This window comes from Physella acuta, unplaced genomic scaffold, assembly GCF_028476545.2.
Source record: "Physella acuta isolate Inbredline_101_S28 unplaced genomic scaffold, ASM2847654v3 ptg000038l, whole genome shotgun sequence".
Taxonomy (NCBI): domain Eukaryota; kingdom Metazoa; phylum Mollusca; class Gastropoda; family Physidae; genus Physella; species Physella acuta.
Window position 1 is genome coordinate 1 of NW_026731558.1, and position 138,005 is coordinate 138,005.

Consider the following 138,005-nt stretch of genomic DNA (forward strand, 5'->3'; position numbering starts at 1 on the left):
CTACCTCCCACTCCCACCTTCTCTACCTCCCACCTTCTCTACCTCCCACCTTCTCTACCTCCCCCCTTCTCTACCTCCCACCTTCACTACCTCCCACATTCTCTACCTCCCACTCCCACCTTCTCTACCTCCCACCCACCTTCTCTACCTCCCACTCCCACCTTCTCTACCTCCCACCCACCTTCTCTACCTCCCACTCCCACCTTCTCTACCTCCCACCTTCACTACCTCCCACCTTCTCTACCTCACACCTTCTCTACCTCCCCCCTTCTCTACCTCCCACCTTCACTACCTCCCACCTTCTCTACCTCCCACTCCCACCTTCTCTACCTCCCACCTTCTCTACCTCCCCCCCTTCTCTACCTCCCACCTTCACTACCTCCCACCTTCTCTACCTCCCACTCCCACCTTCTCTACCTCCCACCTTCTCTACCTCCCCCCCTTCTCTACCTCCCACCTTCTCTACCTCCCACCTTCTCTACCTCCCACCTTCTCTACCTCCCACTCCCACCTTCTCTACCTCCCACTCCCACCTTCTCTACCTCCCACCTTCTCTCACCTCCCACCTTCTCTACCTCCCACCTTCTCTACCTCCCCCCCTTCTCTACCTCCCACCTTCACTACCTCCCACCTTCTCTACCTCCCACTCCCCACCTTCTCTACCTCCCACCTTCTCTACCTCCCACCTTCTCTACCTCCCACCTTCTCTACCTCCCACCTTCTCTACCTCCCCCCTTCTCTAACCTCCCACCTTCTCTACCTCCCACTCCCACCTTCTCTACCTCCCACCTTCTCTACCTCTCACCTTCTCTACCTCCCACTCCCACCTTCTCTACCTCCCACCTTATTTTCCTCCCCCCTTCTCTACCTCCCACCTTCACTACCTCCCACCTTCTCTACCTCCCACTCCCACCTTCTCTACCTCCCACCTTCTCTACCTCCCACCTTCTCTACCTCCCACCTTCTCTACCTCCCACCTTCTCTACTTCCCACCTTCTCTACCTCCCACCTTCTCTACCTCCCACCTTCTCTACCTCCCACCTTCTCTACCTCCCACCCTATCTACCTCCACTACCTTTATACAGCTAGTTGACATTTAATAACCCACGGCTAGATGAAATTGTGTGACGTACAACTAGTTGACATTTGGTGACCTACAGCTAGTTGACATTTGGTGTCCTACAACTAGTTGACATTTGGTGACCTACAACTAGTTGACATTTGGTGACCTACAACTAGTTGACATTTGGTGACCCACAGCTAGTTGACATTTGGTGACTACAGCTAGTTGACATTGACGGTTACACCTAGCAAGTTGACTTTATGTGCGCAACACCTGGTTGACATTTACTTCACTATAAGCACTTGTCATTCAGCGGCCAACAGCAAGTTGACATTTGACATTCTACGACCACATGGCATTAAGTACAGCCACGGCGGTCCTGGTGTATCACAGAGCGCCATGGCGGGCGCCTGGGGTGAAAGATTTATTGGGCGCCACTAATACCTGAATAATGGAAATGTTAGGTGAGCTTTGCACCAGTAATAAATTATAAATGTGCTGTTTGATAATTTCACAATAAATAGATCGACAAATAAGCAATTGGGAAGAAGGAACAGTAAAAAGAAAAGATAGATTTTAAAAATATATAGGCCTACAAAACAATTTAATATTTTAAAAAATAAGTATGTTTTTAATTTCATTGTGCAAACGAATAAGATTAGGTTAACTGGGTAAAGTCTCGAAGCACTAAAAGTATTAATAAACATTTTAGGGTTTTATTTTAAAAAAACGTGTGATTATATAGTAATAGTGTGGTTTTTGTTAGACTTAAGTTAGAACTAGTGTTTCTTTCAGACAACTCTTCCATGAGAAGCACGTCTACTCCCCCTCCCCGGAAAAAAATCTGAAAGAAACACTGTTTAGGACATATATGGACTAGCGCTTCAGTGTTTGATATCGTAGCTCTGTCTGTAACAGCTACCTAAGTGTACAGAGAATAACTTCAGTGAGAACATTGTTTCTTGGCATAGACTGTTCTTTCTTTTTAAACAACTCACGGGCGACGAGTTTTATTCTGTGCATGAAGTATCAACAACACGGTGGTTGTCGTGTGACTCACGTGACTGCTCAGCTCATTTGTTTTGACAACGATGTCAGCACGTGATCTTCTGACTCAGGTCAAGGGCAACACGTGACACTATGACTCCGGTCATGTGGGGGGGGGGGGGGGGGTTACTTTTTTGTTTTAACACATAATAGAAAACAATTGCCTCAAAAATGTTGTATAGCGCTATTTTGACATGTTTTTTTTACCACGTCACAAAGGTTTGAATTCTTCTGGTGAAGCAAGGCTGTGTACTTCAATACTCCATACCAGAGTTTCTTCCAGGCATATATAATTTATATAGAAAATATATACTTTTAACAGTGTCCGCCCCCCCCCCCCCCCGAAAATTTCAAGTGCCCCCCCCCCCCCCCCTCGGAGAAAAAAGTCTGGAAGAAACACTGCTCTATACCCTGATCGTGGTAGTGATCTTTTCACAGAGGAAGTGCACAAACCAAATGGAAAAAAAAAGATAAATACGTGACAGTTCGCTCCTTATGTCTGATCTCCATCACTTCTCAAAAGACATCTGTTAAGACACCCCTTCAAGAATTCGTGTTGCCCAGACATATTTTAAGACTTCCCCTCTCCCCCAATGAAACATGGGTTCTAGTTCCTGTTGCCCAGGTCGGTATAGTTTTAGAAACAGCAGGAGGGGGGAGTTTGGCATCCTTGTATGACGACATCAACCCATTCTTTTGTCATGTGCGGGTACACAATGCCAGGCGGGTCGTGCCAGCAAATAATTCATCAAGGACACTCAAGCTGTCGGTAGTCCATAGCAACCTCACAGGCAGCCCATCACAGCGTCATTGGAAGCCCATCAAAGCGTCATAGGCAGCCCATCGCAGCGTCATAGGCAGCCCATCACAGCGTCATAGGCAGCCCATCACAGCGTCATAGGCAGCCCATCACAGCGTCATAGGCAGCCCATCACAGCGTCATAGGCAGCCCATCACAGCGTCATAGGCAGCCCATCACAGCGTCATAGGCAGCCCATCACAGCGTCATAGGCAGCCCACCACAGCGTCATAGGCAGCCCATCACAGCGTCATAGGCAGCCCATCACAGCGTCATAGGCAGCCCATCACAGCGTCATAGGCAGCCCATCAAAGCGTCATATGCAGCCCACCACAGCGTCACATGCAGCCCATAACACGTCACAGGCAGCCCATCACAGCGTCATAGGCAGCCCATCACAGCGTCATAGGCAGCCCATCGCAGCGTCATAGGCAGCCCATCACAGCGTCATTGGCAGCCCATCACAGCGTCATTGGCAGCCCATAACACGTCACATGCAGCCCACCAGAGAGTCACAGGCAGCCCATCACAGCGTCATAGGCAGCCCATCACAGCGTCACATGCAGCCCTTAACACGTCACATGCAGCCTTCGTTGTTCCAGAGCGGCCGTCTCACTCCGGTGCCAGCCCGTCAGGGTTACGTGCGCATGCGTGAACATGTGATATCAACTGATGAATAAATGATTGTCAGCGACATGGGAACTGTATTTCACACTCTACGGCGTTAAGTAGAGGGTCGGGGGGGGGGGGGGGGGCACTCTACGGCTGGGGGCTCTACAATTTTAAAATGGGTGGGAGGGTGGACTTTACAGCTGGTGGGGTGAGGTTCTACAGCCATAAGATGGGTGGAATGGGGTTGGTGGGGACACAGCTTTAATATGGGTGGTGGGAGGGATGACCGGTAGGTGGAACAGCTTTACATTAGGTGTGGGTGAATTAGTAGGCGGCCTATTATCTGGGTTATGTCAGGAAAATGTGAAGAACACTTCGCCGCACGGGTGAGTGGACATGTCGTGAGTTAACGACCCACGCCAGGTTACCCCGCGGGGTTGGTGAGTCACCCACATGGTCTACACCCTTGGCGGGATGACAACGATTGTGTCTTCTCTCAAAGTTTTACTGAGACAGGTACAACTAAACTGAAGGTTTAAACGAGATATATCGCCGATGCTGCATGGTGTATTTTTTAGGCCAACGTAATGTGGCATGCACAGATAGTGTTGAAGCGACAAGGACCTGTTCCATTGTGTATGACCAGGACGGTTGATTAAAGTTTGATTCGATCTGGAACTCTGGAACCTTTAACTTATTGTGGGGAGTTTAAAGTTAATGGTGGCAAAAGTCAAATGAACATTATTCTAGCCTCTGTCGACACAAGTCTTTTGAAAAAAGTTGGTTCGAAGTTGTATCACTTGCTTCCACCAGAACCTTGTGTTGACTGACTACAGTAGTCTCCCCTACAAGACTTGACATACCACAGTAAATCTTGTGTTGACCGACTACAGTAGTCTCCCCTACAAGACTTGACATACCACAGTAAACCTTGTGTTGACCGACTACAGTAGTCTCCCCTACAAGACTTGACAAACCACAGTAAATCTTGTGTTGACCGACTACAGTAGTCTCCCCTACAAGACTTGACATACCACAGTAAACCTTGTGTTGACCGACTACAGTAGTCTCCCCTACAAGACTTGACAAACCACAGTAAATCTTGTGTTGACCGACTACAGTAGTCTCCCCTACAAGACTTGACATACCACAGTAAATCTTGTGTTGGCCGACTACAGTAGTCTCCCCTACAAGACTTGACAAACCACAGTAAATCTTGACACCCCATTCATCATTGATCGGTCTGATCAAATAACTGTTTGACCATTTTAAATTCTACAACCCTCCAGCAGCTTAATTTACTTTGTTATACTTCAAGATTCTTCCACCCACCTGTATGTGACAACACCCACACGTACGACATCGATGAAAACAAATGTCAACACCCACACGTATGACATCGATGAAAACAAATGTCAACACCCACACGTATGACATCGATGAAAACAAATGTCAACACCCACACGTATGACATCGATGAAAACAAATGTCAACACCCACACGTATGACATCGATGAAAACAAATGTCAACACCCACACGTATGACATCGATGAAAACAAATGTCAACACCCACACGTATGACATCGATGAAAACAAATGTCAACACCCACACGTATGACATCGATGAAAACAAATGTCAACACCCACACGTATGACATCGATGAAAACAAATGTCAACACCCACACGTATGACATCGATGAAAACAAATGTCAACACCCACACGTATGACATCGATGAAAACAAATGTCAACACCAACACGAGGGACTGATGGCTTTTCTTCATGATGTTTATTCAAATGATTGTTCAGAAACAGTAGAGCAAAATAAATACACGGACATTGTGTGTCGATAGATGTTTTATACAATTTGTACAGCAGGAACATACAAACAACTGGCGCAAGACAAGCACAGTACGAGCAGAGAAGCCATCCCACCAATCACAGCGTTAACTGACCTCTGGTCACCACGTGTCTGCTGGCTAGCTTGCTGAGGGGGACGAGACCGGGGGGAGGGGACATCTGTACAACTCAAGCTCAGGAATAAAGTAGTTAAAACACTAGAGTAAAAGACTATCACATGCCTTATGTACACACTAACAGCCGTCTGGTGGGACAGCCGACAGTCCAACACACCTGTAAGATCTACTTTCTTGCTCAATACAACTAGCCAGGAACATGGACTTTTAAAACAATTTTAAACTCTTTTTTTAAATGCAACTTCAGACGTTAAAAAGTGACCTAAAACTTGAAATGTATGGGTGACTTTAAGACTTTTGATATATGGTGAGTTAAAAAAAATGTAATTATTATTTTAAAAATCTGATCAGACATCCAAAATATGCCCATACACTGTCATTGCTGTCTGGATGAACTATACATCATGGCATCAATGTGATGTCATGATGTACTGTAGACCACAACATCAATGAGGTCAGGATGAACTAGACATCACTAACCCAATAAGAATTGAGAACAACACTACAAAATGCCCTCTAGTTGACCATGAGATGAACAAGTGATTATATGTTACATGCTTAGAATATGTGGATAAAACTGGATAACATTTGCAATGAGAGCTGAGAAAAAAACCATCAAATGATTGAGTCAATAACATGCACTGTGTTACAAAATACTTGTTCTCTGGTCATATCATTGAATATCTGTGTTCACCTAGCCCCAGTACAAGAGTTGCCACTAGGGTCAGGAGAAACAGTGGGGAGAAAATATAATGTCACGTTGAGCACAAGGACTTGGGAGTGAGCATTTCTCTCAGTACAATACAAATCTAATAGGATAAACATTTGTGTCACAGAGGCTTTAGATAGAGGAATAGGGTCAGGTCATACATAATATCTCTGATGAACACAGATGTTGTCTCATACTGCATTCCAAACAGGCCAACTGTTAACTTAAAGTACACACAGGCTAAATGTTAACTGTATGGTCCAGACAGGCTAAATGTAAATGGTCAGGTCTAGACAGGCTAAATGTTAACTGTAAGGTCTAGACAGGCTAACTGTAAATGGTCAGGTCTAGACAGGCTAAATGTTAACTGTAAAGTCTAGACAGGCAAAATGTTAACTGTAAGGTCTAGACAGGCTAAGTTAAATGTATGGTCAAGACAGGCTAACTGTAAATGGTCAGGTCTAGACAGGCTAAATGTTAACTGTAAAGTCTAGACAGGCTAAATGTTAACTGTAAGGTCTAGACAAGTAGGCTAATGGTAAACAATCTGGTGTAAACTAGTGTCAAGTGTAACCAAACTACAAGTGACCAGTACTAGCCTACCACCAACTGATTATCCAGAGAAAACCAGTACTACCTTAAAACACCTACCCAGACCATTTCCCCATATCTGACACAACAACATAGCAAGTCCCAATGCCTGAAGCAGCAGCCACACTAATTGTGTCAGTACATAACCAAACTTTGGCACAATCTGACCATGTCAAACATCATGAGAGTAAACATTCAACAACTACTGAGGGCTTGCCATTGTAAACAAATGTTTTCATGTGAGAAATGTAAGTTCTAAATGTAATAAAAAAATTGGTTTCTTCTTGTTGCATGCCACACTACCATGCACACAACCAGCCCAGTAAATAATCATCTCTGATAGATATAAATAAAACCTTGTATACAATGCTGCTGCTCTCAAGCTAATATGAAAAACTATTTGAATAAAGAAACAATAATGTGATGGTGGATGTCACATGACAACATGTTTTAATACAGAACCATCTTTGTAGCAGGGGCGGGGGGAAGGCTCCAGTTGTAAGATATACAAGGTACCAGATATAAGAGCTCTGGCTGGCCAGGCCATCTCAGGCCCTTTAGTCATAAGATGGCCTTCTGAGGCCCTCTAGTCACAAGATGGCCATCTCTGGCTGGCCAGGCCATCTCAGGCCCTCTAGTCATAAGATGGCCTTCTGAGGCCCTCTAGTCACAAGATGGCCATCTATGGCAGGCCAGGCGATCTCTAGCCCTCTAGTCACAAGATGGCCATCTATGGCAGGCCAGGCCATCTCTAGCCCTCTAAGTCACAAGATGGCCATCTATGGCAGGCCAGGCGATCTCTAGCCCTCTAAGTCACAAGATGGCCATCTATGGCAGGCCAGGCGATCTCTAGCCCTCTAAGTCACAAGTTGGCCATCTATGGCAGGCCAGGCGATCTCTAGCCCTCTAGTCACAAGATGGCCATCTATGGCAGGCCAGGCTATCTCTAGCCCTCTAAGTCACAAGATGGCCATCTATGGCAGGCCAGGCCATCTCTAGCCCTCTAAGTCACAAGATGGCCATCTATGGCAGGCCAGGCCATCTCTAGCCCTCTAAGTCACAAGATGGCCATCTATGGCAGGCCAGGCCATCTCTAGCCCTCTAAGTCACAAGATGGCCAACTCCGGCCCTCTAGTCACAAGATGGCCATGTTACAAGCACCTGTCCATTTGATGACTAAAACTTTGTTATCACACATGCCAGGCAAGAGGCTTCAAGAGGGGATTAAAACAAACAGCAACAGGAGAAAGCTACATCAAAACTGGCCAGTCTTGGGTTCTAGCTGAGCTTGTCAGTGGGAACCAAGTCAACAAAGTCATACTGGGGTTATGACTTGCTACAAGTCAACATAGGTGAGTGGACCAACACAAGTCAACAAACAACCAGCATGAACAGAGAGACATGCCAGTGTCTGTCTGCTATGTGGTTTCATTGCTATGCACTAACATCTCATTCATAAAATCTCTTCACCCAAACAAAATGTTATTTCAATAAAATATTACCTAAAAATCTCAATAAAATCTATAAAAAACAACCGTGCACAAATTATTTCAGCTAATTTTAACATTGGTCAAAGTGAAAATATATATGGATAGATATCAATTTTTAGCAAGGTATATAAACATAGAGAAATGACTAGCAACAAGTTATATCACTTTCAAATAATAATAAACTCTATCAAGTGCATGTACATTCTATTTACATCATACTCTCTGTTCTCTATAGGACTACTCTACTTGGATTCTTTATAAGAATTAAAAGAAAAATGGTGTCATTAGAGCCCCAACAACATAAACTTGCTCAAATAAATACAAAGTAAATAATCATCTACTTGCTTTAAAAAAAAAACTCTTAATTAAATCACAATTAATTTTATGTCAACATATATGTGAAACCTTTTTTCAATTGGCTGAGAGGAACAATTTGTCACATGACTTGTGTAAATAAACATAATTCAACCAATCAGCAAAGACTGACTACAGTAATAACAAGATAGGCTTGAGGCACTCTGTACAAAGGTAATTATATACACAACATAAGCCACGGTCAGACTGAAAGCAGAAGGGACATACTCTCCAACAAGCTCTTCAAGGCTCTTAGGTGGGCAAGTCTCACACCAAGTGGTGCTCATTTACAGTGCTGTGGGGGACATGTCTCATTTACAGTGCTGTGGGGGACATGTCTCATTTACAGAGCTGTGGGGGACATGTCTCATTTACAGAGCTGTGGGGGACATGTCTCATTTACAGAGCTGTGGGGGACATGTCTCATTTACAGTGCTGTGGGGGACATGTCTCATTTACAGAGCTGTGGGGGACATGTCTCATTTACAGAGCTGTGGGGGACATGTCTCATTTACAGTGCTGTGGGGGACATGTCTCATTTACAGAGCTGTGGGGGACATGTCTCATTTACAGAGCTGTGGGGGACATGTCTCATTTACAGAGCTGTGGGGGACATGTCTCATTTACAGAGCTGTGGGGGACATGTCTCATTTACAGAGCTGTGGGGGACATGTCTCATTTACAGTGCTGTGGGGGACATGTCTCATTTACAGAGCTGTGGGGGACATGTCTCATTTACAGTGCTGTGGGGGACATGTCTCATTTACAGTGCTGTGGGGGACATGTCTCATTTACAGTGCTGTGGGGGACATGTCTCATTTACAGTGCTGTGGGGGACATGTCTCATTTACAGTGCTGTGGGGGACATGTCTCATTTACAGTGCTGTGGGGGACATGTCTCATTTACAGTGCTGTGGGGGACATGTCTCATTTACAGTGCTGTGGGGGACATGTCTCATTTACAGTGCTGTGGGGGACATGTCTCATTTACAGTGCTGTGGGGGACATGTCTCATTTACAGTGCTGTGGGGGACATGTCTCATTTACAGTGCTGTGGGGGACATGTCTCATTTACAGTGCTGTGGGGGACATGTCTCATTTACAGTGCTGTGGGGGACATGTCTCATTTACAGTGCTGTGGGGGACATGTCTCATTTACAGTGCTGTGGGGGACATGTCTCATTTACAGTGCTGTGGGGGACATGTCTCATTTACAGTGCTGTGGGGGACATGTCTCATATACAGTACTGTTGGGGGAGGGGGCGTCTTATTTACAGTGCTTAGGTGGGGGGGTGTCTAATTTACAGTGCTGTGGGAAACATGCCTGACTGTAAATTTCACTACAACTGAACCTATATCATTGCACTAGTCATGTTACAGCAGTAGAGAACTGAACCTACAACACACAGCACTGCACCAGTCATGTTACAGCAGTAGAGAACTGAACATACAACACACAGCACTGCACCAGTCATGTTACAGCAGTAGAGAACTGAACATACAACACACAGCACTGCACTAGTCATGTTACAGCAGTAGAGAACTGAACCTACCTAAGGCAGCAGGAGGTTGTTGAAGAGTAAACCAAGATGGCCATTTAAGACTACACAACTCATCTAGTGGCGCCATATCAAAGCTAACAGTAATCTATACAAGAATCACAATCAACCTGCACTATAATTCCCTATGTATGTTACAGGCATTGGAAGAATAAGTTAAACTGTTCAATTTGCCAATACTAAGATCTATATCGCATTTAAGAAATACTATTTTAACTTAAATAGAATGTATATTGCAGCTGAACTCTGAGAAGATTAGGATCAACAGATAAGTATTGTGTCAGGTGCATATTGTTTAACCACCGTAGCTCTAGAATTCCAATTAGAGAATGGATAAAATTTTATGAAATGTATCAAAATGTCTAATACTGTCTCTACTGACCAGAGAGTGGACAGATCAATCTATACAGGTTGCCAAGCATTGGTCTGGAATATCATGGAATCACACCAGACTTGATCCAGTGTGAACAATACAGCAGTTTCTTAAATCTGTCTTGTGCTCAATTCATGTGTTGTCATGTCAAGCTGACAGGTAAAGGTTAGAGTTAGCTGGTTCTTCAGGCTGGTTTTTCTGTATTGTTTAGTAAGTATTTTCATGTCCAGCCAACACGTAGAGATTAGAGTTGGAAGTTGGGTCATTGGTGGGGCGGCTCTCAAGGCAGATCACTCTGTGGAGTAAACAAGATCATTCCTTCAGCTCACAGATACAAACAGTAGCTTTCACTTGTGACCGTATAAAAGGCATTACATTCTTTGTGTGCACCCCCCAGAGAAAAATGTCTAAAACAAACACAGCAGAACACCAACAGTAACATTCACATGTGACCATATTAATGAGAAGTTTTAATACAAACATTACCAGTCGTGATGTTATAATAATTTTATTACTCTATGCTAATTAATGTATGAGAAAAAAATATTTTACTTATAACTTCAAACAATTCAATCTTTTTTTAAAAGTGTAACCATTTAATATGATGATTGAAATGTACTTGATGGTAGATCAAACAAACATGTCAATTAGAAATCAGCCTAAAACCTTTGGGTTATTTATAGATTAGAAGCTACATTTTCACTAGAATGGTGGAAACAATAAAAACAGACTGCAGTGAAGATTACACAGCAGGACTCCATGGCAACCAACAAACACAACTGGCGTCATCTTAGTCTAGGAGAGTGCTTGTCCTGTTTACTCTTGTTTTTTTAGTTGCCATGGAAACCAAAGAACCAGGCTATGTAGCTGAGTTCATTTGACTTTTTTCCCTTTTCACAACTAAGTAGAAAACTAAGTAGAACTGGCAACTCTATTATGTTAGGCAATATTGGTATTCAGACCAAAGCCAAATGTAACATTAATCCTAATTAAGAGTACAATTGGTAGTGGTATATGCTGATTAGTATATGCTGGTACAAAACTAGTGTTACAATAGAAACATACCAGTGTACAGCAGGTACAAACATACAAATGTACAGCAGGTACAAACATACAAATGTACAGCAGGTACAAACATACAAATGTACAGCAGGTACAAACAAGTGTAAGTGTACAGCTGGTACAAACTGGTGTACAGCTGGTACAAACTGGTCTACAGTTGGTACAAACATCAGTGTACAGCCTGTATAAAAATACCAGTGTACAGCTGGTACAAACATACCAGTGTACAGCTGGTACAAACTGGTCTACAGTTGGTACAAACATCAGTGTACAGCTGGTACAAGCATACCAGTGTACAGCAGGTACAAACACACCAATGTACAGTTGGTACAAACATACCAATGTACAGCTGGTACAAACATACCAATGTACAGCTGGTGCAAACATACCAATGTACAGCTGGTGCAAACATACCAATGTACAGCTGGTACAAACAAGTGTACAGCTGGTACAAACATACCAGTGTACAGCAGGTACAAACATCTGTGTACAGCTGGTACAAACATACCCGTGTACAGCTGGTACAAACATACCAGTGTACAGCAGGTACAAACATCAGTGTACAGCTGGTACAAACATACCCGTGTACAGCTGGTGCAAACATACCAGTGTACAGCAGGTACAAACAGCAGTGTACAGCTGGTACAAACATACCAGTGTACAGCTGGTGCAAACATACCAGTGTACAGCAGGTACAAACATACCAGTGTACAGCAGGTACAAACATACCAATGTACAGTTGGTACAAACATACCAATGTACAGCTGGTACAAACATACCAATTTACAGCTGGTACAAACATACCCGTGTACAGTTGGTACAAACATACCAGTGTACAGCAGGTACAAACATCAGTGTACAGCTGGTACAAGCATACCCGTGTACAGCTGGTACAAACATACCAGTGTACAGCAGGTACAAACATACCAGTGTACAGCAGGTACAAACATACCAGTGTACAGCAGGTACAAACATCAGTATACAGCTGGTACAAACATACCCATGTACAGCAGGTACAAACATCAGTGTACAGCTGGTACAAACATACCAATGTACAGCTGGTACAAACATACCAATGTACAGCTGGTACAAACATACCAATGTACAGCTGGTACAAACATACCAATGTACAGCTGGTACAAACATACCAGTGTACAGCTAGTGCAAACATACCAGTGTACAGCTGGTACAAACATACCAATGTACAGCTGGTACAAACAAGTGTACAGCAGGATCAAACTGGTGTACAGCTGGTACAAACATACCAGTGTACAGCTGGTGCAAACATACCAGTGTACAGCTGGTACAAACATACCAGTGTACAGCTGGTACAAATATACCAATGTACAGCTGGTACAAACAAGTGTACAGCAGGTTCAAACTGGTGTACAGCTGGTACAAACATACCAGTGTACAGCCAGTACAAACATACCAGTGTACAGCTGGCACAAACAAACCAGTGTACAGCTGGTACAAACATACCAGTGTACGGCTGAAACGGACAAAGGTGTTAATGGAAGCACCTATTAATAGGTTCATATTGCTTGAAGATAAAAATGGAAGGTTTAGATAATTGGAAATAATATTTCACTAGGAGGAGGGGGGGAGAGAAATTATGGCTATTTTTGACCCAGATTGCTGCCAAAGTGTATGTTGACTTAACAGTATACACATAAAAATTTTTGTCAGAAATGCCTGGGAGTGTACAAGTGGCATGTGGGGAGAATCTGGTGAGAATATAAGAGTGAGGACCTCACTGTAAGTACAATAGGGTTTTACCATCTGTGAGCTGTGGTTACTTTGGTAAATATAGTGGAGGTCATGTATAATGAGCTGTGAGGCAGCAGTTGTATGATTGATCATGCTATAACACTGTATTGATTGGCCTGCAGCTCTTCAGCCTAAGGACTGGGAAATGCAGTTACCATGGTGGCCAATAACAAGCCAGGCGTTGGCTGAGAGAAAATGTCAACAATTCCTCTGACAATGTAAACACCAGATGTGTGCCGAAGATGTCACCAGCCAACAGAATTATCTGACCACATGAAATCCATCACACTAGCGCAATTAACGGTCAACTGGTTGATAAACACTTTGATGCCTGTCAGGGCAGACCAGGTGAAAAATGATCCACACAAGATATCAAAAGTGTTGCCCTTGGCAACGTCACATTTGTTTAGTCCAATGGAAACCCCATTGCCAACAACAGAGTCAGTTGGTTGCCACCTTGTACCCACACTGACACCTACCCACACACCTTCCACACCCACACACCTTCCACACCCACACACCTTCCACACCCACACACCTTCCACACACCTCCCACACCCACACACCTCCCAGACTGCCACCTTTGCAAGCATGTATCCATTAATTGTAAACTTGAATTTTTCCCCATCCATCAACTGGCCTTCTTTTAAACAGACATGAACAAAACAAACAATAAGGCTGCTCACAAGCAAAGAGATTCCTACTAATCCAGTTACTTAGTGGAACTCATACCTGACTGCTTTATGCATGTCCCAACATAACCACTCTTCTAATGCTTTGATACCATAATTTGAAAGAAGTGTTGAGCTGCTTTATGTCCACGTTGGATAGACAGGGATATGTTAGAGCTGCCTTTTTGTTGGCTAGATGACAACTATGGAAGTGATACTGTGGTATCCAGGTGCAAAATCAATATTAATAATTGAATTCCTGTTTTTTTTTGTACATCTCAGAGAAATAACTGACCACTTAAAAAATTATTCTCTGCCTCAACAGGGGGATGTATAGCAGGGACACTCCATTAGGACTTTTGATACTAGTAGTCAGGAGGCCAGCTAAAGATTTAAGTTGTAGACAACAAACATTCTGTTGTGTGACGGTTGCTGACTAATGGACCAACATTAACACACTTATACAAGTATTTTTAGCCCATAAACATTTTAATATAAATTAACTATTCACTAGAACTAGGAGCCTGTTTTTCATGAATCAAATTGACATGAGCCTCTACTTTTATTCAGGGTTTATTGAGCCCATATTTAGTGCACCTTGACAAGAGCTACTTTATCATTGTCTGTACTGATGCTAGCTACACTGTAAGGGCTTAATTACAGAGTGTGATTCTGCTGTTTCAGTGTGGCACGGTTGTTAGTTGCACATCTCAATGAACTATGAAGTAGGAAACCTAAACTAAACCTGCTGTTACAGAAACAAAAGACGGCTTAAATTACAGTTTTTCCATCCTGTGTTGCTATGACAACAGACAAACATGAAGCAAACAATCCTGTATCAAGTGTTGTACATGGGACTAGTTATTCAATGTTATCAACATTCAGCTTGACAGATATCTCAGGGCTCATCAGATAACCATGTAGTTGCACAACTTAATCAATTGCCACATTTTTTTAAAAATGGATATCATATTAGTCTTGGCTCAAATGATATTTTTTTAAGTAACAAGGTGACAACAGCCAGCAGCAAGGGAGATAATCAAACAATTTCCTCTGTTAATTAAACATTTTTCTGGACTGCACATTTCAATAATTTCGTCATAATCTTCAAAGATGCAGTTTTATTTAACACAGATAAATTTTGAATTTTCAAGAAGATTAAATGAAAATATTTACAAGTTTTACTAGGATTAAGCAGCAAATATTTGCAATGTATATTTTGTAAGCTGATGTTCCTGCAGTGTATTAAAAAAATTTTTATTTAATAAGCTCACATGGTGGAAGGTTAACTTTCTATTTAAATTGGGCGCTTAGAGAGAAACATTTTTTTAATTCTATGTCATTTTTTAATTGATTTTTGCTACTGATTACATTAAAATATCTGTGTATGGGAAAAGTGTTTGACATTTTACATGATAGATAGCTTCTGTGAGAAATTATGTCAGTTGAGAGAGGTAATGATGTGCATATGGTTTGAGTAATGGGGTGGGTGTATAGGAGGGAGTTCTTGGTGGGTAAGGAGTTTGGGGTGGCATGGTTTAAAGTGAAAGCTGGTTTTTGTGGAGTGCTAAGGTTGTACATGTGCTTGTGCTAGAGGTTGAGGTGTGGTTAGAGGGATGGATGCAGACTGATCATTATCTAGCTGATATTTAATAACCACAGCAAATACAATTTAAAAAATTTAGTTTAAAGCACAGTTTTAATTACTTAGCTAATAACTATCTTGTCCAAGAAGTACAGTCAAAGTAGAATTCATGTGTGTTCTCATATATAAAAAGATAATGTAGCCAATTTTATGCTCAAGTGCCTTAATTTTCTTTGACTTATGACAGCTACATTTTAACATTGGGGGACTCACAGATGTCCTATCACCTAAGTGAGCTCAAGGCATGTGAATTAATTAAGCGAATCTTAAATGTTTTTTTTTTTGGAAAACTGATTTAAATCACAATTATTTATCATTTTGACAATAAGTATTCATTCACATAGTAACGACTAAATTTTTATTGCCTGCTTTTTATTGGCCTAAATTTTAAAACACAAAACATAGAACTAAACATCTATAAGATTCCATATTTAGCCTAACTCTGATGGGCAACAAACATCAGTCCCTGTTCCCACCCAGCAATGATAAGCACATCATTTCTGTGATGCCTAAATGGCTGGATAAATTACTTAGCCTACAGTATAGTATTGTTCAACATAAGTTATTGTACTATAGGGTAATATATAAAATTAGTCAAATGCATGAGAATGTTACTGCATCAGTTACTAAACTGTAGTGCAATCTGTTCGTCTATATCAAACAAATGACAAAACTGATAAGGAAAAAAGCTGAAATTTGTTTTCTAAATATTCTGGTTTTTCTTACCTGTCAGAGCCAAGTAATCTAAATATTCTGGTTTTATCTATGATTTCCTGAGTCACCTGAAACATTGAGATAAACAGGTCAACATCAAACAGTTCATACTATAGATTGTGTCTTGACAGAGAAAATAAAACCATAGGAAATAAAACACAAAACATCATAAGATGACAACAAAAGTTTTAAAAAAACTAGGTGTTAGTTTTACCAGCATAGAGTGACCTACCTCATTGGCTTTAAAACTCCGTCCTTGCATCCCATGTTTATGGAAAGCTAACACACTGTCTTGTAATGTCACTGAGTAAAATAAAGAGTTTAACAATAGAAAAATGTAATACCAAATAAATCTTTAACAAACATAACGTAAAATAAAAAATAACATTAAAATTAAAAATATTTTAATTAAGAAACATTTTTATGAATTTATATTTTTCTATAAGCCAAACAATTTATATAAACATAAAATCTTGGACTGATATCTTCTGCATAGTGACAAGAAATGATTTGAAGAAACAAAAAAGCAGCTAAACTAGCAGTGCAATAGTTTACCTAATGAGTCAACAATACAGTCAAAATGAAGCTCAGCTTGCTGTCGTCTACTTGATTTTAATTTCCCAGTTAGGCTCACCACTTTAACAAATTCTAAGAAACAAATTGGTTTTAATCAGTACATTTTGGCACAGTTACAAATTCAAGGAAAGAAATATTTTTTGTTCACAAATACAGTTTAAATATCAATGTATAAACAAGTGAAAATGTGGACACTAGATAATGGTACTTGTATTTTAAAAATTTCAGTAAAACAATATAAGAACTTACTTTCAAAACATATAAGTACAGTATCTTTTTCCAACTGTGTGACATTAACCACAGGTAGTAAATCACTTGCTGAAACAGAAATAAACATTGTATGAAAGTCAAATAAAAAGGTAGCTCACATCATAGGTCTACAACTACAATCTTAAGGTGGTTTTTGAAACAGCTCCTCACCTGTGTCTACATCAGTAAACCAGCTTGTCATACTATTTAAATTGATGACATCAAACTTTACATGGTTCCTGTCAACACTGATAAAATATATTAATAAACTTTTTAATATAACAAAAGTTGTTTTAACAAAGTATAAAAACAAACATAATGGAAATTTTATTTCTACTTTAACATGAATTATGGCCCTTAAATACACACTGTCATGAAAACTAGACAATAAAAGCTGAACATACCCTTTCCTAACTCCATAACACACCATGGGGTATTCGAGCTCAGGACTAATGAACATCTCAAAAACTTGCAGTTGTGGTGGCATCTGTTCGGTTTCAAAAGTCTAAGAAAAAGTTAGAAATGTCCCTTTTATTCTTAACATTGATATTTTTACAAAAATTATCTTATGTGTTGCCATACATATAAAACATACAGACTGAACTAGAACTCTGCATAGGCAAGAATGATATAAAAACCTACCTTGAGCAACATAAACTTGTTCAAGGGCTCATACCACTGCATGAGTATCACCCCATTACTTAACGCACCACACAGATAACGGTAGCCATTGTAAGGGTTGCGACCTACACAACATCGTAAGCAGCCTCTTGTATCTGGAACTTTAACTGTTGGTTGGAGGCGCCTGGCGAGTACATGTATATTTACCAATTAGTTCCAGCTCACTAACAGTCAATACAGGTGTTAAAATATGACCAAAAAGTGGAATTTACCTTGGAACAAGTTTTTCTGGAATTTTATTCATGGGTAGAGAGAACCGGCTTGTCTGTCTAGTGTGGAGCATCATTAAATCATGTCTGTACAGGGTTGGTGTCTTGCCTTAAACATGGTATAGTTGGATAGTGAGAGAAATCATTAAATCATGTCTGTACAGGGTTGGTGTCTTGCCTTAAACATGGTATAGTTGGATAGTGAGAGAAATCATTAAATCATGTCTGTACAAGGTTGGTGTCTTGCCTTAAACATGGTATAGTTGGATAGTGAGAGAAATCATTAAATCATGTCTGTACAAGGTTGGTGTCTTGCCTTAAACATGGTATAGTTGAATAGTGAGAGAAATCATTAAATCATGTCTGTACAGGGTTGGTGTCTTGCCTTAAACATGGTATAGTTGGATAGTGAGAGAAATCATTAAATCATGTCTGTACAGGGTTGGTGTCTTGCCTTAAACATGGTATAGTTGGTTAGTGAGAGAAATCATTAAATCATGTCTGTACAGGGTTGGTGTCTTGCCGTAAACATGGTATAGTTGGATAGTGAGAGAAATCATTAAATCATGTCTGTACAGGGTTGGTGTCTTGCCTTAAACATGGTATAGTTGGTTAGTGAGAGAAATCATTAAATCATGTCTGTACAGGGTTGGTGTCTTGCCTTAAACATGGTATAGTTGGATAGTGAGAGAAATCATTAAATCATGTCTGTTCAGGGTTGGTGTCTTGCCTTAAACATGGTATAGTTGGATAGTGAGAGAAATCATTAAATCATGTCTGTACAGGGTTGGTGTCTTGCCTTAAACATGGTATAGTTGGATAGTGAGAGAAATCATTAAATCATGTCTGTACAGGGTTGGTGTCTTGCCTTAAACATGGTATAGTTGGATAGTGAGAGAAATCATTAAATCATGTCTGTACAGGGTTGGTGTCTTGCCTTAAACATGGTATAGTTGGATAGTGAGAGAAATCATTAAATCATGTCTGTACAGGGTTGGTGTCTTGCCTTAAACATGGTATAGTTGGATAGTGAGAGAAATCATTAAATCATGTCTGTACAGGGTTGGTGTCTTGCCTTAAACATGGTATAGTTGGATAGTGAGAGAAATCATTAAATCATGTCTGTACAGGGTTGGTGTCTTGCCTTAAACATGGTATAGTTGGTTAGTGAGAGAAATCATTAAATCATGTCTGTACAGGGTTGGTGTCTTGCCTTAAACATGGTATAGTTGGATAGTGAGAGAAATCATTAAATCATGTCTGTACAGGGTTGGTGTCTTGCCTTAAACATGGTATAGTTGGTTAGTGAGAGAAATCATTAAATCATGTCTGTACAGGGTTGGTGTCTTGCCTTAAACATGGTATAGTTGGATAGTGAGAGAAATCATTAAATCGTGTCTGTACAGGGTTGGTGTCTTGCCTTAAACATGGTATAGTTGGATAGTGAGAGAAATCATTAAATCATGTCTGTACAGGGTTGGTGTCTTGCCTTAAACATGGTATTGTTGGATAGTGAGAGAAATCATTAAATCATGTCTGTACAGGGTTGGTGTCTTGCCTTAAACATGGTATAGTTGGATAGTGAGAGAAATCATTAAATCATGTCTGTACAGGGTTGGTGTCTTGCCTTAAACATGGTATAGTTGGATAGTGAGAGAAATCATTAAATCATGTCTGTACAGGGTTGGTGTCTTGCCTTAAACATGGTATAGTTGGATAGTGAGAGAAATCATTAAATCATGTCTGTACAAGGTTGGTGTCTTGCCTTAAACATGGTATAGTTGGATAGTGAGAGAAATCATTAAATCATGTCTGTACAGGGTTGGTGTCTTGCCTTAAACATGGTATTGTTGGATAGTGAGAGAAATCATTAAATCATGTCTGTACAGGGTTGGTGTCTTGCCTTAAACATGGTATAGTTGGATAGTGAGAGAAATCATTAAATCATGTCTGTACAGGGTTGGTGTCTTGCCTTAAACATGGTATTGTTGGATAGTGAGAGAAATCATTAAATCATGTCTGTACATGGTTGGTGTCTTGCCTTAAACATGGTATAGTTGGATAGTGAGAGAAATCATTAAATCATGTCTGTACAGGGTTGGTGTCTTGCCTTAAACATGGTATAGTTGGATAGTGAGAGAAATCATTAAATCATGTCTGTACAGGGTTGGTGTCTTGCCTTAAACATGGTATAGTTGGTTAGTGAGAGAAATCATTAAATCATGTCTGTACAGGGTTGGTGTCTTGCCTTAAACATGGTATAGTTGGATAGTGAGAGAAATCATTAAATCGTGTCTGTACAGGGTTGGTGTCTTGCCTTAAACATGGTATAGTTGGATAGTGAGAGAAATCATTAAATCATGTCTGGGGAGGGTTGGTGTCTTGCCTTAAACATGGTATAGTTGGATAGTGAGAGAAATCATTAAATCATGTCTGTACAGGGTTGGTGTCTTGCCTTAAACATGGTATAGTTGGATAGTGAGAGAAATCATTAAATCATGTCTGTACAGGGTTGGTGTCTTGCCTTAAACATGGTATAGTTGGATAGTGAGAGAAATCATTAAATCGTGTCTGTACAGGGTTGGTGTCTTGCCTTAAACATGGTATAGTTGGATAGTGAGAGAAATCATTAAATCATGTCTGTACAGGGTTGGTGTCTTGCCTTAAACATGGTATAGTTGGATAGTGAGAGAAATCATTAAATCATGTCTGTAAAGGGTTGGTGTCTTGCCTTAAACATGGTATAGTTGGATAGTGAGAGAAATCATTAAATCATGTCTGTACAGGGTTGGTGTCTTGCCTTAAACATGGTATAGTTGGATAGTGAGAGAAATCATTAAATCATGTCTGTACAGGGTTGGTGTCTTGCCTTAAACATGGTATAGTTGGATAGTGAGAGAAATCATTAAAACATGTCTGTACAGGGTTGGTGTCTTGCCTTAAACATGGTATAGTTGGATAGTGAGAGAAATCATTAAATCATGTCTGTTCAGGGTTGGTGTCTTGCCTTAAACATGGTATAGTTGGATAGTGATAGAAATCATTAAATCATGTCTGTACAGGGTTGGTGTCTTGCCTTAAACGTGGTATTGTTGGATAGTGAGAGAAATCATTAAATCATGTCTGTACAGGGTTGGTGTCTTGCCTTAAACATGGTATAGTTGGATAGTGAGAGAAATCATTAAATCGTGTCTGTACAGGGTTGGTGTCTTGCCTTAAACATGGTATAGTTGGATAGTGAGAGAAATCATTAAATCATGTCTGGACAGGGTTGGTGTCTTGCCTTAAACATGGTATAGTTGGATAGTGAGAGAAATCATTAAATCATGTCTGTACAGGGTTGGTGTCTTGCCTTAAACATGGTATAGTTGGTTAGTGAGAGAAATCATTAAATCATGTCTGTACAGGGTTGGTGTCTTGCCTTAAACATGGTATAGTTGGATAGTGAGAGAAATCATTAAATCATGTCTGTACAGGGTTGGTGTCTTGCCTTAAACATGGTATAGTTGGATAGTGAGAGAAATCATTAAATCATGTCTGTACAGGGTTGGTGTCTTGCCTTAAACATGGTATAGTTGGATAGTGAGAGAAATCATTAAATCATGTCTGTACAGGGTTGGTGTCTTGCCTTAAACATGGTATAGTTGGATAGTGAGAGAAATCATTAAATCATGTCTGTACAAGGTTGGTGTCTTGCCTTAAACATGGTATTGTTGGTTAGTGAGAGAAATCATTAAATCATGTCTGTACAGGGTTGGTGTCTTGCCTTAAACATGGTATAGTTGGTTAGTGAGAGAAATCATTAAATCATGTCTGTACAGGGTTGGTGTCTTGCCTTAAACATGGTATAGTTGGATAGTGAGAGAAATCATTAAATCGTGTCTGTACAGGGTTGGTGTCTTGCCTTAAACATGGTATAGTTGGATAGTGAGAGAAATCATTAAATCATGTCTGTACAGGGTTGGTGTCTTGCCTTAAACATGGTATAGTTGGTTAGTGAGAGAAATCATTAAATCATGTCTGTACAGGGTTGGTGTCTTGCCTTAAACATGGTATAGTTGGTTAGTGAGAGAAATCATTAAATCGTGTCTGTACAGGGTTGGTGTCTTGCCTTAAACATGGTATTGTTTGGTTTGAGAACAATCTGACATACTTTAACAAAATCTAACTTACTACTTAGGTTAAATCTCACCTGATAGGGACATTAAAATATCTTTTATTGCATATAACCAGGTACATCTTCGGGCATGGACCTAAACAAATGACAAAAAATCAGTGTGATTAGGCCTAGCACTATCACAGAATACAGCAACATGTAATTAACAAATACAAATATTTTCTGAGTGCTTCTATTGTTTATCCATCAAGAGCCTACACAAATAAATAAATGTGTGTATTGTCATTGGTTCCAACCCAAGAGACAGTTCACATTGCACCAGCACAAATAAAAATATATCATATATATAGTAAACTAAACTAATTTCCTTATTTCAATAAAGAGCTAATGTCTTTGAGTGGACAATACATTGAAGTAAATATTGTTTCGGATATTTGTTAAACAAAAAGATGTTTCAACCTTAAAGAGTTAAAATTAATAGGCCTACTGCTATTAATTAAAGAATAAGTCTTTTTTGTTTATTTATAAGGATATGAATATTTTTTGACTTCTTATACAAGTAAAAAAACTTACAAGTTCCATGGAAGCTTCATGAATTTCATTTAAATTCAAAGTATACAGCCCTTCATTTGCACCAATAAAAATATATTGATCTGTTGATAGTATAATCAAATGTATAACAAAGAATCCACTAAAGTATATTCAGTAAAGCAAAGTAAAATGTGGAGGTATACATTTATAGCAAGCAAATCAAATGAATGAGAAATATTAACCTCTTGTATCTGGGTGTACCCAACTTGCTGTACAATTTATATGCAATGGACAACCATTAAATACTTTGGAAAAACATGCCCCCATCTAAAATAAAAAAATTATTACAATTTAGTATATAAAGAAACTATTTTTAAGTTTAAGAAAAAAGTTACAATGTATTAACAATTCATTAAGATTGAATCTAAAATGTGATTCTGTAAGATAATTTAAAGAAAAATGTGATTCCACAATGATGAAAATGTCCACTTACATGAACCTGGGGAGTAGGTGGAAGACCGTTACTAACTGGACGTTGTTGACTAGTTTGTATCTGAAGAAGGGAAAGAACATAACTTTTTTAAAGTCTTCTATTTTCAATGCTATTTTGTCTAGATCTTTATCAGTAATATTAGCAAAGCTTTTTTTTAAATTAAGAATCATTTTATTTACATTATCCTCTTTTTTCAACCTCCGTCTAGGAGGGACAGCTGGTGTTTGACTCTCTTCACCGCCTCCTTCAGGAGAATCACCATTTTGAGAGTGTAAAACATCGCCATTAGAGTGTGGAGATGACCGTTTAGGTGGCAATGCTGGCGGGTTATCTGAATCGCCTGTCATATCTTCTCTTTGTTTACGAGCTGATGAAAAAATACACATGTATGTCAATACATGTTTTGTAAATATAACTATTGTAAGAAGTTTTAAGTGAAATTTAAATGATTATAAAAAGAAGCAAAACAAATAATAATGATAAAAGCATTATTTAAATTTTGCAAAATGGACAAATTCCATTTAATGATTAACTATAAAAAGAGAAAATGATGTGAAGCTCAACAATAAAGATGAATGTGAATCTTGTAGTAAAGGAGAATGTGAAGCTTGTGGTAAAGGTAGTAAATGTGAAGTGTATCTAATAAAAGCGTTGTAAAAACTTACAAGAGATATCTAAACCAGGTAAAGAAGAGGGATGTGAAGCTTGTGGTGTCAGAGTTAACATTCTGTCTATCAATGAATCCATGTCAGGCCCATTATCCTCAAATTCCTCATCTTCCCCAACAGAACTTGTACTCTGCCTTGCATGTCTACCAGCATTGGATTTATCTAGTGTTCTAGGAGGCTGCAGACAGTCATAGTTCAGGTCAATGTATGATAAAGAAATGTTGATTAACAGGTAGTTCAACAAAGCACTAGTTCTTTACTCACCTTGGGGGGTGGAACAGGTGGTGCACTCATCTGTAAAGTAGGTCTGTAAGAAAGAATACTTCAAGTTACCAGATAATCTTGTATTCATTCATGCAGAAAAGTAAAATTTAAATAAGAAAATTATTTAATTTAAAAAAGCCCATTTTAAATTTTTTTCTTAAATTATGTCGAACAATTTCCTAAGAACAGAATTTTTTTTCTCTTTAACATTTAGGAACTAGTGATAATATTCTATTACTAAAAGTAAAAAACATCTTGAATGTGAGTAGCTGAAAAAGCATACATTTGGACATTTACATGTAAAAAGTTCAGGTAAAAACACATTTTTCGGAATACATTTTCGGTAAATATTTCTAAAGCAAACAGATTCAAGCAGCTTATATTGCAGTCTTTTTTTAAAATAAATTCATTACATTAAAGCACATTATAAGCAGTAATTAGAATTTGATTTTTTTTTAATGTAAGAAAATTATTATTTTTCAAGAGTTTCAAAGGTTTTTAAATCATAAAACCCCAAAACATAAATCATCTATTTAAAAAAAAAGATATAGCAACATTTTATGATGAGTTTCATTTAAAAAATCTACTTTTTAAGAAATTCTAAACATCAAGAAAAGTAAATTTAAGTGTAAATTCTGCTGTAAGGAAACAAGATACAAAGGCTGCACATCTGGAAGAAAGTCCACTAGTGTCAATGTTTTACTACTACACTAGAGTCATGTCTAATTACATCTTCTGCAGAGCCAACCAAAATATACAGAAAGCAATAAGAACAATAAAGCTAACCAATACATTAAGCATTCTTAGTCAGTTTAGCCACTGGTAAATGGGATTTATTAACAGTAATTAATAAGGTTAAGAATGATTACATCATGTGTTTTCTCATTTAGATTTCTGAAAGTATTACATCACTTGTCAGTTTTTTTTACAATATCAAGCCTTTAAAATTAGATTTGTTAATTAAGTTTATCTATTAAATGGTTTCATAATTGTTTAAATAAATTGCAATGAAGTAAATAATTAATGTTGTATCACAAAACAACATGCAACAGTTAATTTGTGCTGTTCTAATTTCATTACTCCAAACAATTTGAACCAGTTTAAAGAATTAGAAATAACTTAACAGCTTTAAAAAAACAATCAAATAATAAAAAGTACTGAACAATAGACTAGAGATATTAATTCATCAGCCATGCAACTAGTGGACCAGTTCTTACTTTTCATGGATCGAAGTTATCACATCCTCTAAACATAAACTACTCCGATGACCTCTGAAAAGATTATTTTTACGTTTTTCTACTCGGTTTGTAAAACTTTATGCTGTCTTCTTTAAACTATGGTTTTGTAAGTGCTAAAAAAGGTTTAAAAACTGAAAATGCATTGCTTTGAATGTAGATATGTGTGCAAATAAAATACAAGTGAGACATGAGCTACTGATAGCAACTACAGATGTTAGATTCTGTATTTTATTCAAATATTACACCTTTTTTGTCACAAAAAATACAATTTTTACGCTAAGTTTTCACTTTTTTTATTTTGAAAACCACTGTCAAAATATTTATATATAGGCAGCAATCATGCAAAATGAATGATAGACATTTCCAGAATGAATTTTTCCAGAGGTGATAAATAGGTAATGTAAAAGACTGATGCAATCATTCTCTCAGATTGTTGTTCAGTTTTTACCTTTGAGAAAGTTCCTCCTCAACACACTCAAGCAAGCTCCTGAGTGATGAAAGATGGAAAGAAAGAAGACAACACAGAAAATGAGAAGGAAAAAACATTTACAAATAATTAAAAGTGATGTGGGCTGTAAAGATCAGATAAGATTAAGAGACCAACATTTTACAAAACCATATCCACTAAGATCTTTAAAATTTCAAATTGTTTCCACAAAGGTGTTTACTGAGGTGTGCAAGGTATTCTTTGTAGTGATGTTCTCTAGAAGGTTCAAAAAGAGTATTGATCTCACATTAAATTTGACCATTTATTATTTATTTCAAAAGATCTAAGTCAAAAAAAAAGATTTTTTTTATTAATTGGTGACTTTCTGATTTTATGCCAAGCACTATTTCAGAATGGGTTAAGAAAGTAATTGAATTAAATTTAGATACAAGATAACACACTGATGCCTAACAAAAGAATAAGCATCCTTTCTTAAAAAGAGTATTATTAAAATTTATATCAAATTCCCCAAAAAGGCTAACAGCTTTATTTCATGTAAAGTGTAAGTTATGATAAACGTAAGCCAAAAGTTAATTTTTGGAAAGAAAAAATTTTTTGACAGTGCTGCTGTAATAATAGGGTGCTCTCAAAACTGAAATTAAGACACTAAGCAGGTAAAAATGAGCAGCAAAATTACTAAAAATAGCTGTGTTGAAGCAATTGTTGTGTGTTAAAGCAAATACAAAATTAACACATAAACTACCTCAAGTTAGTACAATTGTTCAAAAAAGATTTTTAGGGGAAAAAAGCTGCTGCTTTTAATTGTACATATAATTAAGAGAAAGTTTATTATTTATAAAAATTGAATAAAAACTGAAATAATGTAATATAAATTACCAACCAAATAATGAAATCAAAAAGAAATCTCTCTAAAACCATTACACGTCATGAAAGAAACAAAAAATATATAATCTACTCACTTTTGAGACAGATCATCATCTAGCCATGGTTTTGCCGTATTATATTTTTCTTCCTAAAGAGAAAACAACTAGTGTATAATATCTAGCATAAAATAGTTTAGATATATAAATAACCTCTACTCCCAGTCCTATTTAAAAATAAAATGAGAATTGAACAATAAAATTGTCAGCTGTATCTAAGAATAATATTTAACGCTTACCTCTCCTTGGTCTGTGTTGATATTTACTGAAACAGTTAATTTTAAAATAATTTGAATTATTTGCCCACCTAACAGGTATTTAATTAGTTTTAATGTTTTAAAGTTTTAAATACAATTCAAACCATGTCCTACTATTAATTTAACTAATAATCAGTGTAATATATAAACAATTTTTTTTTATAATACTGATCTTGAAAACTATTCTATTGATTCACCTTTGAGTTCAATACTGTTTGTGGCTGCAAGTTGGCGTGATGTTTTATTAGATGGTATTCTTTTAGGAACATCTTGTAACAGCTTTTAAAAAGGAGAAGAATTTTAAAAATAACCAATTGAACGCTTTTTTACTACAGCTTTAAATAGCATGGTTACATTATTTATAGTGCATTATATTATTTCAAAACAATATTTTTTTAAACTACTGCTTTGCAGTTAATACTAAACGATAATATTTATTAAATCAAATATAATTTTTAACTTACTCCATCCTCATCCTCAGTAAGGTCAAAACTATGTGTAGGATTTCTAGATTTTTCAAGTAACTCTTTAGTTAGTCTTCTGCTAAGGTCACCTTGGAGAAATGGATGCTGTAGATAAATAAACATCAAATTCAACACAAGTGGCAGCTTTAAAGGAATATTTATTGGAAGGTTTTACTTTTATTATCATTCTTTTTTTATAGGGATAGCATATATTTTTTTTTTTTAAAAACATGTAACAACATCTATCTTACATCTATCAACTTCTCAGCTGAGGGCCTCTTCTTGGGATTTTTAGTTAAGGCAACTTTGATAAAGTTTTGAAATACAGGTGTCCTGAAAGAAGTATCTTTATTAGTTTGTTGTTTTTTTTTTTGGTCATATCAAATGTTTTCATTTAAATGTTTCTCTGTGAATTTTTTTATTTTAGTACGATCAGGTTTTATGCAAGATAACTAAGAAAAGGTTGAGAGAAAGAAGTTGAAATTGTTTCTAACATAAAATTAAGTACTGATTACATTTTGTTGAAACTTTTAATAAATATAAATTAAAATAAATGTGTATTCTACTCACCATTTATTTTTGTCTTTAAGCTGAGGTGGCTTGAAACCACTCTTAGACATCAAAAACAGTGCTCTAAAAAATTATTTTAAATTTTAAAGAATTTTAAATTTAAATTTGAATGTCAATTACATTTTCAAGGTAATATTAGTTAAAGAAATAATCTTCTTATTACAAACAAATTGACAATCTATACCTGTTTAAAGCTATTTTACTATATGTATCAAGTTATTTCATTTGATAAAATAACCATTTCAAGGATCAAAAATCTCAAAAGTAAATAACACATAGGCAGACAGTACTACCAACCAGTGTGTTTTTGTTATGTATGTGAATACCTCATGGGATGTAAATCAAACATAGGTGGTTGTAATTCTGCAAATTCAATGGCAGTAATGCCCACTGCCCAGATATCACACTGCTGGTTGTATCCACCCTTTCTTTCTACAGCTGCCACTTCTGGAGCCATCCTGTTGTATAACAAATATTCAGTCAGATAGTTGTTTATTTTAATATAGTGAGAAACACATTTTTACCTTACTGACAAACATTGCCCTAAATAATTATTATAACCAAAGTAGATGTTATGCATGTTACAGGAGTATTATTTTTTTAACTACCCATCCATCTATAAGAAAGTATTCAAACAGCCTTAGATGAAAACTCACCAATATGGAGTACCAATGAAAGACTTGCGTTTGCACATTGTAGCAGTTATTTGAGCAGAAACTCCAAAATCAGCTGTGAACCGATATAACAAATTTGTAGATAATGTTGAATGACTATTCTAAAATAATGATTTAGAAATTGGGGTTAGTTCACAATCGATGGAAAGATATTTAGTGTCTGTTATATTATTCCTCTCCACAGCATAACAATGTAGTTGTACAATGATAATGGTTTTATTTAAGTCTTTATATTTACCTAATTTGATGTCTCCTTCATCTGTTACTAGAATATTTGCACCCTGTATTAAACAAACATTTTAAAAAAGGAATTAAAATAAAGTAAAAGCAAGATAGAAATAGTTATATCTGCGAGTTTTTCCGCCAGACCAACTTTCTCAACAGTAACAGTTTTATTGTTGTAACCACGACTACTAAACGCAGCCACACACAAAAAAAAAAAAAATAACTGGTCAAAATGACTTATAACATTTGTTAACTATAAAATAAAAAACTTAACCACTTCCTTTATTACATACCTTTATGTCTCTATGCATTTTACCCCGCCTGTGCAAATAACTGAGACCCTTTAGTGTTTCTTTACAAACAAATGCTATGGTGGGCTCCGGAAGAGGCCCAGTAACTGCAAATCAAAATTTAGAAAATCAAATTATCAAAAAACTACAAGTAAATACAGTAAAACAGTAAAAGTAATTTTACCTTTGAAGTTTTTGCGCAAATAAGCAAGTAATGATAAAAATTTAAAAATAATTATCTATTGGAAAGAAGTTATTTTCATTGTGCATTTAAAATTTCAAACCAATGTCTAAATGTATGTACAAATTACTAAAATATCTTCACCATGGTATATATCTTGCATAGATCCACCACCACAATACTCCATAGCAATCCATAACTTTTCACGTCTGTAAAAAATAAAATCATTAATTATAGACACATGTAAGATTACGATTATAGTTAAAGTTGCAACAAAATCAGATTTTAACATAATATTACCTCAGATAGCTGCCAAAGTAAGCAACAATGTTACTATGCTTGCAATCTTTCATCATAATAATTTCTTGCTGAATGACAGCAAAGTCATCACCTAAAGAAAATATATGCAAAAATTATTTTCATACTTAATTAACGATTATAATAATAGTGTAATGTCTAAAAAATTCCATAGTTAATGCATGTGGTAAAAAAGGTTTTAAAAAAAGTATGACATCTAAGTACTGAGAGTTGAAAAAAAATTAACTGTAGTTTAGTGTTGTGGTAGGTCTGACAAATAATGTTTAAGCATAGTTGTAAATAATAGCTTACCAGGTTCTAACTTTATGACTTTAATGGCTGCAAGTTCACCATTGTTTAAGTCTCTTGCCTGAAATAAGATGCCATTTAATGATTGCTACAGAGTTTGTGCATTTATAAAATAAATATATGTTTTAAAATTAAATAGGCCTAATGAGGTTTACATTTTTCAAACTTTTTCCCCCATAAAAAACAGAAAATGATGCAGAGTATTAAACATTTATTTTTTAAATTAAAAAATTATTTCTGTTTCATACACAGCTTTGTAAAGTCCTTTGTACACATTGTATGCACAAATGTAACCATCCCCCCCCCCCAATATACATTAACATTCATACATCACCCCCCCCCCCCCCCCAAATTCCTCTCTATGGACATTTTAAACATATAAGCTCTTATAGATTTGCATTTAAAACAATAATAATGCAGATTTTGTGAGATCAGCGATGTTTTCATTAATCACAGTGTGTATTTGCCCCTCATCCAGACCTTATGGACAAAATTTAAACAGGTAAAGCAGTTCTAGCCATTGTTAGGGTCAGAGGTCAACCTAGAAGTGTGGCTTGGCAAAATGCTTTTCTATTCAAAACTATTTATTAGGCCCTATTAAGTATTATTATTTAATATTATTAAATATTTGTCTTATATTTTTTTAATAGCCTTTTTACAAAAGGAAATAGATCAAGGTATATTTTTACTATTTATATCTAGCAATTAGGCCTTGAGTTGCCCTAAATTTCTAAGTTTGAAAAAATATTTTAAAATAATTTGGCTAAATAAGATAGCTAAATCTAAAATTTTTCCTTTGTGACTTTTCTGTGACTTTTTTTCCAGCAAAGATTGACTTTTTTTCTGTGGATTTTTTCTGAGACTTTTTTTTCCATTCACTGTCAACACTAATGTCACTAACACTATTCTAAACCCCAAACTCAAACTTAGTATACTTGTAGCAAGTGTAAAAGGGGTGTTAAAATTTAAGTAGATCTACTGGTTCTAGTGACTAAGACCGAACTGATTAAACCTGACATAAATTATAGATGATTTTAGGTACTGATGTCTAATAAAATAGACTCTTCCAAAAATAGGTAGATCTATGTTAGGTTGTTAGTAGTACTGTGATCTTGACTAGTTTTATGGTTAGAAATTACGGTTGGTTGAGGCAACGCCTGGGGGACGATCTGTCCGGGATTCAAAGGGTCGATTCTAAATATCATTCGCCTTCTCTAATACTAGATTATAATTTTATTATTAAAGGGTCTAAAACACTAGAACTAGAATTTAGTAGAAAAAGTAGATTCATGGGTTAGATTGATTAGATTCTATAATTTTGTAAGGGGTTATTTTCATATTTTTTTGCCCACAATTAATTTACATTAACATAAAAGCAGGCCCTTCTCCTTCTAGTCTAGACTACACTTTGGGTCATTGGTAGTTGAAGTAGTCTTGTCATATTTTCATGTATGAATTGAATAGGGGGACTGGGTGTGTAGTGTACCACCATTTAAAAACTTGAGTGTAGATTCTAGATCTAGAATGTACGTACTAATAATAGACTACTAAATAGAATACACACTGACTACGCTACAGTCAACTACACTCAGTGTACTGTACTGCTGGAGAGTTATGGCATAACTGCGAGTTACACACCTTATAAACATCTCCGTAAGTACCACTTCCTACTCTTTGAATAAGCTCAAAATCATCCTGTGGATTTCTTCGTAATATATCTGCAGACATTTTGTTAATGCTGAATTAAACGTCTCCGGGGAAGGCGTTTTTACTGTAGAGACAAATTTATTTTATGTCAGACCATGGCTCCAGACTTATTTTTCTCTTCTGTTTTTTTTTTTTTTTGCTTGTACCCTTTACATTAAGAAAACAATGACTTCCGTCATGCGCAGATGGGTATCACTGAGGAATTTATTTTATATCACGTTCTGCACCCGTCCGTATGACTGGTTTAAAGTGTAAAAAATAAATAAAACGATATTTTATTAGTGAACCGTCGAATGCCCTTTAGAGACGAGAAGTTTGTACTAAAAAAGTTTAGAATTTTAGTTGTTTTTAGACATACGAAAAATCTTTTTTAAAGTAGAAAACCTGTAGGACAATAAAATAGGCCTAACCGTTTCTTGTCTTTAGAAACAACATTAGGGGGGGGGGGGGGGAGGTCGTCCATACATGACGTCACATTCGTAGGGGGGAGGGGGTCCTCTAATATTGTGACGATGTGTGATGAGGGGAAGGGGGGGGGGGGGTATTCATATAGTGTGGCGTCACACATTTTACATTTTTGAAAAGGTAATGTTAGAAATTGAATGTTAGGGTTATTTGGCATTTTAGAAAACTGTTTTAATAAGTTGTAATAGAAATGTATTAAATTACTATATGATGACTAAGCTCAGTCAATTGCAATGTTGAGGCTGAAAAGTGACGTAATTTAATTGGGTTGGGTTCTGGTTTCTTGTGACGATGTGTCACGGATAGATGAGAGAATAAAAATCTTCAAAAAGTGTGACGTCATTTATGGAATATCTCCAGTTTCTTACAGGCATCTCTTTGGGGGGGGGGGGGGTTCCGATCACGTAAGGGCCTACCAAATTGTATCGTGACTAACAGGGAGATATGCTCGTATAATAAATGAGAGTTAATTCTTAGTCTTACTTACTTACTTAATCCTCATCACTCCCTGTGGAGTATAGGGCAGCAACAAATCTCCGCCATTCCACCCTGTCCTGGGCGAGCCACTTTAGTTCATGCCAGGTTTTGCCAGTAGCCTGTACTTCTTCTTCCATCTCCCTCCTCCATGTTCCCAGTGGTCTTCCTCTATTTCTCTTTCCGGGTGGGTTCCACTTCAGCGCCATGTTGGGGAGTCTTTTTTTGCTCATGCGTAGGACATGGCCCAGCCATCTCCATCTCCTCGTTCGAACTTCTGAGACAATGTCATTTAATCCTGTCCTTCGCCATATTTCCTTGTTCGGGACTTTGTCGTCCCACTTTATCCTGGGGATGCGTTGGAGGGATCTTCTTTCAAAGCCTCTGAGTCGGCTCTCTCCTTTCTTGTTTAGTTTCCATGACTGCAGCATAGAGGAGTACAGAACGTACATTTGACTTATAGATCCTTATTTTAGTTCTCTGCTGCAGTGAGGATGATTTCCAGATCTTAGCGAGTCTGTTGAAAGCTTGTGATGCCATTGCTATTCTGGTGGCAATTTCTTTCTCCATGCTGCCATTTGCTGATATATAGCTGCGAGGTACTTAAAGTCTTCGACCTCTTCTAGCTCTACTCCATTCGCAAAGGTATTGAGAGCACTTTTGGTTTTTATTTTCATTAGCTTGGTTTTTCCGGAGTTTATCTTTAGCCCAACGCTTTTGGCAATTTGCTCTATTCTTGTGGTTTTCGCTTGGATGTCTTTTTGGGCATGTGAAAGTAAAGCCAAGTCATCAGCAAAGTCACAGTCCTCTAGGTGGTTGGTAAGTTCCCAAACAATTCCTCTTGGCTTATCCTCAGTGGCTCTTCTCATAATCCAGTCTATTACCACCAAAAAAATGACAGGTGAGATGACACAGCCCTGTCTGACTCCTGTTTTTACCTTGAACCATTCACTTTGCTGATTTTCGTGTCGCACACAGCATTGGTTATCATAGTACATGTCCTTAAGTATGTTTATGACTTTTCCTGGAAAGCCATATAGCTCTAGTATCTTCCATAATGATGGATGGTGGATGCTATCAAATGCTTCCTCGAAATCTATGTAGTTGATGTAGAGAGACGAATTCCACTCCAGGGACTGTTCCACGATAGTGCGCAAGACAAATATTTGGTCGTTACATGACCTGTTGGCCCTGAAGCCAGCTTGTTCTTCACGAAGGATCCCATCAATTCCTTTCCTCATTCTTTGCAATAGGACTCTGCAGAAGACTTTTCCTGGTACTGACAGAAGATTAATGCCTCTCCAGTTCTCACAAACATTAAGGTCGCCCTTTTTGGGTAATTTGATAATGATTCCCCGTTTCCAAGAAAATTCTTAGTCTAATGAATGTTATATATTAAAAGTGTAGAGTTTGTGAAAATATGTTAAATAGTGAAAGCTGACCTATGTAAGATGTTAAATATGTTTTAGTTAGGCCTAATTATTTGCTTAAAGTTTAAGGGATTATAATATCCACTGCGACCAGAGGCGTAGCGAGGGGGGTGCGGACCGCACCGGGTGACACCATTTAGGGGGGGGGGGTGACACCAAGGCAAAAAATAGCAAAATATATAGAGAAAAACTTGAGGGGGGGTGCAAATCGAAAGTTTGAGGGGGGGGGTGCAAATCGAAAATTTGAAAGTTTGTCCCCGGGAAGGGTCGCTACGCCTCTGGGGGTGACACCATTAAGTGCCGCACCGGGTGACACCCGACCTCGCTACGCCACTGACCTGACTACGACGTCACGTTTTTTTTTAAAATTGTTTTTGCCTCCCCCTTATCCCGCCGTCACACATCGTCGCAAAATGTCAGACCTATAGCCCAAATCGGACGTTACACCAAAGCTTACAGACGTAAATATTGCTATACAGTAAGACAAAAGGCAAAAGCACGAAAAGCTAGTTAAATAAAAGCTAGTAAAAAGAGAAGTAGCGTACTTCTTTTTTTGTTATATTTAATAACTCCAGAGTAAGATTTCTTTACGTACGAAATTGTGTGCTCGTATTTCTAAGTAGCCTAACATGAGTGACTGACGTTCTTCGGGGGTGGGGGGTAGCATCGTTTAAGTTCTCAATATATAAGATACTGATCTCACAGTATCGGAAAATATTTTGCCCAAACATTTTCAGGCATTTTGACTTCACCCACACTTATGCCCAGACCTGTACTCAGCTTAGTCTTCAACATCTCCAACAATGTAAGTTTTCATCAAAGCTAATGGATACATAAGCTTAAGAGGACACGTATAATCAAACAACTAATTAGCCAATATCAAATACTGAAGCTGAGCTACGACGAGCGAACACGTGGTATTTTTCTTCCGACAGTTTTGATTTAACTACCGAACAAAAGTACCAAAGAAAATGGATTCTAAACCTTATACTTCAATACTCACGTAAAGGATAGAATTACTAGAACAGTCGTATGGGTCCTGCCCTCAGTCAGCAATGAGACTCTCCTGAAAGTTTTTCGTATAATAAGCAAAATAAGAGCCAAAATTACTATAGACATAATCCCCACACAAACAACCGCAGATTCACAATCTATTAAGACAACCCATCATCCATCCTACACTACATCAAGCTCAAACATAAAAAAAAACAGCAATAAAATTCTAATACTACTTCCCGGAAGAAGACAGGCGTGCCAACGAAGCTCCTCGAGGAAGCATTTTACTAACCATTGCCATCTTCGGATTCAGACTCGATTTAGATTAAAGGTTGAATACCACAAGCAAAGGATGGTACAACAATCACGACAACAGCTCATAATATCAGCACGGCACAACCGGAGTTCCCAACATGAATGCCAACCCAGTATCCCCAAAAGCGGGCAACAACCCAAAACAAGATACAACAAAGGATACAATAGGCCAGAGTTACTATGCACCTCCCCCCCCCCAAACGAAATGGAATTTATATAGAAAACAATTCCTTTTACCAGTGTGTGTCGTCCCCCCGGAAAATGTTGTCCACCCCCCCCCCCGAAAATATCAACCCCCCTTCCTCCCCCCCCCCCCCCGGAGAAAAAGGTCTGGAAGAAACACTGGGCCAGGCCATTTACACCTGCTACAGCAAAACAAGAAACACAGACATGGCAAATTCAGTAGCTACCACAAATAATCCACAGAAAAACACAACAATGGACACAGACATTTCTATTTTCAGTCAAAGCAACAAACAACGAATTATCACAAGCAAAAAAATACAACCCACAGAAATTGAAAATCCCAAGCTATAAAACCACAGGCAAAGATGGATACAGACATAACACTCGTTAAAAGGAAACAAATCATCAGCCCAAATATAACAAAAGACAGGGAATCAAACAGCGCAAAAATACATATCACCTGAAAGGAAGGTAGAGTGCGGATATTGCCTACTCCCTTTCAACAAAGTCAATGAACCAACAAAACACACATTCGGAACGGTTAGGCGTGGTCGAATCGATGAAGTTCATGGTTGCTATACCGAAAAGTCTCGAGTTTGATAGCTGATAGCTGGAGACAGCTACTCCTCTATGAGAGACAACTCCAAAATCAAACGACTGCCTTGTAGTTTGTTCTTGGTTGGATAAAGGCTATGGAAGCAAATCCAAAAAAGAAAAGTAACGGCCTATATGGTGCATAACCAGTTGACACGTAATACTTAATTGTGTTGGAGGGAATTCTTTCCACTACTAGAATTAAGAACGAATAGAAGAAGAACACAATCAGAATATGGAAGAGAAGCCACCTGCACAGTGTGCGAAACCAATTTCAAAAGCAGTCAATGAGCCGGACATAATGCTGAACTACACACAGGCATCACATTTTACGAATCCGGGTGTTGCGAAGATAGCTAACAACAATACGATGATCTATTTTGACACGGAAATACACCCCAGCTTGCAGATGGATGTCTTTAACACTCTAAAAATCAACCATGAAAATAAAAGCCTCAAGTAACCTACAACATGTTACATTGCTGGATGCCGTCCCTCATGGTGCTGACCACACTATCTCTTCATATGCCGAGGTCACAGAAACAAGTGAACTCGAGTAGGCAACTTCTGACACTGCAGGACGCGCAATTAACGGACACCATGTACTCAGGTAGCCGATGGGAAAGTCGGGGGCCCAAGCGTACGCTACGGCCAGGGCGCCGGAGGACCTGGTGCAGTTTTAAATGTTAAATTTTACTTTTGTTAAAGATGCAAAAGGGCCCTGTGTTTCCAGGGCATATAAATGCCTTGCTTATACTTGCAATCAGTGTTTCTTCCAGACTTTTTTCTCCGGGGGGGGGGGGGGCACTTGAAATCTTCGGGGGGGGGGGCGGTAAACTTTCTTCGGGGGGCGGACACTGTTAAAAGTATATATTTTCTATATAAATTATATAAATTTCATTTCGTTCGGGGGGGGGGGGGGGGGGGGCTGGAAGAGATGCCTGGAAGAAACTCTGCTTGCAATGCGGTGGCTATAATGCTGTTGCTGACAGACATTTTGCTCGTGTGAAACATCGATTTCTTTCTCAAATATTGAAATATTATATTGAATTATTTTATTATTCATTAGGCCTATTGATTTATTTATTATATTGATATATTAAAATAAGCATTTAAAATGTCATCATTATGTGTAAAAATACTAATATTCACTTTTTATAAATTCCTAGCCCCCCTCCCCTTTGTAACGCATCGTCACAAAATTTCTATTCTTTAATATATACCTCCCCTAAATCTACGTTCAGTTTTCCACTGTCGATTCCTACAGCTGACTGCAGTTGACAAAATAATAATAATCTAGAATAGGGAGTGTTCATTGATTTTTAATTGTGTGACGTGTAATCGCTGCGGAATCGAAACATGGCAGCCTACAATGTTTGGTCGAAAATAAAAATAATATTTATGTTATTAGTAATAATAGTTAAATGTACTCATACTGCTATTAAACAGGAACGAATTTCAAATAAAAGGTTATGTGCCGACGCACAGTGTAGCAGTAAGTTTTTTAAATTATTTTAGATCTAGAATCTAGAAATAATTCACGTAGATCTAGATCTAGATCTAGAAATCTAGATCTATTCTAGATTTCACTAATTCTAGATTATTTCTAGATCTAGATCTAGATCTAGATTCTAGATTTCTAGATCTAACTAAGACGTCTAGCATTTTTTCTAGATCTAGATCTAGTCTAAAGTTTCAGTCTTGCCATTTTATATTTTACCAAGAACCCTAGAGTGCCTAGAGTAGATCTAGAATCTAGATTAGGCCTATAGATCTAAGTAACTGCTTGCAGCTAGATTTAGCTAGTGGTAACTAGAATAGTAGTAAATTAAGGTAATCTATCGCTTTAGCGTAATCAATTCGGCCGGCTGTAGTAATGTGCGGGAGAGGTGACGGATGAATATTTTTTTTTAAATAAGTATATTTATGTCAAATTTTACAAAATATGACAGCTAATTGATTTAAAATAACAATAAGTGACCAAAACAATTTAAAATAAAATGAAACTAACTTTAAACAAGATGTTTGAGATAAATATAAGCACATAAAAACATCGGCCATCTTTCCAAACAAAATTAGAGTAGTTTCCCTTGAAAAAAAATGTCTATCTGTATGTATATTGTGTTGACTTTTGTTGTTTATATTCTTAGCTGCCTTGTTTGATATAAGTAAGACATTGGACCGCCTTCTCTTCTTCAAATTTCAATTGACTTCAAAAACTGTTCGAAGTTCCAACATTTAAACCTTTTTTTGCACAAAATACAGGAGGGGTAAAATAATTTAAAAAGAAATATTTTTATACAATAAAAATTGATGAAGAACAGGTTGTTTTTTTTTCGTTAGAAATGGTGATTTAGGGTTGGGGGGTGTCGCAGAGCTTTGCTATATGATATTAAACCAGCCACCTGGTATTTTAGTTACCATTAGGGGAGGGGGAATCGATTTTTTCATTCGTCGATGTTTATCTCTGCCTACGATCTTTTGTTACAAAAAAAATAATTAAAAATCCGCCGCCGCTTCATCCCCCATTTGGCACATCCTCGCCAATTTCACGGCGCGCGTGACGTCATTTACGGCTGGACTAATTTTAAAGAAAGAGATGCAGTAATTTTTAAGAAAATCAAAAAAAGGTACTACATTGTTTGGACTTTTGTTTAACGAATGATGTCTAGCTCGATACATGGTGTTAAATTAAACATGGCGGCGTGCGGTTCTCCGCCCACCTTATTCGTCCATACGAATTTGTGTGATTTTAATCTGCAGAGCAGTCTGGTTAAAACCTTTTTTTCACGAGGAGTATATATGTTCGGGCCTGTTAGTCGGCAGGTTGTTTTGGCGGGGATGATGTGTGTACATCGTTTAACACGTCTAAGGATTGCAGGCTTGCGATAGTTACAATCATTCGTTGTGAACAAGGTATGCATAAACACTAACATTTGGTGTTATCACAGTCATTGAACTTAGCAATATAGAAGTCTTCCTTCAGTGACGTCACGCATGTTTCTCCGTGTAACCCTTTTTTATATTATACATGTTGATTACGTACACGCCTAAGGTGACGACACAGACCCTCTCCCTCCCGTAGCATATCCTATGCGACAGCATTTATGGACAGTCCCATATCACTCATTGTGAGTATTTAATATCGACATTTTGACAATAAATATTCAAAATGTGTCTGAAAGACTTGAGGATCGATCATACATAACATCACACACCTAAATGATGGAGTAAATGATTTTTGAGACATTGATTTACGTCTAAAACGAAAATGATGAAAATCACAACTACGCAAAAACGAGGGGTTACCGGTTTAGCGTAATTGCTTTTTCTCAATATTATGCACTACATGTAAAGCATAATTATAGATTTTTATTGAAAAAATAATAGTATTTTATTAAATCGGAGCGTGGAATGAACAGTTTCATGTAATAACACTCAAACTCATAATAATGATAACATCAATACTGAAAGTCATAAAAATACTTAGAAAAACAATGACAAAAGTCATAACAATGCTGGGTAACAATCTGCTACTTAGTTCAGATGCTGTCTTACTCTTAAATAGTTCAACAAATAATCACATTCATAAACAACGAGACAAACTCAATAAACATGACAAATATTCTTAAACTGGATATTGTTCAGCAATGATGAGCAGAAACTCAGCAAAAATGTTGTCATGGGCAAATCGGCTTCGAAATTCGATTTCCCGAAGGTAAGATGGAAACAACTCACGAGTAGTGCCGAACTGTCTCTTAAGCTTCCTCTTAGCTCGCATCCAGAAGTTTTCAATATTCTGAGTATGAATCTCGGCATCGAGTGGATGGACAAAGTTGCGGTCATGAATTACGACTCCATGCTCGTAAATACCATGGGCTAGTTGTGGAATGTTTCTATACGCTGCCCAACCATCAGACATGATACGGGTCCCAGGAAGAATGTGACGAAGTATTTCTGCTTCAAGGGTTGCTGCATCGCGATTTGGTACTTCTACCAGAAAACAACGCCCCGATCCTCGCTCGATTCCACCGAACACCCAATGTCCTTCACGCCATTGTCCGCGATTGTATTTACGGTGGAAATACTTGGTTTCGTCAATCTCGACAATCACAGAATCGCCGTTAGCATCGAAGCCCCCGATTTGGGTAGCGTGTCGATCTAGATATACACCAATGTCTTCCCTACAGAAATTGAACCAGTCCACAATGGTATTGGGGCGAAGAATGTCAGCCTCTCTCATTGTTAAAGCCTGAGGAAAATCCTGGCTGAAACAGTACATTGAGACGGCTATTTTTTCCAAGGGTAAATGACTCCTTGCAAAAAAAGATCCGTCTCGCACACTCGTTTTCTTATTGCATATATCACAAGACCATCGCTTTGTGTCAATGCCCTGGTTATACACTTGCAGCTTGCACTGCACGTTGCAGACTGGGCAAATCATCTGGTTCTTGACCAGCTTCCGCTGTGCAAGCCAAATGAGTGCAGCCTCTGGGGTTCGGAGGTGCTCTGACAGCGTAATCAGCCGCCAAGACTCAGCACGGATAGCAACATCATTTAATACATCACCCTCTGGAATTATTGTTCGTCGATCAACTCGTGGTCTCCCTGCCATGGTGAAATAACAACGGATGTCGTATGTTTACCCGCGAAAAACATCAGATATCCGAGTTATTTTTGTACCAGCCAATGATAATACGAGGCTAAATCATGTGACCAGCTAGCACATCACTACACACAACAAACATATTAGCCACTGTAGATAATCCGACAGGGACAGAAAAAGCAAATTAAGGGGCGAAAACAAGAGTTATCTTGAGAAGAAAGACTGAGAAGTCAGGTTATTGGGCCATCATGATACAATGTTGCTACAATGTTCAAACCATTCGTTCAGCTTCCGACCCATACTAGTTGTTTTGACTTCCTATCGGTCATTTCAACCTTATTTATCATTCACGATCATACCTACCTCGTCCACATGTGTCAGCTCTAGAGTTGCAATAACTTTAATTTGTTTACCCCGGGCCTCATCATCATCAACTTCCTCCCTCAAGCCTTATTGTTGTCGTTGGGGCACCACAGCTGACATTATAATTCTCCCATTGCCGTCCTCTGCCGCTCTGATTAGTTCCAATCCCTGATCCCATCCATCCAGTGTTGCCTACCCAGCCCTGAACACCTTAAGCTCAAGGGTTAACCCATTGTGCTTCCAGCTTTTATTAGCTGCCTATTTTTCCAGTGGTCGGTGTTTACCCCTCCCTACCATTTATCATTACAAAAACAAAAACAACCACTATATAATGAGATTTCAAAGTTCGGGTCCATGTAAAAAAAAAAATCTAGATCGACCTATAGTTGTAGGAGAATTAGAATCCATCAGTTAGGGGTCGTCCATAAATGACGTCACACTCAAAGGGGGGAGGGGGGGGGGTAAAAAATCGTCAAAACAAGCGTGACGTCATTTATGAATGACCCCTTACCTATCGTCTTTCCTATACTGGGTCTTAATACTGCCGTTTCACCCCCCCCCCCCACTTAGAAACAACAGCCTCACCAAGTTCACGGCGCGCGTAACGTCATTTACCGCTAGTTCATTTTAAAGAAAAAGACCGTAATTAAAAAAAAAGTACTATGCTGTCGGGACTTTTGCGACGTTTTGCCTGGCGAATAGATCTCAATGAAGTTTAAATCGATACATTATAATGGTGTTAAATTAAATTAAATATGGTGGCATGCAGTTCGCCCGACAGACCCCCCCCCCCCTCTCCAGTAGCATTTGGGTATTTGGTATCGACATTTTGACTGGTAAAAGTATATATTTTCTATACAAAATCCATTTCGTTAGGGGGGGGGGGGGCAGAGCCCGCCTGAAGAAATGCCTAGAAGAAACTCTGATGGGGATCTACCATAAAAGACAACGCACACTTAACGGGTGTAGTAACTGGCACACTTAACGTGTGTAGTAACTGGCACACTTAACGTGTGTAGTAACTGGCACACTTAACGTGTGTAGTAACTGGCACACTTAACGTGTGTAGTAACTGGCACACTTAACGTGTGTAGTAACTGGCACACTTAACGGGTGTAGTCACTGGCACACTTAACGTGTGTAGTAACTGGCACACTTAACGGGTGTAGTCACTGGCACACTTAACGTGTGTAGTAACTGGCACACTTAACGGGTGTAGTCACTGGCACACTTAACGTGTGTAGTAACTGGCACACTTAACGTGTGTAGTAACTGGCACACTTAACGTGTGTAGTAACTGGCACACTTAACGGGTGTAGTATCTGGCTCACTTAACGGGTGTAGTATCTGGCTTTTGAGACGATGTTTTACTAGGGAAAGGTGTGTAAGAAATAAGAAATGGTATGAAGTGAATAGAGGTCATAAAACTGGACGCCATTAACGACTGAATCACATAAAATGGAAATAGCAAACAAACAATAAATTATAAGCTCCAACTATTATTTAAATAAACATTTACATTAGATCTAGTAGTAGCTCTACACAAAAAAAACGTAGCTTTCTATAAAAGTTACATCTCACAATAATTCTAGAACTGATGATTATTGTCAGTCAATAGAATTTTTAAATGGAGGAATTTTTAAGAAAAAAAACCCCCTCCAGCCTATGTATATGAAAACCAGGCACCCGTGTTTAATAGCGAAAATCATTACATTTTCATACAAATAGAAATCAAAGGGAATCTACTCGAAATAATGTGTTTTTAAGATGGCCGCTGTTTTAAATAGTAAATTTAGTATCTGGAACTTCGTTGTTAAAAGTGAATTTCAGGACATTTTAATTGATTTAGCCTTTAATTGTAATTTATTATTCAATTATCTATAGTATTTTATCATAATATGCAAAAATATACTCATATTTAACTCATATTCATTAGTTACCTTACAACTACATTACTACTTCAGCCGAATTGATTACGCTAAAACGATAGATTACCGTAAATTAATACAAAGTGATGAAGTGTCTACTCGGAAGATTTTTCTCCCCAAAGTCTCCACTTAGTCGGCAAAAGATAACTCTGCGCATGCGCAGTGACCTATGGCTAGGGTTAGGGCTAGAATGAGGGTTAGGGATAGGGATAGGGTTAGGGATAGGATTAGGGCTAGGGTTAGGGATAGGATTAGTGATTAGGGTTAGGGATAGGATTAGGGATAGGGTTAGGGATAGGATTATTAGGGTTGGTTTTAAGGGTTCTGCGGTTGTAAACACACGCATGCGCAGTACCATCGAAAACATCGCCGCAAAGGCAAGTCGTAGTTTCTCTCCATTGCGCATGCGTATCGCATGCGTATCTTATTCCGGCTAGCATCGACCGATAGACCAAATTAATATTATACTATTACTATATTCTATATTATTAATATTATCGCCAAGGTACACTATGATCTGTACGTGTACTGTAAGGTTGAGGCCCAGTTGTGATCTCATTCAGCCAGAGATATAAAGGGCCCACTCGAAATATCCCTTAGCCCTTAGTATGGTAAAATCACGATATAGCATCGGAAATTATTGGGTAATGTTCGTTGAGTTTCGGTAACATTCGTTACTGTAAACCATAGTTTATTTGACCGGTGAAAGAAAAATAAAGTCAAGTGCATTAAATTGTTTTAACTTAATTTAATGTTTGACTGACAAAAAATTAGCAACAATTAGTAAATCTAAATATTATTAATAAAGTCGAGTGTAGTAATTAATGTTTTTTTTTTTAAGAAACAGAAAAAAATCTGCAGAGGATTTGCGACAACCAGCTCTAGTTCTGTTAGTAAATAAGACGATTAGATTAACTAAAGTTAAAAGTAGTAAGAATAACTAGAATAATGTTTAGTACAGCAATAATTAGCACATACAATTAAAATAATTATAAATACAAAATAATTAGCAAAACAGTATTTAAAATGCAACTAAAATCAATCCTTGCACATTTTTAAACATTATGTATTAAAAATAATATGGCGGCAAATAAATGATGGTTTACAGTATTTCTGGTGGTTTCCGGAACGGCTCGACAGACTACGCCATGGTTTTACTGTTTTTTACTGCTGTACAGTTCCGGAATAATAACCGACGCTATATCGTGATTTTACCCTTAGTATTTGTATTTAGTCTAGATCTAAGTCACTGAGTCTAGTCTCTAGTTTATTAAAAGTTTGTAGATAATCTAGATAATTTTTTATTTTATAATTGAATTTGTTGTCTTTTTAGACATGTTAATATTTGTGTAGTTTAAATAGGCCTGTTACATAATTATAAAGTAAGTGTTTTAGTGACTAATTTCAATAGATAGTTCATAGTGATTTGTAACCCTTAGCTTGCGAAAGTATGAATAATTCTCCAATGATTATTTTTTTGTTTTACAGCTGTTATATCACGGGCTAGAGCTTTAGCCAGATATTCTGAAAATCATCCCTTATTTCTAACTTTTAATCAAGGTGACACAATTTTAATTAAAAGTAAATCAGCTGGTGACAATACAAGACTCTGGGGAGGGGAGGTAAGTAGCATTAACGCAGTATTTTTTTTCTTTCTTTATCATTTAAAAAACAATTTTCAGTTATTTAAAAGTCAAGATAACACTTAAGTTATAGCATTAAATATAATGTTTTAAAGTAATTAAATAAATTAAACAAATAATTAACATTTTTAAAAATACTATTTTGATGTGTAAAAGATTAAGATCTCACATACCAGGTTATTTAAGTAAATACACTATAATTGATTATATGTGTTTTTTTCCCCTCCAGTTAAATGGTAGGTTTGGTTATTTTGATAAAAGTTTTGTGAGGGAGTATCAAGTTTTATTCCGTGAACCATCATTCCTGGTCAATACAGAGGTGAGTTATGCTAGCACGGTTATTTTCTTTCTACATAATATTTAATAGTTGAAATAGTTGGGCGATGCTGTCTATGTATTATGTCACTGTTAAATGAGAAATCCTATTTACAATACATATGTAACATAGCTTCATTGGGGATATTTTGGTGATGGTCATGCATTATATATATTTTATGTATTATTATGTATTTTGATGTCTCTGTTTAAATGAGAAATCATATTTACAATACATAAATAACACTGCTTTTGTGGGGATAACTTGGTGGTGGTCATGTATTGAACGTCCTGTGAAAATCAATGGCTATACTGATATCTGTAGGTCACATGACACAAAAAATACAGGTTACAATTGGCTAATCTCAGAGGAGAAAAAATATCTTAGAATTGCTGACACAGAGCGCACAATTCATCTAGTCTGATCTTCACAATTATGTTCCCTTGTTGGTAAAACCTATTAAGAGTGTTAACGTACAAAGAAGCTTCTAGTGTCAGAAGGACAACGATGTGCAGTTTATCTTTGATGACTGTGACTTGAGTTAATGTGTTTGTTCTTATTTCAGAAAGATAAATTTGATAACATTGGAAAACAGCCTCTTCCAAGACGAGAAAGAAAAAATAATGAAGAGCCAGTGAAACAGGCTGCTCCAGTCCAGGGTAAATAACTCTATCCTTTTGATTGCTAATGAAATAATTTGTAAGATTATATGGGTCATAACTATTTAAGTTAGTTGCTTTCTAAATTATGTAGTTATAAGTATATAATATATTACAATTTAACTTAAAGCATATAATTTAATATGCTCTAATATAGTTGTGGTTATTATATTTATAAACTAATTGCTACCCTTTTGTATTTATTTACTGCATTTAAAATATTAACTTTCTATTTCAGCAGAAGATAGCCAAGATGTACATGAGGTAAAGACGAATTGTTGAACTGTTTTTAACCAGCATAATATTACTTATGTTTCCAATGTATTCTTACATATTTTTTCTGTTGCTACTTTTACATTTTTATTCTATTTAATGTAACCAGTATCTTTCATCAGGAAAAAGTGGTAGCTGACCCTATAGTTGAGATCCCAAATGGTGATCAAGATCCTACTAAACCACAAAAAGATGCTGATCCATTATCTCAACACTCTAACACAGAGTCTGAAGAAGATAAAGATGATAGTGATCAAGTTAAAGATGATGAACCTAAGGAACACAAAGAAGAGATTGAAGGTAGATTATACATTTCTTTTGTATGATATTTTTACCTTATCTAACATATAATTCAATTCAATTCACTGTTATGAGGTTTAAAGGGAGAAGTATTACATTATTATTTCATATGTCCATGTTAATATAACTTTTTCTGATAAAGTTGTTCTCAAATTTCCAGACAAAAAAGTGGGTTTAGGCACAGAGAACTGGGATCATTTAAATCATGTCTATCTTGACCCCGAGAGAGATCGCTTTGACACTTCAGGTCTTTCTTGCAGAATGATACTTATATAACACAAAAAAATAAAAAGTGATCAATTTGTCATAGAAGTTATTAAAAAAAGTTTTGGAGCAAAATATCCAACAAGATGTTGATAATTTATTAAAAAAAATATTTTTATCAGTGTGGATGAAATTTGTAAACCTTATTTTAACTCTTTAAAACATTTATACAATAATTTGGCAAAGGTTTTAGAAGTCAGTTTGAAGTTCATATTTATAACTTCCAAGTAGGCCCTGCCCTACAGTTGATTGAAAATTCACACAATCTTTAAATCCGAATTGATCACTTTAAATCCATATTAACAATTTTTTTTTCAGTGCCTTGTTGCAGTAATGTAAACAGTAACCTAACTGTATCCCCTGCATGTCGCAATGAATGGCTTAATAAACTCAAGTCTTCATTATACTAAAATCCATATACATTTTTTCCAGTGCATTATTATAGTTATTAACCTGAGTTATTTCCCCTGCATGTAAAATAAGTGGCTTTGATATAAATGGCAACATTACCATAAGACATTTCATCTATCTATTACACAATGCAAGTTGTGATGCTGTTGAAATATACATATCTTGTCCAAAGTTGTTTTTAAAAAACTTACTGTTTTGCCACTTGGAACAGATTATTATAGTTTTTGTTCACCAATTTACACAGGTTATAAAACTAACTTTGAATGTTTTTACATACATTTTTTAGCATTGATTAATACACACTCTTCACTTATGATATATAGCCTTCTAATAATGATTATACAAACCAGTGATATAGTTTTAGGCCTCTAAAATAGATCTGCAAGAAATATGTGGATTCGTTTTTACTCTGTTCACTTTCTTTTGTCTGTAAGGTTTGTTCTCTGGCTTCTTAAAAATGTTCAGAGGTGGGTACAATATTTGCTTTTTAAAAGCCTTGCTAAACTCTAAGCAAAACAAAAATCTTAGCCTACATTTTGTTTTGTTTTTCACAAAACAGTTATAAATTTCAAACTCCAATAATTAAGTCATCTGGTAGACACTGAGAGCAACAAAAAGATCCCTTTTCATCATGGACCTTGTCTCTTATTGTTAACAGTACAAACACCATCTGTAAACAAAAAAGAATTGTTTTTATGAGATGGTTAATGTTGTGTTGTTAGATCTAGCATTTTGATGGAGTGAAAATGGCATGGACATGATGGTAATAACATAGATTTTAAATGTGCAGTAGTTAGCATTTAGTATATTAGATACATCTCTGTAAATTATACTGCTTAAAATTTTTGGATTAATACAGATTTTCTACTATAAAGTTAATCATTCATTATTTTTTAAAATTATGCTCATTCTTGTGTATAAACTTCTTTTACTCTTCTATTTTTTCTCTTTATCAGTCATTGAAGCGTTGATAAATCTTTATAATCATTGTTGTTTATTGTGAGTTTTAATAACTGTGCATTGCATGCAGCTTTGTATTATTTCCAGCATGTGTAAATATGAACAGTCAGAAAGCTTGCCATTATAGTCTTGTACTGTAAACTGGACAGATTAATTGTAAATGTCACAAAATTAGAGACATCAGGCAGCTAGTACAGATTTCCCTTACATGTGTGTGACTTTGCTGAAATTCTTCCTATTTGATTTTCCCTAACTTTTACAAACTGCTTTTTTAACAAACTTTGTGCGCATGTTCCCCAATTGACAAATATAGTAATTAATTGCTTTTGACCTATAAACATGCTTTTGACCTTATCATATCTCATTTTTCTTGTAGGTTTAGCTGTAAGTTGAATAAAGCCCAGTTAGTTACATGTTAAAGTTTCAAACTGCTGCATCTTATACAACTAAAATCTGAAGTTTCACAAAATGTGCACAGCTGTGAAAGTCTTGATGCAGCCGCATGTTTCTTTATACTGTCTGCTCTTCTCATAGTTAATTAGAATAAGTCAAGTTGACTAATTTTTGTGTATCTTTTAGCTCAATTAAGAAAAAAGAATGATGAAGCTATTAACTTACTGTTTTATTTTAATAAGCAAATAGTTCTGTATTTTTCATTTTTATACTATGAAACTATACAAAGTATATTTTAATGTGTGCTGTTAAGCAACCAGTTATGATGTGCTAATTTAAACTCATCAAACCCCATTATTATTTTTGCCATTTAACATTTGAATTTAAGCATTAGTTCACTTCAAACTAGGTTTATTGTTTTGTTTAAAATGTTTTCAATTTTTCCTTTATTTTAGATATGAATTCTTTTTTGAGGAGGAAAATGGCAAACCTTGATGGTAGAAGAGAAGGTTATTTCTTTTTTTAAAAATTTGTTCATTTTTATTTTCAATTTCCATTTTGTAAGAGTAAGTTAGACAATTTATGCTATTAACTTATTAACATTTTTTTCCAGAGCATTCAAAAAAGCTGGTCAACCCATTACAAGATGGTGAAAGTAAACCAATGAAAGAAGTAGCTGAAAATGTAACCCCTCATGCTGACAAGGAGAGCTCTCCTTTAGCAGAAGATAAGCAAAGCTCATTGAATCTTGAAACAGTAGAAAAACAGGAACAAGTAAAGAGAGAAACAGTTAAGGCAGAGATTTTGGAAAATCAAGACAAAAAAACTGATTCAGATGTTGAAAATGGAAATTCTGAAGACCAAGAGGATAAAACAAAGTCAAAGGATGAAAATAGAAATCATGGCGATCAAGAAGATAAAACAAAGTTAAAGGTTGAAAATGGAAATTCTGAAGGTCAAGAAGATAAAACAGGGATTAAAGATGAAAACAGAGATGAAGAAGATGTTGATACTGATGATGAAGAAAAGTCAGACACGGTAGGTGGCTTGAAAGAGCCAGAAATAATGAGGAAAGAAACAGTGGATGAGAAAGCTGATGATGATGAAATGATTCCAGAAGAACAAGAAGAGCAGGACGAGCCAGCAGTAGGTGGTGATGAGGGCGGGTCTAGGGTTAAGATTGTGGATAGAAAGAATGATGTTGGTGTCCAGATATTTTCAATGGATGATGAGGAAGAAGAAGATGATGGTAATATCCCTGTGTACGACCCTAGGTCTCCCTCTACAGGGGATGTTAATGCCAGGTTGCCAGATAAAGCTGAGGCTGGAGGTAAGGACACAGAAAAACCTGAGGAGACTGACAACTGGAACCGGGCTGGTATAATTGATAAGGTTGAAGAAGAGAAGAAACAGGAAGCTCTAGAGAATGAACCACAGTCAGTAACACAAAACTTGGAAGAAAATGATCCAGTGGAACCTGAATTGAAAGCAGATCTTCCAACATTGAAATCAGACACACCTCTAGAAGATCTAAAGACAGAGGAAGAATCTTTTCACATTAAGCAAGATGGTGAGGACAAAACAACACATAGTGATTTAGAACAAGGGGAGCAGCCTGAAAATGTTGTTGAGGCAAATGTTCGTCCTGACACACCTTCAGGTATCACAGCTGAGCATGCACAAACAGCTGACCCTGTTGTGGTGTCTGAGGTCAAGCAGACAGCTGACCCTGTTATGTCAGAGGTCAAGCAGACAGCTGACCCTGTGGTGGCATCTGAGGTCAAGCAGACAGCTGACCCTGTTGTGGCATCTGAGGTCAAGCAGACAGCTGACCCTGTTATGTCAGAGGTCAAGCAGACAGCTGACCCTGTTGTGGTATCTGAGGCCCAGCAAACAAAGTCTGCAGCGCCACCTGATGGAGATTCACAGAGTGGTCTAACAAAGGACATCATTCCTAACGCAGATCAGTCAGAGCCAAGAGAAAAAAGTGCTGGTGGTACAGATGCTAGTATAAAAGAAAAAACTTCAGGGGCTGATGATGCTGGTCCTGTTGATTTGGATTACTTTCAAAGAGATGAAAGCATTGTGGTTGGTGATGCCTTCAAGGATTTTTTTAAAAGCAGCAATAGTGAGCCTAAGAAAGTAGATCTTTCAGAAGCTACTCCAGAGTTGGATGCCCCATCTGCCACTGTCAGGGCAGACAGCATTGAACACTCCAGCCCTGACTCGAAGGAAACACTGATAGAACCTTCCACGGCTGGCAATGTTCAGACCATCATAGAGGGTGGCTCCACCATACTGTTAGACGAGGAGGGCAATTTCATCACTGCTTTTCTTCAGGATGAACAGCCAACAAAAGTGACTGACAGCATCATGTCCTCTGAGTTGTCATCTTTGGAGATCTCCCAGCTGAGGCCAACAGCAGTTGTTGAAAATGCTACAGCAACTGAGTTTATCCAAGAAAAACCCAGAGATTACTCTGAAATATCACTGCAGAGTTCTATTCTAGATGCATCATTGAACAGCACAGCACAAAGCCCCAATCCAGGGGACTCAGTCCTAGAGAATCAGATTGTCAATGACATATACCAGAGCAGTGAGTTTAGCAGCCGTAAAGTTTTATCAGTGAGCCAACAGCCTCCATCCCCAGCACAGCCAGAGAAGAAGGTACAGCTCACTCAACAAGACAGTCCAGCATCTGCAGGACAAGTCAACTCTGGTAGTCAAGCTGCTCACTCTACAGATGACATTAAGGACTCTTTAGAGAGTGGTCATGATGATTCTTATCATCATTCAGAGCATGACCATACATCTCACACTGATCATGACCACCCCCACACACACACTGATCATGACCACCCACACACACACACTGATCATGACCACCCCCACACACACTCAGATCATGACCACCCCCACACACACTCTGGTCATGGCCACTCTCACTCCCCGCACACACACTCTGATCATGGCCACCCACACACACATGATGAACTTCCTGATGCTCCTGCACACAATCACCAAGAGAGTGAGCTCCCTGATGCAACATCATCTCATGGGCATATAGATAATGAAAAGGTTAGTGGATAACCATAAAAATTAAAAAAACTTTTTAAAACCACATTTTGCACAGTTATTTTATTTTTACAACAAAGTAATACAATGCATATATTCAATATGTAATATAGTCCATAAAACAGTTGTTGTTACTTTCAGTTTTTCACCCATACATTTGTCTTAACATTGTAAGTGATGATATATTCTCTACTCATGTAGCTGGAAACATCAACCCAGCCCTCTGTAGACTTCCAAGAAATTCCAGCACCACCTCTCTCATCAGATGGCATTCCTTCAGATTATGAAGCAGCCCAAAGCTTTCAGAGCAGAAAAATCACTGATGGGGAGCTGACTGATGACAAAGAGGAGATCACTCAAACTTCTTTTACAAAGAGCATTGCCTTGTCTTTAGAAAGTTTTACCAAAGTCTTTGTTGAGAAGGTAATTCCTTTAACTTTATTTAAATAAACATTTAATATAACTTAGCATAACTTGCTATTCAAGTTTTGGTGTATGTTATTGTCAAGTACCTAAATAGCTGTGATAAAGACCTGCTACTGATTGGTTGTTTCAGCTGCCCCCATCAGTTCAGACTTTCCTGGAGATGGAGCCCCTTGGTTTGTCCCCTAACATGACTGTGCTGGTGACCATCTTTACCCTGGTTTCACTGGTCATTGTCAGCCTTACATCCAGCTGCTCATCTGTAAGTTGCACTTAGAGGCAGTACAAATTTGTGAATGTTTTTTCACATGGTACATACATAGATCATTTTTAAAAATTAAGTTTTATTCTGTATTCAGACAAAATATTTGCATATATTCAAAATAGCTTTGAGTTGTTTTTTTTTTTTTAATTTTTATATAAAATTTTTATTTTTCCAGCGAGGGAAAAAACACAAGCTTAGAGATACATTGGGTGAGTTATTTCCCTTTATTATTAATGCACACATTCTTTGTGCAGACCTGCTCGTAATATTTATTTAGAATAAATAAATAAATAAGTTTTAATAATTTTTGTTGTTGTGTTCTATTCTAAATTAACAAATAAAATGTGATGAATTAACAGTGATTTATCTTATTGAATAATTATACATTTTCAAATAAATTTGACCAGAGGTCATTCAAGATCTTGAAGCCAAACTCCAGCTTGCCATTAAAGAGAAGGAAAACATTGAAGATTCAATCAAAGAAAGTAAAACTGAGGTCAGTAATTATCAGAGCTGAATATATTGTGTTTAAATAGCTAAGGTAACTCACTAGCTTAGACCTGAGATCAGGGGAGATGACCACAGTGGCAGTCTGTGCTAAAACTTTGTCTGTGTTGAAACTTTTTGTCAACAGAAAATTTTACTTAAATATCTTCATTAATTAACATTCTTAAAGACTAAAATTAATTTAAATGTTATAAACTTACTTTTAATTTTTAAAATGAGATGTTTGCAACTATACTCATTTTTTTTTCTGTAGAATTTAAAGTTGAAGGAAGAACTGACAAAGCATAAAAAAGACTCAGGAAAAAGTAGCAGTGATTTTCATGCCCTTCAGGTATGGGTACATTGTCTATGTTGGTCACATTGTCTGTGTTGATCAAGTTTTAGATAGACATTCCACCACATGCTAGACATAAACTCACAAACTAGAGTTGTCTTGACATACAGTACCACAGATTCTGTTGTGTGTAATTGCTAAAATGTTGTTCTTTTAAAAAATATAGTTGAAATTCCATTTGTGAATATTTCTTTAAAATGTAAACATATCTTTCATTTTAAATGAACACTCTCTCTTCATTTTACTATTATTTTAACAATTATTATTGTTACATAAAGTGAAGAAAATTCTTTATGTTTTTATATTAAGTGCAGATAGTGGAATAACCTTTTCTTGAGCTCAAACCAAATTTATGTCAATATGTACACTAAACTTTATTGTAAACATAACTATTTTTAAAAATTTCAGTCTGAAAATGAAGCTTTAGTAAAACAAATAGCAATGTATGAATCTGAAATCCAAAAATTAAATATTAATGCCAATTCAAAGCAAGGGGAAGCTAAACAAACCAGTAAAAAGGTCAGTGCACCGAGCATTTATTTTTTATTCATTATTCATTCAACTTGTTGGTATATTTTCATCTTACTTTATAATTGATAGCCAATTTCAAATGGTTTCTGATCAAGTGCAGAATGTATATTATAAATTCTATTTTTCTTGTTCAGGCTAAAGAATTAGAGAAGCAAATAAAAAAGATGGAAGAAAGAGAAAAGAAACTTGAACAGGAGAATAGTAAGGTGAGATGGGGAAAGAATTAAAAGCTAAACCGGTATTGTTTCTAATTTATCCCCCAGGAAACTGTCACTGATACATTTTCTTTGTGTTTAGTTTATGCTAGAAATAAGACACAAAGATGAAGAGATAACAACCCTCATGACAAAATTGAACAGTCTGACTGAACAGACAGGGCACCTGCAGACTAGCAAAGACCAGGTGTGTAGCTTAAATCTCATTCATTTGTCTATTTTGTGTCATGTTACATGTAGTTATTGAGAAATCAACAGATTGTATCTCAGAGATCTTTACTACTTAGCGTATAAAATTTGTGTTTGCTTACTCCTGTTTGCATTTTGTTTTACACAGTAATGTGACTTATTGTTTACTGTCTATTACAGCTCTTGGCTGAAGCTGAGGATTGGAAGGAAAAGTAAGTCATAGAAATATCAGATTGCTAGTTTTCTAGCTAAACAATTTAAAAACAATTCTTAGCACTTACCGCTGCTGCAGGATTTAACAAAAGAAATATTTTCTGCAGAGTTATAGATTTAAAAGAAAGACTGGACCAGAGAGAAGAAGAGTTTAAACAGATGCAAGAGACAATTAGTTTTAAAGAAAATGAGATGGAGGCAAGTTCTTAATTTTTCATTTAGCGTTTTATTTCATTAGGAACAACTAGACCTTCTGATTTAGTCTTAAGTCAGATATGTTTTGTGTGTAGGTTTTAAAAGATTGTTTTCTGCAACTGAAGTCATTTGAAGAGGAGGAGGCTGAAGGCGATGATGGAGGTAAGTTTTACACTTAATGTTTACACTTGTCATTTTACAGTTGTTGTTTAATCACTTGTATTTGTTTGTGTTCATTTTACTTTTACCTAACAGCAATTGTGATTTTTTAACAATTTTTCTTGGGCCACCAGAAAATAATAATGAACGTGTGCTAGAGAAGGTTAAAGCAATGATGGATGTGTCTAAAGTGAATGCTGCCCTGAGAGCTATAGAAGAAGAGAAGGATGTCTTAGCCAACAGACTGCAGATTGAATCAGAAGCTAGAAAAGAGCTTGAAGGCAAGCATATTTTTATACATTCTTTTTTTTATATGCATGCATACAGCTAGAGAAATGACATGTCATTTGTAGCATACATTTTAATACAGAAATTACATGTTGTTTTATAGCCTACATTTGTTGAGAAAAATAACGTCATTTTGTCTTGTCCAGAGCAACTTGAGAACTCAAGACGCAGTGTTGAAACAAGCATGGCAGACAAAATGAAGGCAGAAAGACAATGTCAAGAAGCTCAGACCAAACTCAATGTTTTGTCAACATACTTCAAAGAAAAGGAAATGCAATTACAAAGGTTTGCAGTGACCTTAAATACAAACTTGCTGGTTTTTTAAAAATAAAAGTATTACTTATAGCTTTAAACTGCATGTGTGTAAGCAAATAAAAGAATATACTGTTTGAATAATTAAACTGTATGTGTGAAATTCGTTTTTAAGCTATTAATATTTGCAACACTTTAAATAAATGTATGAAAATGAGTGAGTGATGATAAACTATCTCACCAGAGAGCTGGGTGAGCAGGAAGCCTTAAAAAAACAGAACCTGCATAAATTGGTGTCAGCAGATGAAACCACCCGGTCCATTCAGCAAGAAATGGAGTTAATAAGGTTTGTTTATGAATAGAGCAAAACAAATACATACATTTTTAAAATATCTTTGTAACATTTTAAAATAATTTTACTTTAATTAATAAGTAATAATCAGAGAATATAGCATTTTTGTTGTGAACAAAGTTTTTATTCAACCACATAGACAGTTGGCACATTCATTTGTTTACATGCACATATGTTTCCACAATAGAACTCAAAATGAGAGTTTGAAAAGAGAACTGACATCTTCAGAGAGGGACTTCCGTTCACAGGTATTGTTTTAAGCATAGGCTGGTAGCAGCTTCCATAATATTATTTTTATAGAAGCAATGACTACATTAATTAAGTAGTTTCTTTGTTAAATTTCATACACAATTTTGTGGTCAACAGATAGCAGCAAATGAGAAAAAAGCCCATGAAAACTGGGTAAGTATTCATGTTCTTAGTTACTCCTTACCTTGTCACCGTCTTTTATAATTACTAAAGTATTGACGTTTTTAATTTTAAGGGCTTTGACTTTAATAAAAATGGTCTACTATTATTAGTTTTCAACTGTACTTAACCTTAGGGCCTGTTCTGTTATTACTGAACTGTCTTTCAGTTATCAGCTAGAGCGGCAGAAAGAGAATTAAAAGAGGCCAGACATGAGGCTGGTGTTTTGAGACAAAAGTAGGTACTCACTAGCAGCTCCTGCTTATAGTACTGTAGGTGATACAACACAGCATTTTTAACATTTCATGGCATTATTATTAACTGTTATTAAGAATGAAGTTTGATTTGGGAAATAAGAGATTTTCTAATCATTAGACTAACAGACATTGAAAGACGGCAATTCATGGGTCCAGGCGGATTGATTCGACCATTACCAACTAGAGGATTACCTCCCCCAGGTAGAGGCCATTCTGTGCAATTGTTGATTTGTTTAATTCATTTGTCAACAAACATCAATAAATGTATTTGTTTACAAAATTTTCCTGTAGGAATGATGAATGGACCACCACCTCCTGGTATGGACAGATCACCATCTAGAGGCTCTATGCCCCCACTGCCCCCTCCACATTTGAGGTACTTACAACATCTGATTAGTGAAGGACATGTATTAAGTTAAAATTATTAGTGGTTGTAGGTTTTTTGTAAAAACTTGTTTTATTATGGATGAGAATTAGAAAAAAATCTGTATTATTCTAATCTTTGTGAATAGTTTGCTAAAAATTAATCTTCAACTAAAGTACTCGTTTGGACCTAGCAGTTTATGGTGCAGTTGAAGAATAGTTCACCTGTTTCATTGACCTCTGCATATAAAAGGATAATGTGGTTAGCACTATGCCCAGAGAGTTAGCAGTTGAATACTATACCATTAGACCACACTTTCCTAATCTTCAAATAGTTGCATATTATTCTAATTAACAGGGATGAAGACTTTTTAAATACATCAAGAGAAAGAATACCCATTTCTCCAATGGACCTTCGAAGAGGACCTCTGCCCCCTCCAGGCATGCGACCCCCTCCTCCAGAAGCTCGTTCACCACCTCTGCCTCGCCTTCCTCTATTCGGAGATGCACGCTCACCACCACCTCGAATGCCTCCACCTCCCATGCTAGAGGGAAGATCCCCCCCTCCATATGATCGTAGACCCCCACCTCACATGTTAGACAGACGTAGTCCACCATTCCGACACCCTCATCCAGATATGCTTCCCCCACCCATGAGAGGGCCCCCACCACCACATTATGGCAGAGGAGGATCACCCTCTTCAGGCACAGACTCTCCTCATTTAGACAGACCAGGTAAGGTTTTTAAATTTAAAATTTTAAGGGAAATTTGAAGTCTGGCAAGTGGTGGAATTAGATAAATGATCTGTGTATTTTAGACTACACATATTTTACATTAAATTTAAATCTATAACATAAATTTAGTAATGAAAATAATTTTTTGAAAATTTTTGCTGTGTTTATTTTGTGCAACCCAATCGTTAGGTTTTTTGATGAATGAACCATGTTTTCATACTGTCACTAGATGGGAGATATCCACCACCATATGCCAGGAACAATCCACCATTTCCCCCAGACAGGCCTTCACCTAGACAAAGTGGACAGCCAAGACAACAACAAAGTCAAGTTTAACCAAACCATTTTAGAGTTTAGTGTTACATATTCATTTCCAAGTATAAAACCACAAACCAAAAAAACTAGTAAAATACAAAGTTTAGGTGAACAAAGATTCAATCATCCATTGAAGCCTGTTCAACGTTACACAAAATCACAGTGAAGTCACTGTTAAAAATGTTTTACCGGCCCCATGTTCCACAGTTGAAAACAGCTGCTTATTCATGGTATATTACCACATGTTGTATATATTTCTTCCTTGAATGAATTGAATGCTTGTAGCAGGTGCCTGGGGTTTCAAATGATTCAGATTTAATTTATTTTTGTGTGTGTAATAAGTGTTTGACCACAGTATTTCATTTTGCTACATTAGTCAGTTTCAATCTAATTGATAATTAAAGTCAAAGTTTTCTACATTTTCAAGCATATTTAATTTTCAAAAGTGGAATTATTTAATTAACATTTTCTTCCATTGTCATAATTTGATTTACTCAAGCATGAACATGTGTTACAATGATTTTGAGTTAAAAAAGCAATTTAAAAAAAAATTAAAGTCTTCTATATATTCTTTTGACATAATAAATTTAGAAATAGTATAAATAATATATTCACACATGGAACCTGTGTTGAGCTGATAAGATGAAGTATTGCTTTTTTTTTTTTTTAAATACCTTGGTGAAGTTTGTTTCTTTTAGTACTGGGTATTGGTGTAGCATTTTTTTTAAATGACACCTTAATTATACTTAGGATCTCATTTAGAATTTAATTAGTCATTCATTTCATTTTGAAGATATCCATTCTATTTGTTGTTAATGTTTAATTGTTATAACTTTTGAAAAACTAGTCAGTAATAGCTTCATGAATTATGAATAAATGTAGACTTAAAGCAATGCAAGCACATTTATTTTGCTCTTTGATTTGATTGCAACAACCCGATAGCAATATTTCTGCCCTTGACTACAAAATTAGCTTCTGGATTTGTTGTAGATTTTTTAATAAACTTTTTGTTGAATGTTTTTGAAGGTAGACTGTTCAACATAAATAAATGTTAACCATTGTTTTACATCATTTTACTTGCATTGTATGAATTTTTGTTTCTTAATTGTAATATTTTGTTGAAGTGATTTTAACAAAGCCAAACAATCTTGAAGAGAAATGTGAAATGATTTTATGTAAATTTGGTAACTGTATGTGTGAATGAAAATAAACAATTGCCACTTTGGATTTTTGTTTTGTTATAGATCTTAATAGTAAAATTTAAACAAAATAACTAAACATTTAAATAAAGAATTATCAAATATACAATGGAACAATTGATGTTTAAGGCATTCATTGGCCATCAATGTTAAGAAAAAAAGAAAGATATCTGAAACTGCACATTTTTTATTTGAAAAAAATGATCATAAAATTATACAATATATTCTGTTAGCATTTCCCACTTTGCTGTACAAACAATTATTGCAAGAGACTCCTGAGCATTTCTAACATAGTAACAATGTCCTAAAGTAAATTGCTTGGTGCATAGTGTGAGGTTGTTTTGCTGGTACTACAAGACAAATGAGCTGTTTGTTTTCAGACCTTCATGATTCATATGTGACAGGTCTGGGCTGATTGGCTCTTCCCAAAAGCACATGGCCTGCATGGCTGATTGACAGGAAGATTATTTACTTAAATTCAGATTGATCTTGAAAAAATAAGTACTACTCTGTGCACATTTAAATAAATCACACATTTTTTCCATTCAACAAAAAAGTTTCTTTTGGCTGGCTGGCTTGCATTTAGGCTACAGACATTTGTGGCTTTTTAGCAATGGTTTGCTGAAATGGGCAAAATATTTTTTCAGTCTGGTGTGTAAGCTCAGCAGGGTTTAGGTTACATAGGCTCTGTTTAAAACAATGATCTGTTGATTGTCTTCATCAGTATAGACATCTAGCAGCAGCATAAAGTGACAGTTTGATAGTGCCACAGAAGTCTCTGTCAGAATGGTGACCTCATCCTGTGTTAGCTGGCGCTGGCCACATCTGACCAGGCCAAGATCAGAGTCATACACCCCAGAGAGAAAGTCACACAAGTTCTCTACCTTGCTGCCATTTTGTATTGCTACAGGCTTGATCGTGTTTAGGGTGATAACACTGTTAATACCTTCCCATTTCACAACAAGTGCAGTCATCGGTTCTTTAACTGAAATTATTAACAGAAATAAACTATGCCTAAAAATTGAATTGGGATATCATATAAAAGTCAAAAATATATTTCATCTTTTAAAATGAAATTGGCTATAGGTAAACAATTGATTTTTTTTACCCTTTCCAACAGGCCAAATTTGAGAGATACATTGGGGGTATGTGGATCCCAAACTGTTTTCTTGTTGATCTTCAGAGTTGAAACTATTAGAATGTATACGTTTTCTGAAAGATTAATAAGAAAATAACATTTTTCTATAATTTTTATCCTCAACAGAAGAAAACAGATACATGTAAAAAAAAAAACAAAGATAAATAGTTAAATAGTTGTAAAAAAAATGACAGTTGTAAAACCAATATATAAACAAAGTGGACTCATTATCAAACAACTTATGAAAACAACAGGTTACCTGGAGCAAGAAAATCTCCTGTCATCTGCCATATTTTCATAGGACATAGAAACAAAGAGAGCATTAACTACTAGCTGCTGGCACTGTTGCCACACCATTTTGTCAAACAGTGGTTTCCATTGACGACTTACAGTGGTCTAGTGGGAGGAGCAAGGACAATAAATTACATGCATTTAATTGATATTAACCAAACTAAGGTAAAATGAAACAGTAAAGATACAATAAACTTTTCCACAGAAAATAAACTTTTAAAGTCTTCCACAAAGAAAAAATACAACTTAGTACTATCTATTACTTATAGATTCCTATCAATTTTAGCAAACAAAAAAGGCAACACAAAATATATTTTCCTAACTTTTATGAACTCACCATTTCTAGCAAAGTGTCTCTCAGTCTTCCCAGCTGACTGAACCTGCTGGCAAAAGGTGGATACCTGAAGATTCCACCTACCAGGTAGAGCTGGTCTTCAGGTAAAGAACACTTGGAAATGTGGGACCTTGCAAGTTCTTTTAAAGGCTTGGGAATTTTCTCAATTTCTGAGGGCTCGAGTGAATAAAGCTTGAACAGGAAGTTGAAACTTTTTTTTAAGTTTTAAAATTTATTATCATAAAAAAAAATTTCATTTTTTATAATCAACAACAAATGGAGAGTTAAAAAACAGTTCTAATTTGTTAAATCATCTAAAGAAAAAAGTTGAAAAAAATTGGTTTAGCTACTGGTGAATTCTTATCTACATTGTAGATCATAGTCTAATAAGTTGTTAGTGTAGGCCTACCCAAGAATTGGTAGTGGTTGTCAACCATCCATAGCGCTTCCCTCTGGAACTCTGTATATCATCCAACTGCTGTTTGGTGAGCATGTGACGAAATAAAAACTGCTGACTAGGTTTTAGGGTGAAAAATACTTCTTTCTGAAATTTTAAATAAAGTGTGTATAAAATAATTGCTGCAAAAAAAAAAAAAGGAATTTTAAAAAGTGAGCACAACAATGTTAAATAGGATAATTCCTGTTAAACATGAGTGGACTATAAGTGGACGTTTATTCATTACCTGATTCCCTGCATAGACTAAAATTATCATTGGCTCGTCCAGTGAATAGTCTTTTACATGGATCCATCGTCGGTAAAAAAATCCTCCGCTGTCTTCAAGGCTACTAGATGAACCTACAGTAAAAAATTTAAAAAATCAAAACTATTTTTAATAAAAGAAATAGTTTTCTTTAAATTTTGGCACAAACAGATTAAATAATTAAAATAAAATAGTAGATGAAACTAGCATTACCTTTCATTCTTTCCCTTTCTACTTGTCCCACAAACGTGATATAACCAGCTACATCGACTATAGACAGGTCTGGCACAGACCTGTGGATTAGGTATGACATTAACTAGAAAACCTTATAGAAGGTGAGTTAGGAACACATCTGAAATAGCATGACATTAACTAGAAAAACCTTATAGAAGGTGAGTTAAAGTATGTTTGCAGTTATTGTTTAAAACAATTTTAGCCTTACAAAAGTATTTTATTGTAGAAATAATTTAGGCAGTTGAAGTAAGATAACAATTTAAAAAGTCAAAACCTTCATGCATCAATAGAAAATGACAAAGAAAAAATGTTTTTGTTACACACAGAAGGTCTTTTCTAGTCATCAAACAGCTTTCTAAGGGTGGAAAATTCAATCTATCTTCTTCATCTTCTGTCAGTTTATTTACAATGAGCACATGAGAGGTTGGGTTGTTGACATCAAGGCTCAGTTCAAAGTTGTAGCAAGTGGCACTCCTGGGCGGAGCTACAAATGTTTTCATTTTCACCTGTCTACTACTTTTGATATGGAAATTTTTCAGCAACAAAACTGTACCTTCCTGTAGGCTGCAATAAAAAAAAAAGGTTCAATGCTAGTCTTAGCTTCTGCAAAACACTGACTAAATATTACTCAAACTGTCAGTTTAGACTTAAAAAACACAAATCATTTAAGATTTGTAGTTGTAATGGCAGTAGTTAGTAGTTAAATTTACCGACAACAGTTTGGTTGGAAATTTTGGTATTACTGACATTTCAGCTAGATAATTAAAAATAAAAATAAAATAAGAAAAGTTACAGTTGTATAATGTTTTTTGATACTTTTAATAATGAGCTTTTTAAAATGTTCTAATTGCAAATAATTGCATTAACTAACTTGAACTAAAGAGTTGTGTTGAAGGTGTACAAGATTCTCACTGGTTCAGTAGCTGTAATCCTAAGCTGCTCCATAGGACAGCTGGGCACCATGCAGACTTGTCAGCCACCATTAGTGGAACCTTAACACACAAGGATGGAACAATGCAATGATAGACCAGTATGTAATGCAATCATAAACAAGTGGGCTATATAAGGGAAACTTAATATTAAGGACAAACCAAATCAATGATAGAAAAATGCAATTATAAAGTAGGGAGTAGGCCTATTTCTTGTTGGTCAACATGGGCATATTATAACAATATAAAATTCCAGAACTAGCAGAATTAAATTGCTGCATGACATCATTTATTTAATGTAGACTAAGTAGTAATGGTCACAAAATTCCTTGGCTAAACTTTGCCACAGTATCACTTGGCATACAATAGCCAACTAATCATGTGAACTCTACTTTACCTGGTCTACCTATGCATGAGGTTAAGCCCAGCTGTTAGGCACTGTATAATTATTTATTGTTATGAAGTTCCATACAACTGACCTGGAAAGGCCACTTGTCATCAGTGGTCATGAAAGAGACTAGCTTGGACCTCCTCATGACTTGAACAAGCAGCTGAGGCTGGGAGTACTGGGAAACTTTTTTTGTCATGACATCCTTGATGGTAGAGATTTCTCTCAGGTTGACATCAGCCAGATTACAGCGCTTCACTGGGAAAATATGCGGGAATGTTTGGTCAAGAAAATCATTTACATTAGTTACAAACTCAAGTACATGGTCTTAATTACCATTTATAATCCATTTATAATACTATCTTGTTAGGCTTATATCTTAACGTGTAAAGGCTATAAATAACCCATCATAAATAGAGATAACAGATTAGAGAGATGTAATGAACACCTAAAAATAATTGTTTGAAATAATCACGCTAGAATAGTATATCTAAATAATAGTGCTGGTAGAAATGAGGCAGCCTCATTGTCACACAGTCGGCACATCATAGGCCACCCACAAAATACCTGTAGTAGATAAGTGGTGGTTTGTGTTATAGGGACAAGTGTAGCAAGTGTCATGAAAATGTAACGAAAAACTTATTTACTTACAAGTGCTTACAATAATTGAGGGCAAATAACTATGTCCATTAAAAAATGGTTATCAGAAAATAAATGGGAAAATTTTAAGGGTAAATGTATAGTATTGAAAGCATTCTAAATTTCAGGGAAATACCAGTTTTTCAAAAACAATAAACATTTTCAGCATAAAATGAACATCTCTGTTGATTGATAGTGGTAAGTCTTAAAAAGTAAAGTTAATATGTTTTAGTCAATTAATATTTTTTACTGAATAATTTAGTGCCTGTGACTGCATTACTTACCATCTGAGACCTGAAGTTTTTCAAAGTTTATACTATAGGTCGAAAGGTCAGCATAGTAGAGTTTGTTGGAAATCAGCGGGATATTTTCCTTTTGCCGCAAATAACTATCTGGGGTCCACTGCAGTTTATCAAGATCTGTGGGATAGTAGAATAAAATTTACTACCAAAACAAATTATCAAAAAAAAAAGCAATTTATGAGCAAATATCCTACAATTATTTCATGAAGTTCATATATTCAACCATACATCACAACCCTAACCTTGAGGATAACTTTAACGTGTTTAAAATGATTAATTGTCTATATTTAGTAAAATAAATTTATGGGTCACAAATTATAAAATCATATGTTGATAACTGCTGTAGAAATAGAGCTCATTATTACTAGAAAAATAATAGTTAATGCAAGAGCTGCTTGGTAAATAAGTTTCTGGTAGTTAAAAATATCCCCACCCCCCAATTAACAATGGCACATAAGTTTAATTAGCTTAGCCCTTAAAATATTGGACAACTAGCTAATATATTTAAAAATCTAAAAGAAAATAGGATTTAAAATTCAGTTACAAGTGATGAGTTTTCCTATGCTACTTTTAACTTTGCCATTTCAGAAAAAAAAATAAAAGCAATAAAAGCAGTACTTAACCAATGCTGTCCTCCAGCTGGTTCTGGACCACCTCCAACTGTTGGATGACAATTACATCTGGACTTTCACTGATGCTCTCAAACTTAATAATCCTGACATGACTACCAGGATTTATCTGCAATGGTATCAACAATTTGAGAGATAAGTCAGTCTGTAGTAAGATTAACTCTATATCTACTCTACATCCATTTACTGAGGTAGGTCAGTCTGAAGTTAGATATAAGAGCTCATGTAGAGGGGATGGAAGCAGGAGTTGTTACTGAGATAGCAATGTAAACAGAAAGTGATATTTCCATGCCAAAGGTACTTGGCGTTGAAATATCATTTTCTGTTTAGATTGATATAAGAGCTCTCAACGTGTTCTTCAGCTGCTTCATCAGTTTCTGTTTGAGAACAGATATTCACATGGGTTGTAAAACTTTTAATTTCTTGCAGTGGGTCTACAACTGTCACAAACTCTATCTAGGCTGCTGTATATATATGTATTTATACATTCATTATTCATACAATTGAACGGCAAACAGCTTGAGATAAAAATAAAGTAAAAGCACTGTACATTGTATTTAACTCTAACATCAGCTGTTAGAACAAACTTTCGCTTTAAATTGCCATCCGTCAGTACTACATCATACACGTCGCAATATTTGCTGTCATCAATCTTGTACTGATTTCGGTAGCGCTTTTCGGGATAATATCTCAGCAGCTCAATGACCTGCAAATAAGAAATAAAAAAATAAACAACTGTTCACATAAAAACATAGCTTACTAGAGTGTATTATTTTCTACTGCCACAACGTGGGTGTCATTAGTTGGAAGAGGATTATATTAACAAAATTATGCCAAATGAGCAACTGTTTAAAAAGACATCAGACACACACTGATAGGCCTATGTATTAGCCTATCCATTGCTTGCAGCTGCGATCAGAGATCAGAAGGACGCATTATTAATTTATTTACAAGGGTTTCATCTATGTGTTACTAATCATGTATTTTTAGTCATGTGACCTTGTTTTCTAAAATGGATTTATTTAAATCTAAAACAAGGCCTTTGTTTTATTTCTTGAATCATAGTTTTTGGAGAGCAGGTTTGCTCACACTACGGCAGTGAGTTTAGGTTAATCACCCTCTGTAATAGAACATCCCGAGTCTGCCCAGGTGTCCGTGGGGTGCTCTATGACCATTGACACCAGGTGCGTCCCCTGGTTTAATTTAGTCATCAATTGTAGTAAACCCCCATATCCCTAGAGTAGGGTATAAAACAAATGTAGGTGTCATAGTGCATGGGAGCCCAGGGTGCTCTAGGTCACACAACTGCCAGGGTGCTAACAGATGCATCTGGTTTAATTTAGTCAATAATGTTAGCACAAGGTGCCAAAAGGATCACATGGGATCCAGAGGAGCTCAAAATCACACAACATCCGGGGTGCTGGCGGACATGTTTGGTTTTATTTGGTCAACAATTATAGTAGCCCATCATTTCTATAGTGTATGCCTTAATATATACCTAAGGGCAACATAATTATAGCACCTTGTCTCTAGAAGGTTAAAAATGTATGGAAAAATATGACTACTTCTAGACAAGAAGCCAACACACCAGTGTGTGCTGCTGAATATCTGTATTCTGTGTACAACATGATTATGTGTGGACTGCAGGAAGCAGACAAGTGTAAAAAATTCAGCCTGCCAACAGTGACCATGGGGATAAGGGTGAACATAATTAACTCATGGAAGTTACCACTTGCTATAAACAGATTATAGTAAAGTTCCCTTTCAAGCCTAATGGTCTATGGGGCAAGAGAAGTAGAGTTCACCATGGCATATGAAGAGATAGTGTGAGTTAGGGACCCATCTAATGACTTGAAACCGGATTTGAACTTGAGACTTTTGTTAAGCAGTCCAGTGTTTAACCGCTAGACCATGCAGTCCCCTCATAAATGGGTTACAGAATCTAGATATAGTTTTGGTACATCAATCCTGTGACTTGGTTTTTTTTTTAAAATAGCTTGTCTGGGTAGGCCTAGTATTTTTAATTTTTATTTGATGAATATGTTTTTTGTCTATAATGTAACAGACCTGAGCCTGAGTAGGTATTTCAGATTAATAATAAAATTTATTTGCTGTACAGTTATTTTTTATGAAAAACAAAGGAATATCAATTAATAGTGTAGTAACTTATGAATACTTTTATCTTTTTGAAAACATAGGATCCCACCGAAAAGAAATAATTTACATTTTACACATAGGCCTACTACTCTAATTAACGAGGTAGATCTAGAATCTAGATCTAGTAGAGTAGAAGTTGTAGTAGATCCCTTCAGATTTGTGTGTAGTACTAGATCTTGACGAAATATTATGCGTGGGGCGTCAAAATGGCCAATGACAAAACGGCCCCATCAAAACGACCCCGCCAAAAGGGCCAGCGACATATGGACCCCGTCATATAGGCTCCTGACAAATAGGCTCCCGTCATTTAGGCTACAGACAAATAGGCTCCCGTTATATAGGCTCCCGACAAAAGGGCTCCAGTCAATAAGGCTCCTGACAAATAGGCTCCCATCATTTTGGCTCCTGACATATAGGCTCCCGTCATTTAGTTTTTTCCACATAACGGCCCCCGTCATTACGACTCCCGACAAATAGGCTCCCGCCATTTAGTTTCTCCACAAAACAGCCCCCGTCATTACGACTCCCTACAAACAGGCTAGCTTCATTTTGGCTCACGACAAAAAGGCTCCTGTCAATTTGGCTCCAGACAAAAGGACCACTGACAATACTGTTTCGGTAGAGACTAAGTCTCCCGGCAAAGCGGTCTCATTGAATATGACACCTGCCAGTGGGACCCCTTCATCAATATTCTTTAGAGTTAGCTTATCCAACACTCTTATGTAATACAACGTATGTATATCTTGTTCCCCAGGCCTTATTTTTATATTAGTTCATCTATTATAAAATATAGTATGTTTTAATTTAAGGGTCATCTATCTATGACTTCCGTAATTGAGTTGGTTATAGGCTGTTCCAGCTAAGTGTGTGGGGAGAAGGGTCCACGCTGTACCTTCCTACCTGCAGTATGCTTGTAGGTTATCAAAACAAAATGCTGTTATCATGTAAACATCATGTATATCATACATTTACACTTCTGTGCTCGCTTTTTAGCAACAGATCTTTTCTGTTGTAAATTAAACATTATCAAAACTTTAGAATTGGTGGAATTTAGCTGTTAAGGGCTCGATTTGTTTGTGAATTAATGTTGGTTCATGAAAAACAATTTCATTCGGGCATTTAAAAGAGTTTATAGTGGTATTGGAGGTAGGACAAAATGGTTACTTTTTTATGCCAATAATGGTCATGCCATTCATTGGTCTGGAGCCAATATGTCGGGAGTCATTTTGTCAAAAGCCAATATTTCGGGAGCCCAATTGCGGGAGCCAAAATGTGGTATCCCATATGTCGCAAGTCAATATGATGGGAGCCCACTTGACGGGAGCCAATAAGTCGGGGCCCTTTTGACGGGGCTATTTTGACTGGGTCATTTTGTCGGGGGTCGATTTGACGGGGTCAAATTAACGGGGCCATTTTGACGGGGCCAATTTGTTCTGGGCCGTTTTGACAGGGCACCAATATTATGATATAGATCTAGATCTAGTAATCTAGTAGAAGTAGTCTAGTAGAGCTTGGTAATGACAAGAAATGAGTAAACGATCATTTTAGGATCGTAAAATTGGCCAAAGCTAGTAATGTGAAAGAAAGGTGGCTAATAATAAGGGTTTAATTTGTGATATATTTGTGTCCAATGTAATAGATAATTAAACAATAAAGCAAACGCACTGTCTAAATATTATAAGTTTTGCAAGATTTGCTATAAATAGTAGCCATCTGTAAATTCGAGTGATTTCCCCTGCAATTCTTCTAGCTATAATAATTTACCACCAAAAAAAAAATAATTAAAAAGATGGCTGCTAAGTTGACAAGCTTAGTTGCATCTGATAAAAACATGGATCAGTAATCCAATTTATTAGGCTACTGAAACGTTTTAATACAATTGTTTAAAAACAGGTAGATTCTACATGTACTACATGAAACATTTTGGGCGGGTATATTTTTTATTACTAGATCTAGTGTCCAATAATAGAATCTTCTTAAAATGAGTACTGTTAGGCATTAGGTTACTCATACTGCTGGTAGACAATCTACTACAGTCTACAGTACTAGTAACTAGAATCTAGTACTTAGACTCTAGACCTAAAAATTAAAAATACATTTGGCTTGCTAATGAGTACTAGCTAGATCTACTAGCTAGATCTAGACTAGTCCTAACACAATGATCTATCATGCTTTTTATTTTACAAGTCACGCCCTTTGACTACATATGCAAATTTATTTTATGACAAAATAACAATCTTAGATAATCTATCGTTTTAGGTACGTAAAATCGCCCGCAGCTAGTAATGTACGAAAAAGTTACCTCATTGTCAAGGCTTTAAATAGAAGTATATTATATTGTGTTATATTTGTGTCAAATATTATAGATAAATGGGATGATTTTAGATACCGGTGTCCGATAATAGACTCTTCCATAAAATAGGTGTGTTGGGTTGTTAGTTGAATTGTAATCTCGACTAATTTGATGATTAGAAATTAGGGTTAGGCGTATGGTAGGACCAGGGTTGGGGTTAGGGACAGGGTTAGCATTGACTTTAGCCAGCCATGTGTGTATTTAGTTAACTTATAACTAACTACCAGTAACCTAACACCCCTTTTATAAAGAAGATTCCATTATTATCGGACACCGGTATAAAATAAAAAGGTAATCTATCGTTTTGGGTACGTAAACTAAATCAAACTAAATCTAGATCTAGATCTAGCTAGATCTAGATATAGATAAAAATGTACACCAACTTGCAGTATCCGCGAATTTGTTAATATTTCCATTGTTGTTTTTAAGGCTTATTTTTTAAACTGCTAGCCTAGTCTTACGTGTTTTTTAATATCTCATCTCTATTGTACGATTTTAGTAAAAACTCGCAATTTTGATTTTTTTTAACAGTAACAATAAAAACGTTCTTTTATTGTGGCTTTAAATTTACTTTAAAAGAATGTGCAAAAATTTCGATTTAACTAAAAACTTAAAAATATTATTTAAAAAATAATATAGGGCCTAGAAAGAATCTATTTTATAGATCTATAGATTTTTAGACACATAGGCCTAGAATCTAAGGAATTTATTTAGGCATAGGCCTACATACTACATTACATACCTACTATTAAAAATTAAATCATAGGTTAGGCCTATAGGTTTAACTAATAAACTATTAAATAAGCCATTCACACTTTACTCCAGATCATTTTTAAAATTAGGCGTAGGCCAATATTACTTAGTATTAATGTTAAATTTACACAAATTTACAGTATAGTTCCAATAAGTGTTTTTGTCAGACATTTTTCTACGGGTGGGGGGGGGGGGGGGGCAGGGGTAGGACCTTGTGAAACTTCCTAGCATAGTTTCTTCCAGGCATCTCTTCGGGGTGGGGGGGGGTCTGTGCCCCCTCGAAGATAGTCTACCCCCCCCTGAACGAAATGGTAAATAGAAATCATATACGTTTACCAGTGTCCGCCCCCCCCCCCCCCCCAAAAAAAAAAATGAAAATATCATTAAAATGCCAGTTGCCGCATTTGACACCACAATTTTGTGAAAAAATAAGTACAAGGAAAAATCTGTAAAAATAAAAGTTATTAGGTAGGCAGTCGACTAAACGCCAATACAAGCTAGTCATATGAAAGAGGGTAATCCGTTAACAGAGTTTCTTCGAACAAAGTCTACCCCCCCCCCCCCAACGAAATGAAATTTATATAGAAAATATATACTTTTAACAGTGTCCGCCCACCTCCCCCCCCCCCCCGGAGAAAAAGTCTGGAAGTAACACTGTCCGTTAATTCCGTCACGCTATTAGAAGATTTTGACTATACTATAAGGTATTACATAACATAAATTTACACAAAAAATCATTACAAATACCTACATCAACATTATCAGTTACATAAATTAGTTTTAAAACGCAAAGGTATCACTGTTTATAGTGTCACAAAAGTGACAAGATAATCTCATTTGAACATAACATTTGGTTCTGACTTGTAAAGGTTTAATGACTTCGTCGAGAAGGGGTTTCATATAATGTGTCGTAGCATAAATATTGTGTTGGTTTGAAATAAATAAAGTAGGATACAATATTTTGATTTTGCTTAGAATTTTAATTATTATTATTATAGGGAGTAGGCCAAGGCGGAGCTTTTGGGAAGTTACTTGTGATGGTCAGGAAGTCATGAGTGTTCCGACTTTGATTACAGGTATGTGAGTTAAGATGAACGACCCCCTAGCTCCCATGAAGTGTATTAGATTTCGTAGCATTGTTCGCTATTTTTCTCCTTTAAGAGCTTGAAGGTTAATTATATTGGCATATTACACGCATTCTTCATAATCTTTATCATTTTTAAAATAAATAATTGATAAAATCGTTGACTAGATCTATTAATAATTAATATATTTTAATCTGAGGCCTCTAAATTTTTATATATTTGAAATGTTTTAATCAATAAATTATCATTATTCGTTGATCTATTAATATTTAATATTAGACATACGATCAAGTATCATCAAGTTATATTCTTAGTAAAGTATTTTGGCTTGGTTTTAAGATAATTACTAAGTAATTGCATTATATTTTAAGTTTTCTAGACACGGCGCTACCCACTACACTAAAATAAAAATATTTGTGACAGTATGGATTATGGTAATGTATTTAGTTTAATTAACTAAAGCGTTAACATTAGGTCTAGAGTCTTGATCTATAATCTAGATCTATATAGATTTATGTTGTTAATAAATAATAACGTTATTGTTTGGTCAGGGTAAAATTTTATTAGCCTAATCATAGACCCGCCCATAAACAGTAATCCAATGAAACGTCATGTTGTATTTTAGCGAGACGATTTGATTGGCTGAAAATGTAGAAGCTGCACAGTTCGGTGCGACACTAAACAAAGTGAAGTTGGAAGTGTGGACTCACCGCATATCTACTGAGTTCTTATCTTCGAGTATATCTTTTGAGAAATATAAGGTGTGACTTATAAAATTTTATGGATAAAATAATTTATGTGATTCAAGATGTATCATATTTTGAGTGAATAGTTTCTTGAGAATAAAGGGTTTTATCAATAATATTCAATATCCAAATTTCGAAAAGTCGGTCACCATCGAAGTCGAACCGTGGCTGCTCTCGAATTTTATTTGCCTTGGAGTTTAGTGTGTTAATTATTTTGTTATAAAGTTGCTCAAATGATAGAGCTAACAAATATTTAAAATTCTAGATAGTTAAAATATTTCAGTGTGTTCATAAAAGATTGACGCTTATTTATCTAGAAAGGGGAAAAGTCGGTCGAGCTCAATTTGCGATTAAAAGTTTAACAACAGTGACCGAATTTTAAAAATAAATAAATCTACATACAGTAATCTATATTGTGGTTAATTTTGATATCACTAATCTTATAAAACAATTTAAAACAACTTTTTGTAATTATAAGTGTTGTGTTGAAAAATAAACATCACGTTTTTATTGTAAAATAGTTCCGAAATGCGCTCTGATATGACCGTATTTCGTTAACCTTCTGATGTCAAGGCCGTTTTTTCCGGGGCAAAAAAAAAAGGTCACGTGTTTAAATTATATTGAAATAGTCAAAAAAAAACAAAAAAACTAGTGCCTAAGCATGATCAGTGTTTTAACTTCCCTGATTTCAGTTGAAGTAATTTTGCAGAGATAAAACATAGTCTAGATCTATAAATAAAAAAAAAACACTATGCATTTGCTCACACTAATTTACTAATAAATACGCCCAATAATTACTATTATTGTATATACTTAAATATACTATATTAGTCTCGTAGAACCCCAGATTTTTTGGTATTTACTAGACTATTTATTTACTCATATTAGAATAACCAAACTTTCATTTTGTTAAATTAAAAATTAACAGTTATCATTTTCCTCATTTACATTTAGGCTAGGCCTATATTAGTATATTTTGTTTTATCTAGCAATATTTAATTATTTAATAAGTATTATTAACAAAACTTTGCCCTGTAGGCCTACTTACTTACTTACTTTTATTTTGGAGCAAAATCACTTTATTTAATTTACCCTATACTATAGATCAAGATCTATATTGTACTAATTTAGTAGCAAATAAGAAAATGGCTAAAAAACCAACACAATTTTGTATGTCTGATAATAGATCTAATTGGAATTGGTTTAAGCTGCACAATTTTGTCAGGCTTTTTATTCTTTGCATTAAGCTTAAAATTAGATATAGGCCTAATTATAATAAGGGTAGGCCGATATGGTTTATCAACAAAAGCAAACTTATTTATGTTAAACTTTATGGATTTATTGAAAGTAAGCATTACATGCAAACCTGTTCATCATCTTGTTAACTAATAGGGATTTATTGAAAGTGATAATTACAAAGCAATTATAAAATATGCTAAAGGCTTTGATTAAAACATGCCATTTGGAACATTAAACATAGTAGCGATTATTACTTTCTGTTTCTGTTGGAACATTTTACAAATACATACAGTCCAAAGTGCTAGGACACAAATATTAATAATTTTTCTATGACTTTATATAGGCCATTCATATTGCATTATTATTTTAATCCACCAATATAATGTATACATTTTTTTTCTATCAGGATTTTCTAGATTGTCTAGACCACAGTCATGATTTCCTGCTAGCATCAGAACTGATTCAAAGCACCCAAGCAGTTGTTCACATGTCTAGGACTTCTGGTGTTTTTATTATCTAAACTTCTTCTATAATGGAAGATATGAAAATTAAAGAATCAACAAATGTAGATGAAAAAGAAAGAGAAGAAACTACTGAAAACACCAGTGAAAATCAAGATTCGAATCAAATTCCCAAAATGCCACTTGGATTACCTCCGATTGATTTGCAGGAGTTAACAAATATGCTTCGTAGTCCTGATATGCCTGCACAGAAAATAATGAAGGAAGTGGCTGATCAGATTTTGAAAAGAAATGAAGAAAGTGAAAGTGAGGACGGTTCAGTGAACAATGGAGTTGTTGGAATGAAGGGAATATTTGATTGCATTTTAGAAGTTTCATTACTGCATGAAGATTCTGATAAATCAGACGAGTCGGAGGATGAGGATGATGAAACAATAAATCGTCAAATAACTTGTTCTTACTGCAACAAAATATTTGGCAGTAACATGTCATGGAAAACTCATGTGCTTGTGGCTCATCCTCAGCAAGATCAATCAGTTTTAAATGTTAAAAAGTTGCCAAATAATGAGGAAAATAAAGGAAGAAGTGACCAGCCTCACAGACGGGGATCAAGGAGCTCATCAAAAGCTGACCGTGAAGCAAAAGCTACCAAAGGGCACCACCATTCCAAGGATGAAGGAAATGCTACAGACATTCCTAAAGGGGAAGAAAATGCCCCAACCAGCAGAAGGCGTTCATCTGTAACAAAACTTCAGCAGAAGGTTTCTTCTCTACCAGAGAATAAAACTGTATCTGCCGAGCCTCAGTCTTGTGCTGGAACTGAGAGTACAAAGAGCAGCAGTACATCAGATACCGATTGTAACCAACCTGTTGATAGGGATCCTGCTGCTGAAGCATCATCTGTTCCAAATCAAAGTCCTGAGTCTGGCATTGTATCAACCACATCAAAACATAAGCTGTCAGATCCTGAGGAGTCTCTCACTTCTCCCAAGAAGAAACTAAGATCTACATCTTCTAAGAAACACCACACTTAAAAAAAGTATTCCTTATTATTGAAAGATTATAAATAATTAAACTAAAACACAACTTATAAAATAATTCATGTCAGAAATAGCTTGTGGGTATTTTTAAAAAAATGTCTTAATTATTATAACTGGATTACAAAAAGTATACAATTAATAGGCTAAAACAAAGTTTTTCTTAACTATTTAAAGCTGTTATTATTATAGGTTTAGATCACATTCTGTTAATGTAGAAAGTAGTAGATTATATCCCTTTAATTACCTATCTGGTATTTTAAAACATTTCAAAACGGAGTAAAAAAAAAAGGCTTATCCAAAACTGCATTCCATTTAGAGTAATTATCAATATCTAATGTATTAAGGTTGACACTGGCTAGGTTTTAAAATTTTCATGTAATCCAGAAAAACATCACTGTTTAATATTTGCCTTGATACCCCGGTGACACCTTGAAAGATAAGCTAGTTTTTCAATTTTAATTGTATTTTGGTGTAGCATAGTTTTAGTTAAAAATCTATTTATCATTTAAAAAGATCTTACAATACTAAAGAACATTTTTTTTGCTTAATTATATTTAAATTGAAAGAACAGTAAAAAAAATTGCTTTGGAATACTTGTTTCTAGAAATTCTTAAAATTAGTATAAAGGGTGGTAGTTAATTAGGAGTTAAAGTTTCTTTTAAAAACTTTTGGTTTCTATAACTTATAAAATTGAAAACATATCAGTTAATTGTGATATTGAGTTGTATCTTCAAGTGTATATAGTTTAATATGTACACAGTATTCATGTGCTCTAGCTTTGCATTTATGGCCTAATTATTTTCATCATTAGCCAAGCAGTAAACTATTCTTTTTAAGCTGTGTGATCTATGTACATGCTATGTGTAATATTGCAAAAATTTCAAAGCAAATATGTAACTTCTTTACTGTATTATTACATTGGTGAAAAGACAATCAGTAAGCTTTATTATATTGTAGTGCTTTTGTAAGATACAATGCATTTTCTGGAAGAAAAAAAATAGTAAAATGAACAAATGTTACCTTATTCTTAAAAAAAAAAAGCAAAGTGTGATGTTATGAACTAAACTGTGAACACTAAACAACTTTAATTAAAATTAAGCATTAATGTCCAATTTCTGTTTATAAAGGAATTTTTTTCTTACAATGTTATTTCTATTTGTTATAGAACCTTTTTTGTTTTGTTTTTAAATGGAATTTTAGAAGAGTTATGCTAATCAGTTATTTTAACAAAAAGAGGGGACAATCTAACTTATCTGTTTAAAAAACTGATTTAACACCCTTTGAAAGTTTGCTTCTCAAATATGAATATTTTTTGTATTTATGCTTTAAGCTTACAATACATATTTGCATTTAAATGTTAGTTTTGTTAAACATGTAATTTTTAAAATTACTTTTTGAAAATTGACAAATGTGTATCATTGATTTCCAGACCATTCATGTTAAATTTCACTACCTGTATACACTAAGGTCCTTGCACATCAGACATCCCAGTGATCAATCATAATCCAGATTTACTTTGTTGAGATTAGCATTTGATTGTAAGAGTTAATTTAAGAACATTCATGTACTTAAATGATGTAGTAGCAGTTGTTTTAATCATATTTATCAATCAATACATTATTGTTTGATAAAAGATATGTTTTCTATTTTAACACAGGCTGTAGCTTACCTATACTTCAGTTATATAGTCAGAACTTTCAGAAACATTTTTAAAAAAAATAAATCAAGACATGGTGACATAGAGATAAGTTTAAAAATAAATTGAGGTAGCTGTTGTAATGTGTAGAAATATCATCTGTGTTTTTAGAAAACTTAAGGTCAATGTTTGACAGGACCACACCCCTTGTCCCCCAGGTGGGGTGTGGTTAAAATTATATACTGTAAATAGATATGATATTTATTTTAATGCCATCCATGTTCATGGAATACCATTGTTCTAATTGGTTGACATTTTTTTTACACTGAATGATTGTCTATTTTTTGGGTATACATGAAAGCACACTTTTAATCATGTCAGCACGTTTTCCTCAAGTTGAAACCATTGATAAATTTGAAGATATTTACATTGTAAATTTCCTTTGTATTTTTTTTTGTCTTTTTAAAAATATAATGTAAACTGCTTGGTAAGGAAACCATAACACATTTTTAAAAAAATCATTCAGTTAAATAAATTTAAAAAAATAAATAATTAAATTAAAGCAGTTTTGAAATTTAAGAGCAAAATATATTTAAAATGATGTTTTAGCCAAATTTTAAAAATATTTTGCTCTTAAATTTCAAAATATTAACCTTATTTAGCTGGCGTACCTAATTTTAATTAAATCATTAGTTTTTTCTTTCAAGTTTTAAACAGCAAAAATATGTGAAACAGCAGTAAATGAATAGAACTAAAGACCTCATTTTATCAGAGCAGTCTAACTCTTTGGGCAATTTATTATCAAAACTTTTTGAACAAATTTTTTTCAATTATTACCACATAATTTGGATGCTTGTATGTTATTTCATTTGCACTTGAGAAAATGTCTGCTAACTATAATTGTATTTTTTTCATTTGCTGAATGTCATATTACCCAATGCAGATGAGCTATTGTTAAATTGAATATTTGTAAAATATCTGGTGTCACCTGGTGTTCTGTAGCATTGAGACCTATATTTGAGGGCCAGCTGTGACAAGCAGTAAAACACTAGAAGACTAGGCAAATCTAGTCCACAGCATGCCAGATATACAAAGGCAGGAAAGATCTATTTATTTCACACACGGGGAGTGTGTCCCATCAGTGGGGTGTCCATATGTACATATAAGCTTCAATGACAAGTACAGTAGATAACTTTACAAACCTCAGCATTGTTTGTCCATTACAACCCATGCAATCCTCCTGCTGTAGATACACACCAGATCATCTTGTCTTCATTGTCTGAAAGAAAGAAATGTGTGTCAGACAAGTTGGATCTCAGTTGGGTTTTATGAGCTGCTCAACAGGAATGAATAATTTGTCAAACGTTGGTGTCAACATTGTCTTTATATATGCAATTCCATGTTAAGCTATTCTATTTCATAAAGTATACCACCATTGATGAAATAATGGGAAAGTATTGTTGTAATTCCATTGCAAAGCCATGTGTATATTTACCATAGAAAGTTAACTAGAACTAGGGATTTTTGTTGTTAATGTTGCTACCTTTAAAATCCTTAATTAATTTTTTTATTACCTGAGGTGGTAGTGGTAGCTTTAAGGTTTTATGACGTTTAATTTATCCTATTTGAATTTTTAACATGGCTTCTCAGTCATTGCCTTAATTTTAACATGATTTCTCAGTTGTTTTCTTTTTCTAAATTTTAACATTGTTTCCCAGTTCTTTCCATGGTCAAAATTTTAACTTGGCTTCTTAATTCCTTTCTTAATCTAAATTTTAACATGGCTTCTCCTTTCCTTCCTTAATCTAAAATTTAACATGGCTTCTCCTTTCCTTCCTTAATCTAAATTTAAACATGGCCTCTCAGTTCTTTCCATGGTCTAAATTTTAAGATGGCTTCTCATTTCCTTCCTTAATCTAACCAGCTCTTTCCTTGTGCAACTTTTGGTGGGTGAACAAGCCTGCCACTTGCAGTTTGACTAAGTTTAAATTGAAACCAACTTTTTTTTTATACAGTCCTACTTTTCTTTACTTTTGACATGATCATTATCTTGTGCAATCTAGCAAATTATTTTTTCATTGATTGAAAAATCTTTATAGAGATTGTGCTTTTAATTTCTTACCTCATTCAATGAAAATTATTTCTTAATTTTGTTTGTTAAGGGGAAAACTAGTTTGTAGTTGGTTTAGTTGTTTAGAGAATACACAGGCAATCTAAAGAACTTTAAACAAGTGCTGATGAATGACCTGATTGAGCTAGAACTACTCCCCCCCCCAATATATTTTGTATTGATGAATGTGAGATGGCCAACGTATGAGCACAAACTAAAAGCTATTCCAACCTGCTGATGGTTTTCAATGTTTACAGTTTAAACGGGCTAGACGATTTTTTTTTTATATTGTCTCAACATGCAACTTGGCAGATATATTTTTTTTTACTATAATATAAATGGGAATTGCCTAATTAAAGGTATGCACTGTAGTAGAAAGACAGTCACCTCCCACCCTCCCCTCTGTTAGATGTACACATTGATGTTGACGCATATATTATTATACATTAAAAGACCAATTTATAATTAGTGTTCTGTTTTCTTCTGTGCAAACAATTTTGTTTTTATTTATTGGCTTGCTTGTATGTTTCACACAAATGCTGTATACTTTGGCCAGTCCAACCTCAATGAATTCACCATTCACAAGCTTCGTGTTACAGTAGAGTGTGTATTGTACTGCCAACCCCAACATTAAATAGTTGAAATTCCAATCAGATAAAAGTTTTAAAATAAAACTGTTCTGATGACATTTTATATTACCCCCCCCCCCCCCCATCACTCCTCCATATTGTTTTATAGAGATAGACCTGTAAGCCTGAATCCTTCTGAGTCCGACAATAGCAAAAAATACCAAGGACTATCGAGCATTGGCCCACTGTGTCTAGCATACAATAAAGTATTTGGCTGTTCAAATCGAGCCCGTCTTTCCGTTCTGATGTAATCAATGCATTTTTCTCACGGTTTACCTATTGCTAATTTACTTCAGGGTCGAAATAACGACACAGTTTACGGTTATGTTCATTTTATTAAAGCACGTGCTCATTGACACCCCGAATTCTACAGCCGCTGTCGACTGATCTCTAGATTCTACTGATAATAAAATGCTTGAGCGCTTTTAGTTTTACGGCGTGCTAGCCCTGCGCTCACACGTTTAGATGCTAGCCATATCTAGGTCAGTTGTTTATTCGAATATGTATCGATGGCAACGTGGCTCAAGTGTTTTTATACATTGTAACTAAGTAACAAGGTGCCTCCGTTGTTTGAAAAACAAAATTAACCATAAACAAAAGCATCTTTGTAACAGTCCGCCATCGTCTTCTTTGATGCTAGGCGTGTTCGATTAGTCTTGTGCAGGAATCAGCACATCGACTGCGCATGTCCGTGTCGTCTACGTCTGGAAGCAACTTAAAAGCAAATTGAATTTTAAAGTTAAGTGTATGAAAATTACGTCTCTTAAATTCACGAGGCGTGACATCAGCTCGTTTTAAAATTATACAAATATTTTAAGAAGTGAACTAAATAATAGCCTTAACTGCAGAAATTGGTAAACACCACAATGCAACGCACATGAGCTTTTCTCTCCCCCCCCCCCCCCCCGTTTCCTTTCATGTAACAAAAAAGGGCTGTAATTAAAGTGCAATATGATAAATGATAATGCCCCTTTGCCGGTTTGTTTATGACGTTACACCTCATAAAGCGCGGTGGTGCGTTTTAGCTACAGGATTATAATTTTTTTTATAAGGCTCATATTCCCATAGCTTTTTTAGCGCAATTTCCATTCTGGAGAATTGCGTTTATTAACTCGTCTTTTCTGGGAATGTATGAATGGATGGATGGATGGATGGATGGATGTGTGTCCGCAGCTTTAAGTCGTATCTCCTCCTCAACGGAGCAATATCGATGACTAGTTCCAAAAGTAATTATGTTAAGCAAGTTACGAGGATGAACATAGGCCATAAAAATTCCGGGTTTCTTTCATGGATTTCCCGGAAAAAGCCAAAAAACCTCGAAAAAAAGCAGTTTTTGGCCCATATCTCGGCAACCAGACCACTTAGCGACTTAAAACATTTACCAATCGATTCCTGCCATAACTTAGAACAATATTGCCGAAGAAAGTTTTTAAAAATATCCTTTCGTTCGGTCACAAAAATTTTTTTTAATTAATTAAAATTTGGACCGAATTAGTTGGCATTTTTTCCAACCACACCACACGCGTCATCACGTTCATTAGCTGCGCCATCACGCTCAATGGTGCGTCATCACGTTCAGTAGCTAGGCGCGCAATGGTTTTTAGTCATGTAACTCTATTGTAAATAAAACATGTATTTTAACCAATGGTTTTACTAACCCTGCTCATGATTTACGTTACGACAGAGCTATTTTTAGATAACATAAGGAAATTGCGCTAAAATTGTCACTAGACTTTTTAATTACCTTGTTTTATTATTTCACGTATGGATTTTTGTTAATCCGTTTCAAGTTGTAAGCCAGAGATAATAAAATCAACGGTGGGTGGATTTTGATAACTGGTCAATTAGAAGTCTGGTTTAGGGGTAAAGAAACGTCCCTTACAAATTATCATTTGCATTGGTTCTTGGAGTTGGTTGACAACCCGTTAAGAGCTGACCAGGTTGAATCGTAGCACTAAACAGCCTGACTTTGCTTTCGAGAACAAGTTTTCACTACTCTATGTATGAAAACTATACAAATCACCTATTGTATAAGGACGATGTTGATGGGATGTCAGTGAGGTACAGCCTGCATGTCAGTGACGTCACACTGCTGGCTGCCGACACGCAAACTTTCTGCTCTCAAATACCGCGCCCATTGGTATGCGGAGTTATTCCCCCACCGAAGGACGTCACTTGTTCTCTTTGACCCCGGCATGTGAAACTTGTTGCAAGTCTCTCATGAAAGGATGTGTTTTGTTATTGTTTAAAGTATTCCGGGCACAAGTTCAAGGTCAGGTCATCTGACTGGCCTGGTTCGAATTAAAGTACAATTTACCTGTGGCAGTATCTACCGTACGTAAGCAAGTACATCAAAAGCACTAGGCTTAAGGAAAAGCTGCTTAGGATTAATAACGAAAAGTAATTAACACACGGAATGCTTAGATTATCCGCTGCAGACCGTTGATTGGATATACCAAAGTCACGTGACCAGCTCAGGTAAAGAGTGCAACTGTTGATTACCTCATTGCTTAGGTGGATCCAAGAGGCGATCCATTCCGGGGCAAACTATCAATTGTGTGCCTCTCACATTTATATTATATTTATTTTAATTCATGTTAGTGAAAAAGTGCCCTCCCCCCAGTCCCGGATTTTTTCCCTGGAATATATGGAGGCTGTGTGCAATAAATTCCAGCCCAGGCCTCGTCTTACAAATATAGACTGTATCCACCTTCTTACTGCTCGGCTTGCTTTCATTATGAGTTTTCGAGGTTGTTTTGAATTTAGTAATTACGTTCCAGGCATCACTTGATGTTCGTCTAACAAGAAAATTTCAGCAAATCTTTGTGTTCACACCTTGGCTTTGAATAAAAAAAACTCGACGTCACACATCGCTGATGACGGCCTTCAGCAGTAAAAAAAACAACCTTCTCCATCTGGGCTGTTATTAACAAGGCTACGGTACAGTCTGTTGCACTGTTATGTAATGGGGAGATGAAATGAAGCAAACATCAAAAGCGATCTTTATCGCACATTTTATAACACCACTCTAGATGGCCGGAGTTTTATCACTACTTGAAACTATCACACGAGCTATTTAAATTAGTGTTGTAACCTTGGGTCTATTTCAGGGCACACTGTACTAGTGAGGTGCACTTTATTGACATACTGCACACAGTGTTTGATGGAATAGTGCTCTAGTTTACACCAGTTTCAAGTATGATTTAAACTATGAACTTGTATTCATTCAACCAGTTTAAAGTATATTTTTAAACTATGAGCATGTATTCACCAGTTCAATGAGTCCATGGACCGAATGTATAGTCAAGTATTTAATTAGCTGGAAGAGAGTTGTCACCTTTCGAACAAATATTAATATACAGAAACAGACATAACACACACACGCGCACTCACACAAATATACGGCCTATATGTATAAATGTAAATATATGTATGCATGTGCGTATGTATGGATATACTACTCGCTGTCGTTACACATCAGCACAAAAAGGACAGAGATCCCCTCCCTATTGTATCACCAAGTTTCCTCTACTCCAAACACAACTATTCTACCAAAGGTAGTATAGATCGTGTGCTAGGTCATATTTCTCAACCCCTCTCCCGTCATTACTGGAGTTCGAACCCTCTCGTTTAAAAGCGATCACTGTGTCCCAGGCTATTGCCAATATTACACCATGTTAACAACGGTTACAGCGTGGTTAGGTCTCAGGCTATTGCCAATATTACATCATGTTAACAACGGTTACAGCGTGGTTAGGTCTCAGACTATTGCCAATATTACACCATGTTAACAACGGTTACAGCGTGGTTAGGTCTCAGGCTATTGCCAATATTACACCATGTTAACAACGGTTACAGCGTGGTTAGGTCTCAGGCTATTGCCAATATTACACCATGTTAACAACGGTTACAGCTAGGTCAGGTCTCATGCTATTGCCAATATTACACCATGTTAACAACGGTTACAGCGTGGTAACCCACGTGACGACATGGTTGTTATAATGACTCTTCTAGCGTCTTTCAGTGGCATGATTGGGTTGATGACACTTCTAGCGTCTTTCAATGGCTATGTGATGACGCAAGATTACGTCAGACATGTTTAGCAGATATAGGTTAGCAGAAACAGACTATAGGCCTAGTTGGTTGGTTAGAGAGGCCAATGGGCGCACAGGGCTGACCGGTCACGTGGGACGGTCAGCTGACCACTGAGGCGTGGGGCAGTAGAGCGATAGGCCAGGAGTTGTTAGGTAGCGGTCAGAGACGGCCGAGAATGTAGATAGTGAGGGATCATGATTAGCTAGCGAAGGTAGAAGGTGTTAGGTTGTAGAATGTAGATAGTGTTAGGATTGGTCATGGGAGTGCGTAGTAGTAGGTAGCATGTGGAATGAACAGTCAGATAGAAGTAATACAGTGTAGATCAGTTAGGTAGAAAATTGATTATATACATTTGAATAAAGAACTTTGTATTTGGAACTTGAACTGTGTGGTTATTGGATTCATTCGTTTCGCATCTTAAAAATCGCCACCCTCACAATTGGTGGAGCAGCGGGTCGAGTAAGGGAAAGAACGTATATCAGTTATTCATGACGGAGTATGACTGGTGTATTGCTTTCTCTAACTCTTCACAACAGCGGGCCTCTTCAGCCGGAACGAATTTTGAATAACAACACAAGGGAACTGTCAACATATTCAAAAAGATAAGTACCTTCCAACATTTTTTTAAACGTTTGGGTTTATACCCGTGCTGGATAGTTTGTGCCAGCGGTTTTTCTGCCTTACACATTCTATTGTTACGCACTGTTGCCTTAGTTATTTTGACTTTCCTCAACACACACACATACACATACACAACCATGGAGGCAGAGTTTCAATGCTATAAACATGGCATACCATTAGACAAGAAAGAAGAAGAATTTGAAACATCTTTAGAGAGTAGGTTAGAAAACAAGATAGTCAAGATAGTAAAAAATCTCAAGAACAAAAGCAAAGTTAGCGTTAGAATTAGTGAAACGGAAAGTACAACACATAGATAACACGCAACTGCCCTAGAACACCAACCCCATGACCAAGAATGTGACCCGGACCGTCTCCATAAATGATTTTGAACAACGGACATAAAAGTGAAGTCAAGTCGAGTATTTTTGTGTTGATCTAAGTAGTCGAGGAAATCGACGTTAAGTCGTACAGTCAGAAGTCAGTGTAGTCAAATCTGAAGTCAATAGTGTTATTGAAGTCAGTGAAGTATAAGTCAGAACTGAAGTCAAAGAAGTTATTTGAAGTCAGTCAAGTCAGTCAATAAGTTATTGAAGTCGTAGTTGAGTTCATAGTGACGTAGTTGAAGTCATGTTGCAGTCAAAGTGAAGTCTTTGAAGTTATATTAAAATCGTCGAAGTCATAGTGAAGAAGTGAAATCGTCGAAGTTATAGTGAAGTCTTTGAAATCAAAGTGATGTCGTTGAAATCTTTGAAGTCAAAGTTAAAGTCTTTGAAGTTGAAGTAAGGTTAATCTAAGTCAGTCGTTGAAGTCTTTGAAGTCATATTGAAGTTGTTGAAGTCAAAGTGAAGTCTTTTGAAGTCATATTGAAGTTGTTGAAGACAAAGTGAATTATTTGAAGTCATATTGAAGTTGTTGAAGTCAAGGAAAAGTCTTTGAAGTCATATTGAAGTTGTTGAAGTCAAGGAAAAGTCTTTGAAGTCAAAGTGAAGACGTTTAAGTCGTCGAAGTTTAAGTCAGTCAGTGAAGTCTTTTAAGTTGTATTGAAGTTGAAATCGTCGAGGTCAAGTTAGTCTTCAAAGTGAAGTTAGTCGTCAAGTTGAAGTAATTGAAGTCGTCAAAGTGGAATCAGTCGTTAATTTGAAGTCAGTCGAGTTACTGAAGTCAGTTAAAGTGAAATAAGTCAAGCTACTGAAGTCAAAAGTGAAGTCAGTTAATTATTCAAGCCAGCCAGTTTAAGTCAAGTCAGAAGTCACATAGTGAGAGCTGCTCCGCTATATGATTACGTGTTCAAATGTTATTTGAAACGGCACGATTATTTGTATACACTTACATGTCTATTCTTTTTGTGAAGCTATTTCTAAGCTCTAGTAGTGTTTACGTCTATTGAGTTTATTAGGCTTTACAGATTGTTGTTAGATTAGAGTGTACTGATTTTTTATTTGGTTATTTTTGTAATGTTATTTTTGTATGCTGTATGTACCGCCAGACAAATGTTCAGCACGTTTAAATTTGGGATTGAGGTTTTTTTTTAATGGAAGGTACCTCTGTCTGAATACTTGTCTGCGCGGGCACTAAAATGGTCACATAAAGCCATTGCTCATGGTCTCGTAATACAATTTCAGACCCACCAACGCTTACACAGAATGAGACAGATGAAGCAGACACTTCAAAGAGTGCCGCCACCTGAAGCCCTGATTACGTTGAATTACCTGGACAGCGAACAGCCCTGCTTAACAGAGAATTGCCCTGGTCAAGACAGCGGACGCATCGCCACCGCTTCGCCCCCGCACTGTAGTTGAATAACAGACCGCCAGCAACGTTAACCTACGTCGGCACATACAAAGGGTGGACGACCCATCGTCCAAGTTCCCAGCGTCGGAATGTTGCGTCATTGTTTCCCCGCATCAGACAGCTTCAGCTCATCGTATAACCACTCTACGTGGACGTCTCAACCAGCGTTGAGTTTGTTGCGTCATCACATTGACCAACGAAAGTTACGCCTACACCCGCCTCACGGGAATTTACATCAAAACTTGCCACAACCTACCCACCACCGAGGAACGCCAACAGTTACATAACACTTACACTTACACTGCTCGCTGAGCCGTTCAACCAGTTACACATTACCACTAAGATTGGCTCAAGGCCAGTACACGACAACCTAGCCAGAACTGAGTTGCACATGATTGGATTCACACATAACAAAACATAGACATACATTAGCAAGCAGAGACACCACAGACGTCAGGATACTTACCAAAGAACGAAAACAATGACATTTTTTTTTTCGGGAACACAGATACAAGATTTTATGTTTTTGTAAACTGTGCTGTCCCATTTTGTATTTGATTTATATGATTGATGTTAGGGATAGAATAGAGTAGTAAGATAGATAGTTGTTGATGTATTAGATTAGTAGCAGACGCTGAAAAATATAATTTGTCAGCTACAGAAAGGGAGGGAGATATGTGATGACGCAAGATTACGTCAGACATGTTTAGCAGATATAGGTTAGCAGAAACAGACTATAGGCCTAGTTGGTTGGTTAGAGAGGCCAATGGGCGCACAGGGCTGACCGGTCACGTGGGACGGTCAGCTGACCACTGAGGCGTGGGGCAGTAGAGCGATAGGCCAGGAGTTGTTAGGTAGCGGTCAGAGACGGCCGAGAATGTAGATAGTGAGGGATCATGATTAGCTAGCGAAGGTAGAAGGTGTTAGGTTGTAGAATGTAGATAGTGTTAGGATTGGTCATGGGAGTGCGTAGTAGTAGGTAGCATGTGGAATGAACAGTCAGATAGAAGTAATACAGTGTAGATCAGTTAGGTAGAAAATTGATTATATACATTTGAATAAAGAACTTTGTATTTGGAACTTGAACTGTGTGGTTATTGGATTCATTCGTTTCGCATCTTAAAAATCGCCACCCTCACAGGCATGATTGTTATGATGACTCTTCTAGCGTCATTCCATGGCGTGGTTGTTATGATGACTCTTCTAGCGTCTTTCAATGACATAGTTGTGTTCATGACTCTTCTCGCGTCTTTCAATGGCATGGGTGTGGGTTGATGACACTTCTAGCGTCTTACAATGACATGGTTGTTATAATGACTCTTCTCGCGTCTTTCAATGACATGGTTGTGTTCATGACTCTTTTCGCGTCTTTCAATGGCATGGGTGTGGGTTGATGACTCTTCTGGCGTCTTACAATGACATGGTTGTTCTGATTGATGACTCTTCTCGCGTCTTTCAATGGCATGGTTGTTAGCATGACTCTTCTAGCGTCTTTGAATGGCATGGTTTTTTTTGATAACTTTTCTAGCGTCTTTCAATGGCATGGTTGTTATGATGACTCTTCTAGCGTCTTTCAATGACATGGTTGTGTTGATGACGTGAATCACGTGACTGACTCGGAGACGTGGATGCCAGTAAATCTTGTATAAAAATATCATGCAACTATGCATTATGTACCAAGTGAACGGACGGGGTATTCCAGGACATGGTGAACGAACATCTGATAGAGAAATGGAAAACTGATAAACTTTTAGAAGTGGTACCTTTGTCATTTATACGACCCTTTTAAAAATGTGTATCCAGGTGAGTGCATGTTTTTGTGTTTGTGTAGATCAAAGTGCAGGTGCAGATGCAGGTGGAGGCGAAGAGTACGTGGACGTGGATGGGAAAGCATTGCTGTTGCGCCACTGTAGACATCGACCTTTGACCGTTCTATTTTTATCATCTGAACATAACGTGAGTCTGTGGCTCACGTTACAACGTCTGAAAGAAATTGATGACTCAACAACCCACATGTGGTGAAACAAACCAGCAGTGGAAATCCCACATGTGGAAAATACCAACAATGGAAAACCCACATCAGAAGCGTAGCGAGGGGGGGGGGGGGAGGACCTTAGGGGGCGCCAAAATGGGTTGGAAAAATAAATTGAAAGGTAGAGGGGGGTGCAAATTGAAAGTTTGAGGGGGGGATGCAAATCGAAATCTTGAGGGGGGGGGGTGCAAAAGTTTGTCCCAGGGCGCCGGGAAGGGTCGCTACACCTCTGACCCACATAGCTCCTACCCTCCATCAAAATTAATATCGCACCCCCCCCCCCCCCCCCCCAAACAATTAACTTTAATTCCAAAGACAACTAATCTGTTGTTGTTTTTTTTTTAAATAATTTTATCTCCTGTTACGTCTCATTTTTATCTCCCCCACCCCCCTCCTCATCTCCCCACATTTATCTAGATGTGTGACACCATATATTTTGACCCGGAGTCGACCAAGTTTAATAAAGCAATAAACTACAGACATGTCGACAAATGGGGATCGATGTTTTCAATTAAAAGCTAATTGCTAATTACATTTGATATTGAGGAGCCAGCCGTCCTGTGAAGAAATCGGTTAACGACGGCCCAGCAGGCGGGGAGCGGTGCCAGATGAGGATCTAGCCTCGAGACGGCCTCGTTCTGACGGCGGGTAAAATCAATACGCCAACGGCTGCAGGGATTCGCCATTGACCGAATTCTTCAGCTGAAAATGGAGCAAAAACCAATTTTATTTCTTTTATCCCCTTCGTGCACTCCCCAACCTCCGCAATCATACGGTTAAAAAAATTACAATCATCAAATTAAAAAAAAATTAATCCCCGAAATCGATTAAAAAAATATTGTTGTTTAAAAACTGTCTTAATTAACGTTATTTAATACTCAAGGGAGACAAGGAACAAAAACTATGTTTCATTAGCGAATGAACTAGATCTAGATCGGGATTTAGTGTAGGCAAGGCGGCACTGGCGTCAAGACACGTAACTGAGTCTGGTCATGTTACTACGTCTACTCTGATAATGATCATGTTGGGTGACAGAATTTTTTTTTTAAAGTGGAACTAGATTATACGTATTTTAAATACATCTCAAAGCAGTACTGAATGTTGTTTGTGTTACACTTTTCCTGAAATTGTAAAAACCCATTTTTTTTCCCCCAGCGGTTTAAAATTAATTTACCACTCTACAGAGAGGCGATATTTCACCTGTCATTGGCTGATTTAGTAGAGGACATTTTTCATCTATTGGCCGAATTTTTGTCTGGCGTTTCTGTACATACGTTCTATTAAGACTGTGCTGAGGCGTAGCGAAGGGGGGGGGGGGGGGGGGGATTGCACATATGTGTGCAAATCAAAAGTTCGAGAGGGGGGTGCTAATCGAAAGTTTGTCACCGGGCGCCTGGAAGGGTCGCTACGCCTCTGAGACTGTGACGTTATTGTTTTATTATGCGGTTAGGGTGTGTGTGGGTGTGTGTAGGGGGTGGTTGGGGCTGACAAATGTTACAGTGTACGTGTATGTAAACACGTTTTTATAAGCTGATTCTATATACGAGTGGCCCAGTCAGGTCTTCAGTTTATCACTTGACCCAAGGGCTTAGGTCCGGCCATACAATACACCTCAAGTGTGTGTGTGTGTATTGTGTATGTGTGTGTGCGTGGAAAGGGGGAGGGGAAGAGTGAAGAAGGAAAAAAAATCTGCCCACATGGTACCATCAACAATGATCTATACTGACTGTGGTAGATATTGCCACTCCAGTATTGGTATGATCAGCCACGTTAGAGCACACACAAACAGAATAACAATTTACTGGGCGCGCATTCATATATATATATATATATATATATATATATATATATATATATATATATATATATATATATATATATATATAATCCATTTAAATGACGCTTTACATGTGAGTTGATAACTCAATTAATAATGATAGGCCTATTATCCTTAACCTCCCACCATAATGCACCATTCATGACGTTCTATCGACGATGTAGGCCCATGGTTTCTTTAACCAACCGCTGTCTTGTAAAACAATAATTACGCAATGGGAAGTCAAGTCACGACCAAGTTATCTTTCCCTGTAGTGTTTGCACTTTAACTGGGACGGCTTATCAGTACCAACATACAGACATGCGCAGAAGGCGCACTGCAGTTAACCTCTTATCTCCCCTGTATTTACATTTCCCAAGTGTTGTCTTCCCATTTCTCGAACCTCAGAGAGTTGCTGCTCAATCCTTCAAATAATGACACAACCCAGGCAGCAGTTTACAAGCTCAGTGACAGTTGAGCACGTGCATACGAGCATGCTGGTAATGCTAAAAATAGCTCGCATGGTTTTAAAACATGTCACAGCATGTGGGAAGGCCAGGTGATGCACGAGTATAAAAACATGCGTGATGTATATATATATATATATATATATATATATATATATATATATATATATATATATATATATATATATATATATATATATATATATATATATATATATATTCAGATATATGTCGTTGTTTATGGGTACTCACCTGTTCTTTAATCACGTATTTAATCAGCTGTTGTATAGTCATGGCCAGTGGCGTAGCCAGGATCGTCTTAAGGGGGGGGGGGGGGTTCCAATTTTTACCCGGGGACAAACTTTCGATTTGCACCCCCAATACTTTTTCTATATACCGAGGGGTCTATGGGGGGAGTTATAACCCCCCCTAACCCCCCCCCCCCCCCTGCCTACGCCACTGGTCATGGCGATCAATCAAATGTCCTGTAGTCATAACGACCAATGAAACTATCCTGTAGTCATGACAACCAATGGACTGTCCTGTAGTCGTGACGACCAATGGACTGTCCTGTAGTCATGACGACCAATGAACTGTCCTGTTCATTGTTCTGGACTGTTCTGACGAGTACTTCAATAGTTCTACCGAATCACGGTTAGGACGGTTAGGGCGGTTAGGGCGGTTAGGGCGGTTAGGGCGGTTAGGGCGGTTAGGGCGGTTAGGGCGGTTAGGGCGGTTAGGGCGATTAGGGCGGTTAGGGCGGTACACTTGATGTGAGCAGCATGGTTGTCCTTTCATCTAGTTTTACTATGTTCCTAGACAGAAAACTTTAAGTTTATCTTTAAAAAGCGTAAGAAAATAAAAATTAAAAGTAAAAAGTTTACATAACGCGAAAATTAGTCGAAAAAGCAACAAATTCGTCATTACTGGATATGCGGAGCGCAAGCGCAAATATTCAGTTTTACCGTTTATATACAGTATGTATGTATGTTTACGGTTATTGCGGGTGATATGTATCTCTAGTGGAATCCACCAAAAAAGAAACATTAATCATGACGTCGTACGGATGCCAGTAAAGATCGACATCAGACAGGACTGACGGTTTCACAGTCAGAGGTCAACCGGTGACCTGTTCCTGGTCAGACTGTAGGCAGGTACATCACGTTTCGTTAAGAGCAACATCTTCAAATGTATGGGTCACTTTTCATTTTAACTCGGTTTCAGCCATAACTGGTGTTGAAAGAAAACAATATCAAATAAATTTCTTCTTCTTCTTCGTTCTTAATTTTAGTGTTGGAAGAGATTCCCTGTATTACGAGTCAACTTATTGTGCGCCATTGAGGCCCTTAATTCCGATTTCAGCCTGCTTTTCTTTTTGAATTTGCTTCCATAGTACAACCAAGAACAAAATACAAGGCAGTATTTGTTCGACTTCGGAGTTGTCTCTTCTAGACGAGTGGCTGTCACCAGCTATCGAGCCTCATTAAACTCGGTAGTCAATTGAATTAAATTTTGAACATATACACCAAAGTTAGTTCCATTATTCGTTTCAATTTATTTTACTTTTTCGAAATAGGGGGAGAAAGGGGGGCATTATTCCATCCTATGCCCCCATTGACCACCCCATGCCCCCATTGATCACCCCAAGCCCCCATTTATCACCCCGAGCCCCAATTGACCACCCCATGCCCGTATTGACCACCTCAACCCCATTGACCCCCATGCCCCCATTGACCCCCCATGCCCCCATTGACCACCCCATGCCCGTATTGACCACCTCAACCCCATTGACCCCCATGCCCTCATTGATCACCCCGAGCCCCCATTGACCACCCCATGCCCCCATTGATCACCCCAAGCCCCCATTTATCACCCCGAGCCCCAATTGACCACCCCATGCCCGTATTGACCACCTCAACCCCATTGACCCCCATGCCCTCATTGACCACCCCATGCCCCCATTGATCACCCCGAGCCCCCATTGACCACCCCATGCCCCCATTGATCACCCCGAGCCCCCATCGACCACCCCATGCCCCCATTGATCACCCCGAGCCACCATTGACCAAAGCAACCCCATTGACCCCCCCCATGCCCCCATTGACCACCCCATGCCCCCATTGATCACCCCGAGCCACCATTGACCAAAGCAACCCCATTGACCCCCCCCCCATGCCCCCATTGACCACCCCATGACCACCACTTTTGAAGCACCTTCAAACTTGTAAGCCCTTACAAAAAGATTGAATGTTGGTGAATTACATTGTAACAATACATTGTGTTTTTTAATGGGTTCCATTGTAACAATACATTCTGGTTTTTTAATGGGTTCCATTGTAACAATACATTGTGGTTTTTTTTAAAGAATTCCATTGTAACAATACAGTGTGTTTTTTTAAATGGGTTCCATTGTAACAATACAGTGTGTTTTTTTAAATGGGTTCCATTGTAACAATACATTCTGATTTTTTTAATGGGTTCCACTGTAACAATACATCGTGGGTTTTTTTTAAAATGGATTCCATTATTACAATAAACTGGGTTTTTACGTTTTCAAAACTGATAAACAAAAGGCAGACATTTACAGTCTGCGCATGTCAGGAAACACAAACGAATCAACAGCAACAGGTGTGCATTATGTATTTATTGATATACATTACTGTAATGCGACACGTGTTTTTGAGAAGGGAAGGGGTAGGTTCATTTGTTTAAGCCAGTCACGTGTGACCCCCACCCCCCACCCCTCTCTCTGCCAAGCTCGCGACCCCCCTCCGAATCTCGAGTCCATCGTTAGGCCTAATCCTGAGCTGTGACGTAACAACTGAACAACACCTTGTTCCGGGCCTGGTGCACCCCCCCCCCCCACACCGTATAAGGTTATATTTCCATCACATATAATTCATATATACATATATATACATATTAAAACCCACCCCCCTCCCCCACACCGTATAAGGTTATATTTCCATCACATGTTTACATATATACTAATTGAAAAACCTACCCCTCTCCCAATACCGTATAAGGTTATATTTCCATGACATGTATACATATATACAAATTGTAACACCCACCCCTTCTCCCCACACCTTAAGTAAATACCACGCCACATCTTGTTTCTTTGGGAAAGTTAAAATCACTTTGAAGGGTAGCATCTTTTTAAAGAAAAAAAATAGCTCATTACATCTTCATTAGTAGCAACGCTTTGTTTTGAGTTAAAAATGTGTAAGCTATTTCTATCTTATTTGTCCTATCATTAAAAATGGAGGAAAAGGAAACATAACTATAGGCCTATGAATCAAGTCACCATACGGATCCCTACATTTCAAAACAAATTAATTTGACAATTTATCAAAATAATAACCAACCCTACCAATTTTGGATGTTGCGATTTTTATATTTATAACATAATTTTAAATAATTCAAATCGATAATGTAGAAAATAAACGGAGGCATTAAAAAATCCAAGCAAAGCTAGAAGTTGTTTATTTAACTAGCCTAAAGGGAGTTAACAAAATTTTAAACAAGCCGTTTTTAAATTGACACAATTTTTATAATTCTCTATAACGAGCTGTCATTGATTACGTGTTGGCTGACTAGTTAAAACAAGCCTAAAACCGCAAAAATTGAGCTAATTTTAAATCTGTAAACAAAAAAAGACAGGGACAAGGGTATTGAAGCAGAAATGTGTGGCCAACAACCATGTTTTTCTTGTCTAAATCGAGACCACTCGGTCAGGGGAAATTCGGTGACGTCGGCAGACGAGGCTTTTCTGTGTCAGGGGACGTAATTGAGGTTATTGTTGCAGAATCAGACAAGCTCTTTAGCAGAGAGCGATTTTACTTGAAAGGCTTTAAATATTTACACCACAGCGAAAACAAAACACATAAAAGTGGGGAGAGGGAGTGGGCTCTATTAAACACAGTAAATATATTAAAGAAAAACTATTTGTTATTCATTGTTTCGGTGAGTGATTAGTAATTTGGCGGAAAGTTCCAAGAATAAATTGGTTCGTTGGCGTTAGCTCGGGGTCGTCCATAAATGATCACACATCGTCACAAAAATTCAATCCCCACACCTTAAATAGCGTCGTATTGCAGCCTACTACCCCCACCCTCAAATCTCAATTTTTTTTTAATTTAAAAAGAGATTTATGAAATCAGGGGTGGACTGGTGTGCCCCAGAGGCCCGGTGAGTTTTTAAAGGACCCCCTGAGTTTGACGCATTCATCTACTTTAGATTGTAAAAGAATAGAAATTATAAAATGGAGAAATACCAACACAATATTTAAAAAAAAATCAAAACATTAATACGACCCACATGGATTTTACCAGTACACCAGCGGGCCAGTCCCCCCCCACCCCCCCCCCCCCTCCACCCCCGCCTGCATGAACTTAAAATTTATTAGATATACTAATTATTTCCACTATTTCTAACCACCCCCCCACCCCCATGTCAAAATTCTTTACCCAAGTCCAAATCTCCGCACTCCTAGCAGTGTACCATCATTTTTTGGACAACCCCTTGAGGCAAATAGGGTCTACTTGACACAGAAATTTTACACCGGAAGTAGATCATTTCGGTTTTTTGAACACTTTGACTGACTTCAGTCATCTATAAGCAACGATCTATCTTTTAAATACATGTTCGAGTTTCAATTCTCACTTAACATCTTTAGCATCGACTACTATACCATTAATATATGTATATATATATATATATATATATATATATATATATATATATATATATATATATATATATATATATATATATATATATATATATATATGGACACATTTAGCTTGATCCCCCAACCCCCACCTTTTAAAAAATAGGTGATATTGAGAGCCACTGATATTGAGAGCCACAGATATTGAGAGCCGCTGATATTGAGAGCCACATATATTGAGAGCCGCTGATATTGAGAGCCACAGATATTGAGAGCCACTGATATTGAGAGCCACTGATATTGAGAGCCGCTGATATTGAGAGCCACATATATTGAGAGCCGCTGATATTGAGAGCCACAGATATTGAGAGCCACTGATATTGAGAGCCACTGATATTGAGAGCCACAGATATTGAGAGCCACTGATATTGAGAGCCACTGATATTGAGAGCCACTGATCGAATTCCTGACGAAGATCGTCGCCGTCCATACAAGGAAGGACAGCGGTTCGACAAACTGACCGACATTTTCATTTGAAATTTTGTCGTGTTTTTTTCCCCCATCCACGACCTGAGGTACTGCGGGATCGGCATGTCTACCAAAAAACGTTGGCCGTTATTCCGATGTACCACGTGACCTGTAGCACGCGGTGAGTCACGTGGTACTGGGGGAGCGGCACCAGATGGCGCCTCTTGAAGTGTGCCATGGAAAGTTGATTCAAAGAGAGATAATTCAAATTGAGTGGGAATAAATGTAACATTTCGTGTCTTGTTGAATGTGTGGGTGTTTATAAGTTTAGTTCGTGGGGAATTGGCCAATTCAACTTTTTAAAACACACATGGTGAACACGCGCCATACACACTACGATAGGTGCAAGCTATGATGGACTGAATTAACCGATTTAATTATTTGAAGTTGAGTAAATTATTGATTTTTTTTAAGTTGACCGATATCATGTAGGCGGATATTAGTCCACTCTATCTTTATCCAAAAGTAAGTTAACTCACTCTTACATTAACCCTATATTCTCCAAGGTTATTATTTGATCATCTCTTTCCATAATTAAACTTAGTCGACCCATTTTCGCCAAAATTTCACTTGATAAAATATTTAAAATATCCTGTTTACATTTTTTTGTGCTTCCGTTGACCTGTGAGTTAAATGTAGTTCGTCAGACGTACACAGGCAGACATTAGGATCTGTAAGAAATGGATCAGAATAACGTCCTTTTTTGTTAGATTTTTAAAATGTGGGGGGGGGGGGATTTTTTTTTACAGATAAGTGTGAAATTATTTGATAGATAGTGGAGGAAGTATTTCACACTTACTTTGGAAATTATTTCACATATACTTGGGAAATTATTTCATAGAAAAGTAGGGAAAGCATTGGACAGAGGGCGTGGTAACAAGTGAAAACGTTGTGTTTGGATGGTCGGAAAGATTTTTTTTTATTAGTTGGAGAATGTGGAGTATAGTTAATTGATAGTGGGGGAATGTGGATAAAAGTTAATTGATATTGGGGGAATGTGGAGAATAGTTTAATGCTAATTCAGCTTTAAAAATGCAGACATCTACCACGTGAACTAAGCGATGTAAGAGTGTCTGATTATTTCCTTTAGAAATGTCGATATTTTCCGGTTTCACCTTCTCTATACAGTATTTTTAGCGCAATTTCCATACAGACAATTGCGATTATTAACTCGTCATTTCTGGATGTATGAATGGATGGATGTGTGTCCGCAGCTTTAAGTGGTATCTTCTCCTCAACGAAGCAATATCGGGGACTAGTTCCAAAAGCAAATATGTTAAACAAGTTCCGAGGATGATTGTGGGCCAAAAAAATTCCCGGATTTCCTTCCTGGATGTCCTGGAAAAGCCAAAAGACCTCGAAAAATGCAGTTTTTGACCCATATCTCGGCAACCAGACCACTTAGCGACTTGAAACATTTACCAATCGATTCCTGCCATAATTTAGAACAATATTGCCGAAGAAAGTTTTCAAAAATATCCTTTCGTTCGGTCACAAAAAATTAATTAAGAACATTTAAACTGAGCATCGTGTGGGCCTAGGATGATATTTTTAATTTAAACTGAACATCGTGTAGGTTTTTAGCGCAAAGATATATCCTTTCGTTCGGTGACAAAAAATTAAAAATTGTTATGGATAACATAAGGAAATTGCGCTTAAATTGTCACTAGACTTTTTATTAACTTGTTTTTATTCAGCAAATATATCACAATTTTTGGAAATTAAATGTTAAATAAATAGTTCTAAATTTAAAACGTAAATTTTGGCTAAAAAATTATTGACATAATGGTACTGACCTCAAACCAAAATTTTACAAAAAAAAAAAAAAAAAATAATTAACGACTGAATTCGATATTAGCATTTTCACGAGACTGAATTCTATTTTAGCCTTTACATTATAGAAATATATTTTTTAACAAAATTAGGACAGAATTTTATATTAAATTTTACAAAAAAAAAACCGTCGTCGTGAAATATATTTTAAAAACAAATTAGTCGGTAGAGGACAAGAAAGATCCATTGATCCAGTTTCTCTAAAGTCGGTTAACAGCTTCAATTACAGAAGAGGGGAAAAAACTGTTTTATTCAAGATCTAATATGTATCTTCGTAAATATCATGTTGACTTTGTTTATTTTTGTCCTCAAGTGTCACCATGACCTACCCTATTTAATGCGGTCGCTCCAGGATAGACACTTATATGTCAGGTTTTAAGTGTGAGATGTTCGCTATGCGACGTCCTAGTTTAAGACTGAGCTTACAGACACTTATATTTCAGGTTTTAATGACAAGTGTGAGATGTTCGCTATGTGACGTCCTAGTTTAAGACTGAGCTTACAGACACTTATATGTCAGGTTTTAATGACAAGTGTGAGATGTTCGCTATGTGACGTCCTAGTTTAAGACATGTTTTAATGACAAGTGTGAGATAATCGCTATGTGACGTGCTAGATTAAGACTGAGCTGTGGCGTAGCGAGGTCGGATGTCACCCGATGCGGCACTTAATGGTGTCCCCCCCCCAGAGGCTTAGCGACCCTTCCCGGGGACAAACTTTCAAATGTTCGATTTGCACCCCCCCCCCCCCGTCAAATTTTCGATTTGCACCCCCCATCAAGTTTTCGATTTGCACCCCTCCCCCTCAAACTTTCGATTTGCACCACGCCCCTCAAGTTTTTCTCTATATATTTTGCTATTTTTTGCCTTGGTGTCACCCCCCCCCCCCCTAAATGGTGTCACCCGGTGCGGTCCGCCCCCCCCCCTCGCTACGCCCCTGAGACTGAGCTTACAGACACTTATATTTCAGGTTTTAATGACAAGTGTGAGATGTTCGCTATGTGACGTGCTAGTTTAAGACTGAGCTTACAGACACTTATATGTCAGGTTTTAATGACAAGTGTGAGATGTTCGCTATGTGACGTCCTAGTTTAAGACAGGTTTTAATGACAAGTGTGAGATGTTCGCTATGTGACGTCCTAGTTTAAGACAGGTTTTAATGACAAGTGTGAGATGTTCGCTATGTGACGTCCTAGTTTAAGACAGGTTTTAATGACAAGTGTGAGATGTTCGCTATGTGACGTCCTAGTTTAAGACAGGTTTTAATGACAAGTGTGAGATGTTCGCTATGTGACGTCCTAGTTTAAGACAGGTTTTAATGACAAGTGTGAGATGTTCGCTATGTGACGTGCTAGTTTAAGACAGGTTTTAATGACAAGTGTGAGATGTTCGCTATGTGACGTCCTAGTTTAAGACAGGTTTTAATGACAAGTGTGAGATGTTCGCTATGTGACGTCCTAGTTTAAGACAGGTTTTAATGACAAGTGTGAGATGTTCGCTATGTGACGCCCTAGTTTAAGACTGAGCTTACAGATACTGACACGTCCTAGTTTTTAGATGAGCACAGAAACAGTCACAGGAAAAATGATGTCACAAAGTTTTTTTTTTAAATAGGAAAGGGTCACAGAAAAAGTCTTTTTGGGAAGCTATTCGGGGAAAAGTCACAAAAATTGTCAAAGTGAAAGTCAGAAATTTTTTTTCTAAGAAATATCCATTGACTTGATGAGAATTGTAAACTCACTCTCGTGATTAAATGTGGGGAACGTTTTAAAAAAAAACCACATTCATATACTTTAAAGTCTTTATGGTTTACAAAAATGATCCTACTTTTATCTCAATAAGTAAACATTTTCATAGCAACCCTCAATTGTGTTGTACATGACAAATTCCCCACATGGGGGGGGGGGGGGGGGGTGTTGACAGTTCTAACTCCTAGATCGCATGATTGAACTGTAGGCACTACACTGCCGATGCTTATATTAACGATCAGATTTAGTTACATGCTCTTGATCTTGGGTCGATTCGTGATGACATAAAGCTTTTAATTACTACTATTTATTCTATCGCGGCTTATTTTTCCCTATATATAACTTAAATGGGGGGGGGGGGGCGGCAAGGATGAGCTGAGGATGGGGAGGGTTACGTCCTAAGTATCTGGAAATCGCTTGGCTAGTACCGCTAGACGAAACCTGGATCTAAGCGAGGCTTTTGGCTGATCCTAACCTAAAGCATGATCAGACAACAACACCAAAACTGGATACATTAATCAAATATCTTGCTAGCCGGCATTGGAAACTGTGCATCATATGTCTTGCTAGCCGGCATTGGAACAAGAAACTGCATCATATGCCTTGCTAGCCGGCATTGGAACAAGAAACTGTGCATCTTATATCTTGCTAGCCGGCATTGGAACAAGAAACTGCATCATATATCTTGCTAGCCGGCTTTGGAACAAGAAACTGTGCATCATATATCTTGCTAGCCGGCATTGGAACAAGAAACTGTGCATCATATGCCTTGCTAGCCGGCATTGGAACAAGAAACTGTGCATCATATATCTTGCTAGCCGGCATTGGAACAAGAAACTGTGCATCATATGTCTTGCTAGCCGGCATTGGAACAAGCAACTGTGCATCATATGCCTTGCTAGCCGGCATTGGAACAAGAATCTGTGCATCAAATGTCTTGCTAGCCGGCATTGGAAACTGTGCATCATATGTCTTGCTAGCCGGCATTGGAACAAGAAACTGTGCATCATATGTCTTGCTAGCCGGCATTGGAACAAGAAACTGTGCATCATATGTCTTGCTAGCCGGCATTGGAACAAGAATCTGTGCATCAAATGTCTTGCTAGCCGGCATTGGAAAGTGTGCATCATATATCTTGCTAGCCGGCATTGGAACAAGAAACTGTGCATCATATGCCTTGCTAGCCGGCATTGGAACAAGCAACTGTGCATCATATGTCTTGCTAGCCGGCATTGGAACAAGCAACTGTGCATCATATGCCTTGCTAGCCGGCATTGGAACAAGAATCTGTGCATCATATGTCTTGCTAGCCGGCATTGGAACAAGAAACTGTGCATCATATGTCTTGCTAGCCGGCATTGGAACAAGAAACTGTGCATCATATATCTTGCTAGCCGGCATTGGAACAAGAAACTGTGCATCATATATCTTGCTAGCCGGCATTGGAACAAGAAACTGTGCATCATATATCTTGCTAGCCGGCTTTGGAACAAAAAACTGTGCATCATATATCTTGCTAGCCGGCATTGGAACAAGAAACTGTGCATCATATATCTTGCTAGCCGGCTTTGGAACAAAAAACTGTGCATCATATATCTTGCTAGCCGGCATTGGAACAAGAAACTGTGCATCATATATCTTGCTAGCCGGCTTTGGAACAAGAAACTGTGCATCATATATCTTTCTAGCCGGCTTTGGAACAAAAAACTGTGCATCATATATCTTGCTAGCCGGCATTGGAACAAGAAACTGTGCATCATATATCTTGCTAGCCGGCATTGGAACAAGAAACTGTGCATCATATATCCTTCTAGCTGGCATTGGAACAAGAAACTGTGCATCATATATCTTGCTAGCCGGCATTGGAACAAGAAACTGTGCATCATATATCTTGCTAGCCGGCATTGGAACAAGAAACTGTGCATCATATATCTTGCTAGCTGGCATTGGAACAAGAAACTGTGCATCATATATCTTGCTAGCCGGCATTGGAACAAGAAACTGTGCATCATATATCTTGCTAGCTGGCATTGGAACAAGAAACTGTGCATCATATATCTTGCTAGCTGGCATTGGAACAAGAAACTGTGCATCAGAAATCGGAGAAATCGATGTCAAATTATGTTTGAGATTGTGTTCTCATTCGCAATATGTAACCTAGGTGGGTGGGGAGACTGGGGGCCTTGGAGGGGGGGGGGGGGGGGGGGGGGGGAGGGGCTCATCAGGTTATTCATTGAAGTGGGGAAGGCAACTAATCAGGCAAGTGAATAAAATGAAAACCAAAGATGAAAACATGGGAGAGGTTCTCTTTGTTTCTAGACATCAACTGACTTTATCGAGGGCGCAATTACATTTTCACATGAACAGAGTTTAAAAATGTGAAATAGAAACTCCATTCCTTATTTAAACATGCACCAGAAGATTGTTATTTATTCTAGCATACGATATCAAAACACGAAATACATTTTCAATTTCGAATTCAGTTAATAAAAGAGTAAATATATCCCACGTTTTTTACTAAAGCTATGCTGTAGCCAGTTCACGCCTGCTAGTTGATTGAAACTATGCTGTACCCAGCTCACGTCTGCTAGTAAACAGATTGAAGCTATGCTGTACCCAGTTCACGCCTGCTAGTTGATTGAAGCTATGCTGTAGCCAGTTCACGTCTGCTAGTAAACAGATTGAAGCTATGCTGTAGCCAGTTCACGTCTGCTAGTTGATTGAAGCTATGCTGTACCAAGTTCACGTCTGCTAGTTGATTAAAGCTATGCTGTACCCAGTTCTGGTCTGCTAGTAAACAGATTGAAGTTATGCTGTACCCAGTACACGTCTGCTAGTTGATTGAAGCTATGCTGTACCCAGTTCACGTCTGCTAGTTGATTAAAGCTATGCTGTACCCAGTTCTGGTCTGCTAGTAAACAGATTGAAGTTATGCTGTACCCAGTTCACGTCTGCTAGTTGATTGAAGCTATGCTGTACCCAGTACATGTTTGCTAGTTGATTGAAGCTATGCTGTACCCAGTACATGTATGCTAGTTGATTGAAGTTATGCTGTACCCAGTACATGTTTGCTAGTTGATTGAAGCTATGCTGTACCCAGTTCACGTCTGCTAGTAAACAGATTGAAGTTATGCTGTACCCAGTTCACGCCTGCTAGTTGATTGAAGCTATGCTGTACCCAGTTCACGCCTGCTAGTTGATTGAAGCTATGCTGTACCCAGTTCACGTCTGCTAGTTGATTGAAGCTATGCTGTACCCAGTTCACGTCTGCTAGTTGATTGAAGCTATGCTGTACCCAGTTCACGCCTGCTAGTTGATTGAAGCTATGCTGTACCCAGTTCACGCCTGCTAGTTGATTGAAGCTATGCTGTACCCAGTTCACGTCTGCTAGTTGATTGAAGCTATGCTGTACCCAGTTCACGCCTGCTAGTTGATTGAAGCTATGCTGTACCCAGTTCACGTCTGCTAGTTGATTGAAGCTATGCTGTACCCAGTTCACGTCTGCTAGTTGATTGAAACTATGCTGTACCCAGTTCACGTCTGCTAGTTGATTGAAACTATGCTGTACCCAGTTCACGTCTGCTAGTTGATTGAAACTATGCTGTACCCAGTTCACGCCTGCTAGTTGATTGAAGCTATGCTGTACCCAGTTCACGCCTGCTAGTTGATTGAAGCTATGCTGTACCCAGTTCACGCCTGCTAGTTGATTGAAGCTATGCTGTACCCAGTTCACGTCTGCTAGTTGATTGAAGCTATGCTGTACCCAGTTCACGTCTGCTAGTTGATTGAAACTATGCTGTACCCAGTTCACGTCTGCTAGTTGATTGAAACTATGCTGTACCCAGTTCACGTCTGCTAGTTGATTGAAACTATGCTGTACCCAGTTCACGCCTGCTAGTTGATTGAAGCTATGCTGTACCCAGTTCACGTCTGCTAGTTGATTGAAACTATGCTGTACCCAGTTCACGTCTGCTAGTTGATTGAAGCTATGCTGTACCCAGTTCACGTCTGCTAGTTGATTGAAACTATGCTGTACCCAGTTCACGTCAGCTAGTTGATTGAAACTATGCTGTACCCAGTTCACGTCTGCTAGTAAACAGATTGAAGTTATGCTGTACCCAGTTCACGCCTGCTAGTTGATTGAAGCTATGCTGTAGCCAGTTCACGTCTGCTAGTAAACAGATTGAAGTTATGCTGTACCCAGTTCACGCCTGCTAGTTGATTGAAGCTATGCTGTACCCAGTTCACGTCTGCTAGTTGATTGAAGCTATGCTGTACCCAGTTCACGCCTGCTAGTTGATTGAAGCTATGCTGTACCCAGTTCACGTCTGCTAGTTGATTGAAGCTATGCTGTACCCAGTTCACGCCTGCTAGTTGATTGAAACTATGCTGTACCCAGTTCACGTCTGCTAGTAAACAGATTGAAGTTATGCTGTACCCAGTTCACGCCTGCTAGTTGATTGAAGCTATGCTGTAGCCAGTTCACGTCTGCTAGTAAACAGATTGAAGTTATGCTGTACCCAGTTCACGCCTGCTAGTTGATTGAAGCTCTGCTGTAGCCAGTTCACGTCTGCTAGTAAACAGATTGAAGCTATGCTGTACCCAGTTCACGCCTGCTAGTTGATTGAAGCTATGCTGTAGCCAGTTCACGTCTGCTAGTTGATTGAAGCTATGCTGTACCCAGTTCACGTCTGCTAGTTGATTGAAGCTATGCTGTAGCCAGTTCACGTCTGCTAGTTGATTAAAGCTATGCTGTACCCAGTTGTCTGCTAGTTGATTGAAGCTATGCTGTACCCAGTTCACGTCTGCTAGTTGATTAAAGCTATGCTGTACCCAGTTGTCTGCTAGTTGATTGAAGTTATGCTGTACCCAGTTCACGTCTGCTAGTAAACAGATTGAAGCTATGCTGTACCCAGTACACGTCTGCTAGTTGATTGAAGCTATGCTGTACCCAGTTCACGTCTGCTAGTTGATTAAAGCTATGCTGTACCCAGTTCTGGTCTGCTAGTAAACAGATTGAAGTTATGCTGTACCCAGTTCACGTCTGCTAGTTGATTGAAGCTATGCTGTACCCAGTACATGTTTGCTAGTTGATTGAAGCTATGCTGTACCCAGTACATGTATGCTAGTTGATTGAAGTTATGCTGTACCCAGTACATGTTTGCTAGTTGATTGAAGCTATGCTGTACCCAGTTCACGTCTGCTAGTAAACAGATTGAAGTTATGCTGTACCCAGTTCACGCCTGCTAGTTGATTGAAGCTATGCTGTACCCAGTTCACGCCTGCTAGTTGATTGAAGCTATGCTGTACCCAGTTCACGTCTGCTAGTTGATTGAAGCTATGCTGTACCCAGTTCACGTCTGCTAGTTGATTGAAGCTATGCTGTACCCAGTTCACGCCTGCTAGTTGATTGAAGCTATGCTGTACCCAGTTCACGCCTGCTAGTTGATTGAAGCTATGCTGTACCCAGTTCACGTCTGCTAGTTGATTGAAGCTATGCTGTACCCAGTTCACGCCTGCTAGTTGATTGAAGCTATGCTGTACCCAGTTCACGTCTGCTAGTTGATTGAAGCTATGCTGTACCCAGTTCACGTCTGCTAGTTGATTGAAACTATGCTGTACCCAGTTCACGTCTGCTAGTTGATTGAAACTATGCTGTACCCAGTTCACGTCTGCTAGTTGATTGAAACTATGCTGTACCCAGTTCACGCCTGCTAGTTGATTGAAGCTATGCTGTACCCAGTTCACGCCTGCTAGTTGATTGAAGCTATGCTGTACCCAGTTCACGCCTGCTAGTTGATTGAAGCTATGCTGTACCCAGTTCACGTCTGCTAGTTGATTGAAGCTATGCTGTACCCAGTTCACGTCTGCTAGTTGATTGAAACTATGCTGTACCCAGTTCACGTCTGCTAGTTGATTGAAACTATGCTGTACCCAGTTCACGTCTGCTAGTTGATTGAAACTATGCTGTACCCAGTTCACGCCTGCTAGTTGATTGAAGCTATGCTGTACCCAGTTCACGTCTGCTAGTTGATTGAAACTATGCTGTACCCAGTTCACGTCTGCTAGTTGATTGAAGCTATGCTGTACCCAGTTCACGTCTGCTAGTTGATTGAAACTATGCTGTACCCAGTTCACGTCAGCTAGTTGATTGAAACTATGCTGTACCCAGTTCACGTCTGCTAGTAAACAGATTGAAGTTATGCTGTACCCAGTTCACGCCTGCTAGTTGATTGAAGCTATGCTGTAGCCAGTTCACGTCTGCTAGTAAACAGATTGAAGTTATGCTGTACCCAGTTCACGCCTGCTAGTTGATTGAAGCTATGCTGTACCCAGTTCACGTCTGCTAGTTGATTGAAGCTATGCTGTACCCAGTTCACGCCTGCTAGTTGATTGAAGCTATGCTGTACCCAGTTCACGTCTGCTAGTTGATTGAAGCTATGCTGTACCCAGTTCACGCCTGCTAGTTGATTGAAACTATGCTGTACCCAGTTCACGTCTGCTAGTAAACAGATTGAAGTTATGCTGTACCCAGTTCACGCCTGCTAGTTGATTGAAGCTATGCTGTAGCCAGTTCACGTCTGCTAGTAAACAGATTGAAGTTATGCTGTACCCAGTTCACGCCTGCTAGTTGATTGAAGCTCTGCTGTAGCCAGTTCACGTCTGCTAGTAAACAGATTGAAGCTATGCTGTACCCAGTTCACGCCTGCTAGTTGATTGAAGCTATGCTGTAGCCAGTTCACGTCTGCTAGTTGATTGAAGCTATGCTGTACCCAGTTCACGTCTGCTAGTTGATTGAAGCTATGCTGTAGCCAGTTCACGTCTGCTAGTTGATTAAAGCTATGCTGTACCCAGTTGTCTGCTAGTTGATTGAAGCTATGCTGTACCCAGTTCACGTCTGCTAGTTGATTAAAGCTATGCTGTACCCAGTTGTCTGCTAGTTGATTGAAGTTATGCTGTACCCAGTTCACGTCTGCTAGTAAACAGATTGAAGCTATGCTGTACCCAGTTCACGTCTGCTAGTTGATTGAAGCTCTGCTGTAGCCAGTTCAGGTCTGCTAGTAAACAGATTGAAGTTATGCTGTACCCAGTTCACGTCTGCTAGTTGATTGAAGCTATGCTGTACCCAGTTCACGTCTGCTAGTCAACAGAAGAACCGAGCAGCCATTATGTTTTTTTTTAAATAAATTTTAGATTTAACGCGGCAGACACGACATCATATCACTGAAGTCTGATATACAACAAGGAACCAAACATACACACAAACATAGGTTTACACAGACGACAGCCGGGTTGAACACTGAACAGCCTGCCTGCTTTACTAGGGTACATAGTTTCTCTATATGAACTGTTGGGTGACCTAGCTAAACTCTTGCATGAGACGGGTCAGTCTGACCCTGCTAAGTCCGACATGTTAATTTATGTCACACGTTGAGCCCGCATCAAAAGGGATCAAATTATTGAGTCATAACCCGATTAAAGGCACTAGGCTGTACTAGACCAGATTAGATGCACTAGGCTGTACTAGACCAGATTAGAGGCACTAGGCTGTACTAGACCAGATTAGAGGCACTAGGCTGTACTAGACCAGATTAGAGACACTAGGCTGTACTAGACCAGATTAGAGGCACTAGGCTGTACTAGACCAGATTACAAGCACTAGGTTGTACTAGACCAGATTAGAGGCACTAGACTGTACTAGACCAGATTAGAGGCACTAGACTGTACTAGACCAGATTAGAGGCACTAGACTGTACTAGACCAGATTAGAGGCACTTGACTGTACTAGACCAGATTAGAGGCACTAGGCTGTACTAGACCAGATTAGAGGCACTACTGTACTAGACCAGATTAGAGGCACTAGACTGTACTAGACCAGATTAGAGACACTAGACTGTACTAGACCAGATTAGAGGCACTAGACTGTACTAGACCAGATTAGAGGCACTTGACTGTACTAGACCAGATTAGAGGCACTAGACTGTACTAGACTAGATTAGAGGCACTAGGTTGTACTAGACCAGATTAGATGCAAGAGACTGTACTAGACTAGATTAGAGGCACTAGGTTGTACTAGACCAGATTAGATGCAAGAGACTGTACTAGACCAGATTAGAGGCACTAGGTTGTACTAGACCAGATTAGAGGCACTAGACTGTACTAGACCAGATTAGAGGCACTAGACGGTACTAGACCAGATTAGATGCACTAGGCTGTACTAGACCAGATTAGATGCACTAGGCTGTACTAGACCAGATTAGAGGCAGTAGGCTGTACTAGACCAGATTAGAGGCACTAGACTGTACTAGACCAGCTTAGAGGCACTAGACTGTACTAGACTAGATTAGAGGCACTAGGTTGTACTAGACCAGATTAGATGCAAGAGACTGTACTAGACCAGATTAGAGACACTAGACTGTACTAGACCAGATTAGAGGCACTAGGTTGTACTAGACCAGATTAGATGCACTAGGCTGTACTAGACCAGATTAGAGGCACTAGGCTGTACTAGACCAGATTAGAGGCACTAGGTTGTACTAGACCAGATTAGATGCACTAGGCTGTACTAGACCAGATTAGAGGCACTAGGCTGTACTAGACCAGATTAGAGGCACTAGGTTGTACTAGACCAGATTAGATGCACTAGGCTGTACTAGACCAGATTAGATGCACTAGGCTGTACTAGACCAGATTAGAGGCAGTAGGCTGTACTAGACCAGATTAGAGGCACTAGACTGTACTAGACCAGATTAGAGGCACTAGGTTGTACTAGACCAGATAGAGGCACTAGACTGTACTAGACCAGATTAGATGCAGTAGACTGTACTAGACCAGATTAGATGCACTAGGCTGTACTAGACCAGATTAGATGCACTAGACTGTACTAGACCAGATTAGAGGTACTCGACTGTACTAGACCAGATTAGAGGTACTGGACTGTACTAGACCAGATTAGAGACACTAGACTGTACTAGACCAGATTAGAGGTACTAGACTGTACTATACCAGATTAGAGACACTAGGCTGTACTAGACAAGATTAGAGGCACTAGACTGCACTTGACCAGATTCGAGGCACTAGGCTGTACTATACCAGATTAGAGGCACTAGGCTGTACTAGACCAGATTAGAGGCACTAGACTGTACTAGACCAGATTAGAGGCACTAGACTGTACTAGAACAGATTAGGGGCACTAGGCTGTACTAGACCAGATTAGAGACACTAGACTGTACTAGACCAGATTAGTTGCAAGAGACTGTACTAGACCAAATTAGAGGCACTAGGCTGTACTAGACCAGATTAGAGGCACTAGACTGTACTAGACCAGATTAGAGGCACTAGGCTGTACTAGACCAGATTAGAGGCACTAGGTTGTACTAGACCAGATTAGAGGTACTAGGCTGTACTAGACCAGATTAGAGGCACTAGACTGTACTAGACCAGATTAGAGGCACTAGACTGTACTAGACCAGATTAGATGCACTAGGCTGTACTAGACCAGATTAGAGGCACTAGACTGTACTAGACCAGATTAGAGACACTAGACTGTACTAGACCAGATTAGAGGCACTAGACTGTACTAGACCAGATTAGAGGCACTAGACTGTACTAGACCAGATTAGAGGCACTAGACTGTACTAGACCAGATTAGAGACACTAGACTGTACTAGACCAGATTAGAGGCACTAGACTGTACTAGACCAGATTAGAGGCACTAGACTGTACTAGACCAGATTAGAGGCACTAGACTGTACTAGACCAGATTAGAGGCACTGACCTGAGCTCAGAGGTGACGGTGACCTAGGAAAAGCTACCTGTACTGCGTGACACAGGACACATTTCATAAACTTTCGACTGGGACAGGTAAGACATGTGAGACAAGACATAGAGACAGGTGAGACAAGACACAGGGGCAGGTGAGAAGACACATGGACAGGTGAGAATACACAGAGACAAGACACAGAGACAGGTAAGACAAGACACAGAGACAGTTGAGACAAGACACATGGACAGGTGAGACAAGACACAGGGACATGTGAGACAAGACATAGGGACAGGTGAGACAAGACACAGAGACAAGACACTGAGACAGGTGGGACAAGACACAGAGACAGGTGAGACAAGACACAGAGACAGGTGAGACAAGACACATGGACAGGTGAGACAAGACACAGAGACAGGTGAGAAAAGACACGGGGGCAGGTGAGACAAGACACGGGGGCAGGTGAGACAAGAAACAGAGACATGTGAGACAAGACACAGAGACAAGTGAAACAAGACACAGGAACAGGTGAGACAAGACACAGAGACAAGTGAGACAAGACACAGAGACAGGTGAGACAAGACACAGAGACAAGTGAGACAAGACACAGAGACAAGTGAGACAAGACACAGAGACAGGTGAGACAAGACACAGAGACAGGTGAGACAAGACACACGGACAGGTGAGACAAGACACAGAGACAGGTGAGACAAGACACAAGGACAGGTGAGACAAGACACAGAGACAGGTGAAACAAGACACAGAGATACGCAAGACATCTGCAGAAAGGTTACACAAGGCAGAGTTACATTCTATTATCCTATTATTATATTCATTGCATTATTATATTCCACATAGAGGAGGCATCAAAGAATTTATGTAATCCATAATATCGGAACAATCGCTTACGCTCGGCTGATAACCACACACACACACACACAGATACACAGACACACACCAGACCACACAAGACTCGAGGGCATCCAATCATTCTTTAACATAGAATCTAAAGTCATCTATTCAAAGTTTAACATAGAATATGTATTCACCTATTGAAAATTTAACATAACATTTATCTCTGTCAGACACTGGATGTTAACCCGATCCCATCCCCCCCCCCCCAGAGACCGAAAGCCCCCCCCCCCCCTTATGTTTATATTGTAAGCACTTGCCCAGGGCAACACAACACATGCAGGCGTTGACCTACACCTCGCGTTATTCCCAAAATTTGACCCATATGTATTTCCCCCCCCCCCCAGTTATCGTAATCTGGATTTAAAACTTCGAATGCGAGAGGTCAGCTTGACCCGGAACAACAGTCCACAGGATTCTTTTGTCAGTCAGCGACCCTGATGCTATCAGAGTAAAGTCATTTACATGATGGAAACCATTCAGCCTCAAGGCCTGTTTTATCCTAATCACGTGACATTGTTTGCAACTTAGGTCTGGGCGTCCGCGAAACGTTGCTTGTTGCCCAATCGTTACTTGTTGCCCAATCATTACTTGTTGCCCAATCATTACTCATCGCCCAATCGTTACTCGTTGCCCAATCGTTATTTGTTGCCCAATCGTTGATTTTTGCCAAATCGTTACTCGTTGCCCAATCGTTACTCGTTGTCCAATCGTTATTTGTTGCCCAATCGTTACTTTGTTGCCCAATCGTTACTTTGTTGCCCAATCGTTACTCGTTGCCCAATCGTTACTTTGTTGCCCAATCATTACTTGTTGCCCAATCGTTACTTTGTTGCCCAATCGTTAACCAATTGTTACTTGTTGCCCAATCGTTACTCGTTGTCCAATCGTTACTTGTTGCCCAATCGTTACTTTGTTGCCCAATCGTTACTTTGTTGCCCAATCGTTACTCGTTGCCCAATCGTTACTTTGTTGCCCAATCATTACTTGTTGCCCAATCGTTACTCGTTGCCCAATCGTTACTTTGTTGCCCAATCATTACTTGTTGCCCAATCGTTACTCGTTGCCCAATCGTTACTTTGTTGCCCAATCATTACTTGTTGCCCAATCGTTACTCGTTGCCCAATCGTTACTTGTTGACAAATTGTTTTTTACCCGACAAATACCATGACTGTCAACTTTTGTGTGGACTGTTTTGTGGTGTTCTGATGGTTAGTGACTAACCCAACCCTAGCTTGTGACAACTTGTGACACCCATCCCTAGTTGTGACACACATTACATCAGAAATGACCGGGTGTCAACGTCACCTTTTTAAAGCTGACATGACCGGATGTCAACGTCACCTCTTTAAAGTTGACATTAACAGATATCATCGTCACCCCTTCTAAGCCGGTATCAGCACCCACCACACCCACGCCGATTTCAACCATGACGTCACATCCTCTGATGCAAAAAAATGAGTTCAAGAACATGGAGGACAAAAAGTTTGATGTACAGAAACACAAAGCAAACACACGTTCCGGTTTAAGCAGGAATTCGGTTAATATATTTAATGACGGGCCGGGAGAGGCTGGATTAACACCGTTATTTTGCCCGCCTAATCCATTGTTCTTGGCTTGAGGTATATCAATTAGTTTAATTTCTCGTGTCACGGTGACCCTATTGATTTGTCTCTGTGTATGGATAACTCTTCTATCGGAGGAGTTTCATTTCAAAAGATTCGCGACTGTTTACTTTTTTTCTCAGCCACATTTACTGGCCGTGCACATATGACGTAACACAAAAAAATGGGACAGTTCGGACTGACCCCTCCCCACATTTCACATTATATAACATTTTCTTAACCCACCCCCCTTACCCACATTTTATATGATATAACATTTCAAGGAACAAACATCCCGCCCTTCAAACTAATCAAGAAATCGTTTCGGAAATTATAAAATAACTGATAAAATACTTTTGGGAGAGAATGGAGGGGGTGGGGGTGGGAGGAGGGGGGGGGGGGGGTTATGACAGTATTCTAGCACGGTGCATCAATGTTAGCGCCATATGATGTGTTAACTAGAGATAATGGATGACCCTGTTGTGCCATCTTAGCCATCCTCGTATTGTAATTAGCAGATTAAAATAAAATATCATAAGCACCCAGTGGGAGATGGTCAACTAGGCGTCCATCTAGTGGGCGCCAACTAAATGGGCGATTGTCTATTTTAGCAACTGGCAGGTAGTTATCCAAACACCAAATCTGACAATAAATCTAATCCTGATCCATTAGTGAAATGCATTTGGGGAGATGAGGGGGTGGGGGGATGGAGGGTATAAGGTAGGGCTGTGGTTTAATATATTTATCTGACATACAATCCATATCACGTAAACAGTCGGGCTGCCTAAAACTGACTTTACAAACATCATTTTTTTAAATATTGAAAAATAATGTGTTTTTTTTTAATCTTTCTAGTTTTGGTTCTAATTATATTTATTTTGGAATAAACAAATAAAAATAGTACCTGGTGAAATTCACATGCCATTTATAAATCTTTAATTTTCATTTTTTAAAAAAACACATCAATATTGAAATGGGCAAAAAAAACAAAACAACAACCCACGCAGAACGGCAGAACACTAAAGAAAACTTGAGATAAAACTTCACTGACCATTACATAATAATTCCTCACTGACCATTACATGATAATTCCTCACTGACCATTACATGATAATTCCTCACTGGCCATCTATCTTCTATATATATAATTCTCTTCTGGGAGCCGCTAAAAAAACAAGCTGCAAACGCGCTCCCTACCGTCCCCACCCCTACATGGTCTGGTGAGTTGTGGTTCACTCTTTATGTTTACAAACATTACAAACACAGCCGGGTTTAGTGACGACTATTAGGGGCAGATAATTTAGTTTGAAACGATTTTAAACGTAGGGGGGGGGTAACTAAGTGGAGTTTACTTTAACGGAGGGGTGGGGGTGAAGGAGGGGGGGGGGGGTTATCGTCCTTACCGAGCTACTTATAGTGTTTTAAAGCAAATATTTTCAGTGGCAGCGTTGGTAGTGTCGAATTCACAAATTATGAATAACTGAAAAGTAGAAAAAACAACTAAATAGCGGCGTATGATATGCCGCGGGTCGGCTCGTTACATAATAATTCCTCACTGACCATTACATAATAATTCCTCACTGACCATTACATAATAATTCCTCACTGACCATTACATAATAATTCCTCAGCATCAGAAGTCATGCACGAGATAGCCCAGCGCCACACTGACTAAACTAAGTCTTGTCCAGTCTTCTAACTGCGACCAAAAGTCATGCAAGAGATAGCCCAGCGCCACACTGACTAAATAAAGTCTTGTCCAGTCTTCTAACTGCGACCAAAAGTCATGCATGAGATAGCCCAGCGCCACACCGACTAAACTAAGTCTTGTCCAGTCTTCTAACTGCGACCAAATGTCCTGAAGATCAGGTCAGGACTTCTGTGTATTCTACCCAGACCTCATTTCCGTTACATTCAAACAACTTAAGTACCGCTTTCTGCTGACATTTTCTCGCTGGTATTCCATATCTTACCCTATAACATCTTTATACCGTACGTATAATAAATAAGTAGTCAAAAGTGTGAACATACGACCCGGAGGACGTGAGGGGGGGGGGTGCTAGAACTATTAAGCACAACGTTGTAGGAGATCACCTGACCTTTGTCCAACCTGACCTTGGTCTCAGCTCCTCTCCCACGTCACCGTCATGGCTTCAACTTAGTTTAGCTTAAACAGATCTTGGTGCTAACAAATTAACTTTGTATGATCTATCACAGATCTTGGTGCCAGCACAAATAAACTTTGTATGATCTATCACAGATCTTGGTGCTAGCACAAATAAACTTTGTATGATCTATCACAGATCTTGGTGCCAGCACAAATTAACTTTGTATGATCTATCACAGATCTTGGTGCCAGCACAAATTAACTTTGTATAATCTTAAACAGATCTTGGCTTCAACTTAGTTTAGCTTAAACAGATCTTGGTGCCAGCACAAATAAACTTTGTATGATCTATCACAGATCTTGGTGCCAGCACAAATTATTTTTGTATGATCTAAATCAGATCATGTTGTCGGCCACCTGTCTAAAATAAATTAAATTTGGCTGAAAACAAAAACTGCACGCATACACCTTAAACAAAAGCTGATATTTTGCCAAGAGAGAAATTTGTGTTTGACTCCACCCCCCCCCCCCCCCCCCCCCACTTCCCGCTTTTCCAATACCAGCCAATCCGACCCCATGATTCCTTCTGACATTTCATTAACGACCAACACAATCACGCTAATCAGGTATTAACATAATTAGCTTCTGCCGTAATTAGCATCATTATAGACAGCGGTAGCAGTAAAAAATGCGAGCTACCAGCCATCACAAATCTTGATCAAACAATCTAAATCTAGCTGCTGATCGCACATGCGCACGCAGGCTGATGTTTCTATTTCGTGCTATAGGCCTAGTTTACAGCGTCGAACGATTTATTGGAATGTAAACCGAATTTGTGTTAATCGGTTGAAGCAGAATCTACCGAACTTGAGCAAGTGAATCGCGCAATGTAGGAATAATGTACATACCTGGGACAAATAAATATATATTTTAATATATATGTTTGTGTGGTATGTGTATGTATGTATGTATGTGACTCAACAGGATACACAATCAATGTATTATGAAAGTCTCCCCCCACCATTCATTCTCGCTCAATCTGATGCAGTGAATGTTGCACAGTGTTAAGTCTTATTCTTTTAGACAATACCAGCCAGTGTTACAATCATCAGGCAGTGTTACAATCAGCCAGCATTACAATCATTAGCCAGCATTACAATCATTAGCCAGTATCACATTCATCAGCCAGTATTACAATCATCAGCCAGTGTTACAATCATCAGCCAGTGTTACAATCAGCCTGAATAACAATAATTAGCCAATATTACAATCATTAGCCAGTATTACCATCATCAGCCAGTATTTCAATCATCAGCGAGTACTACAATCAGACAGTATGACTTGATATAGTGAGTCTAGTGAAGCAATTTACGGCTAGCAGTGATGACAAAAGGACAAAGTTCGAATACTGACGCTGTATGCCAACATTCCAATGCTAATATAAACCGTGTTAAAAACATTGATGCTAACTTGTTTTGGTATGAATCCAATAGTTTAATAAAATGCGGAAGACCAATTTTTGTGACGAAACAATGTGTAGTCATGTGTGCTGGAGGTCCGCGTGTGACTGAGTGTGCTACAACTTTATCTTCAACACATGGATCATTTTTGTTATCATACTCAATATGTGCCGAAATGCAGGTCACTATGTAATTTATAGCATCCACACACGAACATTTACAAACATAAAACACAATTTACTGTAAACACGTTGAAAACTGTCACAGACTGTAACATAATGGACACATTCTCAACACATTTTCTTTTATTTAGAGAGGGCAAGGGCTGTGTTACGTAATAGTTTAATGTTGGACTCCAAAACCAAGATGGCGGTGTTATGACGGAGGGAAACAGGAAATACAAGCAGCTCATGCACTATTTTCAGACTAGCTAAACTTCAAGAAGCGAGGGTTTAAATAGATGAGTCGATAGCGAATATCAGGTCACAGTACTCAACGCCATCGATATAATATCTACATGCATAAAGTAGGTTAATTAATTAAGCCATGTAACAACTGTGCCAGCGTTGTGTAATCAGGGGTGGGTGGGCGGTTACAGGCCACGCCCTCTTTGAGTACCTGCAGTGAGGTAACACCATGACGTCGTCAGATTTTGTGTAACAATACAAATATCGTGGATTAGATAAGAACGTGCTCTGACCTGCCAACCTGCCATTTGCTAACCCGTCAACCAACCAATTTGCCCGTGTCAAAGGTCAGCCAGTCGTGTGTACACAGTCGTGTGTACACGGGCGTGTGTACGTTTCTACAAGTGCACATTCAATCACGTCATACGATCGGGTGAGCGGCTCTCAAACTGTTGCAAACATCGACCACAACACAACACAACACATGTCATACGATCGGGTGAGCGGCTCTCAAACTGTTGCAAACATCGACCACAACACAACACATGTCATACGATCGGGTGAGCGGCTCTCAAACTGTTGCAAACATCGACCACAACACAACACATGTCATACGATCGGGTGAGCGGCTCTCAAACTGTTGCAAACATCGACCACAACACAACACATATCATAAGATCGGGTGAGCGGCTCTCAAACTGATGCAAACATCGACCACAACACAACACATGTCATAAGATCGGGTGAGCGGCTCTCAAACTGTTGCAAACATCGACCACAACACAAAACATTTCTATCGCATAACAATCAAGAGGCCGCAGTTATAATTTGTTTAGCTAGCAGCCATGAAAGACACAGAAGTTATTATTTTTTTATTTGGCAGCCATAAAAGAGATCGAACCCAACATCTTTAGACTTTCTCTAAACCAGATCAAGATTTTGATCAATTTTGAGTCAGGAAAAACTACGTTTTACTAAGTTGTCTGTATGTCTGTCTGTCTGTGTGTCCTCGTGAACACGATAACTAGAGTACCATTTCAGTTAGGTGGACAAACATTCATATTGAAGAAATATTACATTCTATACAGGTTTATATGAACTTCTGAGCTATTTCCGATAACCGGAAGTAGTACTTTTTATGCGGTTTTTCGAAAACATCAGAATATACTTTTATATTCAGTGTTGACATGACCTGTGGTGGCACACGTCATCAGTACAGGCAGAAGTGAACCAGACGCATTGACACAATCTACCGTTACTGTTGGGCTATTTATACACACAAAATGTGGCCGTTCGACTCGAACTTTGGAAGCCCTGTATTGCACAATATTCGTTCGAAAACCCGACCCCTCACCTTGTTCGCGACTCTTCACCGATTTAACCGTGCTATAATTAGAATGTGGGTCAGAGTTTGGGAAAATACCACTCGAGAATTCCGCCGATACCTAGAATACATGACGTCACATAGTTGGCCGAAGCGCGTGTCCACGTTTGCCCATAGCCTCGAATGTAAATGTAATCATGGATCAGATGATTGATGAACAAACTAGACAGGCATTCTTGCCAGAAAAAGTGTGAAAAACAAACCAAAATTTAAAACGAAATATGTGTATGCACCACGCGATTATAACTAATTAAAATTGATGCTTCTCGGTTAGCCATACTTGTATACTTGTTCAAGTAATGTTGCGCTAATTACACAAATCCCAAAACTAACTACCATTTTATCCTGCATCCAAATAATTCATAATTGGCAAATACCTAGCCTAGTTGTAAGGCTAGAAATGCGAAACCAGATCAGCTTAAACGTGAGGATGTCTGATCAATAATTAGCTATTCCATAGGTGTACAGAACAAGTCGTACCTGGGAGTACCACCACTGGGTATTGCCTGCACGAGCTTGCGTGATTAACTGCCAGCAATTTCTTAACAGGAGATTTGGATTTTTAACATGACGTCATCGTGTCATAAAGCCTCTCCTGTAATGACCTGGAAAGTTGCCAAAATATGTCATGATACCCTCCCCTTCCGCCCCAATGGTTCTCAAATAGCTGGGCAAAAGGAAGCGTTGGTGTTGGTCCTAAACAATAGCGAACTTTCTCACGCTGCTTAAGCGTAATTGAAAAAAAATTCAACCGTTATTTTAAGTACAATAAATATGTAAATATATCGGACGGCGTGGTTGAATTATATAGTGTAAAATAATCATTTGGTTTATTACAATCTGCATTCAATCTAAATCAGTCATCTTATTCATCACATTCTTCAGTCAATCTAAACCAGGGGTTCCCAACCCTGTGCCCGCGGGCGCCATGGCGCCCGCTGAACGATTCGTATGTGCCCGCCTCTCACTATTCGACAGAGACAGAATTTTTTTCATAAACATTATTTTAAAATATGATTTATTTTTATTCATTTGTTACAGTTTTAATTTTTTTTTTTTGACTGCCTAGGTTTATTAAATATGTTCGATACTCGTCCTAACTTGTCTAGCGGCGAGCCAAACTGCACTATTTACGTTTTGTAAATACATTTCTCTGTGTGTATGCAATTTGAAATAAAATGCCAAATAATGTTATTATTTTGAAACATTTTTGTTTATTATTTATTAATACATTATGGCTATAAGAAAATAAGAAAATAAATTATTCGAAAATGACAAGTTATGGAAGGAGTTTGTCGATTTAAAATAGGTGGTGCCCGCCACCCAACCGATATTTTAGAATGTGCTCTAGAGTAAAAAAAAAAGGTTGGGAACCCCTGATCTAAACCAATCATCAGGTCTACATATTAGTTTAATTCGACAAAGACACATTTAATTGTACGCATTTAAATTTCACCGTATTAAAATATCTGATAATTTCATCAAGCAAAAGTCGGTCAATTAGAAATGAACTTTTTAAAACAGATCCAAAATAATCAACTGACGCATGCAAATACATTTTTAGAAATCTTCCTCTACACAGAGCACAGTTGATGGTTTGATCAAAGGTGTTAACACACACACACACACAGAGAGCACAGTTGATGGTTCGATCAAAGGTGTTAACACACACACACACACACACACACACACACACACACACACACACACACACACACACACACACACACAGAGCACAGTTGATGGTTCGATCAAAAGTGTTAACACACACACACACACACACAGAGCACAGTTGATGGTTCGATCAAAAGTGTTAACACACACACACACACACAAACACATACACAGAGCACAGTTGATAGTTCAATCAGAGGTGTTATCAATCAAATAATTATTTTAGTAGCGGGGTTAATTAGGGTGCAGGAAACAGTTTTGGACGGTCCTTAGCTTGATGGGTGATGCTGATGTAACCTAGACTAAAGTCATCACATCTTTAATTATAAGTAAATAGAGTCGATAAACAAGGCAGGACACAAGAGTCATGACAGTTAGGGAGTCATGACAGTTAGGGAGTCAGGGCAGTTAGGGAGTCATGACAGTTGGGGAGTCATGACAGTTAGGGAGTCATGACAGTTGGGGAGTCATGGAATTTGGGGAGTCATGACATTTGGGGAGTCATGTCTGTTGTTGAGTCATGGCAGTTGGGGAGTCATGACATTTTGGGAGTCATGACAGTTGGGGAGTCCTGACAATTAGGGAGTCATGACAGTTGGGGAGTCATGGAATTCGGGGAGTCATGACAGTTGGGGAGACAAGACAGTTGGGGAGTCATGTCTGTTGGGGAGTCTTGAAAATTAGGGAGTCATGACAGTTGGGGAGTCATGAAATTTGGGGATTCATGGCAGTTGGGGAGTCATGACAGTTGGGGAGTCATGGCAGTTGGGGAGTCATGGCAGTTGGGGAGTCATGGCAGTTGGGGAGACAAGATAGTTGGGGAGTCATGTCTGTTGGGGAGTCATGAAAATTGGGGATTCATGGCAGTTGGGAGTCATGGCAGTTGGGGAGTCATGGCAGTTGGGGAGTCATGACAGTTGGGGAGTCATGGCAGTTGGGGAGTCATGACAGTTGGGGAGTCATGACAGTTGGGGAGTCATGGCAGTTGGGGAGTCATGGAATTTGGGGAGTCACATGTGTATCATGGATGTCTGTGAGTTCACCTGTTGTATCATGGATGTCTGTGAGTGCACCTGTTGTATCATGGATGTCTGTGAGTGCACCTGTTGTATCATGGATGTCTGTGAGTGCACCTGTTGTATCATGGATATCTGTGAGTGCACCTGTTGTATCATGGATGTCTGTGAGTGCACCTGTTGTATCATGGATATCTGTGAGTGCACCTGTTGTATCATGGATGTCTGTGAGTGCACCTGTTGTATCATGGATGTCTGTGAGTGCACCTGTTGTATCATGGATATCTGTGAGTGCACCTGTTGTATCATGGATGTCTGTGAGTGCACCTGTTGTATCATGGATGTCTGTGAGTGCACCTGTTGCATGTGAATGCACCACACGTGAGCTCCGTTTGTATTGTGAAATGTCTCCAGGTGACTTAGTGCATGAAAAAATAAAATGGCTGATCTGTAAGGTCACTACCTTCTAAGGACAATGACCCCCAGCTGTCTACTGTACCGGGCCTTACTTATCTATTCGCCTAAAGCTTCTCGAATAATTATGATGTAAGAAAAAAAATTAACCAGCAAGCTATCTTAATCTTAATCACTCTTAATTAATTAATTAAGTACTAATTGAGGGTGAAATAAACGAAGCAACTAGGTGACAGTTACTTGTCCCAGTTCACGAAATATGAACGTCATTTCCCTGTTGCTATATTTAGCCGTATGTATTTATGTCCCGTGTATTCATTGACCGAAATCTGCATGTCAAACTTCAAGTATGGAAAACTTCTTTAGTTTAGTGTTGGCCCAGTGGGTTGGTAGGAAACATTCGTCACGCAGCCCAGTGTTGGGTCAAAGTATGTTGGTAGATATTGGCTAATGCCAATGTGTATCGGTGGCTTGTGCGTGGCATATAGGCCTATGCATATACATACATTTTATATATAATTATATATATATATATATATATATATATATATATATATATATATATATATATATATATATAATTATGTATATCTATACTAGAGAGAACGAGGAAGTTGGTTGTGTGTCCTTGTTCCTACTGAACTTGCACTAGCAGGCTTTAGGTAGCCAAGTTCATTCGACTAAATACAGTCAAGTTCATCTGACTGAATTCCGCCACGTTTATCTGACTGAATACATTAGCACACTTTTCAAGGCCATCAGATTGAGGAGATAAACTAGCAGTAAGAAAACGTAAACTGCCCGCAACGTCAAACGGTTTTAATGACCGGTTAAAAATAGGGCACTAATGACGTCATCGATCACCCATCTTTTAATCATTCCTCAATACCGACAACCCAGTATCACCGGCAAACTTTTCCCTAGATTAACCTCCCTCCGTTTGTTGCAGGGGCATTATGCTACCTATTTAAAGCAAGACACTGTGAACTTTAATGAAATAACAAAGTAATTTGAATCCACCTGCACAGCATGTTTGCATGTTTCCATCTCCAAAAGTTCAACTTTTAGTTTTTACCTTCAAAATAAACGAGGTTCGCTGTGTTGCAATTCGGTATTTTAGGTCTGTAAATATGTTCGTGTAGTTCAAATCTTTGACCACACAACACACACCACACAACACACCACTACCACATGACCCATAAAGCCAGCACACACCTGCAGAATGTGAATAACCCTCTTTTACGTAACACACGAGTGAGGTCATTACCCTAATTACTTACAGACAAATCGGTTAATCAATGTATTGGGAGTTTTTTTTTCTTCAGCGGATCTCACATTACAGGTCTGTGCAGGTGCTATATTACAGCTGTAGTGTGGGTCCCACATTTTGTGTTACATCATTTTTGTTATATCATTTTGTGTTATATCATTTTGTGTTATATCATTTTGTGTTATATCATTTTGTTTTATATCATTTTGTGTTACAATATTTTGTGTTATATCATTTGTGTTACAAAATTGTGTTATTTAATTTTTTTGTTATATCATTTTGTGTTACGTCATTTTGTGTTACATTTTGTGTTACAACATTTTGTGTTATACCATTTTGTGTTACAACATTTTGTGTTACAACATTTTGTGTTACAACATTTTGTATTACATCATTTTGTGTTATACCATTTTGTGTTATACCATTTTGTGTTACAATATTTTGTGTTAAACCATTTTGGTGTTACAACATTTTGTGTTATACCATTTTGTGTTACATCATTTTCTGTTAAAACATTTTGTTACAACATTTTGTGTTATATGATTTAGTGTTAAATCAGGAGGTTGGGTATGGTGCTGACCACGGTATCGCTCAAATGCCGAGGTCACAGAAACAGGTGAACTCTACTTTACCTGCCCAATGAGTCACCAGATTAAAAAAGGTGACTTAATACTATTTTGTGTCATACCTATCCCACCCCCTCCCCTTTTCTGGTTCATTGGCTATTTGACTTTTTCTCTCAGACGGCAGTCATGCAAATTGTGTGAGAATTTGTTTAAATCACTGTCGTTAAAACCTTTTGTTTTTATTGAATGTTCAATAAAAGGGGATACGACAGATAGACAGACAGACACAGACACAGACACACAGACACACACACACACACACAGCCTCATTTATAGCCTATTTACATTAGGAGAGCAGCTCAATGGGAGATTGACATTTTTGTCATCTTACCTGATTGTCATGTTGAGGTATTGATTTCCCTCAGGACTTAGTTCATTCCGCCGTATTTAAACTTGGAGTTTGGTTCTTATCTTTGGCTTTTGTTTTTGTGTGCCTGTATTGGGAAGTGGAAATGGGAAATTGGGGAGTGGGGGTTTGGGGGGGGGGGCACCAACAATAGGGGCAGGGTGCATGGAGAGAGTGCTGTTAGGTCACCATGGCAACATACATGTCTGTGGCCAAATGTTATGGGTGAGGCGTGGGTGGGTGTGGAAGCAAATTCTGTTACCATGACAACGGTGAGGGGAATCACGAGATTAATGATGTAATTAGTTTATTAATGAAGTAATTAGTTGTACATTTTTTGTTGTTGCCGAAGGCCAGAATTTGTTCTTGTGTTGTCATGATACACCATGTAGTGGATTGGCTGATTGGCTGACTAGCTCTCAGCTAGCTGGGGTAGCTGTCGGCTAGCTGGGATACCTGTCGGCTAGCTGGGATAGCTGTCGGCTAGCTGGGATAGCTCTCAGCTAGCTGGGATAGCTGTCGGCTAGCTGGGATACCTGTCGGCTAGCTGGGATAGCTGTCGGCTAGCTGGGATAGCTCTCAGCTAGCTGGGATAGCTGTCGGCTAGCTGGGATAGCTCTCAGCTAGCTGGGATAGCTGTCGGCTAGCTGGGATAGCTGTCGGCTAGCTGGGATAGCTGTCGGCTAGCTGGGATAGCTGTCGGCTAGCTGGGATAGCTCTCAGCTAGCTGGGATAGCTGTCGGCTAGCTGGGATAGCTGTCGGCTAGCTGGGATAGCTGTCGGCTAGCTGGGATAGCTCTCAGCTAGCTGGGATAGCTGGCGGCTAGCTGGGATAGCTCTCAGCTAGCTGGGATAGCTGTCGGCTAGCTGGGATAGCTGTCGGCTAGCTGGGATAGCTGTCGGCTAGCTGGGTAGCTGTCGGCTAGCTGGGTAGCTGTCAGCTTGTTGTTCCAGCTGTTGGATAGTTGTAATAGCTGTAAGTTAGTTGTTCAAGCTCTCAACCAGCTGTATTAGCTCTCAGCTATTCCAGCGGTCAGCTAGCTATTCCAGATATCAGTTAACTGTTCTAGCTGTATGCTAACTGTTCTACTGTCAACTAGCTATATTATCAGCCACGTAGCTGTAGTCTATGCTAGTTTAGACATTTAATATTTTATTCGGCAAATTGTGTGTTACTTTAAGTCCATTATTTGTATGTAAACTTAATGATTTTAGGGACATTATTTGTATGTAAACTTAATGATTTTAGGGACATTATTTGTATGTTAACTTAATGATTTATGGCCATTACTTGTTCTTTAACTTAATGATTTAGGGCCATTATTTGTACGTTAACTTTTTACATTGTGTGATAGATGTAAAGATGTCTTTATTATAAACCATAACATATTATCCGTGTAAGCTAGTCTCCAGCTCACGTATCTGTAATCTCGAGCGAACTCTGTTGCCAGGTTTTCTCTGTTGCCAGGTTTTCTCTGTTGCCAGGTTTTCTCTGTTGCCAGGTTTTCTCTCTGTTGCCAGGTTTTATCTGTTGCCAGGGTTTTCTCTCTGTTGCCAGGTTTTCTCTGTTGCCAGGTTTTCTCTCTGTTGCCAGGTTTTATCTCTGTTGCCAGGGTTTTCTCTCTGTTGCCAGGTTGTCTCTCTGTTGGTTTTCTCTCTGTTGCCAGGTTTTCTGTTGCCAGGGTTTTCTCTGTGTTGCCAGGTTTTCTCTCTGTTGCCAGGGTTTTCTCTCTGTTGCCAGGTTTTCTCTCTGTTGCCAGGTTTTATCTCTGTTGCCAGGGTTTTCTCTCTGTTGCCAGGTTGTCTCTCTGTTGGTTTTCTCTCTGTTGCCAGGTTTTCTGTTGCCAGGGTTTTCTCTGTGTTGCCAGGTTTTCTCTCTGTTGCCAGGGTTTTCTCTCTGTTGCCAGGGTTTTCTCTCTGTTGCCAGGGTTTTCTCTCTGTTGCCAGGTTTTCTCTCTGTTGCCAGGTTTTCTCTCTGTTGCCAGGGTTTTCTCTCTGTTGCCAGGTTTTCTCTCTGTTGCCAGTGTTGACTCTCTGTTGCCAGGGTTTTCTCTCTGTTGCCAGGGTTGACTCTCTGTTGCCAGGGTTGTCTCTCTGTTGTCAGGTTTTCTCTCTGTTGCCAGGGTTTTCTCTCTGTTGCCAGGGTTTTCTCTCTGTTGCCAGGTTTTCTCTCTGTTGCCAGGGTTTTCTCTCTGTTGCCAGGTTTTCTCTCTGTTGCCAGTGTTGACTCTCTGTTGCCAGGGTTTTCTCTCTGTTGCCAGGGTTGACTCTCTGTTGCCAGGGTTGTCTCTCTGTTGTCAGGTTTTCTCTCTGTTGCCAGGGTTTTCTCTCTGTTGCCAGGGTTTTCTCTCTGTTGCCAGGTTTTCTCTCTGTTGCCAGGTTTTCTCTCTGTTGCCAGGGTTGACTCTCTGTTGCTAGGGTTCTCTCTCTCTCTCTGCCTCACACTCGCAACATTCGGGCTAACTATCTCTGCCTCTGGACTAGACCAACAATACCTGTAGTGTTCAGATACTAGACCAACAATACCTGTAGTGTTCAGATACTAGACCAACAATACCTGTAGTGTTCAGATACTAGACCAACAATACCTGTAGTGTTCAGATACTAGACCAACAATACCTGTAGTGTTCAGAGACTAGACCAAAAATACCTGTAGTGTTCACCTATCTGCAACACGATCAGTTCGATCCGAGTTTTTTAATCTCGCGTCTTAGCCTTGTCATAACCTAGGCCGTGGATTAGCAGACTGTAGTTAATATTTAATGGCTCAAGAGAAAGAATCGATTTATAGCTGAACATTTCATTCATTAAATATCTCACCTGACTCAGGCTACTCTTTAAAAAATGCAGGACTTAGTGCAAGGGGTAAAAGAGTTTAGGGGGGGGGGGGGCTAATAAGGTAGGGTGCTACATATATTAATCTTGTGGGGGCGGGGTTGATGGCTAAACTGTCGGCCTGACGAATTTAGAAATGCTGAAGCTGTTTTCGCTAAGTATTTCATATTTTATTCTGCCACTTACATCGCTGGGAGGGGTGGTCAAGTCTACAGTCTCGGTCAAGGGGTGGTCAAGTCTACAGTCTGGGTCAAGGGGTGGTCAAGTCTATAGCCTGGGTCAAGGGGTGGTCAAGTCTACAGTCTGGGTCAAGTTGGCTGAGTTAGTCAATGATCGCAAATTGCTGACCGTGCTAAATTAAACTAGAAAGAACAGACAATGATGTGCTGAGTTACACAAGACTAAGCTAGAATAAATGATCAGTTCAAGTTTACCCTGTTAAACCTACCGACATGTTGTAAATTAATATTTTTTTCCCAATTATAAACTGATTTGATCATGAAAAAAGTGGGTACAAAATCACCACGCACTCACCATCCTCATTCCTCATTGTGGGGCAAAGGGACGTAACTCCACCTCTCCATCATACTTTGTTTAGTGTGATTCCTTCAAGTTGGGTCCATAACATTCCGGCTGTTTATGCTTCACTTACAACTAATCTTTTCAACTTTTCTTTTGCCCTACCTACTTTCCACATTCCTTGGAGATTTCAATCAAATGTCTGTCTGGTGATTTTGTTTGTTTGTTTTTTGTTTGTTTGTTGAGGGTTGAGCAAGGCGTGTCCAATCCATCCCAATTTACGCTTCTATATTTCTATGGGGTAGCAGTTTTTTTTACAATAGTTTGGTGTGGCCGTTTGTTTTTTACAAAAATTTTACAATAATTTTTTCATACCATCTGATGTTCAATAATTTTTTCATCCCATCTGATGTTCAATAATTTTTTCATCCCATCTGATGTTCAATAATTTTTTCATCCCATCTGATGTTCAATAATTTTTTCATCCCATCTGATGTTCAATAATTTTTTCATCCCATCTGATGTTCAATAATTTTTTCATCCCATCTGATGTTCAATCATTTTTTTCATCCCATCTGATGTTCAATCATTTTTTTCATCCCATCTGATGTTCAATAATTTTTTCATCCCATCTGATGTTCAATAATTTTTTCATCCCATCTGATGTTCAATCATTTTTTTCATCCCATCTGATGTTCAATAATTTTTTCATCCCATCTGATGTTCAATCATTTTTTTCATCCCATCTGATGTTCAATAATTTTTCATCCCATCGGGTGTTCAATAAACGACGCAAAGATTCGTTTACGAAATTCGGACATTTATTTGTATCTTACTCTCCACGTCTCAGGGTCATACAGGGGGAACAAACCTTTACGGCGCTAAGTTTAAAATAAATGTGGAAGAAAATATTTGTGCCCGAAAGTCAGGTTTTTATTTTGAACGATACAAGTTCATGACGCCTACACTATATTAAAGTCAAATTCAACACTAAGTTCACTGCATGACGCCTATACTTAGCCACCCCATAACGCGTACATTAAGTCACCCGTGACGTCCACACTAAGTCACCCCATGACGTCTACACTAAGTCACCCCATGACGTCAACACTACACAAAGTCACCCCATGACGCCTACACTACACTAAGCCACCGCATGATGCCTACACAAAGTCACCCCGTAACGTCTATACTACACAAAGTCACCGCATGATGCCTACACAAAGTCACCCCGTAACGTCTACACTAAGTCACCCCATGACGTCAACACTACACAAAGTCACCCCGTAACGTCTACAGTACACTAAGCCACCGCATGACGCCTACACAAAGTCACCCCGTAACGTCTATACTACACAAAGTCACCCCATGACGTCTACACAAAGTCACCCCATGACGTCTACACTAAGTCACCCCGTAACGTCTATACTACACTAAGTCACCGCATGACGCCTACACAAAGTCACCCCATAACGCGTGCACTAAGTCACCCCATGACACCCCTAGTTTCACAGATCCATTATTAAAAAGACTTACTACCCCCACGCTCACTGTCCCCATCTGTCTCCCCCCCCCCCCCCCCCCCCCATCCCTAACTAACTGACCTTCCTGTACTAGATGCCAGATTTAGCTCCCAGCTGTTTGGGTTTTTCTCCTGACGACGTGTACAGTTTGTGTCACCACGCGGGAGTCACGTGCCAGCCGCTTGATGCCCCCCTCCCCTGGCCACTGTACTTGCTCAGGTCAACCTGACCTCACCAGAGGGGAATCCGCTAGCCACGCTACAGGAAGGGCTACACACAAATCTGCACCAATTAACTAGGCAATTAATTGTTTTTAAAAAATTACGATGAGCAGTAAGTTTATTTGTCAACAACAAAACCCAAAAATCAAATTTCTAAAAATAAACATTGCTTCCCTAATGAGAAAAAACTCACCCCTCGCAACCCTCCCATCCCTTTACATCGATAGGTTTGTAGATCCGACGCTCTAGATATTGATTTAACCGAGTTTTTAAAACCTAGCTTAGTACAACAACGGAGGAAAAATCTAGAAGCTGAATATGTAATGATGTACTTTTTATGGATCAGCAAAACTAATTAAATGATATTTTAAAAAAAACTACAGCTAAATTTAATATTTCTCAAGTCGGTTTTAAAGAATCTTAAACCTAAAATCTCACTACAATCAGCATGGTTTCAGCGTTATTTTTTTTTTCAATAAAAAAATTCAAGCAATCGGCTTTATTGCAATTTCATTAAACAATTCAAGACTGGTTGACCGAATTATTTTTTTTTTAAATTCTTAGAGGGTCGTCCGTAAATGACGTCAACCATTTTTGACGACGTCCCCCTTCCTCCCCCCCCACCTTTTAGTCACATTAAGGCAGACCCCTCCCCACTCCCCCAAGCGTGTGACATTATTGTGAGCGGACAAAGTATCTGGCTAGGGGGCTTTGGAGAAGAGAGAGAACGGGTTGATACACAAAAAACAGTTTGGGGCACGGAGAACGGGTTGGGGCACTGAAAAAAAGTAGAGGCATGCAGAACGGGTAAAACCAATCGATTTCAGTAATCAAATCAAGATCACAGTTCTGGGGTGTAGTGAGGTATGGCTGCCCTCGGGCATCGTTCGGGCATCTCTAGGGCAGCACAACTGGGACAATGGTACCTGGGACAATGGTACCTGGGACAATGGTACCTGGGACAATGGTACTTGGGACAAGACATTGGTACCTGGGACAATGGTACCTGGGACAATGGTACCTGGGACAATGGTACCTGGGACAATGGTACATGGGACAATGGTAGCTGGGACAAGACAATGGTACCTGGGACAATGGTACCTGGGACAAGACATTGGTACCTGGGACAATGGTACCTGGGACAATGGTAGCTGGGACAATGGTAGCTGGGACCTGGGACAAGACATTGGTACCTGGGACAAGACATTGGTACCTGGGACAATGGTACCTGGGACAATGGTACCTGGGACAATGGTAGCTGGGACAAGACATTGGTACCTGGGACAATGGTACCTGGGACAATGGTACCTGGGACAATGGTACCTGGGACAATGGTACCTGGGACAATGGTACCTGGGACAAGACATTGGTACCTGGGACAATGGTACCTGGGACAATGGTACCTGGGACAATGGTACCTGGGACAATGGTACCTGGGACAATGGTACCTGGGACAATGGTACCTGGGACAATGGTACCTGGGACAATGGTACCAGGGACAATGGTAGCTGGGACAATGGTACCTGGGACAACGGCACCTGGGACAATGGTACCTGGGATAATGGTACCTGGGACAATGGTACCTGGGACAATGGTACCTGGGATAATGGTACCTGGGACAATGGTACCTGGGACAATGGTACCTGGGACAATGGTACTTGGGACAAGACATTGGTACCTGGGACAATGGTACCTGGGACAATGGTACCTGGGACAATGGTAGCTGGGACAATGGTACCTGGGACAACGGCACCTGGGACAATGGTACCTGGGACAATGGAACCTGGGACAATGGTAGCTGGGACAATGGTACCTGGGACAATGGTACCTGGGACATTGGTACCTGGGACAATGGTACCTGGGACATTGGTACCTGGGACAATGGTACCTGGGACAATGGTAGCTGGGACAATGGTACCTGGGACAATGGAACCTGGGACAATGGTAGCTGGGACAATGGTACCTGGGACAATGGTACCTGGGACATTGGTACCTGGGACAATGGTACCTGGGACATTGGTACCTGGGACAATGGTACCTGGGACAATGGTAGCTGGGACAATGGTACCTGGGACAATGGAACCTGGGACAATGGTAGCTGGGACAACGGCACCTGGGACAATGGTAGCTGGGACAATGGTACCTGGGACAATGGAACCTGGGACAATGGTAGCTGGGACAATGGTACCTGGGACAATGGTACCTGGGACATTGGTACCTGGGACAATGGTACCTGGGACATTGGTACCTGGGACAATGGTACCTGGGACAATGGTAGCTGGGACAATGGTACCTGGGACAATGGAACCTGGGACAATGGTAGCTGGGACAACGGCACCTGGGACAATGGTAGCTGGGACAATGGTACCTGGGACAATGGTAGCTGGGACAAGACATTGGTACCTGGGACAATGGTACCTGGGACAATGGTACCTGGGACAATGGTAGCTGGGACAATGGTACCTGGGACAATGGAACCTGGGACAATGGTAGCTGGGACAACGGCACCTGGGACAATGGTAGCTGGGACAACGGCACCTGGGACAATGGTACCTGGGACAATGGTACCTGGGACAATGGTACTTGGGACAAGACATTGGTACCTGGGACAATGGTACTTGGGACAATGGTACCTGGGACAATGGTACTTGGGACAAGACATTGGTACCTGGGACAATGGTACCTGGGACAATGGTACCTGGGACAATGGTACCTGGGACAAGACATTGGTACCTGGGACAATGGTAGCTGGGACAATGGTACCTGGGACAAGACATTGGTACCTGGGACAATGGTACCTGGGACAATGGTACCTGGGACATTGGTACCTGGGACAATGGTACCTGGGACAATGGTAGCTGGGACAAGACAATGGTACCTGGGTCAATGGTACCTGGGACAAGACATTGGTACCTGGGACATTGGTACCTGGGACATTGGTACCTGGGACAATGGTACCTGGGACAATGGTAGCTGGGACAAGACAATGGTACCTGGGACAATGGTACCTGGGACAATGGTACCTGGGACATTGGTACCTGGGACAATGGTACCTGGGACAATGGTAGCTGGGACAATGGTACCTGGGACAAAGGAACCTGGGACAATGGTAGCTGGGACAACGGCACCTGGGACAATGGTAGCTGGGACAATGGTACCTGGGACAATGGTAGCTGGGACAAGACATTGGTACCTGGGACAATGGTACCTGGGACAATGGTACCTGGGACAATGGTAGCTGGGACAATGGTACCTGGGACAATGGAACCTGGGACAATGGTAGCTGGGACAACGGCACCTGGGACAATGGTACCTGGGACAATGGTACCTGGGACAATGGTACTTGGGACAAGACATTGGTACCTGGGACAATGGTACTTGGGACAATGGTACCTGGGACAATGGTACTTGGGTCAAGACATTGGTACCTGGGACAATGGTACCTGGGACAATGGTACCTGGGACAATGGTACCTGGGACAAGACATTGGTACCTGGGACAATGGTAGCTGGGACAATGGTACCTGGGACAAGACATTGGTACCTGGGACAATGGTACCTGGGACAATGGTACTTGGGTCAAGACATTGGTACCTGGGACAATGGCACCTGGTACAATGGCACCTGGGACAATGGTACCTGGGACAAGACATTGGTACCTGGGACAATGGTACCTGGGACAATGGTACCTGGGACAATGGTACCTGGGACAATGGTACCTGGGACAACGGCACCTGGGACAATGGCACCATGGCAAAGTCGTCGTCGCTGGCTAAAATAAACATAAACAGGCGAGAACTGTAGAAACAGCACCATGTGAAAGCCACCTCAAACACTAGAGGGTGTAAAGGAGGATACAGACATGGTATGATGTAACAAACACGGGGGGGGGGGGTCCAAGCAAGATTAGGCGGACACGGATCTCAAATTTCAAGTCAGCTAAATACAAGTAGTGGGTGGGAACATGTAATGTGAGGAAGAGAGGGATAATTTAACTCATTGCATTTTTTTACACAGTTTTGATTTCAGAATGTGATGCCGTACTCTGCATACAATATCAAAGGCATACAACAACAATGTTTTTTTTAAAGAATGACTTTGTTTTTAGCCACTAGGAACAGTATTGGTTGCCGCCATTGTTCTATAAATTGTATCTTACAGTCAATGGCAATTTTTAACTCTATATGAAAAAAAAATTAACGTTTAGCTCCACACATCTTTCATGCAGCTAAAATATTTTCAAAGGTGTGGTTGAGCTTCTCTTCTTTCTTGTGCTAGTGGTAACCCATCTTTCTTGTGCTAGTGGTAACCCATCTTTCTTGTGCTAGTGGTAACCCATCTTTCTTGTGCTAGTGGTAACCCACCTTTCTTGTGCTAGTGGTAACCCACCTTTCTTGTGCTAGTGGTAACCCACCTTTCTTGTGCTAGTGGTAACCCATCTTTCTTGTGCTAGTGGTAACCCACCTTTCTTGTGCTAGTGGTAACCCATCTTTCTTGTGCTAGTGGTAATTCATCTTTCTTATGCTATAAAGACAGCTTTATATAACATGTTTCTGTAGCACCACATTTCCCTATATGCTGCAATATAACGAAACGATAACTGCTCCAACCCATACGTGTTCAGCTACATAAAAGGACAAGATCCATTGACAGAGCTTTCAGATGGAGCGGACGTACAAGTAATAAAACAATAGAGCTGGGATTAAAACAAGGTGGCGAACATTGGGCAATTTTTCACGCTTAGTCTTTCGATCACGTGATGTAACCGAGTTATCCCCCTTGTCATATTATCAATAAGACTCGCTATTTTATTGTATGATCGCGTGAGATAGAAGCTTATCTAGCGTACGTGTGTGTGTGTGTATGTGTGTGTATGTGTGTGTGTATGTGTGTGTGTATGTGTGTGTGTATAAGAACGTGTGTTTGTGTGTGTATGATTCTGTATGCATGTGCGCTTTACATATATATCAGGTGAAAGTGAATTCGTCTTACAGTGCTAGGTGTTACATTCCGTGTTGTAGGGGAAATCATAAACACGCATGCACACTTTGATAGTGGTCGGAACTCGTGCACCATTTGGTTTACAGACAGGTGGAACATGCCAATATGCTACACATTTGCCCCTCGTAAACGTCTTCTACATGTATGTCAGATCATGCTTATCTTTTTTATATAGTTTATCTAGTCAGTGTCCCTGTGTTTCTGTAAACCCACACATAAAACTCACGTCTACAAACACACGCCCATATATATATATATATATATATATATATATATATATATATATATATATATATATATATATATATATATATATATATATATATATTAGCCCACCCAGTCAGCTTTAGTGTGACGCCCCTGCACATGTCTTGCCTGTAGCAGTGCATGTCAACTTTATGTTGGCCTGTTTAAGCCCTTTTTTCTCGGTCAAGCGTAATGGGGGAAACAGATCAGGAATATTTTAAAAGTTTTTTTAAAGGTTTGCATAGTGTTATGTTAGTTTTTCCCATCTCTTGCATAGTGTTATGTCAGTTTTCCTAACCCTTATGTTATGTCAGTTTTTTCTGTCCCTTGCATACTATTATGTCAGTTTTTCCTAGCCCTTGCATACTATTATGTCAGTTTTTCCTAGCCCTTGCATACTATTATGTCAGTTTTTCCTAGCCCTTGCATAGTGTAATGTCAGTTTTTCCTAGCCCTTGCATACTATTATGTCAGTTTTTCCTAGCCCTTGCATAGTGTTAAGTCAGTTTTTCCTAGCCCTTGCATAGTGTAATGTCAGTTTTTCCTAGCCCTTGAATAGTGCTATGTCAGTTTTTCCTAGCCCTTGCATAGTGTTAAGTCAGTTTTTCCTAGCCCTTGAATAGTGCTATGTCAGTTTTTCCTAGCCCTTGCATAGTGTTAAGTCAGTTTTTTTTCTGTCCCTTGCATAGTGTTATGTCAGTTTTTCCTAGCCCTTGCATAGTGTAATGTCAGTTTTTCCTAGCCCTTGAATAGTGCTATGTCAGTTTTTCCTAGCCCTTGCATAGTGTTAAGTCAGTTTTTTTTCTGTCCCTTGCATAGTGTTATGTCAGTTTTTCCTAGCCCTTATGCAGAGGCGTAGCGAGGGGGGGGGGAGAGGTGGTGCGGACCGCACCGGGTGACACCATTTAGGGGGGTGACACCAAGGCAAAAAATAGCAAAATATATAGAGAAAAACTTGAGGGGGGGGGGGTGCAAATCAAAAGTTTGAGGGGGGGGGGGGTGCAAATTTGAAAGTTTGTCCCCGGGAAGGGTCACTACGCCTCTGGGGGGTGACACCATTAAGTGCCGCACCGGGTGACACCCGGCCTCGCTACGCCACTGCCCTTATGTTATATCAGTTTTTCGTATCTCTTACATAGTGTTATGTCAGTTTTTCCGAGCCCTGTGTTCTGAGTTAAGTAGGCGGATGTGTTTGCTCAGATGTTAAACAAAATTATTTTAATTACTTGAGAAATAATGAACAAGTCACCACGTTATGTTTGAATATATTTATAAACAGGGTTTTCCTGTCACAGTTGTGTGGTTATTTTTAGAACTCTCCCCTGACTATTGAAATTGAGTCATACGTGTACTTTCTAACAATGTAGTCTACTGTCGATCTATCTTGTAGGGTTGGGGTGTGGTTAAGTTGTCGTCAGCTGAGTTCACTATGGTTTCGGTTTGTTGATCAATGGTTTGTTGGTGGGCGTGTCGTGGGTTGTCGTGGATTGGTGGAATTAGTTGGCTTGGTTTGGGTGGATTAGTTTAGGTGGATTACGTTGAATGTGTGGTTTTTATTGAAGCCAACAGGGGAAGCTATCGATGGAGCACGAGTTAATGCCCCTGATAACGACCACCGGGGATTCACCCTCTTGTGCTTATGTGGAGTTAACGAGACGGAACACAATCTTTACAAGTGTTTATTCAGGGCAATCTGGGATTAGGAGAGAGAGGAAAAAAATAGTTTTGACAATTTGCTATGTGAGGTGGTGGCATTTAAGTAAAAAAAAAGATGTGTAGTCTGACTAACTGATATTTTTTTTCCATTCGCAATATGCATAAACATTGTGTGTGTGCACTTACCTACCCTATGTGTTTTTATGACCAACGCTAGCAGAGAAAAAATGAATCATTACTCACTCCAAACACAAGGGACGCTATCACAGTATAAGTGTACTGAGAGTGGTTGAATCAAATCCATTAGCCCAGATATTTTCTGATTTTACCCCGGCAGTGACCTCCCCTTCTCTCCTCGTTTGTCCTGTTGAAGTTTTTTTTTTATTTTTTAAATTGTTTGGAAATTCACAGAAACCCATTTTTATGAAGATAAATTGGTATACAATTTTTCAAAATAAATCTTTTTATTATAAAAAAAGGATTTTAAAATATTGTAAATTAACGAAAATAAGATTTAAAAAACGTTCCCTTTTCTTTCGTAGAACTCGGTTAAAGACATTAGAAAAATATAACATATAGGCCCTATTTTTAAAAACGTATAAAAATAAAGTTTTAACCGCATTTATGTAAGATATAAACATTGGGGCTACATCTTCCGTAACTGGAATATCAAACGTAAACTACATAAATCCTTTGTGTGTACAGCTGACGACCAAGTAGTAAAAGTAAGAAGAAATTCAAAATGAGGATTTATTTAATATTGTAACACGTATTATTTATTTATTTTTAAATAACCAAACCTTGGTATTAAAATATATTTTAAGTATTAAAATCAATATTTTAAAATTTTTAGTGAAAATCTATAATGATGTTTGGTGATGTTTTGGGTGACTTATTTACATTTCGATAGAACCAAATATTTTTAAAGGTTTCGATTAACATAGCCCTAATATTTGTTATTTTTGTTACATGGGAACTTTAAGTTTTAATCTATTCCGTTAAAATTATATTTTTTAGATATTTTTAATTTGAAATTTTGTATGATTTCGATAGAATACAAATACAACTTTCCACAATGACCAACTTTTTTAGCTAAGTTCTCCATAAACACCGTTAGATCCGCCTATGATTGAAGTCAACGTTACGTTATCGTTACTCCTTGACCTTCTTGTATTTATTACACTTCCTTTTTTGGTGACAATGATTTCATCGATCCCATCAGCACGGCCAATCAATGGTTGAAATCCAAGACAACCGTAGACACGCACAAAGCCTCGTCTCGATCCGGACATGACGTCACTCTTGTAAAACCCAATGGCCGACTCTCACGGAAATGTCGAGCGAGACACTTACCGTCGTGAAGGTCAGGTCACCGAGTTCTTGGCTCGATATCTACCGCGACCTGACACGACTTTTCTAAAGGATTACCCCCCCCCCCCCACCTCCCCCACACTCCAATCGCACACCCACCCATGCCCTTCGCTTAATTTTTTTCCGCCAAAGTTTTTGTCGGTGTGCCCTTTTCCTGCAACCCCCAGCCCTGCTGAACTTTTAACCCTCGCCCCAGCAAACTCGTTTTTTCCTCAAAAAAAAAAAAAAAAGAAAATTAGGCTGGCTAGGAGAGGGGGGGGGGGTGTAGTGACGTCAAGGCTAAAGTTAGATTGTGAACGTATAATAGAAGGAAGTGATCTCACACTGTTCTAACAGCTACTCAGGTCGAGTTGCACAGAGAGGACAGAATGTCTTTGTAAGTTCTATTCACTTATAAAAAAACAAAACACTCGTACACACACGCATATATATATATATATATATATATATATATATATATATATATATATATATATATATATATATATAATGGTGCACTCTAAATGATTCTTGGGGTACGCTGCATTAAAGTTTGTAGACCCTCCTGTAACCTATTTCTAATTATATGTACAAAAAAAAAAACCCACTGTAAATTTTTAAAAGCGGAGCACCGCGCAGGAGCGTCTGTTTGTGTACTAGAGGCAGGGAGGGAGGGGTGTTTGAGGGAGTGTGGGATTGAGTAAGGGTGGGGGGAATTATGCAAAAGCAATAGTCGATAAACACTCCCTGCTAGCGCAATCGAGCTATGTGCTCTCCCTTGAGCGATTAGTTTCCCCTGAGTGGCAACCCTAGGTTTTATGCAGCATACACGGAGAATGTGCAGTCAGCACTCAGTGCCGTCTACACTACAAAAAGCCTTATTATAAAAAAACCAAATAAAGAATTCAAATGTCTTTTAAATCATGTCTTTCCTCTTTAACAAAAACAACAATTTTCTCCTAACGAGACGCGGTATGATTATGGACACAGGCAAATTAGAAGCGATTTATCTTCTACACCTAACCATTACTAAATACCGACAACAACAGAAATAAAGCAGCAGGGACTCGTTTTAACAAATAATTAATTAACCCCAAGTGGATCAAACTATTATTGAATGTACATTAAAGAAGAATGCTGCCTGCATCAAACCGGAGCAAATCAGTTACTTCCCCTGAACAGACGAATTTTAAAAAATTCTTAAACACAACAGCTATAGACTTTACCACTTAATGTGTTAATCAGCATGAAACAAAACCCAATAGTTTCCACAAGGGTGGAGTTGGAAAGTGTTTTTGTCAACTTCATCTTTAAAATAGATGCCGTTAAATAAACAGGACTTTCTATGCAAACCATTCAGCTTTATTTACAACAAAAAAAAAACAAAAAACTAGATAATGAATTTATTATTTCAAATAAACGTACTAAACTTTGCAAATCAAGATAATTTATAACGCTAAAAAATATGCATGTCAACTGCAAGAAAGAATCTTTAGCGCAATTTCCATTCTGGAGAATTGCGTTTATTAACCCGTCATTTATGGATGGATGAATGGATGGATGAATGTGTGTCCGCAGCTTTAAGTCGTATCTCCTCCTCAACGAAGCAATATCGAGGACTAGTTCCAAAGCAATTATGTTAAGCAAGTTACGAGGATGAACATAGGTCATAAAAATTCCGGGTTTCTTTCATGGATTTCCCGGAAAAGCCAAAAAACCTCGAAAAAATGCAGTTTTTGGCCCATATCTCGGCAACCAGACCACTTAGCGACTTGAAACATGTACCAATCGATTCCTGCCATAATTTAGAACAATATTGCCGAAGAAAGTTTTCAAAAATATCCTTTCGTTCGGTCACAAAAAAGTTTTTGAATTAATTAAAATTTGGACCGAATTAGTAGGCATTTTTATCCAACCACACCACACGCGTCATCACGTTCAATAGCTGCGCCATCACGTTCAATGGCTGCGACATCACGTTCGGTAGCTAGGCGCGCAATGGTTTTTAGTCATGTAACTCTATTGTAAATAAAACATGTATTTTAACCAATGGTTTTACTAACCCTGCTCTTGATTTACGCTACGACAGAGCTATTTTTAGATAACATAAGGAAATTGCGCTAAAATTGTCACTAGACTTTTTAATTACCTTGTTTTTTATGCACATTGTTTTTTAAAATAAATATTTAAGGAAATCTTTTTTAACACGTGTTATATGCCATACTTTCAGTTTCGTATTTAAAATACACAAGAACCCGAAAAAGAATTAAAATATTCATCGAAATGTGAGGAATCAAATTTTTGTTGTATTAAACTACGTTTCAATAAAATGTGCTATAAAGTCCACTAGCTGTTTTATAGCGCACGGGGCAAGTAGATGGGCTGTTGTTGGGCAAACATGTCGACTTGGTTATAAAGTAGTGCATGCAGGTCAAACTAATGCAAGCAACCCGCGCCTATGGAATATCTTTAGGAAACAAGCCATTAACTCAGACATAATTCCCGCGAGAATTGGATGTCGGTATTTTAGCGACATTAAATCAATTCTGGAGAAAACTTTTCAAGAAGATTAAATAGCTAGAAATTAATCGATCATATTTAGGGAAATTTTTGAATAATTAAGCTAATTAATCGTCTGGTTTGTATCCACAGATAAGGTAAATAACTAATTGTTGTCAAGCAAGTGCAATTCCAATAACAGAGAAATGAATGGATATTATTTTGATCACAATCTGATCAATGGTTTGTATCGTTTATACGATGGTTTTTTTTTTAAATCTAGAATTTATAGGGAAAATATTGTGCCTTAAGAAAAACACGAGGCGGTGTCCATTTATTGTGAGGAAATCGGTTGATTTCAGGATTATATGTAGGGGGTGGAAGATGATGTGGGCGTGTTTGATATGGTGGTCAGCATTGGGTGGATGATGATGTGGGCGTATCTAATATGGTGGTCAGCGTTGGGTGGAAGATAATGTGGGCGTGTCTAATATGGTGGTGGTCAGCATTGGGTGGAAGATGATGTGGGCGTGTCTATTATGGTGGTCAGCGTTGGGTGGAAGATGATGTGGGCGTGTCTAATATGGTGGTCAGCGTTGGGTGGAAGATGTGGGCGTGTCTAATATGGTGGTCAGCGTTGGGTGGAAGATGTAGGCGTGTCTATTATGGTGGTCAGCGTTGGGTGGAAGATGATGTGGGCGTATCTAATATGGTGGTCAGCGTTGGGTGGAAGATGATGTGGGCGTGTTTGATATGGTGGTCAGCGTTGGGTGGAAGATGATATGGGCGTGTCTAATATGGTGGTCAGCGTTGGGTGGAAGATGGCGTGTCTAATATGGTGGTCAGCGTTGGGAGGAAGATGATGTGGGCGTGTCTAATATGGTGGTCAGCATTGGGTGGAAGAGGATGTGGGCGTGTTTGATATGGTGGTCAGCGTTGGGAGGAAGATGATGTGGGCGTGTCTAATATGGTGGTTAGCGTTGGGTGGAAGATGGCGTGTCTAATATGGTGGTCAGCGTTGGGTGGAAGATGATGTGGGCGTGTCTAATATGGTGGTCAGCGTTGGGTGGAAGATGATGTGGGTGTGTCTAATATGGTGGTCAGCGTTGGGTGGAAGATGAT

General features: G+C 38.5%; 6 protein-coding genes across 9 annotated transcripts; 2 read left to right on the forward strand and 4 right to left on the reverse strand.

Annotated features, from left to right (window-relative positions):
* Nucleotides 1-9,448: 9,448 nt before the first annotated feature.
* On the reverse strand, nucleotides 9,449-31,949 carry LOC131943106 (mitogen-activated protein kinase kinase kinase kinase 5). 3 transcript variants are annotated; one of them, XM_059303133.1, is made up of 32 exons: nucleotides 31,736-31,949; nucleotides 30,101-30,158; nucleotides 29,792-29,882; nucleotides 29,636-29,700; nucleotides 29,314-29,417; nucleotides 29,034-29,076; nucleotides 28,778-28,850; nucleotides 28,448-28,579; nucleotides 28,122-28,184; nucleotides 27,803-27,884; nucleotides 27,552-27,656; nucleotides 27,285-27,366; nucleotides 27,070-27,095; nucleotides 26,870-26,922; nucleotides 25,911-25,949; nucleotides 25,442-25,495; nucleotides 24,225-24,267; nucleotides 23,958-24,138; nucleotides 23,472-23,659; nucleotides 23,293-23,352; nucleotides 23,042-23,126; nucleotides 22,842-22,921; nucleotides 22,344-22,404; nucleotides 18,155-18,260; nucleotides 17,904-18,066; nucleotides 17,666-17,766; nucleotides 17,433-17,509; nucleotides 17,262-17,330; nucleotides 16,992-17,084; nucleotides 16,669-16,739; nucleotides 16,449-16,504; nucleotides 9,449-10,869 (listed from the first exon to the last, which is right to left on the reverse strand). In XM_059303133.1, the coding sequence occupies exons 1-32, from the start codon at nucleotides 31,823-31,825 to the stop codon at nucleotides 10,782-10,784; spliced, it is 2,682 nt and encodes an 893-aa protein (XP_059159116.1). In that variant the 5' UTR covers nucleotides 31,826-31,949; the 3' UTR covers nucleotides 9,449-10,781. The 3 variants fall into 3 exon arrangements, with proteins under 3 accessions (XP_059159116.1, XP_059159123.1, XP_059159124.1); XM_059303140.1 differs by lacking the exon at nucleotides 25,442-25,495; XM_059303141.1 differs by lacking the exons at nucleotides 25,442-25,495; nucleotides 25,911-25,949.
* A 5,645-nt stretch (nucleotides 31,950-37,594) lies between these two features.
* On the forward strand, nucleotides 37,595-58,681 carry LOC131943714 (transport and Golgi organization protein 1 homolog). Its single transcript, XM_059303931.1, has 30 exons — nucleotides 37,595-37,759; nucleotides 44,650-44,783; nucleotides 45,034-45,123; nucleotides 45,686-45,779; nucleotides 46,018-46,043; nucleotides 46,175-46,352; nucleotides 46,513-46,599; nucleotides 48,836-48,889; nucleotides 48,994-51,458; nucleotides 51,657-51,878; nucleotides 52,012-52,140; nucleotides 52,319-52,352; nucleotides 52,551-52,639; nucleotides 52,904-52,981; nucleotides 53,393-53,503; nucleotides 53,650-53,721; nucleotides 53,813-53,959; nucleotides 54,100-54,131; nucleotides 54,240-54,330; nucleotides 54,423-54,489; nucleotides 54,621-54,767; nucleotides 54,921-55,059; nucleotides 55,271-55,372; nucleotides 55,566-55,626; nucleotides 55,745-55,780; nucleotides 55,956-56,023; nucleotides 56,162-56,244; nucleotides 56,335-56,419; nucleotides 56,765-57,141; nucleotides 57,371-58,681. Exons 1-30 carry the CDS (start codon nucleotides 37,624-37,626, stop codon nucleotides 57,475-57,477), a joined length of 5,541 nt encoding a protein of 1,846 aa, XP_059159914.1. The 5' UTR covers nucleotides 37,595-37,623; the 3' UTR covers nucleotides 57,478-58,681.
* A 152-nt stretch (nucleotides 58,682-58,833) lies between these two features.
* On the reverse strand, nucleotides 58,834-69,241 carry LOC131943133 (uncharacterized). The gene is made up of 14 exons (XM_059303144.1): nucleotides 69,134-69,241; nucleotides 64,791-64,946; nucleotides 64,235-64,349; nucleotides 63,594-63,728; nucleotides 62,762-62,928; nucleotides 62,266-62,345; nucleotides 61,678-61,917; nucleotides 61,333-61,412; nucleotides 61,102-61,214; nucleotides 60,828-60,962; nucleotides 60,422-60,610; nucleotides 60,053-60,189; nucleotides 59,764-59,867; nucleotides 58,834-59,640 (listed from the first exon to the last, which is right to left on the reverse strand). The coding sequence occupies exons 1-14, from the start codon at nucleotides 69,164-69,166 to the stop codon at nucleotides 59,327-59,329; spliced, it is 1,998 nt and encodes a 665-aa protein (XP_059159127.1). The 5' UTR covers nucleotides 69,167-69,241; the 3' UTR covers nucleotides 58,834-59,326.
* Nucleotides 69,242-71,238: 1,997 nt separating this feature from the next.
* On the forward strand, nucleotides 71,239-78,285 carry LOC131943145 (uncharacterized). Of its 2 annotated transcripts, none has more exons than XM_059303154.1 (2): nucleotides 71,239-71,349; nucleotides 72,980-78,285. In XM_059303154.1, exon 2 carries the CDS (start codon nucleotides 73,106-73,108, stop codon nucleotides 74,066-74,068), a length of 963 nt encoding a protein of 320 aa, XP_059159137.1. In that variant the 5' UTR covers nucleotides 71,239-71,349; nucleotides 72,980-73,105; the 3' UTR covers nucleotides 74,069-78,285. The 2 variants fall into 2 exon arrangements, with proteins under 2 accessions (XP_059159137.1, XP_059159144.1); XM_059303161.1 differs by lacking the exon at nucleotides 71,239-71,349 and adding an exon at nucleotides 71,371-71,534.
* Nucleotides 78,286-98,699: 20,414 nt separating this feature from the next.
* On the reverse strand, nucleotides 98,700-100,124 carry LOC131942981 (uncharacterized). The gene has a single exon (XM_059302973.1). It carries the CDS (start codon nucleotides 100,122-100,124, stop codon nucleotides 98,700-98,702), a length of 1,425 nt encoding a protein of 474 aa, XP_059158956.1.
* Nucleotides 100,125-122,631: 22,507 nt separating this feature from the next.
* LOC131942982 (golgin subfamily A member 6-like protein 2) lies at nucleotides 122,632-124,419 on the reverse strand. The gene is made up of 2 exons (XM_059302988.1): nucleotides 124,404-124,419; nucleotides 122,632-123,560 (listed from the first exon to the last, which is right to left on the reverse strand). Exons 1-2 carry the CDS (start codon nucleotides 124,417-124,419, stop codon nucleotides 122,632-122,634), a joined length of 945 nt encoding a protein of 314 aa, XP_059158971.1.
* Nucleotides 124,420-138,005: the final 13,586 nt, after the last annotated feature.

What these genes read in the sequence shown, in the direction of transcription:
- LOC131943714 (XM_059303931.1), top strand. Translation starts at nt 37,624, where the DNA reads ATGGCAGCCTACAATGTTTGGTCGAAAATAAAAATAATATTTATGTTA. An exon ending in CATTCCTGGTCAATACAGAG is followed by an intron (nt 45,124 to 45,685) that starts GTGAGTTATGCT and finishes TTCTTATTTCAG; the next exon opens with AAAGATAAATTTGATAACAT. An exon ending in GTGATTTTCATGCCCTTCAG is followed by an intron (nt 52,982 to 53,392) that starts GTATGGGTACAT and finishes TAAAAATTTCAG; the next exon opens with TCTGAAAATGAAGCTTTAGT.
- LOC131943133 (XM_059303144.1), bottom strand. Translation starts at nt 69,166, where the DNA reads ATGGAAATATTAACAAATTCGCGGATACTGCAA. An exon ending in ATGACAAGTGGCCTTTCCAG is followed by an intron (nt 62,346 to 62,761) that starts GTCAGTTGTATG and finishes TTGTGTGTTAAG; the next exon opens with GTTCCACTAATGGTGGCTGA. An exon ending in AGAAAGGGAAAGAATGAAAG is followed by an intron (nt 61,215 to 61,332) that starts GTAATGCTAGTT and finishes TTTTTACTGTAG; the next exon opens with GTTCATCTAGTAGCCTTGAA.
- LOC131943145 (XM_059303154.1), top strand. Translation starts at nt 73,106, where the DNA reads ATGGAAGATATGAAAATTAAAGAATCAACAAATGTAGATGAAAAAGAA.
- LOC131942981 (XM_059302973.1), bottom strand. Translation starts at nt 100,124, where the DNA reads ATGCCAGCTAGCAAGATATATGATGCACAGTTTCTTGTTCCAATGCCA.
- LOC131943106 (XM_059303133.1), bottom strand. Translation starts at nt 31,825, where the DNA reads ATGTCTGCAGATATATTACGAAGAAATCCACAGGATGATTTTGAGCTT. An exon ending in TCAACACAGACCAAGGAGAG is followed by an intron (nt 26,923 to 27,069) that starts GTAAGCGTTAAA and finishes TTTTCTCTTTAG; the next exon opens with GAAGAAAAATATAATACGGC. An exon ending in GAGGAGGAACTTTCTCAAAG is followed by an intron (nt 25,496 to 25,910) that starts GTAAAAACTGAA and finishes TAATCTTTTCAG; the next exon opens with AGGTCATCGGAGTAGTTTAT.